Below are 121896 nucleotides of genomic sequence, written 5' to 3'. Positions count from 1 at the left end.
CTCACAGCCGCAGGACCGTCCTAATGCCCAAGGACACGTGCAGGTCCTGCAGCCTCGTTGGCAGAAACGTCACAGAACAAGTGAAACCTCTGACAAAACTCAGGGGGGGTGGCATTGGCCCCTAGGAGACGAAGGGAAGGTGGGTGGGAGACTGAAGCCCATGCAGGTCCTCAGGCCCCAGGGCCCTGCCGGAGAGACCTCGGGTTGGCTCCTCCTGACACGGCCGAGGAACTGGCAGGAGCCGCGGTCAGGCATTTTTAAGTGGCCGTTAGTCCAGGCCTAAATGGGCTGTGTGGCCACAGTGGCTCCAGCTGGGTGGCAGGAAGGCCCTGGACAGAAAGGCTGCAGGACGTGGTCTCACCTTCCCCATGATGGCCTCCAGGCAGGATCCCAGCGTGCGCACCAAGAACAGGCCACTGGGTTTATCCTCTGATATATCGTGTCCCCAGGTTACTTCTCGATCCGTGCTGGAAGAATTAGAGCCAGTGGAACAGTGAGAGGAGAGCAGGGCCGGGGACGTGACTGAGTCTCTGAAGGAATTTCACCTCAGCTCCTGAAGTAACCCATCTCGCTCCCTATAAATTTCTTAATTCTTTCTTTTTTTTTTTTAAAGATTGGCACCTGAGCTAAAAACTGTTGCCAATCTTTTTTTTTTGATTCTTCTCCCCAAAGCCCACCACTACATAGTTGTTTATTCTAGTCGTGAGTGCCTCCGGTTGTGTTATGTGGGATGCCACCTCAGCATGGCTTGATGAGTGGTCCCATGTCCACGCCCAGGATCCAAACCGGTGAAACCCTGGGCTGCCAAAGTGGACTGTGTGAACTTAACTACTAGGCCATGGGGCTGGGCCCTAAATTTCTTAATTCTGCTTTTTATTTTTATTTTTTTTTGGTGAGGAAGAGTGGCCCTGAGCTAACATCTGTTGCCAATCTTCCTCTATTTTATATGTGGGACACCTCCACAGCATGGTTTGATGAGTGATGTGTAGGTCCACACCTGGGATCTGAATTGGTGAGCCCTCGGCAGCTGAAGCAGAGCATGCAAACTTAACCACCATGCCACTGGGCTGTCCCCATTGATTTTGCATTTTTAAAGTAAATGAAACCACCTCTTGCTTACTCTTGGGGTCCTCAAGTTGCCCTTATTTGAACAGAGTTTTAATCAGATGTTTCTGTGATTTAAATGCACTGGTTTCGGCTGGTTAGTGGCTTCAGGCAGGGCCCTGACAGTTGTGCTCCCCGCTGCTTTCCCAGAACCTGTCCCTGGAGACTCGGTCAAGGGTCTGACCCAACCCGGCCATTGCAATATGCCGCGCGGTCCTGGGGCCCTTTGGCTTGGTCCCCTGGGAAAACATCACATCCCCCCAAATCGTGCACCTACGTGTCTTCGTGTGCACGTGCAGGTGCACGGGTGGACGTATGTACATGTGTCTCGACGTGCATGTGCACATGTGTGCATGTGCTGGTACATGTGTGCATGCGCTGGTGCATGCGTGTTCTGAATTCAGGATATATTTTTAAAAATAAATCACAGCTAGATGTGGAACTTTCCAGAGTTCCTGTCCGAGATGGGCTTTTCCGGTTCTCAGGAGGCCTGAGCCGGGCATGGCTGGGGGCCCATCCCCGCTGCCGCTGGTACCACCGGAAGAAGATGGTCCGGGGGCAGAAAGGCGCATCGTCAGAGGCTGTTCCCAGAGCATAAATGACACCACGGTTCTTTTAGCTCAATTTATTTTCAGAAGACAGACAAATGAGACCCTGGAATACCTCTTGGTTCGAACAAGAGTTCTTTTCTTTATAAAGAAGAAAAAGGGTTCCTTGGTTTTCTCCACAGAATAACTTTTTTTTTTTTACAAAAAATAGTTTTTGATATATACATGCCTACTTTGGAAACCCTTTTGTCCTTGATGGCTTTAAGACCCATTTTTAGGCACATCCTTTATGCACCAACTGATTTGTCCCTTGCTTTGGCCAGGTGATGGCTCTCCTTCTAGATTTCCCCTTCTGAAAGCCACTTAAGTGAAATGGAGAGCGCGCTCACGGGCAGGACGGCCTCAGGGAGCACAGGCCCCACGCCGGCGGGTCTGTGCAGGCGGAAGACCCCGCAGACACCGAGTGCCCGCAGGTCTTTTCTTCCCCTGGGAAAAATCTGCGCGGACTAGAAACAAAGGGACGAAAGGAGGCAGACAATCATTTTCTCGTATATTGTGGACATTTTATCCCTCTCTTTCACAGCAGCAATTTTAATAACAAGTATGATGCCTGCAGCATTTTATCCAGAAAACACCGGCACTCAGGCACGCTCACGCAGGCCCATGTATGAGGTGATCTTTGCAGAGCATGGCAAACACAGCCAGTTTTTGGGACACAGGCTTTTAAAGTCCAAGTTAGTCCCCCCACCCTTACCCTCCACCAACTCCCAGAGACCAAAAATACCGCTATCCTCAACTACATAAAGCCCGAGAGTAGCAAAACTTGTAAAAATGAAGTGTACAAAACGACCCCTCCATATAATACATTCGCACCCTGTGTACAAATTATCACCCTTTGAAACTGGCCAGTGGTCAGGTATGGCAGAGTATCAATAATAGAAAAAGAACCCCAACGTCCGTCACACGCGCTTAAGCAATGGTTTGTGTGGTTTTCCAAAGAGAGAGATTCTCATTTACAGTTACAGTACTTACTGACAATCTTTATGATTAAGAAGCCCGTTGGATTTCCTGGCGTTTAGGCAAGGAACATTTGATTGTCACAACATACAATTCTGAGACAATAAATACAAGTAGATCAGATGCATTTCTTCATTGTATCAAGTAACTCCAGTTTAATAAAATTTAGTGCATTTCAGTATCATTCACAGTTCGACTTCTGTCCAAATACTTTTTCAACAAAAAGTTAAGAAACTGAGAAGTTTGTAGGAAAAGAAAACTCTGGGTGAGCTTGTCATTACAAAGTGTAAAGCAATTCAGCTGTCTTTGAGAATACGTGCTGCTGCCGGGGCGCGGGGGGCTGACTCTGTCAACCTCTCGGGAAATCTCCTAGGCTCCCGAAAAGGGTTCTTGTCCTTTATTTCCTGAGTGGGTTATGAGAATGCCACCGTTTCCACCGAATTAGCTAGCGGCAAATACTTGTGGGAAAACTGAATTCATATGTGTCCACCCCTCAATCGAGCAAAACTAAGCGAGACATCTTCGACCCAAAAACCATCCCTGTGTTTTTGCGTCCTGGCCCTGATATGCAAGAACGTGGGACCCGAATGTCTGCATGCACCCTGGCGGCCCCACGCAGGGTTTGGGACAAAGCCAGGGCGAGTTAGTGGTGTGGCTGGCCCCACAGCCCAGGCCCAGACGCTAGGAGAGGCTAGAGAAAGGGGCAGAAACATGGGCCAGAGCCATGCTGTCTCCAGAGGGAAGGCAGGTGGTCATGTCAGGCCCACCATTTTAACCCTAAGCCTGGTTACACTGCTGCAGGGTTAGAAGCCACACCACACCATTTAATGCTAAGTGTTGCATGCCGGGGAAGCATGCAGCTGTTAGTGAGAAATTCGCAGCATGAGTTTACGCACAGGATTGAACAATTCTGCTGAAAATCAGGCGGGCTGAGCAGAGTCTATTGGGCTTGTCCTACAGGTGAGACAAAGTGACATGCAGGGCGTCCCTGATTCCTCACGCCCAGTGGGATACCAGTCGGTGGTCGCACGGCGTGGAAGGCCTAGGCTCCGGAGTTGCCCGTGACTGCAGGCACCCTCAGCTCCCGTGCTCACTGACTAAAGGTCTGTAAGGGAAGGCTCTCACGCCACAGAGCAGGAGGAACAGGGACAACAAGACAGGGCTTCCAAACTGACCCAGGATCATGGCTGTTTTATACAAGAAAGTGCTGTTCACACTGTTGTTTCATTGAGTAGTTTGTCTACTCAGAGCTCATCTCTTCCACCAGACTCTGCGCTTCTTGAGGACAGAGACCATAATCGGGCCATGCAGCTGGCACGCCGTCACCAAGCACCGGGTGACCAGGGTCACTTCTTTCTCTGGGTTAAAACTCTTATCAACGGGTAGCCATTTCAAACCCTCCTCCAGGCTTCAGCATGGAGAGAAGGCGGGCGCACAGAAAGAGAGCCTTCACACATCTATGACTCGCTTTCCCATGACCAGCTAAGGCTTTCCCCAGCGTCTGCTCACGTGCACGCAGTGTGGATAGTCACTGCTTACAGTGCCATCAGGAAGACCCCAAAGAGGGAAGACAGTCTCTAGGTGCTGGTAGCTGCCACAGGCCACAGGACCCCAGAAGCCAGAGGGGGACAGATCTGCGGCCCTCTCCCCAGCTGGACGCATAGGGAGCGTCCACAACTCAAACTCCACTCGCTGGGCAGGGCCAGGATACACGCGTGGAAGATGTCTTGACTCGGCGCCTGGCGCCTGAGAGCAGGGCCTGGGCCTGTGCTGAGAAACATGCCGGCCAGCTGCGCCCAGGCTCTGCGCTCAGCCCGCTGCACCCTCACAGGAAGGGCCCAGGGCCCTCTCTCTGTGCCTCCAGCCAAGGTGGGGTGGCTCTGGAGGCGCGAAGCAAGCAACAGAGCAGGCCCCAGCAGAGGGGGTCAGCAAACACCTCCCCCCAGCGGAGGGGGTCAGCAAACACGTCCCCTCCTGGCAGGACCCAGGACCCGGTGTGGAGGGCACCGCGACTCGGGCCTAAAGCGCACTGCCCCCAACGGTGACCAGCCTGACTGTCCCAGCACTCAGCCTGACATGACAACATCAGCAACGAATGAAGGTCGGTGGTAGGTGTAAAGGAAAAGGAAAAAAAAAAAAGCACTATTCTGTGATTTATTAATTTAATTTAAAAAATTAAAGGAGCTCCCCTCCCCCTTTCCACTTCTCTCCTGAAGTGGATCAAAAGCAAAATCCACCTCTCCCTAAAAAAAAACCCCAAACATTCATAGTGTAGTTTTTATTGCTCTCAAAGGGCTGGGTATTCAAATGCATGGGGTCACTGGGTTAAACGTGGAGGAGCAGCTGAGGTTACCCCAGGCCGTGGCCTCAGTCTCCATTGGCCGGGAGTCTCCACAGCGCCCTCACCGCCGCAATGCAGAGTTCACACATTACGTATTAATTTCAAGGGGAGGGAACGTATCTGGGAAACAAGGACTATTAATTAAATGGTAAATGATCTCAAGTTGCGTTTTCCAGGTAATGTATCCGCACGGTAGTACCCTTCGGCTTTTCTTTCCTAAGATTCTTTAGGTGTTAGTGAGTTAGCGAACGACAGGAGACAGACACAGAGGAGCAGCATTTACGGAAAGAAAGAGCAGACCTCAGGTCGTCGCTCACCGGCCCTCGCAGCGGAGGGGCACTGTCTGCTCGGCTCCGCCACGGGCGCTGGCGAAGGGAAGGAGGGGAGATGCCCTAAGATGGAGGGGAGCTCCCTTCTACCAGCATTCTAAAGCTGTTTCACCCCTTCAAGCACGCAAGGGGCTGTCCTCATCCACCATCACTCAGGAGCACGCAGAGCCGCGGTGCCTTCGCAGCCTGCGCCCTGTCTCCAGCAGCGTCACCGAGCACAGCCCAGCACAGGGTCGCGGTCAGAGAGCAGACGCTGCCTCGAGGAAGCTTCCCAAAATACATACTTAGGGCCAATGCATCATCATTTTCCCAATTTAGTTTTTAATTTTTTCCATGCCTCTTTCCTCTATTTTTTTTTCTAGAAAATTCAGCCTGCCTCCGTTCAGAATGCTGGTTACAGTGTATCAGAGAGAACACCCATTATTTTCCTTTCCCTTGCTAAAAAAACAGGAGGGGAGTGTCACTTTAAAAAAGCAAGTTGAAGGTTTAGGAGGAAAAGTCCAGTGCAGGTGGGGTTTCTGGTGGAATGAATAGCTGAGCCCAGGGAGAGCCGGGGTCTGCCCACTCCTCCAACCAGCCCCCGCGGCTTCCAGCCCCTGGCCCACCCCCCGAGCGGACACTGATACTCGCGCCTTCATGTGCGGAATAAACAGCTCCCTCTAGGGCTGGGAGCCAAAGGGAACACTGTGAGGACAGAAGCCAAGCACAGGCTGGCAGGACGCTCTGGAGACAGCCCAAGGAGGAACCAGCACGCCCGCGGGCCCGGGGGGCGGGGGTTCACCATCTCTAGCTTTCCTCAGGAAGCTGAGAGCCATCAACAGATCAACTGTAGAAATAAAACCTCTAAAAGCCCGAGAGCTCTGTGTTAACAGTCTCCCACCACCTCTGGAGGACAGAGGTTTCACGGTGACACCGCTTTTTAAAAAGCATCCGAGAGTGCTGTGGGCTGCAGGGCAGAGGTCAGCACCGCGGGGCTCCTGGGCTGCGGGGCGGAGGGGCGGAGGGCCCGGGCCCCCCTAGGCCCGGCGGAGGGCCTGGGGTCTGAGGGCGGCAGGGAGAAGGGACAGCGCAGGTCCGGGTAAGGGAGGATTGTGCGTTTCACCGAGTCCTAGGGGCCGGTTCACTTTAAAACCACATTTCAGGTGTTCACACCCAGGGTTAGGCAGGAGACGGGCGAGATGCTCTGGGAAAGAAAGCGGGGCGTCTGCCTGCAGCCAGCCTGGCGCAGGACCACGACCCGACCCCGCGGACCCAGCCAACGCTCGGTGTGTGCTTATCACCAGGAGAACTCTCTCCGCGGCCAACCCACGTCTGGGAGCGAAGGTGCCGTGCCATGCCGAGCAGAGCAGCAAGCAGGCGCTTCGGGGCCGGACCCTGTCGCATCCGTTCCCGGGAGGACAGAGGAAGAGTCGCAAAGAGACAGTTCACAGGGGGTGCGGGGAAGAGGCGAGGGGCCGGGGTCAGTTCCTGAAGTAACTGATAAAAACGAAAGTGGGGTCTAAGTTTAAGAAGAGGAGGCATCGAGAGGCTCCCTCCGGCAGGCAGAGTTCTCGGGAGCCGTGGCCTGGGCGGGTGAGAGCCGGGTCCGGAGCCGACCTCGGAGCCCAGCTCCCCGGGCGCCTGGTGCCGGTGCGGCGCGGGTGGCGGCCCCGTCTGCAGGCCTTGCCGCTCCTCTACCCTCCACTCGAGTTTTATTGTTAATATTAGTCACCAGTTAATAAGAAAAATAGTTTCTAAGTGTCTTTTTTTTCCGCTCTGTGTGTTGTTCTGTTTTTAATTGAGTTAAGTGGATACCACCGTCCGGTCACGTGTGTTCAATCATGGCCATTAATCACTCCTTTTTCTTAAATTCTTGGTTTCCGTAGCTGGAGCCTTTTTCTATTTCAGTTACTCCTATTAGTCGTCGGACTCCAAAGGAAGCTTTAAGACAGGAAAAAGGGGAGGTTAGAGTGATGGCTTTGCTGGAAAAGTGGTTCAGGGGGGCTCCCGCCTCCTCCCCCTTCCCCGCGCCTGCCGATCAGCCTGTCCTGGGGGGCAGGTGTCCTCTGCAGCCCGTGGCCAGACCCGCTCTCAGGGGCCTGCAAGGCTCAGGTTGGATCCCAGCTCTCCACGGGCTGTCACCTGGACAGCTCCCAGCGTGACTGTGACAGTCTCCAGGCCGCCCCCATGGCCGGCACACGGAAGACCCGACCTTGGGCTGTGTAGTCACCCAAGTTCGTTACCTGCCCCAACAAACCCCAGGAACATCAGGATCAGGAGGGGAGATCCACTTGCAAAGACGCCCAAGACAAAACTGAAAAGAGGAGACAGCAGGATGGTGGCCCAGGCGAGGAAGTTCAGGAGCGTCCACGGCCTTCGGGTGGGCTTGAACTGCTCCCCTGGAAACACCCCCTTCTGGTTATACATCTCCTGCAACGCATCCTGAAAAAGTCGACAAGAAAAGTGGTCTCTTTACATGTTTTTTTTTTTTTTTTTTTTGCTAAGGAAGATTCACCCTAAGCTAACACCTGTGCCAATCTTTCTCTATTTTGTATGTGGGTCACCGCCACAGTATGGCTGATGAGTGGTGTAGGTCTGCACCCAGGCTCCGACGCCAGGCCACCAAAGCGGAGTGCATGAACTCAACCACCAGGCCACGGGGCTGGCCCCTATATGCTATTCTTTTAACACTAGAGAAAAGCGTTGACAGTGAAAAATGACTCCTGTTTACAAATGATTATAAACATGCCCCATAAATAAAGTAGACGGGTTACGCATGCTGTAGGTGGGGGGGGAAGCTGGCATGAGCTTCGTGCCTTGGCTGCTTGTATCCAAAGCATGAAAAAATACAAACCCTTTGACTGGCAAGTTTCCTAAGAAAATAATCAGTCTGTACCTAGCACATGAGAGGCACCTCTGACCCCAGGACTGCCGGCGTTGGCCAGGCCCCTTGCAACCCCTGCTGGGTCTCAAAGGGGGGCTGGTGGCTGTGACCCGCCAGGAGTCTCGCGGCCTGGGCACAAGTCCTGGCACCTTCCATAGCTCCAGGTCACCCTCTCGGTCTCTGTTTCCTGGAGGCTGACGATGGGAGGAGAGGTGAGCGTGTGGAGACATCGGGGAGAGGACTCTGTCAGAGCCGGCACGACAGCAGGACTGGGAAGTGCTCCACACCGAGTGCGGCTGACGGTCGGCGAGGCCTGGTGCTCCGACCCCTCTGCGGCCGTCATACGTAACGCAGTGGTGTGTTAACAGGGAGACCCAGGATGCTTCAAGATTTGTGAAGGAAGACATTAAGAACCACATGATGCCACTGAGACACACAATGTGTGACCATCCGTCTGTAGAGACCAAGCTTGGAAAGATGCACAACAACAGGATCTTGGTGGCGATCCTGGGGGCGTGGAGTGTCATCTGCCTTTATTGTCTTCTATTTTATTTTCTGCACTCAATTTCCCACAGCTGTGTTTCATACTATATAAAAATGAGGGGGCGCTCAACAAACACCAGCCTCGCAGCCTCATCAGCCTGTGCAGAGGCACTAGTTGCCCTGCCCTTCGAGGGGCACAGGGCAGGCGATACGGGGCCTCGTGTGGTCAGGACCTGTGACCCCCACACTCCCGCATGCACCTCAGGGCGACGCCACATGCTCCCCACCCCACTTGGAAGGCCCTTCTCGGCACGACCCAGGAAAACTCCAGCCATTTTCAAGCTGTTTGCCCATCCCCGCTCTGACCACCCCGACCCTCCGAGAACAGGACCTGCGCCTGCCTGCGCCCAGAGCTGCACAGGTGGTGTGGGAAGCTGTCGCCCCTCCAGTGCAGGGCCCGGCTCAGCAGGCCTCTCAGCGTGTTGTGACAGCATCTCACGGTACACGACGGGCCCGCGACGACACCACGAAACGCGAAGGCAGGAGCTTTCCCTCGGGTGAGAGCACGACAGGCTTTGTTGCTCTTGATCAGATGAATCACACACACACGTGATCCTGACACAGAAGTGCTTGTCGAGCTCTCACCAGTACCCTCCTCGTTGCCCATACACCAGGCTCTCCCCCGTGGTGAGGCTCTCTATGGGGCGAACCCTCAGGCTGGGGTGCTGCTGCCCTCTGACCTTTCCTGACTTGTCAGCAATTCCACACACAACCAGACAAGCTGCCCTCATTGCGTGTCTCCCCACCTTCCTCCACCCTCCCAAGGCCCTGCTGGCCCTCCCGCCAGGCAGCCCACACTCCTCGGGCCAGGCAGCACAGCCGTGGCTGCTGGGCCTCCCGCGTCATCACATCCCCCTCCCTGCAGGTGTACCCTCTACTTCCCAGCTGCTTCTCCAGGAGCCCCAATGCCCCAATACTGAGTAATGCATTCTGAGTAATTTCCTCAAAACCTTCCAGTTTACTAATTCTCTCTTCAGCTGTATCTAATCTGCTATTTAATCTGTTAATTAAGATTTTACTGTCAATGACTAGATTCTTCATGCCTATAAATTCTACTTGGTTTTTCCAGTCCATCTCATTTTTTCATAGGTCTCAGTCTTTTGTTTGCAATTCCTTCTTTTGTGTTTAATCATTTCAAACATACTGATTTTAGTCTCCATCTGATAGGTCCATTTCAGCTGAGGTTTTTGAGGGTTTAATTTTTCTGTCTGTTATGTCTGTCATACCTTCCCATAACAGACTTCGGTGATGACCTCGTCTCCAGCAGAACTGTACCCAAGGAAACCCGGGCAGCTCAGGTTGGAGCTGTGTTCTTCTACTTCTGCACTTGCTTCTGTCAGGAACTCCAGAGAGATTCACCCAGAACCACTTTTTATGTTGACATTTTGGCTGTGTTCTTCTTGAATTATGTTGTTAGAGTAAATTCAAATCCTACACCTGTTTGAGGACAGGCCTGTGATTGTGAATTACCAGGGGAAACCTTTTTAAGACCAGGAGGAGAAAGGAGAGCTTCACAGTCATTTCCCTGTGCTGGCAGGAAAATTTTTTTCAGTTTAACCTTTCTGAGGACAAAATTCTCAGAGCTTCCCACCTTTATGTGAGGTTTTCAGCTCTAACTTCCTGCTTTGAATGAGGTCAAACCTTTATCTTCTTTCCCAGGTAGGCATTAAAACGAAAGACTTCAGGTTAAGGGGACCCTGTTTGCAGTGTGTGGCAGTATCAGCTCACAGGCTACCACCTGGCTTCCAGTTCCGTTTCTTTTTCTGATCGTAGAAATTTCCCGTATTTTCTTGAGAGCTCGCCAATGCACTTAAAAAGATATTTGTTATATACTGGGAGGATTTTCTGATTATTTAAGCTCCTACAATGCTGAAAATGAAAACCTAATGTCCCGCGGGTTTGTGTATACAAAATAAATTGGAAGTAAGAGCCAGGGATGAGGTGTGCTATAGGGGAATGGAGAAGAGACTGGACGTGGTTGTCATAGAATCCTTTCATGTCATCTACGTTGTGTCTCATATATTAAATCACATATACACACACATATAACACATGTGTGTTAAATATCTATCATTTCTTTTACAAGAAAAAAATGAAACAAATGTGATAAAATATCAGCCACGGTTATATAAATGTTGTGTTATCCTTCATACTTTTCTCCAGTTTGTTAATTTCTCAAAAGTTGAGACAATTAAAACAAAAAAAAAGAAGAGAAAGATTAGAAAGAAGCATCTGGGAACTGCACGTACTCTCGTCTCCAGAGGAAGTCACTGTGCCCCTGCCCGCCCCACCAGCTGCCCCTTGGGAACCTCTTCAGAGACCCCGAGGGGAAGCAGGCACCTTTACCTTCTCCTGGTAGAGTTTATGAAGCCACTGAGCCGCTTCTTTTTCCTCCTGCGGGATGTCTTCCAGGGGAAACCTCCTGTTTAATTGAGAAGATTGAAAGCAAAGTAAATGACTAGAGAAATCAAGCTGACCGGGGAAAGTCAGTCATTGAGCCTCGGGGCTGTTGCTGGCTGGCCTTTTCCATTCCAGTCTCACTCTTGATTTCGAAAATACACAAGCATCAGAGCAGCTCCCGGGCTCCGCCTGAGTGCCGTGGAGTCACCCAGCACCCGGTGGCAGAGAGACACGTGCATGCTTGTGCGCAGCGGAAGCATTTCACAGGGATGCATGAGCCGTTTACTCAGCAGACCATGCCCCCACTTCCACTGTGAAGGGTGATCATTCATGAGCCTCTGCAGGAATTTGGATCTCTCCTAATAGTTCATTCTTTGGAAATAATCACGATGGAAAGTGCCTTTCGTTAGGCAAAGAAGATTACCTATTTCACCAATGAAATCCACTTGCCTCACAGATGAAAAGCAATGGAGATTTAGTACTTTAATCTCGATTAACAAACAGCTGACTTCAGTTAGGACACTAATTTATTTATAAACCTAATCACCAGCTGGATTACCAGCCCCAAGAGCGGAGGTGGCTACCTGGTAAGATACACGGGCAAGAACAGCCATCTACGGCAACTGTAGTACCTCAAGACGGCCAGCAGGGGCCACGAGCGCACACTGAGCTGGGACAGTCAGCTGGGACCACGCCATCACTGGGGCCTGGCTGCCCATCTCGGGGCCCACAGTGAGAGAAAAGCCAGGAGAGATCTCCATGGCTGGAGGTAAATCTCCACGTTTTAAGGTGTCTCAATCTTTTTGTCTCCAAGCATTGAGAACGCTGGTTTCTGTGGATTATAGCTATCAATCTTGACCACATCAGCAATGAACACAGAATTTTCACAAGCACACACAAGATCAGATGTGGGAGCGATGCTGTGCCACGTGTCACACAGCCTCTGGGAAACTCCCCTGTGTCTCAAAGGGATTGAGGGAGGCATATAAACTCCTTGTAAACAAAAACAGCTGAACTTTGTTGGCCTGGAAAGGTCTTGGGGACCTCCAGGGGCCCCCAGAAGGATTTGCCACACACATGGACCGTTTCAGTAAGGAAAGGAAGTTCCGAGGGGTTTGTCTGCAGAGAGATGACTGCTGAAAAGTCTCCAACTCACTCGCCTCCTCCCTTGATTCCATACATATATCAGAGATGCACCACATCCAGGGTCTGCTGCATGTCTGTCACACACGGTGTGAAACATGTAAAATTGGAATGAAAAATGAGGAGCAAGAAATAAATACAAATACGAGCCTCCATCTCCTGGAGTGGACTCAGCCACTCTGAGGATGCTGCCCCAAGCACCAGTGAGAAGCAGGAGAGCCCCAGGCCACCATCCCACAGGCCCCTCGGTCGCGGACAGGAGACGGGGCAAACGCCATCGGGCCGTGAGAACCTCGGCTTGTTGGATCACACATCTGTGTGGACTCACTGGAATATTGCTTTTACTCAACAACACACGAAACAGCAAGCTGATGCTTTTAGAAGTTCTAAGAATATATCTACTAAAATGAGATTAGGTAAAACACAGCCCCACACTTTCTGCCCCAAAGGGCGAGATGAGATTAAAGTGCGGGTCCTCTCTCGCTGGAGCTGAGAGTCCACGCCGAGGCGCGGGTGGGGCTGCCGTGAGCACGTCTGGCCCGGCAATTTCCCCAGAGGAATGAACACGAAATTGGAAAAAAATGAGCACCTGGCTTGGCACTTTCTCTTCTTGGTGCTCCGCCAGAGTGGCCCTCAGACACAGCCTGCCTGCCCGGCAGGGCCGGAGGAGACTCTCCACCCTGGGGAGCATTTCAGACAGGCCTCCCAGAAGCCGGAGGGGCCACCTGCCCCCGTCTCATGGCGAATCCCATTCAGAAACTTGGTTCTCTGATCCCTCTACCTGCCCACCCCATCCCTGCCTCGAGCCTCCTGCTCTGCATACAGTAGGCACTCAATAAATGCTCACTGCACAAATTAACGGCAATTGTTTCTGATAATCTGAGGATGTTTTAAGGGCTCCACAGGGCCCTACCTCAGATTGAGTTTCACTTCTTGGGGATTCTGGGAGTCTGTAAGCTGGCTGAGCCGCTGTTCATTAACCAGCTTCACCTCTCCTTCCGGCAGGACTGACTCTGGCAAAGGGGTTGAGGCTGGCTGGGTACACCCTGCTGGTAGACCCATGTTCACCAGGAGCTGGAGGCAGAGTGGGACTGAGGTCAGCCCGTGGCCCTGACCTTACCTTCCCTCCCGGGCGGTCTGTGTGTGCCCTGGGTCTACCTGGCTGCACACCACAAACGGCACCACGTGGGCATCCCCCTTGGGCTGGGACAGCTTGTCCTTCTCCTGCCTGTGGAAACCCTGGTCACTGTGCAAGTTTTAGGTCAGATGCCTCTTTCAGAAAGCCTCTGTGCTCCCTCCAGTGGGAGGGGTCACTCCTCCCTGGAGCATCCGGAACATTCTGCCTTCACCCCCGGCCCCACTCATTCACTTTGTGTGACCGTTAGAAATATCTGTCCCCAAGTCTGCACCACCTCCATGTGGGGGCAGCCAGGGGCGTGGGACCAGCCTGTGTGTCAAGGGCTGACAGCAAGCCAGCTCCCGAGGCCTCCGTCCCGGAGCTGGGAAGCCTTGGGGAGAGGGCGGCCAGGTCAGGCCCAACATGCCCCCATGGCCCCATGTGGCCCCCCATGGCCCCTGTGGGCAGCTCTCGGAGCTCACCTCACACACATGTCCGCCTCGTACTTCTTCCCGTAGAGGATGCCCAGCAAAGATGGGTTCTTGTTTCCTCGGAAATTCAGCGTGACGTCGTAGACAGCGGCGACTGTGGGGGAGAGGTGCAGAGGGTGACACAGCCACGTGGACAGGCCCTCCCCTGCACCCTGGGGCAGGCCCCGGCTAGGCCTTATACACAGGCGACGTCTTCCTTTGCCAGTTCTCCTCCTTTGGCTGCGCCTTCAGCTGACCCCGCCCACTGCGCTCACTGACCCTCCGTGGACATCTCCCGCCTGGCCGATTTCCGTGTCCTGTCTGGCCTTTGTCTTTATCTCGCCTCCTTTTGGCTTAATTAGATATATTTTTTTTCCCCTTAGAAGGTTTTCAGTTATATACTTCATCATTATTACAGCTATTTGCCATTAAGCAGCATTTTATCGCCTCAAAAATGATACCTGGCTCTTGTAACACATTAACTCACTTACTGATTCTCCCTGTTATGCTACCGTGTCCTGTGTTTTACGTGTAGTTCACCTGTGCAGTTTGGACAGATCCCTGTTTTCATTTCTTGAGGGCCCCGAGAGCAGGGCTCCCGGCCGGGCGGGGCAGCTCCTACCTGTCCCGCGGAGGCACTGGACCGCGGTGGTGAAGCCCTTGGTGCGCGGCAGCAGGTGGTACTTGAGGGCGGGCAGCCCCTTGGAGGCGGCCACCTCCATGCTGACGCGGTGCTTCTTCTCGGTGAAGCGCGTGCCCTCGCAGTACAGGAGGAACTGGGGCGGAGCGGGGGTCAGGGTCACTCGGGGCGGCCGGTCGGGGACGGGCCCTGCTGGGCTCGAACCTCCCCCCACCTGCCGCCTCCACCGTAGCTACGCGTTTGCCACTGAGTCGGTGACAGGTCCCTCGAGTGATGGCCCAGCATGGGGCACACCGCAGTGTGGAACGCTGTTTCACTTTCGGGCCGCGACCCGCACTACAGCCACACGAGGTCCCTCACAGGACAGCCCACAGCGTTTCACTTCTCCCCAAAGGGTGCAAAAGAGCTCTTTCCAGAGAGAAGTGAATGGGAAGGCGTGCCGGGCAGCAGCTGTCTGACCAGCGAGAGGAACTGTAAACTCTGTTACCCGCTCGCCGCGACAGGCGACAGGCGAGCTGGAAGCGCTTGCCTCGCAGAGCTACTGCCAGAGACCAGAGGAGGGTGGAGAGAGAAATGATGCTCACAGCAAGGGCAGTGACGCTTCCAGACGGCTGCCCCGTCAACCCGCCCACGGGGCTCGGAGACGCCATCAGAGGGGGTGCTCGCAGCGCAGGGTCAGTCCACGTGTGCTGAGGGAGAAGCTTCCCCCGCACTGGGGCTGCTTCTGACCCCCGCCTCTAGCCCAGACCTCCCTTAGAGGAGCCCCAGCCTGGGACTGGGCGGGGCGCCGGGCAGACCCCCAGAGCGGCCGAGCCATGCTCCTTTGCGCAGGCCGGGGTGCCGGGGGTGTAGGGAGGGCCCCTCAGCAGGGCGCTGGCTCCCAGGGGAGACAGGTGGGAGCACATGGCCCAAGATGGGCTCCCCAGCCTCCAAGCCCGGGGTGGTGGGCGGGCCCTGCTGTGAACCAGCATCCCCTGTGCTCAGGGGTTCTTGTTGGCTTTATAACCAGTAACTCAATTATTATTAAACTGTAGTCATGACAACTAAAGTCAACCAAGCTCAGCGCATGGACTTCAGTCCCGGCCGCTCCGTCCGGGCACTCACCCACATGTACTCGGGGTAGTCAGACAGGCGCTTCAGCCCCTCGATGACGGTGTCCCGGTCCTCCTCCCACTTCCGCTTGCAGAACACGATCTCCAGAAAGTACCACGTCCAGCCGATGAGGGGCACGTACAGCAGCTCCCTCTTGGCCAGGACTTTGGAACTCTGCAGCGGAGGGAGAGCAGCAGCGTCCCTCAGACTGCCCCCCAGGACTGGAATGGTGCTGGGTGACGTCACAGTCCCCAGGGACGCCCTGACTCTGAGTGTGGCACCGCAGGGACCAGCACGACCCCGAGAGCGCAGGGGCGCTGTCCTACAGCTGAGGTAGCCCAGGCACAGCCCTGGTGGGCAGCGGGCAGTCCTGGTGGGAGGGAGGGGGCCCAGGACACGGCCGGCCTGGACTCTGAGGACCACTCTGGCCACCAGGCCTGGGCCTTCCTAAAGATGGCTTGGGGCCGCCATTGACAGGCTTTCACGGCAGGGGACACCTCGGCTAACTCAGTGGGGTCGTTCACATTTCACAGGAGGCAGCTTAGCTAAGTGAGGGAGCCCTGGGGGGACTCACGGAGACATGAGTGAGGGTTTATGGGGGGAGATGCAGCATAAGCCCCGGGGCCCCCTTGGTCAGGTGTGTGCTCCACTCCTAGCTAAGAGGGACCAGGGGCTAGGACTGGAGGGAAGAAAAACCCAGAGCTGTGGAGACTCCAGACCCCAGGGAGCCATGCCAGCCCCTGGGACCCCCATGTCACTCACCCCCACACCCTCCCGGCACCCCCACATCGCTCACCCCCATACCCTCCCGACACCCCCTCCTTGCTCACCCCCACACCCTCCCGGGACCCCCTCCTTGCTCACCCCCACACCCTCCCGGGACCCCCTCCTTGCTCACCCCCACACCCTCCCGGGACCCCCTCCTTGCTCACCCCCACACCCTCCCGGCACCCCCACATCGCTCACCCCCATACCCTCCTGACACCCCCTCCTTGCTCACCCCCACACCCTCCCGACACCCCCTCCTTGCTCACCCCCCACACCCTCCCGGCTCGCCCACACCCTCCCGGCACCCCCTCCTTGCTCACCCCCACACCCTCCCGACACCCCCTCCTTGCTCACCCCCCACACCCTCCCGGCTCGCCCACACCCTCCCGGCACCCCCTCCTTGCTCACCCCCACACCCTCCCGGCACCCCCTCCTTGCTCACCCCCAGGACGCCAAACCGCTCACACATGGTCCACCCACAGAGGAAGTCGATTTCGAAGTTGTGATTGAGGATGATGACCACGTGCTCCTTCCCGAAGCGGTCCATGGTGGCCTGGTCGGTGAATAGGGTGCACTCCGTGCAGGACCACCACTCCAGAAGCATGACCAGCTCTGCAGACACACGGCGGGTTGTCAGTGAGGGGCAGGCCCCCTCCCTGCAGGAAGGCCAGGCCCAGCCGGGCTCCCTGATGCTGAGGGGAGACCCAGGGCAGGGTATTTCTATGGCATTTTCAGTCAGAGTGGGATTTTCTGTTAGAAATGAGTTTTGATGGTTTATGTTTAATAAAATAAGTTTTCCAAAATTATAGTTCCCTTCTCTAAGCAAAAGTCAAGGGAGAAGGCAAATGAAACTTTCAGAACGCTGCGAGAGGCGCAGGGAGAGGGAGGAAAGCCATCACTACAGAGGGACCCCACGTCTTTATGCCCATCATGTGCTCCGGCTTGACGGGCTGGCACATCTTCATCCACAGGATGAAGGGGGGTGGTGCGTGCACATAGCCAGCCCCGAGACCCCTGTGGCCGGCAGCCCTGGCTGTGCTGGAGCCACTGCTGGTGGCATCACGCCAGCCATAGTCAGGCATCCAAGAAGGGTGACCTCACAGACCAGGAAGCGTGGCTTTTGGGCTCAGGATCGCCACAGCGCAGCCCTGTTCTTTGTGTGCTGGACTCCTGGGGGGACTAGCCCTTGGGGACGGAGGCCAGGGAGTGCTGACGAGACAGGCCAGGGCTTCGGGAGTGGGCTCTGAGCCTGACTATCTGGGCCTCAGTTTCCCATTTATAAAAACGGGATAATAGTGGCTTCCCGATAGGAGACATAAGATACGGCACGTGACACTGACATCCAAGAACCAGAGGACCGAGGCTGGTTTCCCCTTCCTGACCAACGTCCCATCAGCCTAGGCGGAAGTGGGGGATGCACAAGCTCTGCCCCCAACATGCTGCTGACTACACGGCCTCTGGGGTCCCAGCTCCCTCCTCAACACAAGGCGGGAATCGGACGGGAGGTCCGTCACCCAGGCAACACCTTAACACTCAGGAGCCATGGTCCTTTTTCCCCAAGGGCCAATCAGGGGAGGAGGCAGTGAGGGGTCAGCTCCAAGCACAAGCTCACCATGAGCACCATCGAGGGACCAGAGAGGGCCCTGAGGGGACGCAGGCCAGGTCAACAGAAAAGGCCATTTGTCACGGGGTGAACTCAGCACCTACAACAAACCTGTCAGCCCTGGCTGCTTCCAGCCAACATTCAGGTGCACTGAGTAAAGGCACAAGGAATGAAGGACAGGTAGATCTGGACAGACAGTTCTCCAAAGCTTACGTACAAATGGCCAAGAAGCACACGAGAGAATGCTCCACAGTGTTAGTCATCAGGAGGATGCAAGCCAAAACCACAGTGGGGTGCCACGCACAGTCACTAGGACGGCTATCATCGAACAGCCGGACAATGGCGAGTGTTGGCAAGGACAGGAGACGTCGGACCCCACACACTGTGGTTGGGAACGCAAAACGGTGCCGCTGCTTTGGAAAACTGTTCCAGACATGGAGTTACCAGCTGACCCAGCAATTCCACCCCTAGGCATGTGCCCAAGAGAAGGAAAACATGTCCACGCAAAAACCTGTACACAAATGTTCACGGCAGCATTATTCACAATAGTCCAAAGCAGAAATAACCCAAATGTTCATCCACTGACGAATGACTAGACGAACAATGTGTACATACAGTGTAACATCATTCAGCTGCGACCGGAATGTGATTCTGACACACATTACAACAGGGATGAACCTTGAAAACATCACGCTCAGTGAAAGAAGTCAGACACAGAGGACCACATACTGTAGGATTCCAGTTATATGAAGTGTCCAGAACAGGCAAATCCACAGGGACAGGAAGCAGATGAGTGATTGCCAGGGGCTGGGGGAGGCGGGAATGGGGAGTGACTACTAACGGGTACGGGTTTCTTCTTGGGTGAAATGTTCTAAAATTAGATTGTAGTGGTGGTTGCTCAACTCTATGACTATACCAAAGCCACTGGCCTGTGAGCTTTAAATGGGTGAGTTTTCTCTCGGTAAAGCTGTTTAAGGAAAGAAGAGAAGGCCCAGGGTAAGGCGATTTGTGCATCTGAAAGCCCAGCCTGGGGGCCTTTCCACCTCTGTCCAGGAGCCGCAGCCCAGACGACACCCATGCGGCTTGGTGCCTGCTCTGTCCTGCTCCCCCTCTCGAGCCGACTCATTGAATTGACGGCCCTCCAGCAGGGCTTGGCCAAACTCCTACGTGTGAACTGGAAAGAGACTGAGGCTTCTAAAGCGATTTCCTAGGGAGTGGAGAAGCTTTCTCTCATTATTGAAGAACCTTTAACTGGAGACCTGTCCTCCCTCTCAGCGGACAGCCCCTCGAGTGCACAGCACAGTCCTGTTAACTGTCGGCACAGTGTCGTGAGCAGAGCTCTAGACTCTGTTCACACTGTGTAAGTTAACCTTCGCACCCTCCAGCAGCAGCTCCCCGCTTCCCCGCCCCAGCCCCGGCAGCCATCCCCTCTCTGCTCCGAGTTTGCCTGTGTTGGAGTCCCCGTGTGAGTGGAATCACGCAGGATTCTCTCATCATTGGTTTGAGAGGAATCACGTAGCTCAACCTACTGACTTTACAGACACAAGGATGGGGGAGTAGCGCCCTGGAGGAGCCCGAGCCCTTGTCAGCGGCGCAGCGCCCACCCGGGGGAGCGCAGCACAGCCCCTACCCGGCAGGCTGCAGCAGGGGTGGGGAGAGCTCACGCGCGAGCGCTTGGGAACGTGCCCGCCACACGGTGAGTGCTCAGGACATGCAGGCTCTCGGGGCCGCCCTGTGTTACACGGAGGTGGACACACGTGGAAACCCCAGAAGGAAGGAGGAATGGTGCAACTCTAAGAGCACCACCCCCGAGACACTGAATCTTCTAAGAAAATTACTTTCCAAAGCCATTTCTTCCTTTGGGCTTGACATGTGCCTCACTCCCGTTGGCACTTACATCCCTGTCTACACGCCCCTTGTTTCCACAACGGCCTCCCAGAAATAACCTGCAGATCATACGCAGGAAACCGTGACCCAGGCCCAGAGCAGCTGCCTCCTGGCGCATAAATGTGTACCGTCTGCGAGGCTGCGGTGGGTCTTCGTGCTGACCGCTAACAGCTGGAAAGGACACTGGTGATATCAGCCTGCCAGCTTCTGCAGGTGGGCAGAGGGCAACCACCTGAGGCCTGCATTCCACCCCAAGGCGCTGGAAATCCAGGCACACGGTGTCAGAACATAGGGACGCATGCCCATTCCCACCGCATTTAAGGCATCTTCAGGTCGTCACGACTGCCAGGTGGAAGCACAGGTGAGCAACTGGGATGCAGAGAAGACAGACAGACAAGGTAAACGCCCTACAGACATTCCAAGGAGAACAAGCCTGCTCCGTCCTGCACAAAGTCTCTATCGGAGGCTCGCCTGCGGGAAGGTGCAATTTCAAGGCCGCTCTTTTCCATCGGCTATCAGGACACGAAGGGGCCTTCTCAGCTGATTCAGGAGGCCTGGGTCTCTGAAGATCATCACACAGCTGCCAGGGCTGCCGTCTGCACATCCGCTCATGGTCAGGCTGGGAGTGTTCGGAATTAGGAGTTTTGCTGGTTGGCTCCTGGGCTCAGCACTAATTTCTTTTAGCAGTTTCCTTCATTCAAATATATGCTCGCCCTTACACACAATGAGCAAGCATTCTCTGCATGTTTCATCCACTGATTTAAAGAAAATTCAAAATTCACCTAATAATCGTAATCATTTATTGCGCATTGTTGTACACACTCTGCATTCATTTCATCTCGATAGTACAGCTGTGAGATAGGTGATTTCATTTCTGTTTTACAGACAGGGAGTTAAAACCTCGGCCGAGGTCAGCAGGGAGCCACGGCCTGAGCCACAGCATGACGACTCCGTGGGCTGGACGAGAGTCGCACTGGAAACGGGCTCTGGCTGGGCGGCGAGGAGGCCCAGGTGTCATAGGATGAGAACTGGAATGTGCGTTGAAAATAAAACAGTGGCTCATTATTAGTGGTTATTAAAACACTAATGCGGTCCTAGCTCTCACCATACACCCATGGACTCCGGGAAGGCTCCACTCAGCTCTTTTTGAGAAGGACTCCGACTCATGGATTTAAGAAATAAACCCAGGTGGAGAACACCCCCAAATTCAACAGATCCCTTGGGGGAATCCCATGGGCACGTGGGTTCAGTGCACAGGGGACGGCTGGTGCTTCCATAGTGTCTGTGTTCCTTCCAAATATGGGGGGATTTTATATTAATCTTAACTTCTAACCAATGTTCTTATGCTTTTTTCTGCTTTCTCGCCTTCTTTTAAAACCTCAGGCGACGCTCGACAGGCAGTGCGTGCTCCCACCTGGGTCCCTACAACTGTCTTCATCTCCTTCTCCTTTGAAAGGTGACCCTGCTGGATGTGGGGTTCTGGGCTGACGGTCACCTCGCTCAGGGTGGAGGCATTCCTCGTCTCTGGGCTGACTGCTGTGCCCAGTGTGCTGTCCATCTGTCAATCCTCGCAGGTGCCAGCTCTCCCCCCTCATGGTTTAAGATCTCCTCTTTGTCCTGATGGCTTGTGATTTCACCGTGAGGGGTCTGAGCGTGGATTTCTGTTTATTCACCCTGCCTGGGACACATTAGCGTCCTAGAGCTACACAGTCCTGCTTTTCATCAGTTCTCCTCTCTTCCAGCTGCTTCTCCCCCGCCCCCCCACCACCACCCCGGCTCCTCCCGGGACAGGAGGCCGAGGCCTGTTCCGAGTATACACAGACCTTCTCCTCTCCTGACTCCTTCCAGCTCCTGTTTATATCTTCCTCTGTCACTGGCCGTGCTCTGGATGACTTCTTCATACTTAACGTCCAGTTTACCCAGTCTCCCATTAGCTGTGTCTAATCTGATGTAAAATTCGTTCACTAAGGCTCTACTTTAAACAATACAATGATAACTTCCATTTCTGTAAGTTCTATTTGGTTCTTTTTCACCCTGGGTGCCTGGGGCAGTTTTGTCTGAGTCTGCTGTACGTCTGCTGTTCTGTGACCAGGAGCTCCTGCTTCATCATCTTAATCTGTGCGGTGGGCCCTGCCTTTCCCTGGCGGGTGCTGAGCCCACAGGGCACCGCCAGCCCACCCCCCTCCAGCCGCCCCTCGGGAGGCCTGGTTCAGAGTCAGTCCTGCTCCCAGCTGGCCCAGGCACTGTTGATGTTCGATTTCAGCACCTCCTCCTTTGGGTTAAGGGGCTGGGAGGCGGGGCTGAGAGATTTCCTTCACTTACTGGGAACCCAGCAATGCATTAAAAGCTGGTCTCGCCCAGGATTTAGCTGTTTTGTAGTGGTTTTAGCTTCAGAACACTGCTGGAAGCAGAGCCCAGAATTTAGGTTTTGTTAGTTAGTAGGTGCCCTTTTGGTGTGCATTCCCCTTGCCCAGTTATGCTCAGGAATACTCAGTGGTATGTGTTACATGATAGGACTTCTAACTCTCCCTTCCCACAAAAAAGCAGACTTTTATGTAGGAAAAAACCCCTGGGAACTGAAGCTATTACACGTTGAAGGCAGGCGGAAAGGAAGGCCTGGGGCGCTGGTCTCTCCATGGCCGCGGAGAATCCTGTGCAGACGGCTCAGCCAACACCAGCGGCCTCCTCTCACCTGCTCCTGAACTGGGAGGGCTAACGGGGACTCACCATTTCCCACGGGACAGAAAATGTGTATTACCTTCCCTTTATTATAAAGAAATATGTGCTCATGCTTAGAAACATAAGGAGCACAGCAGGAAGAAATAAAGGGCCAAGGTCCCCGCCTTCCTCCACGCCCCGGACATCAGTTTCCTCTTTCATCCTTTCAGGATTTTTCTAGCCACATACGAGTGCACACGCACCAGACGCATGTTGTCTTTAAAAATAAACAAACGGGAGCATACTATGTAGCACACCTTCCTTTTCCACTTAAAAGTGTGTTTTGAAGCTGGCGCTGTCAGTGAAGAGAGAGTGCCCTTGTTTCTTTGTGGCTGCACTGGATTCCACTGTGCAGACAGACCAGTTAGTCCCCCCAATGGCACTGAGGCTGCCGCCAGTCCTGTGCTCACATAAAAATGATAAAATGAGAATACCTGCACAGGTATGTACTTTTGCAGATATCTCTCTAGGTTACATTCTTATTTTGTGGATAATTGGGTCAAAAATTACGACCATGTAGATTGCCGACAGCCCCTGGCAAACTGCCCTTCGTGGGCGTGCCGGGTGCACCCTGACCCACGGTGTGAGCCTCCGCCGCGGCCATCGGCGGGTCTTGTCCTTGAGTCTCTCTCCAGCCGACACTGAAGACTGACTGTACTCACACATGCACGAGTACACGCAGAAAACAGATACGTCTCCACACACACGTTAAACTAAGGGGGTGAGAGTCCTTGTCTTTCAGAGAGAGATACTGAAATATTCACAAGCAAAATGACAGGCCACCTGAGGTTGGCTGCACGATCCTAGGGTGTCAGGGTGGCTGGCGTCGAGGTGCAACAAGACTGGCCACGTCCTGGCAGCTGCCGGAGCTGGCTGACGGCAAACTGAGTTTATCATTCTCTCTACTTCTGTTTGTTTTCCAGTATCCAAAGTACTACGTTAAACCATATGAAATTGCCAGCTCTGGGTTCTCAATGGTCAAATGGTGGAATGTCATCAAGTTCAACCTGATGAAGAGTTTTGGGTTGAGCGCCTTCCTGCACATCTGCTGGCTGGGGATAAAAAACCTTTGTGTTCCCCCTCAGGCCCTCGATTCCCAGTCTGGGGAAGGAAGCCAGGCCCAACGCCTTACGTCACATCATCGCGAGTGTTCCCCCCCAGGAGCCCCTGCGTGGGACTGCCTTGGGGATCATCTAGCAGCAAGCTCTGCTTTCCCGACCTGCTGCCGGGCCCCCAGCTCCCAGTGTTCAGGGTGGGCAATACTCACGGCTCCAGAGCGAGTAGGCGAGGCGGCAGTTCAGCCGGCGGTACAGCTGCTTGTTCAGGGGCCAGAGGACTAGTGTGCATAGCTGGACGAAGTTGATGACCAGCCCGCTCACCACGAAGACAAACCCGATGAGGAGGTGCACTATGAACTGCGTCTTCAGGTAGGCGAGCAGGCCCATGGTCGCTACTCAGTAGCGAGCGCAAGGTCCTTCACTGAGAACGGCCGTCCTGGAAGGGAGGGGCAGCGGTCAGGAGCTGTGCCAGAGACCCAGGGCCCAGGAGGAGGAGAAACCACGGTCCTCACACAGAGCCCAGATCCACCGCGTCCGAGCGCACGGCTTACCCTCAAGGCACTGGGGATCTCTCCCTTCTCAAAGTAACACAGAGGGCAGACAGGCGAAGTCATTGGTCACGCATCACGCACTCACGCCACGCACACACCACACACACTCACACAGACACACCCATGCACGCCGGAAAGGAAGAAAGGAAAGACTAGAAGAAATGCATCCACGTATTGACAGCGATTATCTCTAGGTAAAGGATGACTGGTAATTTTTATTTTGTGTTTTCAGTATTTTATTTAAAAGATCAAAACTGCATGCGAGATTTCTATAAAAACAGATCCACAAGACTTCAACAAAGCCTTTTAATTCCCAAGCTGTTGTGCACTTTTTTTAAGCTAAAAGGCTTTTGTTTTGGTTCTGACACAAAAGTGGTGACTCCCCCAAGAACGTATCCTGGTTTTCTCCCCTTTTCAACACGCATGTCTTGGTTTCAAAGGTGAAGCCAGAAGCTCACATTTCCTGGCCGTGCTCGTTCTGCGAGCTGCTCTATGCTCCGATGTGGACGGAGACACACGGGGAGCAGTGACTCCAATTCAGGGCTGGCCCGGGTGCCCCGCGCTCTCCGCGGTGGCGGGGGGTGAAGCTGGCTCTGGAGGGTGACAGAGGCTCCCTCATCCTCCAGGGGAGCCCTGCTTCACCCCCTGTGCCAAGCACACCAGGGGCACAGGGACGGCTGCCCACAGCGCCCGTCATCGCCCAGCTTGGACCGAGGCCGGCCTCACCGTCCCCACCATGGCACTGAGCCAACAGGGTGCCTGCCTGTGCCCTCCCTCACCCGCGTGAGTCTGCGGGCAGGCGCCTCCCTCCGCACTGGGACCCACGGCCGCCGGGTCAGCCTTGCGGCCCCTCTGGACGCTCTCAAACCTGCAGGGCATGGACTGTGACTTCTCCCCAAAACTCGGGCCCTTCGCGGCCCAGCCCGGTCTGCAGCTCCTCTTCCTCCCCGCGGCTGCTTGCTGCGGTTTGAAAACGCGTCTGCAGACGCTTCCGCTGCTGCCTTCAGAGGGCAGAGCCGGACGCTGCCCTTTCTGAGTGTGGGCTGGACGCGGATCCACTCCAACAAACCGGCCATGCAGGATAGGAGGCCACGTGACTTCCGAGGCCCAGCTGTGCGAGGGGCGGCTCGCCCGGCTCTGGGTCCCTGGGTGGCTGGCTCTGGGGGAGGCCGGCTGCCGCGTCAGGAAGACACTAGAGCAGCGGGCCCTGAATGTGGAAGGAGCTGAGTCATCGCACCAGGCGAGGGAGCCCCCGTGGAAGCTGACCCCCAGGGCCACGCCGAGCCTTCAGACTCTGCAGCCCTATGAGGGACCCTGGCCCGCCCAGCCAGTCATGTCTGAAGTACTGACCCCGAGAAACTGTGAGGGGGATGGGTGTGTAGTGTGGCCTTGTCACTCTGTGCTGGGCCATTTGTTACACAGCAGCAGAAAACTAGCTCACTGCTCCAGCGGGTAAAGGTAACTAACACAACGGGGCCGTAAGGATGCTTCTTCGATGCGGAACTGGGGTCCAGCACAAACACTTTCCACGTACTGTCTCTTGAACTCACACAAACCCCGGTGAGTGGACATTATCATTGCCCCATTTGAGGTGAGCAAACGGAAGCACAGAAAGGTTAAGAGACTTGCTCAGGGTCACACAGTGAGCACCAGCAGAGCAGGATTCTGATCCAGGCAGTGAGATCTGAGCCCTCGCTCCCTCCTGGGGCCCTCTATGGGTGGGGTGCCCTCTGTAAGGCAGAGTCTCAGGCCAGCCCTTAGGTGGCACTTTTTCTGGCACTAGAAATAATGGCTTCAACCAGACTTGGCATTGCCACCCATCACCTGGCACCCAGCCTGGCACCCAGCTGGCTCTCTGCACCCCACAGCCCCTGGAGACAGCCCCTGGAGACCGGCTCTACCCCCACCGCCAACATCCTGGGTCGGGGCACATGCTTTGCCACATGGGCCAGAATAACCAGAATCCCCAGAAGCCAGCCCGCAGACGGGCACATCAGCTGTGATGCTGTCAAAAGCACATCCCCAGCTTCCACACCAGGCCTGCTGACTCCATCACTTGGGCATAAAGTACAAGAACCTGATTTTAAAAGCGACTTCCTGGAGGTCTAACTCACACAGCTCAGATGCACTCAGCGAGCACCCGCGCAAGTCTGTGTGGACACGGGCACCGTCCTCGGGGTTGTGCAGTGGCCTGTCCCTGGTCTGTCCCATGACCTGGTCTAGTCCATCCACAGAACCCCAGAGAGCCACCCCTGCTCTTGGGACAAGTTTCTCGCAGCCCGACTGCCACCCACTGCAGGATAGGCCAGCCGCTCACCTTCCAGGCCCCGAGATCACCAGGACGTGGCTCTTCTCCCGGGTCAGAGAAGTGGTTGGTGTCGTCTGAGGCCCTGGGGGTGCCGGGGGCTCACCCAGGTTTTCTTTCCCATTTAATCAAGGTGATGGGAAAAGGGGAAGAGTTGGGTGCCTGGCCTCTTCTCAAGGGAACCCCTGATGACACCCAGTCTTCACGTGTCAGACGCACAAACCATCCCATCCCCTTCGCTGGTGCCTTTCGTTCATGCTCAGATGCTGCCGCTGGGACGCGAGGACCCTGAGCCTGTTCTCAGTCCCTTCAGTAGACAGCAGGCGGACTGTCAGACCTCCTGCACAGCCTGGTTCTGAGGGTGAGGCGGCTGCCTCCTGGGTTCTGCGACCCCGTACAAGCCACCAGGACCCCACCTTCTGAGGGCAGGGGACGAGCTGCACTCACCCGCCCCAAAGGGGAGACATGGGTGGTATTGTCCCCTCGGCACAAAAGGGACAGAACGGACTGCTGACCAGCTGGAGAGGCGGCATGGGCCAGTGGCTCAGCAAGGCTCTGCGGAACATGGCTCCATGGCCAGCACGCCTTAAAGAGAAGTGACACGATGCTCGGCTCTAAATTCATCCTCAGGGGACAGACACAACTCCGGGCCCTCTGGGGCGGCTGGCCAGAGTTCTGAGGGGCAGGAGGGGCTGGGAACGCCAACCAACCCTCCTCCCAGCTCCAGCCCCCGAGAAGGGGGTGCTTGGCAGTTCTGACACTTCCCTCCAGGCGCTCTTGCTGCTGGTTCTGAGCCTGTGGTTCCCGTGGCCAAGCTGCTGGAGGCTCAGGGCTGGCGTGGAGGGAAGAGCCGGGAGCCTGGAGACCGTGGACCAGCCCCCACCATCTCGCGAGGGCCTGGCCCCGCCGGCTGGGCACTGCCCTGGCCACTCTCAGACCCAACGCTGGCACTTCTTAAGGGTAAATTGTGTCCCCCCAAAAAGATATGTTGGGGTCCCAACCCCCAGTACCTCAGAATGTGGCTGTACTTGGAAATACGGTCTTTACAAAGGTAATGAAGTTAAATGCGGTCATTAGGGTGGGCCCTAATCCAACATGACCCATATCCTTAAGAAGAGGCGATCAGGACACAGACGCGCACAGAGGGACGATGGTGGGAGGACACGGTGAGAAGACGGCGCCTACGAGCTGATCCTCCCTCACAGCCCTCGGGGGAACCAGCCCTGCCGACACCTGGATGTCGGACTTCCAGCCTGGAGGCTGTGAGACCACAAATGTCTGTTGGGTGCGTCCCGAGCCTGTGGTGCTTTGTCATGGTAGCCCTAGCGAATGAACACACCTCTCCTGCAAATATTCAGGCCTCTTCGCTCCCAGGTCACGGAATTCTGGACGTGCACAGGACCCTCCCCATGGCCTGCTGTAAACATGGCCCTGCTGCCCAGGTGGCCCACCACCCGCCAGTGAACCCCGGCCCAGCCTCGCTGCGCTCAGGGCAGACACCCAGTCCCCTGCTCCTGCCTCAGTGTCTGTCACCAGGCGCCCCTAGGGTCCTCAAGAACTAGCTAGTCAGCTGGTCTGAGCTTCAGATCTTCTCCAAGGCACCCCCCATCTTTCCTGAAATCCCCATCTTCTCAACAAAGCCTTTCCACAGAAAGAGAAAGTGAAGCCGAGAGTCCACCATGCTCCACGCTATCCAGAGGGGCGCCCAGCCACCTCCTTTCTTCGCTCTCTGCAGCGTTGACGGATTTCTCTGGGTGTGGAGGACTGCTATTTCATCTACGCACGGGCTCCACGGCAGTCCACCCATCTGTGTGCCTTTCCAGCCTTTGCCAATGGTCTAAATCACACAAGTCGGGGAGCCGCACCCCATCCCAAACTGCACCATCGTCCTAAAGCAACAGCAAGTGCCACCCACAGCGCTGGAGCAGGAGCGGCCCAGCACATGGGCCCCACTTCAGGTGACCCGCTGCCCGGGTTCCTGAAACCCAGGGAGCAGGCACAGCCGTGGAGAACCACCCTGGGACCATCGCCCCTGTGAGCGTGCTCAGAGCCGGGCAGCCTCACCTCGCCCCGTCTGTGTGGACTTTCCAAGAGCAGCTCTAACCTTGAGCAGACGGTGATGGGAAGGAAGGAAGCATTAAATATGCCAAAAGTGCATCACTTCTGATGTTCAGGCTGGGAGGTCTGAATCATAGGATAAAAGGAACTGTTCAGGGCCGGCCCTGTGGTCGAGTGGTTAACTTCACACGCTCTGCTTCGGTGGCCCAGGGTCTCGCCGGTTCAGATCCTGGGTGCGGACATGGCACTGCTCATCAGGCCATGCTGAGGTGGCATCCCACATGCCACAACTAGAAGGACCTACAACTGAAAACATACGAGTATGTACTGGGGGGCTTTGGGGAGAAAAAGTAAAGAAAAAATCTTAAGGAACTTTTCAGGTATATGTGAATTTCAGTGACCCAAATTCAAAGTCCATAATGAAGGAGAACCAAGAAATGGTTGTTACCTTCCCTCTTTCCTTCTTTCTCTCCCTCTGTCCCATCTACCCACCCATCTACCCTTCCTTCCTTCCTTCCATCCATTTACCAATCTACCCATCTGTCCACCCATCCATCCACCCACCTACCCATCCATCCATCTATCTACCTATCCATTCACCTACCCATCTACCCACCTATCCATCCATCCATCTACCTATACATTCACCTACCCACCTACCCATCCACCCACCTATCCATCAACCATCCATCCACCATCCATCCATCCATCCATCCATCTCTCTACCCACCCACCCACCCATCCACCTGTCCACCATCCCATATTTGAGTGCCTATACGTGCAGTGTGCAGAGCGGACCTGGTCTGCTGCGAGGTGGCTGAATGGAAAGGCCATGACGGCTGACTACACGGTAGGTTGGGAGGGGAGTACACTGGGGTTGAGTCCTAGGTTTTTTGTTTGTGTGTGAATAGTTCTATTGTTTCCAAGTCAGTAAACACGGGAGGAGAAAGTCTATGAACAGGACTGACTATTGGACACAAAGGATAGTAGAGAGATATCATCTCAAATATTTTTAAAGTATCCTAAAATAATTTAGGTGGCAACGTTTACTATTTAGAACACAGCCAAGAACCCGGCATAACCCCCAAGGCCTTCTGAGCCGCCAGCCTAGGTATGGCCAGTAAAGGGAACACACTTTACTCACAGTAGGGCTCCTCAGCTCCGGAGCCGCCCCTCCCGCTCCTGCGTCAAGCACAGTGGGGACCAGCGTGACCGGGGGCTTCCCCGGCCCACAGCCAATCCGAAGCACCAGATGAGAACAGAGGGAAAGGCGGATGCTGGAGGCAGACATCCTGCTGACGGCAGCACACGGGGCGGCGGCAAGCCCGCGACCTGAGACGGCACCACCTCAGAGGGTCCAGTGCTGGGACCAGGTGTACAGACCCTGCGGCCGCTCGATGACATCACTAATGAGAACATAATGCAGCAACTGTCCCCCTAACCCCGCACAGCGCTGAGAGAAGGGGCTGCAGCACACGCCCGGGCCAACGAAGAAGACTGGAAAGCAGGGGAGGCGTTTCCACGAGTCCAACCAGAGTTTCACATTCGACAAACGTAATCCTATTGTTGAGGGTTAAAGGGGCCAACTTCAGTTCTTGGGTAAATTCACTTACAGGGGCCACCTTATCTTTCAGTAAGGCTGAAAAACATGACATTTTTTTTTTGCATCTGTTGCCAGTCCCACCTCATCAGCATTTGGAATCACCAAGAGGTCAGGAAACGGAACAGGGAAGTAAAATGATCACTATTTGCAGATGGTAAGTTTGTATCCTATAGACCCAAGAGAACTCACTGCCACCAAAACGCTACTGTAAACCGTGAGAGATCACAGTGATGTTGAGAGGAATAAAATTAATACAGTAGGCAGAAATCAACATTCTACTAATTTCAATAACTAGCTTTAACTGAAGTAATAACAGGCACTAAGACAATGGAGAAGTTTTTTTCTTTCTGACTTACCAGTTCTAGGTCAGCTGCCCCAGGTGGTCATTGGGAGAATGGAACAACCTAGAAAGCCATGCCTGGAAGACGGGGGAGCTCCCAGCACGTGGTCTCAGCTCCCAGGCTGCTGGGAGCTCCGCCACCTGCGGTCATTTGGGCCCCAGCTGCTGGGAGCGCCGCCCCTGTGGTCATTTGGGGCCCAGCTACTGGGAGCTGCTGGGAGCCCCCCGGTCTTTAGTGCACAGCGTCCTAGGTGGCTCCACCGTCCCTCTCCAGCAGGCAGAAAGGGGGAAACGGGAAGTCCAGGACGAGGGATTTCTTTACAGCCAGTGGGGTGCAAGCTCACAGTCCAAGCGCTTAGTGATCAGAAGATGAGGACACACAGCCCCGTCGAGTGTCCAGGCAGCCAGGGGAGTGTAGCCCAGTGGGCATGCTCCACGTGAACATGCAAAACGGAGGACACGGTGGAGGAGAAGACCTCGGCACATTTGCAAGAAAAAGACAAAAGGGCTAGTCACAAACTTCACAAGACATAAAGAAAGCCTGTAAGAGGAAACCTTAGAACATCCTGAAAGATACAAAAGCAGAAGAAATGGAAAAACACTGCGCAACAGGTGGCAACAATCACCCTCCCTGTGCTCACGCCCTCTGCAAAGCTGCGCCCCGGCCCTCCCATCAGGACACAGCCTGGGCCCGGCCCCTGGAACCGGGGCTGGCTTCAGGGCTCACCCCAGATGACTCCCAGCCTGGGCCTTCAGAGGCCATGCAGCTTCCCCCTACCCTCCGGGCCACCAGGTGAGGAAGCCTGGGCCAGCCTGCAGGAAGATGGGCCACACGGGGCGGAAATGGATCCACAGCCCCAGGCAGGCCGCCAGCCGACCGCAGCCACCCAGATGCCCCAGGAGAGACCAGCAGAAGAACACCCTGCTGCGCCCAGCACAGACTGGAGACCCACGGAATTGTGAGCCAATAAAACGGCTTCAAATTGGTTAAATGGCAATAGAATGGTGGTTTTAATTGGCCACATTTTGAGGTGGTTTGTTAGATATTAGTACATAAATGACACCCAGACCATTCTTTCTAAGTTGATTTGTAAATGTAATTGAGTCAATTAAAATCTCAACAGGTCCCCCACCTGTCACCCCCAGATCCAGACAAGCAGATTCTACAGTCCACGTGGAAAAGCAAACAGGAAAGAAAAGGCATGAGAAAGACCCAAGGAATAGCCCTAAAAGACATCACCACATACTACGAAGCCTCGAGAATTTACTGTGTGGTCCTGGCCTCTGAACAGCCTCGCAGACCCATGAAACACACTAGCCAACAGTGTGCGGCTGTGAGAGGCCGTCCAGAGGCCCTGGGCACCTGGAGCAGGTGTGACCTGCAGCTGCGGGCAGGGGACTTGGAGTCCGTGTGCACTGAGCATTGCGGCAGGCCAGACCAACAGCACACCTCGCCCATGTAAGCACTCTCCGCTGTATCTGTATTTAGGCAAGTTTGTATTTCTATTAGTATTTAGACACTGTTACAATAAATAGAATACAGAATTAACTTAAAACCACTACTGGGCTCGTGGGAATCCTTTAGCATTACATAATTTCTCCATTAATGGGTAATGAAGGTGTAAGTAAATGACATCCCCAACCACGCCTCCAGGCCTCGACAGCAGAACTCTGCTTTTGGAGAGTGGGGTCGCCGTGGGTGCCCTCCCGCCACCTGGTTCCTGATGAGAGGGCTCTGCTATTGCAGCTGTGCACGTCCCGGGAAGGGAGTCCCGCCCCAGATCTCAGCCATAAAGGTAACCCCATCTCCATTCGAGCAACTGCTGGGCACGCGGCCCCGTTCCAGGCAGTGGGACATCAGGGAGGAGCCTGCAGGGCCTCGAGGAAGGCGTGTGCTTTCTTAAGACAAGAGAAATCCCTCTAGCACTGCCCCTTCCCTCTCTGCCCTCCTGGAGTTGGGGGCGGAGGGGGGGGGTCTGAAGGTGCAGGAGCCACCTGAGGAGCATGAAGAGACAAGAATGAGGACAAAAGACCCCATGTGGGCAGAAGGTGGCAGGCCCCAGGCCCTCTGAGGCATCAGTGAGCAGCTGAGTCCAAGCCAGCAGCTGTCCCTTCAAGAGGCAGAGAGGATAAGGGTCGCTGCTGCTTAAGGTGCCGTTTCTGTGACTTGCGGTTGAAATGGCCCCTGGTGCACCCCCGTCATTTCTGTGACTATTACTCCCGTGGGTCTGGCATACAAGATCCTGGCGCTGGGTCCCAGTTTGCCGAAGGATGCCTCATCTTTGCTATACGTACACACGTGACAAACAGCAGCATGACTTCTTAATCCTGCGCCACTCACAGGTCTTATGAGCTGCCTTGGCGAGAAGTTTCCTGAAAGAACGTGGCAAGAAAGCTTGTATAGCACTTCACCTGACAGTCTCATCTGAGAATTGCAACATCCTGTCAGACATGCAACAGGCCAGTCCAGCTTGCTAGAAGGAGGAAGTGACTTTGGACTCAGGAGAAGGGAGAATGCCGTGTCTCTGGATCTCACTATAGACACGTAGGGGCATCATTCCAGCTAGCAGAGGTCAAACGAATACCTATGGGTGGCCCGGGTTGAAGGGCAGGAGCCATGCACAGCAGGCACCCAACCTGACCGCAGGTTACCAGAGGAGCCACGTGGATTACGGGTCCCTGGGGCCCCAGGCCACCTCCAAAGGAGGTGAGAAGCTCCCAGCCAGGTGCTGTCAGAGAAGGGAGTGTGAACCACAGACAAGGACCAGGACGGCAGAGAGCTGTCACTTCCCCAGTGGTGTCTGCCTCTGGGTCTGTCTCCACCACGGAAACGTGGGCCCCAGCAGGGAGGGGGTGGCTGGGCAGGGAGAGGGCAAGGCCTACGCCAGCCTGTGGACAGTGGGGGCGTGGGGCAGAACCCTAGGGACAGAGGGGGCCACAGTGCCACCAGAGGCAGCTGTGAAGGACCTCCAGGGCAGCTCACACCCCACCTACCCCGATTCCCTGCGTTGCAGAATCTTTTGTCTTTTTGAGGCTGTTCTGATGGTTTCACCGGCTTGAGCAGTGGTGATGTCTGCGGTGGGAGGTGGGAGGCAGGTGAACAGTTCCTAGGCCTGGTGACTGCACAATACACCTGTGACAAGTCCCTGGGCCTGCAGGACACCGCAGGCGCCCCTCACGCCAGGGAGCCTGGCGGTGCCAGAGCAGAAGAGTGCTCTGCAACAGGGGCCCACTGTAGGACCGCGGTCCAAAACGCGCACCTGTGCACATGCACACACATGCACACATGCGTGCACACACACACAAAACAGTCACAGCTAAGTTGACTTGGACATAATCTTGTGACAATGAACTGCCTGCTGTAATAATGACATTTCACTCTTAGAGAAACAGAGGAGTGTTTCTCTATAATCATTTATACTATTTATTCTCTCTCTATATATAATTATATATATTGTTTGCTCTATGATTATTCAATAAATTGGTTGTTAATGCACTTTTCTACAGCTACATTATATTTCACAATTTAAAAAGTTACATAGGAGTTCTGGTTTCCCTTCGGGAATGCAGAGAGCTTGTCACTCCCACTCTCACAACAAGAATAAAGCCAGACACATTGTAGTTCATGACTTCTTTTGGCCCCATCAGAGGTCTGAGGTCACAGGACAACCAACGAACAGGAAATCCGGGCCAGATGGGAGCCTGTGGGGGGTGGGACTGAGCCTCGGTTCCCTGGGGCAGACATGGGATGGGACGCGAGTAAGAGGCACTCAGCTGGAGCAGCAGAGACCCGGGGGAGCCACACGGCTGGGAGGCTGGGAGGCCCCTGGGTTGTCGGTGGCGGCTCATCTCCTGCAGGTGACCCCATCCATCCTCCCCCGCCAGGCGTTACAGGGATGCGGGCGAGTCCTGAGAGAGCTTCTCCCGTACAAAGCCACCTACAGAGTGCATAGGTATTGAACAGTGTTTCCTATAGTGAGAACACAAACCTTAGAGGAGGAAAAAGGCCATTTACAAGGAAAAAAGCGTTCTTACATTTGCTATTAAAGGGGCATCATGATTCACTCAGAGAACAGATCTTAGAGCCAGCCCTGGTGGCCCAGCTCAGTTCAGTGTGCTCCACTTTGGCAGCCTGGGTTCGGTTCCTGCCTGTCAGCTGCCATGCTGTGGCAGTGGACCACACAGAAGGACGAGAAGGACTTACAACTAGGATATACAACTATGTACTGGGGCTTTCAGGAGGGGAGAAAAAGGGAGAGAAGGGAGATTGGCAACAGATATAGCTCAGGGTGAATCTTACCCAGCAAAGAAGAATAAAAACTAAAAAATAAATTAAATAGATTCTAGAAAAGGCAGGGATTCAAAATGGAATAAACTAAATGGGTTTCAAATACCTATCCTCGGCTCTGTTCAGAGCCCCCACATGTCCTCCTCCTCCCTCATGTCACTTCAAGGGTCCCACAGTGGCCCCCTGATCCCGGCGTGGTCTGGAAAAGGTCAGACTCATCCCCAGATATAGAAGGAGAGCCACCTGTCACTCGGCAGTTTGTCTCACATTTGAACTTCCCAGCTGAATACAAATCCAGAGCATCTCAGATACACAAATATCTGAGGTGAAGTAGAGGATAGTTTCTAAAAACAATCAGAGCTACAAACACAATGTTGAGTAGAAAGTGAACTGCAGACTGTCCTCAGGGAGCCCCAGCGCACCGGGTGAGACAAAGCCCACAGCAGGCTGCCCTGCCCCCTCGGGGGCTCAGGGAGGGGGAGGGGCTTGGGCTCTGGCTGCAACAGGGGGAGAGCTGGCCTGCAGGGTGGGGGAGAAGCAGGGGCCTGAGGTCAGAAACGACTCCCTTTTTGCCTCCCGCTACGATGAGAGCCTCTCTCACTCTGAAATCAGTTTTCCCAGTGAAAATAGGAAACTGCGGTGGATCTGATGAGAGTCTGTAAGCGGTCCCCCACTGCGAGTCCTGACCAGCACCCCACTCCTTCCTCAAAGGGCAGACACGATGACAGACACGTGGAGGGCATGCTGACATTCGTGCTCACTCTGTTTCCTCGAACGTGAATTCACCCCTTTCTCACGCTTCCTCTTTTCTTCTGCTTTCCCCAAATCCCAAAAAGTTTACACCAAAGCCGTTGTGTTCTCCAGTCTATCCCTAACAATGCCACTCCACAGCGGTCAGGATGGCAGCAGGCGTCTGGGGACGGGTCCCCGGGGCTGCGCGATGCCTGAGCCACCTTCCTGAAATGGGCACGTCCTTGGTGGGCAGGAGACCTCCAGATCTCGGAAGAGAACGACCAGAGAATGTGCTGAGACGCTCCCGAGAGAACACCGCTGCAGTTGAGGAATAAGCCTTGCTTTTCATTCTTTCCTAGGGAACCAACCTCTTTCTGTGACCCTTTCATGCAACCCTGCTTACGGAGGACAGGCCAGCAGCTTAGGGAAGACAGCCCCATCAGAGCAGACCTCTTCCCACATCCTTCCCTAAAAACTCAGAGAAAACCCACAGCAACAGGTTGACTGACCTTCTGTCCCGTCCCCGCCCCAGCAAACCTGCAGGGGGATGAGGGGACAGCCAGGGGACACACAGCACCTGCAGGGCAGTGAGGGGACAGCCGGGGGCACACAGCACCTGCAGGGCAGTGAGGGGACAGCCAGGGACCCATAGCACCTGCAGGGCAGTGAGGGGACAGCCGGGGACCCATAGCACCTGCAGAGCAGTGAGGGGACAGCCGGGGACCCATAGCACCTGCAGAGCAGTGAGGGGACAGCCAAGGACCCATAGCACCTGCAGGGCAGTGAGGGGACAGCCAGGGACCTGCAGCACCTGCAGGGCAGTGAGGGGACAGCCGGGGACCTGCAGCACCTGCAGGGCAGTGAGGGGACAGCCGGGGACACACAGCACCTGCAGGGCAGTGAGGGGACAGCCAGGAACACACAGCACCTGCAGGGCAGTGAGGGGACAGCTGGGGGCACACAGCACCTGCAGGGCAGTGAGGGAACAGCTAGGGACACACAGCACCTGCAGGGCAGTGAGGGGACAGCCGGGAGCACACAGCACCTGGAGGGCAGTGAGGGGACAGCCAGGGGCACACAGCACCTGCAGGGCAGTGAGGGGACAGCCGGGGGCACACAGCACCTGCAGGGCAGTGAGGGGACAGCCGGGGGCACACAGCACCTGCAGGGCAGTGAGGGGACAGCCGGGGACACACAGCACCTGCAGGGCAGTGAGGGGACAGCCGGGGGCCCATAGCACCTGCAGGGCAGTGAGGGGACAGCCGGGGACACACAGCACCTGCAGGGCAGTGAGGGGACAGCTAGGGACCTGCAGCACCTGTAGGGCAGTGAGGGGACAGCCGGGGACCTGCAGCACCTGCATGGCAGTGAGGGGACAGCTGGGGACCTGCAGCACCTGCAGGGCAGTGAGGGGACAGCTGGGGGCACACAGCACCTGCAGGGCAGTGAGGGGACAGCCGGGGACACAGAGCACCTGCAGGGGGCTGGCCCCTTCCCTGGCCTTTTCTCCATCTTTTTCTCTCCTCCACTCAAAAACTCAGGCAACCAGGGCCTGAGCTGGGAGTGACATCGTGGGACTCAGGCGGCAGGACACAGGGACAGGGTGGGAGCAGCCCCAGGCCCACACAGCACACACCTCCTGAGCGTAAAATAGCCACCAGTGGGTGGGCCGCCAGGGCGAGGGGCCTCCCTACACATCTCTGAGAGCAGCTCTTGGGGTGTCCAGTCCCGGGAGTGGGATGGGGACATGCATTCTTCCAGTGGTGGCATGTTAGGGCCTGGGGCACTGCTGTGCTGCAAACACGTTGCTACTTGGCACTGAGGTCGCAGCTGGTCACAGAAGGAAGGAGCGAGACAGGACAATGAACAAATCTGGGGGAGCTCGGGAAACGCCGAGGCCCGGCCCTCCCTCCCCCAGGCGGTGCCGCCAGCCCCCTCCTGATGGCCCTGCCTGTTGACGTAGCCCCATTCACACCCAGAGCCACGAGCCCAGGGGACATCGAGCATGGCGAGAAAGCAGTCACACAGCATGATCACCCACAGCAAGCTTTCCATCTGGTTGTCTCCTCATGATGGACTTAAATAAAACTATCTTCTGACCTTGCTAAAAACATTCTCCCACCTTCACTAAATGTGGCATTAAAACTGGCCCTCTCGCCACGGCATCCCTTTCTACTTCTGGAAATAACTGGCCGAGGTGACCGTGGGACACGAGTGTCCATGTCCCCTTGTAACAGTGTTGCCAAACACAGGCTCTTCTCTCCGGAGGGCCGAGCAACCAGCTTGAGGCTCGACGTCTCTGCCCCCTAAAAACCAACCCCAACAAGCCCTGCACGTCAAACTGGATTAGCAGAGGCCATGGGAGCCCATGGGTTCCAGAAGCTTCCAGGTCGCACTGCAAGCACACGGAATGGCCCCTGGTACAGGCCATCATAACTCTGAAGACGCCTCGAGAGTGCTCAAGCTCCATGAATCACTTTCCTAGGATGGAGCCTTAAAACAGAAGGGCGGGGGCCAGCCTGGCGGCGCAGGGGTTAAGTTCGCACGTTCCGCTTCTCGGTGGCCCGGGGTTCGCTGGTTCGGATCCCAGGTGCGGACATGGCACCGCTTGGCACACCATGCTGTGGTAGGTGTCCCACATATAAAGTAGAGGAAGATGGGCACGGATGTTAGCTCAGGGCCAGGCTTCCTCAGCAAAAAGAGGAAGACTGGTAGTAGTTAGCTGAGGGCTAATCTTCCTCAAAAAAAAAAACAGAAGCGCGGACTCCTGCCGGCGCGGGCTGAACAACACCGGGCAGTGCCGCCCTCAGGACGCCTCCTCTTCCGCAGGGCGAGCTGCACGCCCGCTCCTGTCCTTCAAAAGTCGCGGCCTCAGCCCGGAGTTCAGCGCTAGGGAGCCCTAAGGAAACGAGGAGCCGAGTGGGAAGGTGACTGTCTCCAGACAGTCATGCGTGCTGCGGGTGACACCAAAAGACGGGCGCCACGAGGCGCAAAGCCACCTTGCTGGGTGCTTTTGGCCGTCAGAAATCAAGCGTGACGAGGACTGACGAACATGAAGAATGCGTCCACCACAGTGCGGCTGAAAAGGTGCCTACACCTGCTGTTACGCGACACGCACACACACCCTGGAAAAACCTGAACCAATATGCCGCGGGAGTGTCTCTGGGTCATGAAACAGTAGGAACTTTTGGGGTACCTTTCTATTTTTCATTCAACTGTTTTGGCACAGACTAATTATCACTTATATAATTATAAATGTATTAAAAGCAAAAAGTCATCTTTGAAGTTAAAACTGCTTTAAGGAGTCATTGATAGCAGATAACGATGGAAATATTTCACGGACAACACTGCGTAAGTTAACCGTTTCTGAACCTGGCCCGGCTTAGCAGCACCGCCCCCAGGCCCGTGAGGGGCACCCCGCATGCGCTGCTCTCTGCCAGCGAGTCTGGCGACGTCTGATACCGCCTGCTGCTCCTCTAGGGGCTCACCTTCTGATAAAGCTGCCCTTTCTACTGGGCAAGCATTCCACACCAAGCAACGAGACAACGCTCAGAAGCAACCGCCCTCTTGGGGAAGCCCTCAAGGCCTGTCTGCGGAGGGTGTGAAGGAGGGAGCCAGAAAGAGGATGGCAAAGGCTGCGAGGAACGCAGGACGCTGGGCGTGTTGGCCCCACCACTAGAGAGGTGGCTTATCCATTGCACTAGTTTTAGGGATGTTTCTTAGATTAAATGAAACTAAAAAGTTAGACTAGAACTTGCTGGCTCCACGTGTGTTTTCAATTAAATGGTCAACACAGGGCCCCCCGATTCCAGATATGTGGCGGAACCTGCCCGGAAGTTCAACCATTCCAATCAATCTTCCAACAATAAGACAGCTTTTATCTAAAAAACGCCAACGACTTGGGAATGATTTTGCAACATTTAAATTTTTTCAATTGCTTTTAATTTTTAATTCCTTCTAATTGCATAGACACTCCAAGTCCTCCCCATACACCTCACAGAACTGCTGGAACATTCTAACAGAAGGACACTTGCACCCACTCTGCCCAGTCCCCTTTGGAAAATGCACCCCGGAATCATTGCTCTTCTCTCCTGCATAACTCCCTACTCCTGGGACACTGATTTTTCTGAATCGTAACAAAGAACAGGCCTGCTGACTGAACAAGAAAACAACAACGCCCTCCTGCTACGAACGCCTTGCTTCATCATGAACGTCCTGAAACACTGATGCCACCAGCAGCTGCCATTTCACATGCACTTGCAGGCCGGGACCTTCAGAACAACAGCAGTGGAACACAACCAGGTTTTCTCTAGAATCCAATGCTTGAGCACAATCCAAAGTGTGATCACTCTACACGTGTCACGGAGTTTGGACCCTGGGACCAAGAAAAGTAAACTTTCATTCCATGACACTCCTCCTACTTTCCCCAGGACCCTTCCCTTCCCCGTGAGAATGTGGCTGAAATAAGGCACATGTTCAGCAAGAATGCTCTGACTCAAGTTTTTAACTTTCCTATCACTTTCCCTACTTCCTGCCCACACCTTTGTAAACAGCCCCTTTATTAACGAAATCCTCCTCACTTTACACAGTTCGAATACCTTTTGTTTTCTCTCAGGACCCTGAAAAAGAATGAAAACACAAATTATGGCAGTCTCAAGATAGGCCAGGCTTCAGAAAATTTAACTTCCGCTCATCCTTTGTAAGAAGACTACTTGAGGACGTAGCTGAGCAAAAGAAGGAAAAATCCAATGAAAAGGAAGACACGGGATTTAAGAAAAAGAAGAAATGGCCCAGTTATGCAATGAGAGAAACGCCTGGATAACAGCTTTATAGATTGCCCTGGAAGGAAACCGGTCCAAATTAGAACAGAAGTCTCTCAGGAAGAATGCAGAATTTGTTCAACAAAGAAGAAGATTAAGGAGCTGGAAGATTTTGGTATTGAAGAAAGAATACGCTTCTTTTCTCAAAAATAAAAAGCAAAGCAATTAAGATTTTCAAGGAATAAAAAATGGTATGCAAGGAAATTGTGATCCAAATGTAAATCCAGTTAACATGGGGCATGATTTCCCACAATCGGTTTAATGAAGAGCTTAAATCTTCCTCCTCCAGCAGCAAAGAGTTAACGCCTCAGCATTCTAGTTCCTTCTCTGTAGTGTCTGCAGCAACTAATTTTTAACAATTTTATTGTGAATGCTGTTTCTGGACTTTCAATATTTAGAATCAACCCATGAAAGAAGCATGGAGAACTTACTTATAATTAAAGAGCAGACTATAAACATCATAAGCCTCAATTATTTTACATAATGGGGGTCAGGAGATTTTTGTCTAAGTTGATGCAAGAAAAAGTGGAAGTTTAACTACATCAAGGTTTTAAGGGAACAGTAAAATAACTAAAAACAATAAAATATCCAAACTCGGCGGCAGAGTTGGAGAGAAGGCAGCAGGCGCGTCAGCTGCCTGAATCCCTCATTGCACACAAGTACTGTTTGCGAGGGTGAGGGGTTGTCTGTCGTGTTCACCGACCACCAGAAATCCAGAGCAGTGCCGGGCACATGGGAAACGCTCAGTAAATATCAGTCGGGGAGCTGAATAAAACTAATAAATCAAGAAACAGGGGCATGTGCAAACTATCTAGAATGAGACCAGGACTCACTCTCAGCGGGCTCCTTTGCCGGGCAGCGGTGTGAGCAGGAGGCAGCTGGGAAACTGACTTCCCTTTGAACCACTGCACATTACGACTTTTATCGTGACAGAAGTGTAAAAACATGTTAGCGCAGGGGTTAATATTGATTATGAAATGATATCATCTTTAACGATGAACAGCCGGTCCTTTTGTAACTCAGTCGAGTAAAAATGACCTGCAGAAGGTTTCCACTCAGTCAACATGCCCGTGTCCGCTGCCAGCCGCAGGCGCCCTGGCAAGCTCTCCAGCAGAGGAGGAGCCTGCCTGCAGCAAGTGCCTCGGGCCCGGGCTCAGGAACGGGCTCCTGTCCCACGCCTGCGGCCTCCGCACATGACGTGATCATTTTGAGTTCCAGTTTCTTGTTCAAAGATGAGAATAAGATAAACTTTTCTCCCAGTACTACGGGCTGGCTCTGAGCATTAAATAAGGGCATGCATGAAAACTCCTGAAAAATCTTCAAGGGATAGAGTCCTCCCTGCCTTACAAACAGACCGAGGTCTGAAAGATCCTTTAATGGCCAAATTGAAAAGGATGGTCAGGCTCCCAGGCCGGCAAACAAACGTGCTATTTTCTCTGCGAATAACAGATATTTGAATCATTTTGAGCAATCATAAAACTGCGTAATTCAGCTGCTAATCCCAAGAAGTGACTTGCTATGAGAGGGTTGCGTAGTCACATTAGTTTGGGAAATTCCGCGCGCCCCACTCCATTGAGACAATGGATGCGTACTCTGGGAAGTTCTGCAGGCAAGCACGGTCCGACCAGCTACTCTCTCACGCTGCACACTCGGGGAAGCCTGGCTCTCTCACTTGTCAGTCTCACCCCTCAGACGCTCTCCCCAGGCGTTCTGCGTTAGCGAGCTCTTAACATCCACACAATGTGCTGTCCTGAAGGGCACAGTTGGAATCCGGTTCTTGAACCTGGTTAGAAATCACTAACATTGAAAACAGCTACTGCTGTAATTTCAAATACAGGTTTTGGTGCTAGTTTGTCTTTCTGAAAACAGTCCAGTGGGCTGACCACACTTTAAGTAAGAAAACGGGGAAACTTACCAACAAACCAGGTCTGGGAGCCCTTGACAGGCGGCACTGACCACCCCTGACACACAGGCGGGGTGTGTGGGCGCGTGTGTGTGTGTGAGTGCGCGTGTGCACATGTGTGTATGCAGGACAGTGGCTTAAGAGCGATTCCCGCTGGGGCCTCCCGACACATCTCCACACACTGTAGACGAGCTGCGAAAACGTCTCTCTCACATGAGGCCATCGCTCAGGGGCGGGAGTTCTTTTCTTTGAGGATGAGGAGAATGCGTAAGCCAAGGTACTGAACAGCTTCAGCAACAAGGTCAATGAACTTAGTAAATATTTAAGATTCGAGAGGAGGGCAACACAGCTCTTCCTACTTTCTCCCCAAAGAGAAGGTGGCTGGCTACCACCTCAACTCCCCGACGGCCTCCCTGCTCCAGCAGCGACGGCACACGCCTCTCCCTGGCGGCGGGCGGGCGCAGCCAGAGGGCATTTTATCGGCTCTCGGGTGGTGCCCAACAGTATGTGGGTCGGCAGGTTACTTTAACCTCGTTATTGAGCAGTTTAAAGAAGCATGCTCAGATTTTATGGTCCAGGGCGCACGTCATGAATCTTCATGAATGCAGTGTCTGAAAGCATTTACTGGTGACACTGCTGAATGAAAACAACGGCGACCTGCGAGAGGTGGCAGATGCACAGCTGGGAGCTGGAACCAACGTTTCTTCCGTGTCCTAGGCGGGTCCTGGGCTCTAACATCCAAGGCTGGGCCAGGGCTTACTGAACAAAGCACAGGTGCAGCCCAGCCACTGTGCCCTGACGTGGCAGCTCTGCAGACCCGCAGGGGACGTGGCTGTGCTCCCACGCCCTCGCTCGTCCGGTCAGAGGCTCTGTGTGGCACCTTCTGTGACCGTGTAGCTCTGCCAGACTTCCCTTCAGAAAGAGACCCGCCCTCACGGGGTGGGGACATCTACCTCCCAGACCACACACTGACCATGTCCAGTCCCCTTGCTAGCAATGGGTTCACACCTGGGCACCAGAGGCAGCCTCTACAGAAAGCATCCTCTCCCATGAGAACAGCAGATGAGGAGAGGGCCCCTCTCCTGGATGCTGTGACGTCAGGGGTGGGCAGCTGTAGCTGTTGTGGCCACCCGTGCGTGGCAGGAAGATGCCATGGGGCAGGGCATAGGAAAGAACGAGGGTCCCTGCCAGCACCTTGGAGCCAAGATTTATATTTTCTGCAGCTCAAAACAGCCCAGCAGAGGTCATGAGGCTTCTCTTTGGAGCGCTTCCAAACTCGCAAAGGCGAGCAGCCTCAGAGGAACAGAGGGTTCCCCTCCAGCACCTTCCAATGCAGAAGAGGGCCGGGGCTTTGTCACGTGGGGGCCGGGCTCCCAGTCAGTGGTCACGGGGGGCAGGAGGGGCGTGCTGTACAGGAGAGCCTTCCTCCACGCCAGCTCTGAGCCAGAGCCAGCCCAGAGCGGGACACGCCGTCACCCGGGAGACTGTAGCTGAAAAGGCAGCCCCGAGTCCTGTACTCGCTGGGGCAAAGATGGTTCCAAAGACCCAGAGAACAAAACCTCAACATTTTCTCCCAGCTCTGAGGTCAGGGATGAGAACCACCTAGGTGTGGCTGACTGACTCCTCCATCCAGGTCACAAGCTTCAAGAATGTTCTCTGAACAGAGTCTCTCCCTGTTTGTGGATCAAGCGATTATTTAGTGGCTGGGATGGGTGTTAGCAGCAGAAATGTCGGAGGACAGACGGGCTAGAGAACCCGCGTGCACCTCCCCTGGCGAGGGGGGAGGTCTGCTGGGTGGGCACGCGACAGTGTCCATTTCCCGGTCAAGCCCAACTCTGACCAGTGCTGCCCTGCCCCACTCGGGACCAGCCGGAGGCGGCCTTCGGAACCCACCAAGCCGCTTCTCCTGGTGCTGCCTTGGCGGCCATGGGTAATGGGTGACCAGGGGGGTGAGCCCTCGATGTCACACACCTCCTTCCACCAGGGGCTCGAGGGTGGCCCCACGCGGCAGCCACCTGTAGGCTGTGGGGCTGCCCACCTGTGCGGGGCCCTTCACTCCCCAAAGCACCTCCAGGTTTATGATCAGGTAAGTAGCCGCTCCTCCTGCGGGGGCTCCTGGGGTCTGAGGAACCCCCTTACCAACCCCAGCCCCTACCCCATGCTCGCGGAGGCTGCAATTCCTTATGCAAAGGACAGAAGTCTCTCGTCCCCTCAGCTGGGCTAATTCCTCCCCTAAACCCAGGCTTGGGTTCCTTGTAATTCTCTTTGTGAATCTTACCAATCATTTTCACATAAGGCCGAAAATGCAAATACCTCTGGGGCGTAAATTCACTCTAAGAAGTAAATGACTACCCAATCGGAGGAGGACGGGCCAGCCCTGCCTCTGCCGGCCTTGCTGCCCCGACGCCACGGTCTCTTCAGAAGGGGAAGCAGCCTTAATCGGGTCGACAGGAAAGGAAGCTTCCAGACCAGAGAGAATTGCCAACCGTCCAGGCGCGTCTGAGGAACAAAAATAATCCAGAGCCAGAGCCTGTGGGACAGCCGACGTCTCTTCACAGGAAGCGACCCCATTATCCAGCTCTAGAAAATAAAGTCAGTGCAGACCCAGGGTTCTGGGTCTTCCACAGGTACCCCAAGAGCACGGCCATCACGCAGGCACCACCCCGCCTGGACCGCTCTGTCCTGCAGTGCCAGCACTGTCGGCCCCGTGTGCACAGGTCACCGCACAGAGACAGGGCAGAGATTGGCATCCATTCTACAGACGGGAACTGGGGCTCAGTGCACACACGCCCATTTACCGTCGCAGCCTCCCATGGGGTTGGGCTGGAGCCGAGCCCCGGAAGCCCAGGCTGGTGTGGCCATGACACCTCACCGGTTCCCACGTTCGCAGCAAGAACGCGTGTGCGCTCCAGTCACAACCGCCGGGAAGGGTCGTGGCTGATTCACCATAACCCAGCTCGTCATTTATGGGTGCAGCAGGGTGTTCTGCTTAATTTATGAACCACCCTGTAAATCAGCAACCCCACCCCCACCCCGGGAGACGTGAGTTAAGAGGGAGAGAGCGATGGGGAAGCAGCGGGGCGGCCTCGCTCGAGCATCCGCTTTACTCTTTCTCTGAACGTACGAGCCCCACCCATATGCTACTTGACGGGCTAAAACTCTGAACTTCTGCAGGACATTTCAGACAAAAAAATTTTCACCGAAGGGTAGGATAACCCCAAAGGACCTGGCGAGGCGGGGTCAGCCCAGCTGCGCTCTGGAAGTAACCAGAAGATGGGAATGTGCTTCCGTCTCCACCACGGGGTCCCCATCCTGGGGGCAGGACGTCTGTGACATGCGGAAAACAGGAGGGGGAGAGCAGAGGGAAGCAAGCCCCGACCCGGGAACCCCTCCCCAGGCTGGCCAGCCCAGCCCGCCACGCTCACCAGTAGAAGTAATAGGCGAGAGCCACAGCCACCAGGGCGGCGCACACCCCTGAGAAGAGGCAGGCCGAGCAGCTGGCCAGCATCTTCGGACCCCCTGTCCCGGAGCTTCGGAAGGTCAGTGGAAAGGAGACTGGAGGCGGAAGTGGGGTCAGCCTTCGCCAGAAGATGAGGAAGAGGGATTACCCAGGCCCGCCACCTACGTCTCACGGGCCATGGCTGCTAAGACCACCTGCTCCACAAGAGAGGGGCACGCGCACTCTGGACGTGCCTTCCGACCTGCAAGTGAGGCCCAGAGAGCGACTCACAGGAAGACAGGAATCCCTGAGGGCAGCACACGAAACGTGGCCTCTCCTCGGCCGCTGTGGGCTCTGCCGGCGCCGCTAATCCAATAAGCGGCTTTGCTGGCGTGGCTGTAAACAGGTGGCGTCACGGCCGGCCGGGATGCAGGTCTGCAGGCGGCCCCTGCACCTGACCCCAGGCCTGCAGACCCAGAGCGCACATCCGTCCCCCAACCTTTCAGAAGCCACGGAGACCCCGACAGCACGACAACTCTGATACCAGCATGGCCTGGGGCGGGGTCACAGGGTGAGCTAGGGAGGCTCAGCCCAAGCTTGTCCACTGGGCCAGAAAGACCCTGGAAAGGCCTCCGAGGGATGGACAGACATCCTCTATGTGGGGCCAGGTCCCTGCTCAAGGGTTCCCCAGGCTCCCCACCCGGACGGACAAGGGCTCCAGAGGCCACACATGTGACACCACGTTCCCGACGCCAGGCCCCTTGTTCCCGAGTGAAGAACTGTGGGGAAGAGGCACACCTCTCATTCTCCAGAAAACGGCCTTGAATAACTGGATCAGTGGATGAGCAGACACGCACAGGTCGGCTGCTCCCCATGGCTCCCCGTCAGATCTGCAATGACAGAGCTGAAACGAGAGAAAGCGATGAAGGGACAAACGTGCCCAGAACCTGCTCCCAGTGCAGAAGGCCCTCAACAAACACAAGAGGGACAGGAAGAGAGGTCTTCCTGCGAGAGCATCTGCTGGATCCTCTGGCTGAGGGATCCTCCTTCAGGGCATCACGCCGTACTGGGACAAAATGGCAGTCATTGCTGTGTGCATCTCCCACGGCAGGTGACACAAAAGACCTACTTGCAAACAGATGACAGCCCAGGCCGCCTGCGCCCGCCTGGCCACAGCCCCTCCCACCCCACCTGCGCCCTGCACAGTGGGAGGACCCCACGGCTGGAAACACTGGACCCCGCCCCCTGTGCTCCCCAGGGGGTCTGCAGTGTGCCAACGTGCCCGTGGGACCCAGAGGCGGCTGGGCCTGGGCCCTCTGGATGGTTACTGTAAGGCTCCTTCCACAGGCATCTGTCTGTCGCCCATACCCTGGCCTCTGGCCCAGAGGCTGCGAGGAGACAGGCGGGCGTTGCTCCTCCACTTGGGCCCCTGACGGGGCCTCGGAGGATTGCCCTGAGCAGCACACTGCTGGCTAAGGCTTTCCTCCTCCCTAATCCCCAAAGCAGCACGAGAAGCTGCTGACCCGGGAGGACCCCTCCTAAGCAGCCGTGCGTGCTCTCCTAGAGGTGACAGCGCTCCTGGTGACGGGGAGGCCTGAGAGGCAAGGCCGTGTGCCCTGCTGTATCCGGACCTCGGCCTTTCTAACAAACAATAAGGAGAAACTCTCCTTTCTCGGAGAGCTGTGCAGTGCTCCACGTCTACACGACCGCGGCCCAAAGTCGGGCAGAGGCAGCATTAAGACCTCTGGGGGCCTCGGCGTGCCCGAGCCGTGGGGACGCCGGCCTACGAGGTTGTGCAGCCCCACCTTGCATCGCTCTCAGGCCTTCGGAAGGGCGGCCGGGGCCCTTGACTGGACGGTGGGAGGCAGCACCTGGAGTCGGCCTTTGCCCGAGGCCAGTTCTCATTTAAAAAGGCATTTGTGAGGACTTCCTGAGGCCGGGGCTGGCTCTGCCCTCCGCCAGAAAGGCTTTGTCTTCGGGAGCCCCCAGGACTTCACTGTGCCAACCTGCTCCTCCACAGTGCAGCCAGAACAACATGTCCAAAGTGGAAATCGGGTCATGGCCCACCCCCGGCTGCCACTGTGCCCCCCAACAGCCGCCTTCCGAATTCCAGCCCTTTCACACTCACCCCACATCCTGTCCTTGTCCCCAGCGTCCTGCTGTGTTTGCAGGCTGGGAGGCAGGCTGGCCCCTCGGCAGGAGGCTGGGTGGCCTGTGGGATTCCTGCATACCCCACACTGCTGCAGGCCCCTCTGAGCCCTTGTCCTGGAGACTGGACCCCTGGGGCTGCCTCCAGGCCTGTCAACAGCACCATGGCTCCCCAGCTGTGCTGGGTTCCCTTCTCCCGTTCTCTGCTGGCCTCTAGGCCCCTGGGAGCAGTGACAGGGCCTGCCCTCTGCTCCCGGGGCTTAGCATCGTCCCTGAGCACGGAGCTCCTGATGGGTTGGGGACAGAGAACAGAGGAACAGTCGGCTGCACCTGCATCATTTCCAGGCTGTGTCATTCCTGGTTCTCGATGCTGAGCGCGGGCGGGCTCGAGGGCGCAGGTCTGCTGATACGGCCCAGGCTCTTGCCCTTGCTTTGGACTGTGGAACTTTGGGGTCTTCAGCACATCACAGACAGAGTCCCAGAGGAGAGGGTCCCAGTGAGCCTTGGCCATCCGACTAGCGTCCAGTGCCAGCACCGCCCCCAGTTCCTGGCTGGGCCTCAGTTTCCTCGACTGCAAAATGCGAGTAATAACTGTACCCATGGCAATGGGTGGTGGCAGCGTTTACACAGGGACAGCAACTAGAGAAAGGCCTGGCATGGCAAATGCTGAAAACGGTTATCTCTGATGATGATGTCACCATCGTTCCCAAACCTCTGGCCGTGGAGGAGACAGCCAACAGAGATGACAAGGTGTCCCCACGATGTCTCTCCAGGCTAGGGACAGGACCGAAACAAAACCTCGGCCCTGTCTGTGGTTACATTAACTGCATGGAATGTGGAGATGGTTGCTGCTTCTTATTATGCTCTTTAATTATTCGTGTAAAACGCAGCAAGCCTAGAATGTTTAGAGTCTTGGTTTCACTTATTTTGAAATGCTGACATTGGGATTTTGTCAAAATTCTCCTCCCGTAGTGTTTCTGTTGAGTGGAGACACCCCCGAGTTGGGGTCCTGCCTGCCACTGTGCGGCCAGCCCGGGCTCAGGCCCCATCGACCAGGGGTCCTCACCCTCCTTGGCCTGAGAGCCACACCCACTGCCAACTTCACCCCGGCCTCTGTGTCACTCTTGGGGTTGTCATTCTCCACGTCTCTTTTTTAAGGTTAAGGAGAACAAAACTAATTTGAATGCATTGCACAAGAAAATGTCACAGGAATATAATATCTCTGCATTACTTCCCTGGACCTGAAAATGAATGATTTATACCAAAATATCAAAAGAGAAGACCTGGGAATCAGTTGATAGGATTTCCTGGTGATTTCCTCAGAGCAGCAACATAAAAGGGATGTTTTAAAAACTTGACAAAACCTTCTTTAGACTAGATAAACGTCCTCATGAAATTTCTGCTCTCCCTTTGTTACACGTGTAACTGAGAGAAACTCAGGTGAAGGCAATGGCTCCCACTTAGCCAGCAGCACGGCCGGACCGCCAGCGGGGAAGCAGGCAACGGCAAGTGAGCAGTTATTATTAGGTAGTTTCAAAGAGAACTTCTCATTCTTAGCCCCGCTGACACCCACCCCATCCAGTGGGGTACCCCAAGTTGTCTGCCCAGAGACGGTGAGGTGCACGGCGAAGGGAGTCCCTAGGCAGAGTCAGCCGCCCCTTCACCCAGCACCTGCTGAGCCCACGAGTTCCCGCCCTGGGAAACAGGGAGCAACCGCCACTTAAACATGCAGTAGAACCTCAGAGAGCGAACCTCCACGAGGGAGCTAAAGCACGACCTCTGGGAGGGGTGCCTGAGGCTGGGGGAAGAGAGAAAGCCTGGCCTTGTGGGCCACCCATGTGGGCGTGCAGCAGCTGCCGGTGCTCGCGGGGTCCACGGTGGCACCTGCAGGAGCCACGCAGCGAGCCGTGCCTCTAGCCAGCTTCCAGAACAGACATACGATTCCCCTCTAGCGGAGGGCAGGTGGGGACAGCGGCGACCAGCCCTGTCCATGCCTGCTGGCAGGCCTGAGCGCCCGGGGCCTGGCCCCTCCCATTCCCTCTGTCACTCTTCCTGCCGTCTGAGCCACCCCCTCCCCTGCCCTGTTCCCTCTGCTCACCTGCAGTCCAGATATGTGCAGGTCAGAGCTCTGACCCTTCCCCTGCCTCACCCTGGGCCCTCACAGAAACTAGGATCCAGCTTCTGCCAGCCTCACCCCTCCTGTCCCGGCCGTCCAGGGGGACCCCATCTGGAAACACCCCAGAATCGGGTGCTGACAACCTGTAAGTCAGCTGGGAGGGCTGGTTCACACTGTGGTGTGAGAGAGCACAGAGGCAACGGGGAGACTAAGAAAACCACAAAGGCAGGCCAAGATGCACTGGTGAGAGGTCAGGGAGACCACGCCCAGACACAGACGAGAGGCCACAGAGGCCACGCCAAGGTCACACTAAGCGACAGGTATACACAGGAGTTACTCATTCAAAGACCACACAGCTCTGCTCTGTCGGCACTCCCGCCAACTCCAATGATGCTGCCCAAGATCCCAAAGAGCCAGAACCAGGATCTGAACCCAGGTTGCGCTGACGCTGGCCCCGGAGCTCTTCCCTGCCCCCGGTGCGGCCAGTCCTACCCCAGACCCCCAAGGGGTGAACCCTGGCTTCTTCTGTCTCCAGCGGCTCCCAGGGGCCAGGGCTGTGTCCCAGCTGCTCCGAGCCTCAGACGCTGGCTGGTAAATCACAGTTCGTTACCCTTCTTCCCGTGGTTTCCCCAGAGACACATGTCCATTCCTGACATCAGAAACCTCGAGAAAATGGGTCCTGCCCAGACCCACAGAATAGCAGTGACGAGGCGGAGCTTCCAGAAGGAAAGGAGCCTCAGCAGTTATGGCTCTGCTCTATACCTCTGGCTCTCAGGACTCGCCAAGCACAGTTGTCCCAGGCAGCCGAGCCGCACCCCCTCCAAAGTCCCACTGCATTTATTAGGCTAACGAGACGCCGCCAGCCCACTGGGAACGTCATCTCACCAGCCTGTTTATCCAGATTTGGCTCAGCGTTAGAAGTGGGAGAGGACGTCGTGATGCCCGCTACGTGGTGCAGGACGACCAACAAGGGGGAAAGGTGCCACAAGCACTTGCTCAAGACTCCCCGGCCTCCCCAAGGCCTCACAGGGCTCCCTCCTGCTGAGAACGTCGAGCCCGCCTCACGCTCCGCCCAGGGTGTCTTCCCACTGACCGCTGCTGGCACGTGGAGCTCCCAGTGCTTTTTGGCTGCACTTACTAGGAAACGTTGTGCGTTTCTTGAGTTTTCCCCTCTGCTCCCAGGAAGAAGAGGAAGACGCAGTGTCCGCAGCCCCACACCGTCTAGAGAAGCATTCTCCGGTCCCACGCACGTCCACACTGTTCTGGAGGACACAACCGAGGGCCCAGCTGAGGACACAACGGTGGCGCCTACAGCAGGCGACTTCCTGGCTTCACACGAGGAGCCAGGCAGTTTTGTATTCCGCTCTGCAACCCAAGCTGCCCTTGCACAGCTTTAAATACACAAATAAATAACAAAAATAAAGCCCCACAGGAAAAGGCTCTTCGCCCTGACTCGCTCTGGGGAAGAAGCCGCTGGTGGCAGAGCTCTGGGAACGGGGCTGGTGCTCTCAGGGACCGGCTGATGCAGCGCCCCTCCAATCCACCCCGGGACACACGGAGCACACAGGTTACTATGCAAACCAAACACGAGTAAACAGTCTGCGGTGTGAGCCCAGGAAAACCAGCGGCCAGGTCTCCCGAGCTCTGAAGCGTATTCAGAAACTTTCTACACCAGACGCTGTTTGTGCAACTCGCAATTATTCTGCGGTGCTGATGCAGGCCAGGGGGAGGAACACGCTCAGAGGGCGTGCCCAGCAGCAGGTGTCCTGGATAACGCCACACTCGTAGGTGGGGCTCGCTTGCTAAGGGTGGGCTACAAGACGACCAGCTCCCATCTGACAGGGGGTCACCCTGCAAAGTCTTCCGAGGCCTGTGACGGGCTCTCCGGCCCTCAGCCACCCTGGGCACCAGGTGTTCAGGTAATGAGAAGACACTTATTTTCTCAAGACTCTGCATTTTGGGACTGGTTGGCAGGCTTTGTTTCCTCACTGTGCGACCTTCTACGAGGCAGTGACGTGAGCGGTGGACGTGGTGAGGACGACGGGCACACAGCACTGAGGCTCCTGCAAGAACCAGCCAGTGGTTGTCGAAGAAGTGAAACCACAGAATGGCAAGAAAGAGAGCTGTGTGTGGCAAATCCCAGCCTGTTATGAGATGGAACCAAACAGCACGGCGTTCCGCGTGGAGCCGACACATCTTCATAAACTAGACACTGTTTCCATAACTGGCACCACCAGCTTAAAACTCACTCCAGACAGAAAACTCCCACACAGAAAGCAACTTTTAAACAAAATATAGTTTCAGACATGAAATCTGTTTGAACAATGATCATGAATCTTAAAATTCATATGCATCAGCTTGCTATGTTCCTAACCACTTCATCTAAAAATCACTATTAAAATTTCTATTGAACCTTCAGGGTGTGTGACTGGCATGCGGACGCGGCAGTCTGGGGGCGCACACAACCCTCCAGAGAGCTGTCACCCTGGGCTTCCAATCCCTTGATGAAAGTTACCCTAATTCAAGAAAACAAAGCCGGGAGCTGTGCCCGGTGTGACACTGTGAGCATACAGGTCCATTCTGCCACGTCCGCAGGAGTTGGGGCACAGAAGGAACCTGGAGTGGGGAACAGGGAATACCCAAGTGTTGATCTGACTCAACGGTGTGCGTTTGTTCAAATGACAGACAGACAGACCGACCGTGCGGTGACCTAGGACACGGTTCTAAGATGCTCGATGTACTAAGTGGCAGGAGGAGTGAGAACCATCATATGCAACAAACCCTAGCGGCAGCATAACGCCCAGGGACAGCCTCTTACAAGAGGAGGAGGAAGCTGGGCTGGACCCAACCTCCCCCCTCCCCAGCAGGACCAGGGGCTGGAACACTGAGGAGGGGGGTGGGAGGCCCAGAGAGACCCGAAGCTGCTAGCCCAGGAGGGAAGCCCCATGGCGCTTCCGTCAGTACCCCGTGCCTGGGCCCTCCACGCATCTCTCCAGAGGGGATTCCAGGCCAGCGATGGGTCAGTGACGCGCTCTGGGCTGCCGTGAAGGCGCAAAGAGAGGGACCTTCCAGGCCGCTGAGGCGAAAGGACAGGGTGACACCCACAGTAAAGTGTCACACACTTACATGGACCCGCACACTTGCTCTTTCTCCCTGGATGGACGCACAGGTGGCAGGGGCCTGCGTGTCCCTTGATATCCTTTCCAACCTTCCCAGTATGCATTTTCCAAACAGTGCAGTTCGGCTCCGTCCCGCTTCCTCTGCAGCAGAGCAGACCGTGTCGGGGATGTGCTGGAAGCCGTTGAACCACGATCACCGAATGGGGCGCTCGGCTGGGGCCTGAACCACCTGCGCCGTCCCTCTCTGCTGACAGGGGCTGTCATCCCTCGAGGACGGCCGCCTCCGTTAGCTGAGTGGCTATCACGCGCCTGCTGCATCTGTGAGTGGCAGGCAGTGCCCAGTGGCTGGCAGACCCGCCTGACACCTATCAGCCCCCCACAGGAGGCAGCAGACCCTGGAGGTCACCGTCCTGTGCGGGGTGACGGCTGTCTGTAACTAGCGCCCCTGCATGTGCGCTGGTCCCTGTCACTGGGCACCCGACGGCTCTGCATGCATTTGCTCAGTCACTCTTCATAGCACTCTTAGGAGGCGGACACTCTTACAAGCTCCATTTTACAGATGAGGAAACTGAGGTACAGAGAGGTTAAGCAACTTGCCCAAAGTCACACGGCGAGTAGGTGGCAGAATCAGGATTCTAATCCAGGTCATCTAACTGCAAAACTACCATTTCCACAAACAAAAACTGCACCCTAAAGAGCTAAGGAGCAAAACCCAACCAAGATGCTCCGGAAATGCCTATTCTCTCATCTCCACGGAAAGGTGGACCTCCTCTCAAGCTGAGAACACGCGAGCCTCAGGCGGGAGAGAAACCCGCTGTGGTTCACGAAGGGAGGGGCGAAGACACGCCCGGGAGAAGGCGGTGAAGCAGCAGCTTTCCTCCGCTGACCTCGAGAATCAGGTCTGAACAGACTGGGGCAGACCGCCAGAGACCCCCACCCAACCCGGGACCCCGAGAGGCTGCACCCGCTCCCAGCCTGCAGTCAACTAGCCCGTCCTGTGCTTTAGCTCAGATAGAACATTGCAAGTAAGAGAGTCCAACTTTTGAGCTCTGTTTTTTAAAGATTTTGTAAATTGATGAGATTTTGTAGATTAATAGAGAGTAAGACATTATTGCTGTAAAAAAGTGAAACTGCACAGAGGCGCACAGTAATAAGGGGTCTCCCAGCCAGAGCCCCTCCCAGGGCTGACAGCTGTGGGGTCTGGGTCTGTTCCGATGGATGTGGGTGTCCAATGCCACCCTCACTGTGATGCTGCGGCTCTGAGACTGGACTTTCTCACTCCGTGCTCCACACTGTGGCCTGGATGTCTGCCCTGGTGGATGGACAGGGGGTCCCCACAGCACCACTCGAGACCCAGCGGGAGGGCACTCGGGGGCCAGGTATAAAATTCCTGACCTGTATGTCGCCAGTTGACACTCAACCTTTTCCAAAAAACGGAGGCGAACCATTTTTTTTTTAACTTTACAGCAAAACAAAGCCGTGAACACAAACCACCCCTCTGCAAGGCCCCTGGGAGTGAGGTGCCAGGATGTGGCTGAGGGCCCCTGAGGGCTGGCCCCACCCACCCTCCCCACACTCCCACCTCCGTCCTAGACAACTCTCCCAAACTGGCTGAGCCCCTCTCACAGAACTGACGGCACTCTCTCCAGGCGTAATTAAGGGACTGGCATCTGAGCCAGTGTCGTCAAACTGTCCAGGGCTGGGCACAGCCTGGAGCTCTTGGCCTCCCCGACTCGGCCCCCAGCTGGGTGCACCGATGGTCTCCAGGCCAGACAGGGCTCTCAGAACAAGAGTGTGAAACCAGGGCTGCCAAGTGTGACCTGTGGAACAGGTCTCCCCACCCTCAGTCAGCCCAGCGTGTAGAAAAAAATTTGAAAGAGAAGTTTTTTACCATGCAGATTTACAAAATGAAAATTTGCTAGAGGGACTCAACCTGACACACAAAAGGCTTTCAGATGCCCGGTTTCCGGGGAGAAACACCAGCTCCGCTCATTGCTGTTTCTACCCTAATACCTAGGAGTCAGTCCATGAACGATTTTTCTGATCAAAGCTTCCTTAGATTTCAAAATAAAAAAGTAATATAAATTACCATCTTTTTACTTAGAGAAATTTTCTCCTAAGCAATAAAAAAAATCTAGCAAGGAAAAAATAGGAAAGAAAGAGAACCAAAGTCTTTCCCCCAAGTCATGGGTGTGCATGTAATCCTTGTCAATCTGTAATTGCAGTTAGTGCAAACCCCACTTTATGCCCACATTCCCTGAAACTGTGACTCTGTCCAAGCCGAACGGTGGTTTCCACGGCACACCTGCCAGCAAGGCTGGAGGCATCAAACCGCCCATGACGGAGAGGGCAGAACCGCCGCCTGACCCCCCGCGGTGGCAGACCCTCCAAAAGAGACTCCACGAAAATTCACGCACTGAAGTTCGCAAGTAACTTCATCCCCTGTGCAATGCCCCATGGCTCGGAGCACCGACATTTTGTGCTCAGAAGCCTTGGTTAAGAAAGCTCCCTAGTTTTATTTTTGAACATGGGGATGCATTATTTTTCTAATGTTCAAAAAGAGAAAGAGAAAAGAAAAGCCCCCAGACCTCCAGTGGTCGAACCCACGGTCTGTACTGACCCGGAGTCTGACCAGCTTGGCGGATGGCCGGCCCCTTCTCTGCCCGCGGAGGGCAGAAGTGACAAAGTGACAGCTGGCGAAAGGCAGGCTCCTGCAGCTCCCCAGCTCCCAGCTGTGGTGCAGGTGCTCTGGGGGGCCCCGGCTCCCTGCCCCCGCTCCAGGCTCAGGAGGGGAGATGCGGCCCAGGACCCAGGGGAAGGAAGTCTAAAGTGCTTCATTGTTGAAAGTGGGCAGTGTTATTTTTGTAATCTTTAAGAGAGAATGGAGACAGGAGACAGCGCGAGGCCTGCTCCATTAACAGGTGACTGGAGAGCAGCCCTGTTTCAGGAGGGGCGCCACACCCCGCGCTGGGAGAGCAGCACCCTCACACAGGGCGCCAGGGCCCCCGAGGACCACTCCATCGGTGGGCCAGGCCCGAGGCTGGGCAGGAAGGTGAATCAACAGCCCATCCTTTGGTGCTGGCTGGCCTAGGGGACGGGCCACGGCACCCCGTGTGGCTGCATTTTCTGACACTGGGAGCAGAGGGCGCCGGCCCTTCAGTCCCCTCTGGGGAGGCCGCTGCTCACCCCACCATCCACTGAGCACTCAGTCCAGGGCAGCCCCTCCTCCCCGGGACCCCTGCCTATGGAGCCCCTACCCTCTCGCCCTCCTGCCCCAGCATCGCAGGGGCAGGCCCTGCCCCGTGGTGGGCTGCAGTTGCCCACGGCTGCCACACCTGGCGGGACACCTGGCGGGACACCTGGCTGGCCCTGGGGCTTAGAATCAGCAAGCCCAGCATCGCGGGACATTTAAGCCACATTCTTCAACAGATTAGTGACAAAGCTGACATTTTTTTACCTCCCCCAGTTCCAAATCAGAGACACCGGGGTTGTTTACCAGCCCCTCACTCGCCCATTTCTGCCTCCAACTCTTGTCTCGTTTGACAGGTGCTACAGCTTCATCCCCCTCTCTGAGCATCCTGAACACAGCGCACACTTTCGAGCCTCTTTTCAAACTGTTTCACAAAACAAGTTCCACCTGGGGAGAAATCCGATTCTGACCTCGGTTTCTGTGCGCCGTCTTGGTGTCAGACTTCCCGTCGACCCTGACCTTGGTCGGGAGTTTCGAGCTGTTTTGCTGAAACTCCCTCCCTCTGGGTGCAGCCCCCTCCGTCTGACCATCTGAGGCCTTTGGTCCAGACCGGGCACAGAACAGCGCTTGGGGCTCTGGCTGTGCTGTGATGTTGGGGATGCTGCAGCTCAGAGGGGCACCCAAGGGTGTGGCACTCTGCAGCATCAAGAGCCTTGTCCCGCTTGCCCTCTCGGCCCCCAGCTCCCTAGAAGACCGTGGCTGCTGTGACAGGTCAGCAGTCACTCTGTGCTCAGCCCTCCCTCCCACCTGGGCCCCCTCACCGGCAGGACTCCCCCAAGCCAACCTCTGGTTTCAAGCAACAAGCTGGCCATGTGTGTCCCCTTCTGCAGCAGAGCACTTAGGACCCTGTCCTCCGACCAGTGGGACCTCCAGGTGGCACTTCCACAGCCTCCACCTTGGCTGTCCCCCCTGCTTTGCATCTCAGTTCCATTTCTGGACCTTGGGCATTTATCTACCTTGTTTTGGACTCAGACACTCCGTTGCTTTGGTTTCCGTGGGGGGCGGGCACGTCTGCTCACATTTTACTGATCACAGGACCCCACGTTCATGTTGGGCGCCCACCGGGTGCTTTCCACACACGGCAGAAATGCCCTTACGTGGCCCCCTGATCCCGGGAAACCACGGCGCTGAGTGCACCCCCAGCCGACTGTCCTCCAGCGGCTCACACTCCTGCCCCCTCGAGCTCCAAGTTCAGCAGGAATCACTGTGTTTGCGTCTAACTCACTAACGGCAGCCACTGTTTCCGTAGCTGCATAACTTCATGAAATAATGCAGAGGCCACGGAAATGAGTCAAAATAGGAGAAGGGGGCAGTCAGCCCATTAACATCACACTGGCTCCCCTGGAAATATCTGTAAATCCAAGGAGCTAGCCATCCAGCCACTGAGGGAGGGACGACGTGAGAACGGAAGAAACAGCCGGGCCTTTGGAGGACTCCGCACTTAGAGAGTTGCTGGCAGCCACGGTGCTCGGGGCTCAGTGCTCCTTAAAGAAGCCAGAGCTGGGCTGACGCAGGCAACGCCGCAGAGCAGTTAATGCGGGCGGGTGACGATGGCAGCCCTGGGCGCCCCGGGCCGGGCTCTCCAGGCTCAGCCCTTCTTGCCTCCATCGAGCCTCCCACCCTGTGGGGCCCAGGGTGGGCGCAGCGGACTTGGCAGGGCTGGCTCCAGCGCCCGCTCCACTGCTGAGGCCCTGGACACCCGCTCTAAGGCCCTCCCAGCATCCGGCTCTTCCGACCCGACCAGGCATGGCTCTCGGTGTGTTCCTCGGGGTCCCGGCACGGCCCGCCACCCCAGGGCCACCACCACACCTGCTCCTCCACAAACGTGGGCAAGCCCTTCACCCTACAGGTCCTGGCAGCAACAGTAATCAAATGATTGTGAAACGAACCACCGCTTGACAGCTGTCTCTTAAGGCAAGCATCTAGTTAGATGCCTAGTAACCGCGGGGGGAGTCCTTGCAGAAAAGAACCTCTTCCCCACCCCAGTACTCACCGTCCTAACACCGTGCACAGCGCAGAAACATGGGCGGCTCTGCCACAGACGATTACTATCATTCACCAGAGACCCGTTGAACGGGGGCAGGGGGCGCACAGCTTAATTCATGAGGACATCTTTTCACCTCCTGCCACTGTGCCCGAGGTGGCGCATGTGCCCAGCCCCCGGACCCCAGGCCTGGCCTTCGGCTAATCTGTGCCAGAATCACACAGGACTGCCAGGCAGGGCGGCCAGGGCCCCAGGTCTCAGCCCACCCCACACTCACCTGTACCCAGTCGATTTCAGCTCACAGAAACTAAACTGCTGGAGAGACCACAAAGAAGTCTTCTCTCTGAAATGTGTGGGTGCTTCTTGCAGCATAAAACCCACCAGAACTTACTGGCCCATGTTCATTCTCACACAAGCACGGTCCCAGCTGGCCCGGCACCAACTGAGGCAGGTGAGTGAGAAACGCCTGTTTTCTGAGAGCCGAACACCTGAGCCAGGGTTGACCTAGCCTCAAGCACCCCAATAAAATGAACTCCTGTCCCACCACACGGACTCGAGGACACGCCCCCCCCTGCTGAACCACCTCCTCCTCGTTGATGAGTTAACCTGATGATAATCCCCAAAGAATCAGCTCGTTCTGTCAAGGAAGGCAGGGGTGACCGCCAACCAGCCACCTCCGCTGCCAGAGAACACGTGACTCAGGAACTCTCCAGATTTCACAACCCCTGGCATGCAGAGCCACACGGTCGTGTGTTTTGCCAGCAAGAGTCTGTCCAGGCAGAAGTTTCCAGACAACCCTCTCCTGCGGGCCCACCGGAGAAACAAGGGTGCCAGGGACGTCAGCTATAGGTGCTAGGAACTGCATTAAAAAGTGGAAAGAAAAGGTGAAGCTAATTTTAATAGCGGATTTTATTTAACCCGAGAGAGCCAGAATATCATGATTTCGAGGTGCACTCAACACAAAAAAGGCGCTGCTGGGGCATCTACGCCACCCCGCCTCGTCTTCTAAGGCTGTGTGGGTGTTTACCTCTCAGCACCTCTCACTTCGCCTCTCTGCTTCCAAGGGTCCAGTGGCCACACGTGGGCCGTGGCAGCTACATGGGACCATCCAGCTCTGTCATTTCAGTTACCCATATGACATTTTGGCCGACAAACCTTTTGACCTCCCTGATCATGCAGGCGCTACAGACGCGGAAACCGTTCTGCTATTACAGCCTGACAGCGTCCAGTGTCGAGCTGAAGCAGGAGATGCCATAAGACAGATCAGAACGTCTTACTCACTCAGTCCCGGCCTTTCTCCTGGAGCTCAGGGTGAGGACAGACAGAGACAGCCACAGGGACTTCTGCACGTTCACTAAGAGCTGAGGCTCTTCTTTGGGGCAACCAGAGGTGGGGAGGGTCCTCGGATAACTAGCTCACCCCAGCCCCGCTCACCTGGGCCACAGCTCAGGAGAGGTTGAACCCACCATGGAGGGTGCAGACCTGGAAACTGTGAGGTCTGAGGAGCACGGCCCTAAGCTCCCATTCTCTCTGCAGCAACTGCTCAGGCGGCTCACCCCGTCCAGGGGAGGCAGGAGGCCCCGGTGTAGAGCAGCGTGGCGAGTGGTGCCCTTACCTGCGGGCTCCCTGGGCCGGACCTGCAGGGCGGTCCCTCAGACACCCAGAGGTGGCCGGCTTTTATCCTGCCCTTGGCCCCTCCCAGTCAGGCGGGAGGGCGGGAGCTGCCAGGAGGGGGGCTCACAGTGTCCCTTTCACCCATGACCTCAACTCTGCAGGAGGCAGAAGCAGCCAGGAGCACGGCCTGGGGCAACGGCTGCAGGGCCAAGGGGAGAGCACCTAGCTGCCCACACCCAGCTGGTCTGGCACCAACTGAGGCAGGTGAGTGGCAGGGAACAAGTCCTGCCTGAGACGGCGGCTGGTGCCTCCTCCTTTTTCTTATTTTCATGAAGATACTGAAAGCCAGGACCAAACCAGCCCCCGTACCGAGAAAAGAAATGAAGTCAACATTTGCAGAACAGCTCGAGCATGTGGAGTGCAGAGAGGGAAGCACAAAGAAATGGGGAAAAGCCTTCTTTCTGTCAGATTCAGGGCAGAGGTCAAGGATACACACAGTTTCTGAAATACTGACTACTCTGCCAAGTGGTAGGAAGGAGCTGGCTGCTGATCCGAAACTCATGCTCCCTTGCTTCCATACCAACAGGATGGACACTCTGCCAGGCAGGCTCTGGGCCCAGCCTAGAAGGTGAGGTCCCAGCCACCCTGCAGGGACGGCCATGTCTAGTTAGGGAGATGGAGTGAAAGCTGCTGGGTAGAGCCTGGGGAGAGCTCCTCAAAATGAAATGGCCCAGATATGCCCTTTTCCTCCTTCCTGCCTGGAACGTAGATGAAATGGCAAGAGAGGAGCAGCCTTCTTGAGACCAGCAAGCCATAATCAGGAGAACAGAAGCTGCAGGCTGAAAAAGATATCAGAGGGAGCCTGGCTGTGGTTCTGTGGAGCTGTTAGCTTGGCCCAGGGCTGTCTTACTGTTAACAGGAGAAAAACAGACCTGCGCTGATTTGTTACCTCACTTTTACGTGGGCTGAACCTGCCTGAACACGTGTGGAACTCCGGGACAAACGTGTATTAAGTGGTAGATACCTGAATCGAAGAAAACTATATCCTGAGCTACACACGACCTCCTAGTTCATGAACAGGGAGACACACCTCCAGGTCCTGCCTTCGGGTGCGCCCTGTCTCAGTCCCAACATCTCGTCCTCGTGTGACCCACTGATTAAGTTACAGGGATCGCTCCCTGGGCTCAACATTCCCAGGGACAGGTAGCTGGAGACTTTGAAAAACACTCCATCAACTCTGCACAACACAGCTGCAGACCAGTCTCGGGAAACCTCACCACCTTCTGGGGGAGCCCGTTCCTTAATGCGTGTCTCTCTTTTTTACCGGGAATATTACGCGGAGTCGTTATCTTTACTGCTGTGAGCCTGACCCGCTGTCTCCCAAGCCTGCTCCAGGGTTACGAGTCTGCCTTGTCCCTGCCTGTGCCACGACGACCACGCCGAACAAGGGGGAATCTGGGCCCCAGCAAACACCTCCTGCTGCTTCCACGTTCACAGCTCTGGACATCTCGATCGGAGCTGAGAGAGGGTGAAGTTGGCAACTCACAACTTGGAGGACCTAACCCGACACAAACGGGCGGACCAGCTCTGGGAGGGAGTCCAGGAGGTCCTGGACGCCTGGATGACTCGGTTTCCCCGGCTCTTGGCCCGCTTGTGGCCCTTTTCCTCCTCCTGCTGTTCGGCCCCATCCTCTCCGCCCAACACCTTACACACTGTGGGACACACCCACCGACGCCGCGACAGTGTACAGCTGCCACGGCGACAGCAGCATACGGACAAAGAAGGCAAGAGAAGAGGTGGCCCCCTTGCTCCCCAGAAAAGCCTGCCCAGTTCCCCGAGTAACTATGAACATCCCTCCCCTGCATCCCCAGACCCTTTATAACAACTGCTTAACCGCCCCAGGAGCAGAGGGTTCACTCGTGGACTCTGTTCCTGCTTCTCCGCTCTCGGCCGTTGAATAAAGCTTGTGCTGCTGAGCACTCGGCTTCGGCTTTGATTCAAATCTGTGACACAGAACAGGAAGAACCCTCCGAGGAAGGATGGACTACGTGTACAAGGCCCACCCGTGGGCCCCTCCTCAGAGCTCCCTCCCAGTGGGGGTCAGAGTCGCACCAGAGTGAGGTGAAACTGGTAACGCTTGTGCACAAGCAGGAGGTCTACACTGGCCATGCATTGGTGTGCGCAGGTCTGCAGGCCATGGAGGCTGCACCCAGCACGACCCCCAGCATGGCCGGGCCCACTCCCACCTCCTCAAAAGCACCGTGCTCTCCGGCCTCGCTGCTCCTCACACGGCACGCACGCTGGCAGCCGGTTTCCTGGGGACCACACTCTCCCGTGAGCATCAGAGGGAAAGGGCCAGGCGCATGCCCGCCAAGCAGGGCCCAGCCAGCGGTGTGCAGACCACCCTGGGGCTCAAGCCAGGGTGAATAGGGACAGGCTCCCCACGCACAGACTAAGGGCTGCCCTCTGCCCCCAGAGCCCTGCCTGCTGGTCACGAAGGTGTGCTGCCCTCTCCGGATTCCACAGCAGCAAAGCCAGGGCTTTCCCTGCCCAGTGCAGATCCCACCAGAGCCCCGCATCTGCCCGGTGGCTCCCACTGAACCAAGAGCAGAAGCCACTGCCCTGGCGTCCACAAAGCCGGGAGCCCTGGCCTGCTCCGGCCTGCGGTCCGCGCTCTCCCAGCTGTCCACCAGCCTCACCACATCCTTCCTTTTTCCCTCCCTCCCCGGCCAAGCTCCCTCCTGCTGGGGGCATTTGTTCCCACCACCTCCTGGGAGGGGTGGTCCCTTCACCCCCGACCCAGACCCCCAGGTGGATTCCTCGTCAGCACTGGTCACCTGGCAGTTCGTTCGTGTGTGTCTGTTTCTTTGTCGATCACTGTCCCCTCGCCTCCCCCACTGCCCAGGGATGCAGCCCCCAGGGCTGAGAGGGGCCCCTATAAGTCTGTGGACAACAGATGGGCTGAGGGCGGGACCTCACACATGGTTCACGTTTATCCGTGTCACTCCCGCCACGAGCCTGTGCCAGCCACAGGCACTGAGGTCCCCAGGTCATTCGTCTCTGCCCCGAACACAGAGTGGGTCGTCTGGCACGTGGTTGGCCCTCGATTCAAGCTGGTAGATCATTAAATAAGATCTATGCCACGTGAGGGCAGTGAAGGTTGGCATTGTGTGCGCACCGGGTGCTTGGCTCCTATGGGGGCCCTTCCCCAGGGGCCTTGGCAAGTCCACAAATGACGACCCAGGTCCTCTCATCTCCGACAAGCCACGTTGGACACCAAGGCTCCAAATCCACAGATCAATGGGCCCCTTCCAGCAGCCATGGAAAACCCAAAGTCTGTCTTTACGTCAAAGCTATGTGGGTTTTCAAAGCATTAAATGGCATGCTTCTTTACAGGCAGCTTGACTTCTGGAAAAGACAACACACATCGCTAGTTGTGGTATTTTTCTAGCCTGTACGACATTAGGGACCTACACCACAGAAGAAGCACCCCAGCTCCAGCGTCACTTCTGGCTCCAGGGCCCTCGTCTACACATGACGCCAAGAGTCTGTCTTGTCTTGAGAGCAGGCGAGGACTCCGGGAGAGCACAGAAGTGCAAGTGCTCAGTGCCGTGCTGCACGTGCCCAGGAAACAAGGGTTTGAAAACACTCTGGATCCAAAATCCCGGTTCTAAGGTCTCGACACTACTCAGGAAGACAGTAGACACACAGATGAACTTCAGCTAAGACAACCATGCATCCTAACGTTGTAAGGGTACCACTTCAAGGACAGAAATAGATTACAGATTTAATAGATTACATCCAGGAGAAGGCAGGCAAAGGATGGTAAATGATGATGATGATGATGACGAAGCAGAAAGTCCAAACATGTCAGTAATCACAGTAAGTATAAACAGTAGTTTAAAATGCAGCCATCTGCTAGATTTCCACGAGACAAACAAAGCTAAAACAGTATGTCACAGAGAGAGACACTGAAGGCACAGGAAAGACACACAGACACCCACAGGAAGGACGCTGGGGTAACAGGTACAGGTGTGAAGTGGACATGCGGGCAAGAGGTCTGGGAGAGATGCAGACAGTGGGCCATGCAACAGGCAGCTCCGTTTGCTGGAATGGTCCAAAGCTGGGCCACGACAGAGCTGGAGGACACGCCTGAGCCACCATGCTCAGTGCTGAGCTCTGACGCGTTTAACTGGAGAAGGACGGAGGCCAGAGGGCCGAGGGCTCGGCGGGTGAGGGTCACCTGCTCTGACAACTAACTGGAACGTGGGGACGTGGAAGAGAGTGAGCCCCCAGCACTTCACACGCAGCAGCAGGTACATGACAGCAGAGCAGCTGCCAGAGCGGGCAGGTCAAGGCCAGGTGTGTGCGAGCAGGTGCGAGGGAAGGCGATGCCGCGGGGAGAGGCGGTTCCAGGGTGTTTTGTTGTCGCTCTTAGTGGAGAAACCATAGACTAAGGATCTGACATAGAGAAACTCGAGTTAGGTAACCACTAAGACAAACACACACTCCCCAGCTACCAGGTCAACAGCACCAATACACAAAACAAGCCCCAGGAAGGCTCAGAACATACACCACATGCGGCAAGAGTGTGTGTCTGTGCTGTGAGCATCTTGCTGCCTGTGCACACATTTTACCCATAACCCCAAATACACAAAATACCGACAGCACAAATCCAAATGGGCTGAGAGCATCCAACACGGGGAGACAGCTTCATGCTGGCTTACAGAGCAAACCCAGCTCTGCTAGGTCTGCGAGAAAGCCCACACACAGCAATTCAGCAGGGCTGAAAATAATGGATAAATGTATACTGGGAAAATGCAAAAGAAAAAAGGAGGGTTCAAAATCTTGGTATCAGACAATAAAATATCAGTCCAAGTGAAATTAAATGAGACAAAGTGGGACTACTTATAATGCTGGAAACAAAAATCCTTAAAGAAGATATAACAGTTTAATATCTACGTGCCAAATAATCCAGCAGCGCTTTCCATAAAGCAGAAATTACCGGGGATGCTGTAGAAACAAATCAGAGCATGCTGAGAACAGGAGACGTCAATAACTCTCTTCCAGCCGAAGAAAGAACAGGTGGTCAAGACGAGACAAAGGCACAGCAGACGTAACAGCAAGTTTAATGAAGTGGATCTTAAGTGACACAGTCGATCCTGGACTGGATACGAGAGAACACACTTCCTCTCAACAGCCCCAGGAACGTTCATGAAAGCGCCCACACATTAAGCAACAAAGAAATTTTCAACAATTTCCAAACAGTAAGTAAAACACAAACAATCTTCCCTGGAAATTAAAAACAAAGTCAGAAAACAGCAAGGGCCTCTCCTTGAAGTGAAAACACTCTCCTCTTAGATGTTCTTCTCCGGGGAAGTGGAAACCAAAGCTGCAGAATTTCTAGGAAACAATGCAAACTAAAGCAGTGCTCAGAGGAAAATTTATCACATTAAATACCTTAAATCTTTAGGAATGAGGGCCGGCCCAGTGGCGCAGTGGTTAAGTGCACATGTTCCGCTTCAGTGGCCCAGGGTTCGCCAGTTCGGATCCCGGGTACAGACGTGGCACCGCTTGGCAAAAGCCATGCTGTGGTAGGCGTCCACATATAAAGTAGAGGAAGATGGGCATGGATGTTAGCTCAGGGCCAGTCTTCCTCAGCAAAAAGAGGAGGATTGGCAGATGTTAGCTCAGGGCTAATCTTCCTCAAAAAAAAAAAAAAACTTTAGGAATGAAAGCACGCAAATAAGAGAGGTGAGCCTCCAAAAAGTTAAAAGAAAACTATGAAGTAACTGAAGGAATTAATAAACGTAAGAGCAAAAAAGAATGAGGTAGAAAAAAGCATTCTAATTAACAGCTAAATTTTAAAAAGCTGGTTTTTGAAGAAAATCAATAAAATAGATGTCATCTATAGCAATAAAAAACTAATCAAGGAAAAGAATAAAAAGGCATAAAAAAGAGGGAATAACCATCAAACGAAAATATAAACATTTTTTTAAAATCATGGAAATAATTGCACATCTCTATGCAAATAAATTTGAAAAACCAGATGAAATCTAGGAGAAAAAAACTTACAAAAAAGTGACCATAGAAAAGATAGAAAGTCTGAGCAGATGTTTTTATAGAATTAAAAGATATCTGTCAGAGTTACCTCTAGTGAAAGATAGCAAACCCAGATGGCTTCACAGGAGAATTCTGCCAATCCTGTAAGAACAGACCATCTTACACTATTTAGCTTTTTCCAGAACACAGAGTAAGAAGGAAAACTACCAAATGCCTTTCCTGAAGCAAGTATGACAGTAAATTCACAATGTGAGAAAGAATGCAGAAGGAAGGGAGGAAGGCAATGTGTCTGAATCCACAGTTCCCGAGTGTGAGGCAAGGACCCCAGGGGTCCCCAAGACCCTGTCAGGGATCTGAGAGTCCTCTGTTTTCCAAATACGTGCTGGTGACGCAGAATTTTTCTTTATGTACCTCAACCAAACGGCACTGCAGCAGACTGAAGGCAGAAGCAGATCATTTCCGCTGTCTCCTATTAGGTCAGATGTTAAAGAGATTTCCTACACTATAAAAACATAAAACAGTGCCAATTCTCCTCACTATATTTTTTTTCAGTTTTGGAAACTACAGTTTTTCTTTATAAAAGAATGTTATTTATGTTAACATGTAATGGGTTTATTGCCGCTATTTTAAGTAAATATTTTTAAATGTTCTCAATGTTAATTTCTAAAACAGTATATATCAACAGCAGGGTTTCTCCACCATGGCACGATTAACATTTTGGACCAGATGCTTCTTGGTTGCTGGGGCTCTCCTGAGCACTGCAGGACATTTAGCAGCATCCCAGGCTTCTACCCGCTAGTTCTATGCATCATCCAGGAGTGACACCCCCCACCACTGGTTACGTCAACCAAAAACATCTCCTGACATTGTCGAATGTCCCTGTGTGTGTGGGGGGGGAATCACCCCTAGTTGAGAACCATAACAGACACAATTCACAAAAACAAAAGCTCTTGGGGGTCCTCAATAATTTTTTAGGAGCATAAAGAGATCAAAAAATTGAGAACCACTGCTCTTTACTTATGAATATAAATACAAAAATTCCTTAAAAAATTAGCACACAGAATCAAACAGCACATTACAAAGACAATACACCACAACCAAGTGGGGTTTGTTTCAGAAATGCAAGGATGGTTTGATAGTAGAAAATCTATTAACAAAATTCATTATTTTTCTTTAATAAGAATGCTGGGCAGATAATTTAACAAAATCCAACCTCACTTCCTGATAAAAACACTCAATAAAGTAGGAGTAATTTAAAATATTGTGCACACTCATCATATGCTTTCCCCTACGGTGATACACTCACTATATAGCTCCCTGTCAGGTGACAATGTCTCAGACCCAAAGTGAGCCTTTACTTAACGGAGAAACACTAGAGGCATTCCAGTGGACATCAGGAACAATACGAAATGCCCATTACTTAACAGGCCAATCACATGCGTGAATATCGATGGAATACTAGCAATAAATATATATTAGCAAACTGACCCTGGCCATGGAGTCACAAAAACAAAGCACCACCATGACCAGGTGTGGTTTATACCAGGGCCCGGGAATGGTTTACTATAGGAATCAGTTACTCTAATGATTGACAGTAAGAGATCAAAGGACAGCAACAACAGATGAAGTTAACACCACTCCTAACATTTAAGGACACCTACCCTCGAGGTGTCAAGTCCTCAGAGAACCTAGTGCAGCCGCTAGGAAAAGACGAGTAAAAAAAAATAAGAGAAATATGGATCAGAAAGAAGAAAACAAGTTTTCATCATTCGTAGATGATACGATCGTCTACACAGAAAATCCGAGAGGTTCTTGAGGCAAGTTGTTGGAAACACCGCGAGTCAGTGAAGTCGCTGGGTGAGAACATCAACAATAGTGCAGCCGCGGCATCGTCTTCCTTCCTCTCTAGGTCTGCTCGCAGCCAGCACGTGTCCTTGACGGAGGTCACTGTCACTTTGGGACAAGAAAGACAGCAAAGTGGCGCTAGAAGTGAGAAGGGCCACACGCGCGGGACATTCATTTGAGGGCAGGCTTGCTCAGACTTGTGCCGCCTCTTCTGCATCTGAGGCTGGAGGTCACGAGCTCAACCACCCCTCCCGGCTTGGTCCTGGTGCTTCTACGGATACGCCTCCCAATTTCAATTCACACGGAAGCAAGTTGGCGAGAACTTAGGCAATACCAAGTGCCAAGTCCCTGAGGGCGGCTAAGACAGCTCGGGGGCTACAGATGAGGTTACCCCGAGACGCTCCACCTCTGCTCTGCCAGAGCCCCTCAGCACAAAGCCACACCAAAGTGGCGAGACGTCTGGGGCTCTGAGGCAGACGTGTGTTCACCAAGAGATAAGGTGCTGCCAGGCAGACAGTGTCTGTGAGACAAGACACAGCACCCTGACACAGTGGCCTCGTGGCCAAGCAGAGTTCGACAGAGGCCATAGACCCACTTCTGCTTCTGCTGTGCCTGCACTTCAGATGCTCAAAGGAAAACAGCTTTCCTCACGAAAGCTGCAGATCCAGGCAATAAAGTGCCTGTAAATGTGCTTGCACATGACCCTGTACATGTGTTCCAACAAGAGGGACACAGTGTGGAGTGTTTCAGAAAACAGGCGCTCCTCAGTAGAGAAGGGATTTGGCCCAGGCCGCCGTCCAGGTAGAGCCTTCCCATCACCCTTGCCGACCTAGGAACAGCACAGACAGAAACGGAGAGCTGGCTCCACACCAGGAGGCAGAGTCCACCTTCCACTGGGTCAGGCGTCCGGGCCAGGCGGGGCTTACTCACGCTACACAGCGCGAGGGCCAGTGTCCCCCCTCTCCACAGACACTGTCTCCACTGCATGTGCCTGATCCCCGCCAGCCCATCAGCAAGAATGAGTATGCCAGTTCAACGCTTTCTGAGCCACATGCTCACTCCAAGCGCTAAAAGCATACTCCAGTTCTAACAAACTGACGATCGGTGACCGTGCTCTGAAATGACCACACAGACATTTCCTGTAACTCGCGCATGTGTGTGTGTACATGTGTAAGTCCATGCATGCTCTTTAGAGCTCGCACACAAAGGAGCCTTGTTAAATGAGGTAGATCGATATGTACTGAAAGACTCCAGGACAAGTTGAAACCAAGTTGCACAGATGTATGCTATGACACATGAATACACTTTTAGAAACCCTGTGTATGTATGTTCTTATGTGTATTTTTACAAGTTCTGGAAGGATAAACCACAAACCATTTATAGTAGCTCCCTCTAGGAAAAGAGTGGGATGGAGTGAAGAATGAAATTTTGATTATTTATTAGATTGGGCTCTGCGTTTAATTTTACAAGCATGTAGTGCTTTTATAATTAAAATTTAAATATTAAGAAAAAAGTTGCTTGCTTCTTTATTAAGCTCTAACCTTTTGTCTCTATAGTAGTTACGACAATCTAATCAATTATCTTGAACACTGATAAGATTTTTTTTTAAGGGAAAAAGTTCACCTTGAAGGATATATGCCTTCTCCAGATACAACCTAGCTGGTCAGAGTCGGAGCCTTTGCTGGGCCCGATGTCACCTTCAGAGCAAAGAGAATCCTTCCAGCAGAGCCACAGCGTGGGGACCCACGGCCGAGCCGGCTGCACCTGGCCCCCGCCCGCCTGCCCTCTCAGGGCGCCCCTGCCCTGTGCCACCCCTCGCCTTCACTGTCAGGCGCCTCCTGCCTCAGGGCCCGGGACTGAGGCTCATGGGGCACGTGGGCCGCAGCAGGGGTGCAGGACCAGCCTGGCCTCCGTCTTGGTCACGACGAAACAACTGTTCTGCAGACAGAGGCTGGGGGTACAAACCTCTACACCTTAAGCCTTGGGGTTCCCTTCACTCTAGAACTCACAAAACAGAGGCACCCCAGCAATCCGAGAGGCTGCCTGCTTCACCCATGGAAGACCACAGCACCACAGACCAGCCTCACCTTCCTCAGAGAGTATTCTGGGTCTCCCGGGGCTCCCAACCCCAGCCACCCTGGGAGCAGAGACCCCGGGCCTCGCTCTGCACCCTCGCACTCCCGGTGGGAGCCCTGGCCCCACCGGGGTCATCTTCAGTAGACTCTGCAGGACAGGGACTAAGCCCTCAGGGCCGAGAGGACCCTTGCTGCCATCCGCCTCACCCCTCCCGCTGCAGAGGGCAGTGCCCATAGCCGGCCGGCAGCGCTGGAAGCAGGGCTCTCGCAGACCCCTGGCCGAGGGAGGAGACGGGGGCCGGGAAGGACGCACGTCGGACAGGCACCGTTGCAATGGCAGGACCCAAGAAAGACGAAGGAAAAGCTTCAAATCATCCAAAGACATGTACAGAAAAATTAGTGGAAAACTAGCTTGAGCTAAATTGCAGTCACAGTTATATAGGAGCGCGGATCTGTTCTGCTGTTTGTGAGTGAAGGGGCCACGGGGCAGAGGGACGAGCTATTTTGCGCAGGGGCCACGCGGAGCGGCCTGCTCGGGAACGCTCCGTCCCAGGGCCCTATGGATGCCCAGAACAAGCTCCGCCAGCTGGGGTCCTCCGCCCGCCGGGCTTTTCCCACCAGCCTCCTGCTCCAGGGCAGCACCTGCTCCTGTCTGTGGGGCTGGCACAGGACGAGACAGCCGGCACAAGCGGCTACCAGGACCCCAGGACCTGGCAGGGACAGGATGGACGCAGCCTGCCCTCAGGGCCCGGCAGGGGGCTCTGAATCCTGCGCGGCCCTTGCGCGTGAGGGCAGGGAAATCGTTTATGCGGAGACCCCACCCACGAAGAATAGGATTCGCTCAACACGGGCGGGAAGAGAAGGGAATAATGAGGGATTTTTAAAGTGGTCAGTGCGGAGCTGACATGCATAATAATAATAGTTTTCCACGGTGACTGGGACCAGGCCACAGCCCCACGACGCTCCAGCGCCCACCGTCCCACCACTGTCACCTTCAGTGCTTTGTCATTTTAGCTATTCTGCTTCTGGACAGACATGACGTTGGTGGTTTTTAATTTTCATTTCTCTTATAACTAATTAAGTTGTGCACCTTTCCAGAAGTTTATTAGACATTGGACATCTTCTTTCGAGAGGTGCTGGTTCAAGTCATAAATGAATGATTTGCCTCAAAGTTCAATACTGACGGTTACTAGTGGGGGGGACCTGTTTTGCTATATCATTCTGGCTTCTTAAAAGTGGTCAATTGTGGTCAATTCATCTACGACAAAGGAGGCAAAAATATCCAGTGGGGAAAAGACAGGCTCTTCAACAAATGGGGTAGGAGAACCAGACAGCCACACACACAAGAATGAAACTGGACCACTAGCTCACGCTGTATACAAAAAGAAACTCAAAATGGATTAAAGAGTTAAAGGTAAGATCTGAAACCATAAAACTCCTAGCAGACAATATAGGCAGTAAACTCTTTGACATCGGACTTAGCGATATTTTTTTTGGATCTCTCACCTCAGGCAAGAGCAACAAAAAGCAAAAATAAACAAGTGGGACTACATCAAACTAAAATCTTCTGCATAGCAAAGGAAACCATCAACAAAATGAAAAGGCAATCTACTGAATGGGAGAAAATATTTGTAAGCAATATATCCAATAAAGGGTTAATATCCAAAATATATAAAGAATTCATACAACTCAATATCAAAAAAACAGTCTGATTAAAAAATGGGCAGAGTATCTGAAAAGACACTTTGTTCCAAAGAAGACATACATACAAATGGCCAACAGACACATGAAAAGATGCTCAACATCACTGATCATCAGGGAAATGTAATCAAAAACACAATACCACTTCATACCTGTTAGAATGGCCATTATCAAAAAGATAAGAATTAACAAGTGTTGCTGAGGATGTAGAGAAAAGCGAACCCTTGGGCATTGTTGGCCAGAATGTAAACGGGTGCAGCCACAATGGAAAACAATATAAAGGTTCCTCAAAAAATTAAAAATAGAACTACCATATCATCCAGCAATTCCACTTCTGAGTATATATCCAAAGAAAACAAAAACACTATTTCAAAAGGATATTTGCACCCCTAGGTTCATTGCAGCATTATTCACAATAGCCAAGACACAGAAACAACCTAAGTGTCCACTGATGGACGAATGGATAAAGAAGATGTAGTGTACGCATACAGTGGAATATTACTCAACCATAAAAAAGAATGAGATCTTGCCATTTGCAACAACACAGATGGACCTAGAGGATATTTTGCTAAGTGAAATGTCAGATAAATACCATGTGATTTCACTTACGTGTGGAATCTAAAGCACAAAACAAATGAACAAACAAAATAAAACAGAAACAGGCTCAGTGATGCAAAGAACAAACTGATGGTTGTCAGAGGGGAGGAGGTGGAGGAATGGGCAAAACAGGTAAAGGGGATTAAGAGTGCAAACTTCCAGTTATAAAACAAGCACGGGGACGGAATGCACAGCACAGGGAATACAGTCAATGATACTGTCTGGTGACAGATGGTGACTAGATTTACTGTGGTGATCACTCTGTAATGTATAAAAATATCAAACCATTATGATGTGCACCTGAAACTAATATTGTATGTCAATTACACTTCAGTTTTAAAAAAAGTGCTAAGTTATATATGTGTAACTGAAAGTCGTTTCGTTTCGTAAATGTTGAGTTAATCACCAGATGCTTGGTTATAAATCTGATCTGGGAATTTCCCTTAGTTATTACTAGTCCTAAAAAGCATACTGTTTTCAACTCGCCATTCTCCTGCCCACTGTTTTGCCCAGCCCTCAATTGTTACAGAACTCTGCGGTCCCCGTCCCCACAAATGAGGGAGATCATTTCTAACTTCCCCAAATTCCATCTTTTTGGGAGAGGTCTGGCTGATGACTAGTCACCCTCAGCCACCCTCCCCCAGAAACAAACCATCGTGGACGACGCACGTCTGCCGTGCACAGTGCACTGTGCTCACAGATCCGAGCCCCCGGTGCCACCCCCAGCCCTGGCTGGCCGTCGCAGGCTGCACCCGGGCTCCAGCACCTCCGGCCCCACTGTGAGGAGGATCCTCTGAGCCCTCAGCTCAGCTACTGCCCGATAACGACCAAAAGGGAAGGAACACACTGAGACTCGCTTGAGGATACAATATCGTCTGATTTTCTTGTGCACAGAACAGCAGCCTGCAACAATTTAACAGTCGACACCATAAGCTACCTATTATTAAATCAATAACAAGCAAAAAAAGCAAACAAACTTGTTGATTCAGAATGTTGGCGACAAAAGGCTCAAAGTGCTAGTTAGCAGAGAGCTGCCATGTGTATCACATTTATGTTACCAGTTATCAAACACGCACTCATACTGAAACACTGAAATCTGAAGAGACGCTGAACAAGGTAATTTTAATTTGACAACTAAGGAGATACCGCTGTGCTCGATTCATATATTTGAGCAACATTATTTTAAACAAGTCATGACTATAAATGTAAAAAGTACGAGGCTGGCATCGGGTTGCATCAATCCTGCTCGTATCCGAAAAGCCTGTTTTACGACTAGCAGCTCTGAGCGCACTATCCGGTGTAATTACGACGCAGGGGGTCACATTCCCTGCCCACTGAGGATGGGGACCGTGAGGTGAACTCGCAAACTTTCAGATGTAATTCTGGGACTCACTCTCTGCAGAAAGCACTTTATCACTGTTTGGTTTTGAGGTAACATTGGTGTATAACACTGCATAAATTTCAGGTTTCCAACACGGTGTAGTGTATACAGAACTTGAAATACAGTGATGTACACCAGAGAGTGTATATAGTGATGCGCCCAGAGAGGTGCTCGAGGCTTGAGGAATATAAAAGGAACCTGTTGCTGCGTCACCTGATAGCAGCAGATCCCAAGAGTGAGTGTGGGCGCAGAAGGGGGGTCAGCATGGACCTGAAAAGATGGTCCTGGACCCCGTGGGGTCAGGACACAGGAGAACAGGGGAGAAGCGCTTGGGTCACCAGAGGTCACTCTGCGAGATGGGCTCTGTCCTCAGGCCGGGATGAACGAGGTCCCCCAGTGTGTGCTCTCCGCCAAAGCCGCTGGTTATCACCGGGCCTCCCGAGGATGCTCTTAAAGGAGCAGACCGCCCCATGGCACCAGGTTCTCCCTCTCCTGGCAAACGTGTCCACCGACCACCAGGTCATACAGCCGCCTGTGGGCGTCTAAACTGGATGGCTACACCCATCTCACAGAGACACACGGACCTCGGGGTCTGCTAGCAAAGACCAGGTCCACTGCTGCGCTGAAACCTCTGCCACACAGACGCCCTCGGACCCAGCAGCATCGTCACTTGGTTCCTCAGCTCATCCCACAGGAAAGAACAGAAGGGGAAACTGTATTACCTGAACTTTTTCATTTGGATTTTGGACAAGTGGGAACTGATTATGATAAATATCCTTTGGTTAGAAGAAAACTTTAAAGTACACAGCACTTCAGAAAATTAATCAACCATGCATTAAGGCCTCACTGTGCCCACATGGTCGTTCAGTGTCACTGAAGCTGTGTCAAGGCGGATGGACTTCTGCATCTACCAGCAAGAGCCAGGGCCAGATCGCTGAGGAGGGACTGGCTCCAGGGCACAGAAACACACACACACACACACACACACACACACACCCGGCTCAGGCGTCCGGCTCCTCTTCTCCTGACTCACTGAGGCACAGGGTCAGCAGGGCCAGCAGGAGCAACTGTCCTTAGGTTTCCGACTTGAAGGCCTGGAAGTGGAAGGCACAGACACAGAGAGACAGACGTAGTCACGGCAGACTGGAAAGACAGGCGGTGACTGAAGTACGTGCAAAAGGACTCAGGTCGGGGAAACGGACAACTCCGAACACACTTGATTTCCCGATGAACTGAATCTTCCACCGACTTAAGCAAACACCAGAGACACAGCCCACTGGGGCCTTTTCGAGGGCGGTTATTTCCCACTGCCTGATAAGGAGGCCCAACAGATGGCTCCTCGCTTAACAGACGCAGAGAGATCCCGTGGTCACGCCCAGAAAAGACTGCCAAGCAATTTCAGTCTCCCCGCCGGCTCTGGAACAGCTGAAGGTGGGGGGCATCCTGCCATGCGGAGCACAACAGCCTCCAGGCCTCTGGGGCCCTGGACCGAAGACTGCATTTCCGGGCGCAGCAACTGTGCCTGTCGCCGTGTGCACTCTCGCTCCCTCCCAAGCCCAGGCCCTGTGTGGAGCTCCTTCCAGGCCACCCAGCGCCTCCAGCACAGCCTCGGCCTGAGAGCAACAAAGCAAAACCCCAGGCTGACTGGCTAATTTTGGTCCTTGTTTTTTAAAATTGTGGTAAAATATACATAAAATTCACCATTTTAATCAGTTTTTTCTTTTCTTTCTTCTTTTTTTTTTCTGAGGAAGATTGGCCCTGAGCTCATATCTGTGCCAATCTTCCTCTGTTTTATGTGGGATGTCACCACAGTGTGACCTGACAAGTCGTGCTAGGTCTGCGCCCAGGGTCCAAACCTGTGAACCCCGGGCCACTGAAGTGGAGCACGCAAACTGAACCACTACGCCACCCGGCCAGCCCCGCGTTTTAACCATTTTTAAGCACACAGTTCAGTGGCATTTGGCACATTCACATTGTTGCACAAGCATCACCACCACCCAACTCCAGAACTTTCCATCTTCTCAAACTGAAACTGTCCCCATTAAACAGTAACTGCCCACCCTGCCCTCCCCCAGCCCCAGACACCCACCCTTCCACTTTCTGTCTCTGTGGATTTGACTCCATTAGGACCCACATAAGTGGAATCATACAGTATTTGTCCTTTTGTGACGGGCTTATTTCACTCAGCATGATGTCCTCAAGGTTCATCCACGTCGTAGCAGGTGTCAGAATTTTATTTGTTTTTAAGGCTGAATAATATTCCATTGCATGTCTATACCACACTTTCTCTTCTAGAAATCTTATAGTTTTAGCTTTCACATGTAGGTCTGTGATGCCTTTTGAGTTAATTTGTAAGATGAGATGAAGTAGGGCGAAGGTTTGACATTTGTGCATCTGAGTGTCCAGCAGTCCTGGCACCGCTGGTTGAAAATGCTGCTGCTTCCCCATTGAATTCCACCGGCACTTCTGTTGGGAATGAACTGGCTGTAAATGCGCGGGTTCGTTCTTGAAATCTATTCCATTCCACTGACCTTCCAGAACGTCTAGTTACTGCAGCGAGAGAGAAAGTCTTAAATCTTGGCAGTTTTTCTGCCTCTTCAAAATGATTCTGGCTATTCTAGATCCTTGGATTTCCATGAAAATTTTAGAATACGCTTGTGAATTTCTACAAAAAACTTTGCCAGGATTTCTATTGTGATTGCATTGAGTCTATACGTCAATTTTGGTGGAATTGACATTTTAATAACATTGGGGCTTCTGGTCCATTAATACAGCACAGCTCCCCATTTATATAGGTCTTCTGTAATTTCTCTTGAGACTTTTTTTATTATATTTATCCAAGAATTTCATATTTTGGATGCTATTGTAAATGGTGTTTTTAATTGTTCGATGCTAGTATTGGAAATAAAATTAGTTTTGTTATATTGACCTTGTATCTTGTAAATTCACTGAACTCATCTGTTGGTGCTAGTAGCTTTTTTGTAGAGTTCTGAGGACTTTCCACATAGACCATCACGCCCTCTGTAAAGAAAGACAACTGAACTTCTTCTCCATTCTGTCTATCTTTTATCTCCTTTTCTTCCCTACTTTTCCCATATAATGTTGAATAAGAGTGGTGAGAGCAGCCATCCCAGTCTTAGAAAGAAAGTTTTTGGTCTTTCACCACCGAGTATGATGTTAGCTGTGGGTTTTCCTAGATGCCCTTTATTAGATCAAGGACGTCCACTTCTACTTTAGTTTGCTGAGAATTCTTTTTTACCACGAATGAGCATTACATTTTGTCAAGTGTTTGTTTTTTTTTCTTGCACAGTCACTTTTTTGGGACAGTTATATGGTTTTTCTTTTTTCTGTCTGTGAATATAATGAATTACAGTGACTGATTTTGAATTTTAAACCAACCTTGCATTCCTGGGATGACCCCCGCCTGCTTCTAAGGCAGTCTCCTTTTCATATAGTGCTGGATTTGATTTGCTAAAACTTTCTAATTCATGAAGGGTTTTGTTCGTGAGGGACACTGGGCCACAGCCTTTGTCTGGTTTTGGTGTCGGGGTGATGCTGGCCTCGTAAAATGAGTTGAGAAGTGTTCCTTCCTCTTCTAATTCCTGGAGGATTTTGTGTAGAATTAGGATTATTTCTTTCTTAAATGTTTGATAGAATTCACCAATGAAGTCATCTGGGCCGAGAGTTTTCTTGTTGGAAGGTTTTTATATAAAAATTTAATTTTTTGATAGATACAGGGTTATCAGGTTATCAAATTTGACTTAGTGTCTTAGTGATCTGTATCTTTCCAGGAATTTGTCCACTTCATCTATGTTGTAAAATTCCCTGGCATAAAGTTTTCCGTAATATTTCCTTACCACCATTTTAAGATCTGTGGGAGGTGTAGTGATTTCTCCTCTCTCATTTCTAATTTTGGGAGATTTCTCTCTCTCTCTTTTTTTTCTGATCAGTCTAACTAGGGGTTTACCAGTTTTAACGATCCTCTCAAAGAACCACCATTTGGTTTCATCGATTTTTTCCTCTTGTTTGTTTTCTATTTCATTGATCTCTGCTCTTCGTTATTTCTTTCTTTTGTGAACTTTCCCTGAAGGTCAAAACTTAAATCACTGATTGAGAACAGTTTTACGTTCTAATATAATCATTTAATGCTATAAACTCTTCTCTAAGCACTGTTTTACCGGCATTCCACTAATTCTGATACATTGGGTTTCAACTTTCACTCAGTTCAAAATGTTGTCTAACTTCTTTGTATTTCCTCCTTGACCCATGAGCTATTTAGAAGTCTGTTCATTTTGTTTTCAAATATTGGGGGATTTTTCCAGATATCTTTCAATTACCGATCTCTAGTTTAATTTTCTATTGGTCAGAGAAAATACTTTGTATGGTTTCAGCCCTTTCTCATTTACTGAGGCTCATTTTACGGCCAGAATTTGGTCTGTCTGGGTGAATGCTCTACGTGCCCTTGCAAAGAATGCGTGCTCTGCTGTTGTTGGGCGGGGGGCTCAACTCCCCAGACTGGGCGACGGCACTGTTCAAGTCTTCTGGACCTTTACTGAGTTTCTGTCTACTTGTTCTGTCAATCATTGAAAGAGGAGTCTTGAAATCTCCAGCTACACCTGTGCATTTGTCTATTTCTCCTTTCAGTTCTATCAGTTTTTGCTCCATACATTTTGAAGCTCTGTTATTAAGGGCACACATATTCAGTAAGTTACATTCTCTTGATGAACTGACCCCTTTCATCATTATAAAATATCCTTCTTATTCCTGGAAATATTTCTTGCTCTGAAATCTAACTTGTCTGATACCAATATATCCACTTTGGCTATCTTTTGATTCACGTTCACATGGTCTATCTTTTTCTAATCTTTTATTTATTTATTAGCCCTGAGCTAACATTTGCTGCCTATCCTCCTCTTTTTGCTGAGGAAGACTGGCCCTGAGCTAACATCCGTGCCCATCTTCCTCTACTTTATATGTGGGACGCCTACCACAGCATGGCTTGACAAGCCGTGCCATGTCCACACCCGGGATCTGAACCAGTGAATCCCGGGCCACCAAAGCAGAACGTATGCACTTAACTGCTGTGCCACTGGGCCGGCCCCTAATCTTTTATTTTTAACCTATCTGTGTCTTTATATTTAATGTGAAGAGCACTTTTACCTAATCTTTTTTATCTGGTCTGACACTCTTTGACAAAATGCCTTTTATTTGGAGTTTTCAGGCCAGGGACATTTGATGTGATGGTCAGTATGGTTGGGTTGAAACCTACCATCTTTCTATTTGTTCTATCTGGGTTTGTTTGTTTCATTTTTTTCCTTCCTTCTGTCTTCTGGATTAGCGATTTTTCTGATGATTCCATTGTATTTCCATTCTTGGCTTATTAGCTGCCCCTCTTTGCTGTTTTTTTAATGGCCGCCCCGGGGTTTACACTGTGCCTCTCCACTATATCACGGTCTACCTTCCAATTCCATTATAGCACCTCACGTGCATTTTAAGAACTTTAAACAATCTCCATTTTCTCCCTCCTAGATGCTATATTCCTGTCATACCTCTTACTTCTACTTATATTACAAACTCTAGAAAACATTGTTATTACTTTTACCTTAAACAGTAAAATACCTCTTTTAAAGGACGTTTTTCAAATGAGAGGACAAACGTCTTTTCTATTTGCCTGCACTTCTGCTGCTCTTTATTCCTTCAGATCTGAATTTCCACCTGGTATCATTTCCTCTTTATTTCCTAGAGTGCAAGTCTGCTGCTGAGAAATTCCTTCAGTCTTTGAAGGTGTGAAAAAGTCTTTATATCTTGCCTTCACTTTGGAGAGATATTCTGTTGGCTGCAGAACTGTAGGTTGAAGCTTTTTTTTCTTTCTGTATTTTAAAGATGCTCCTCCATCGTCTTCTGGATTGCACAGCTTCTGATGAGAAGTCTGCTGCCATTTCATCTTTGTTCCTTTGTTGCACTATTTGGTCTTTGCATATCTTCCATTTTCTCCTCCTCTTGTCCTTATTTCCTGTGTCACCGAACACACGTGCATATTTATAACGTGCATTTCACATTATTCTCCTGCTTATTTGGATGGTGAATAATTTTGATCGGCTCCTGGGCATCGTAAACTTGACATGCTGGAGGCCGAGTTTTGATGTTGTCCTTAAATATTGCCAGCCTTTGTTTTGGGATGTTGTGAACTCACTTAGCATCAGTTTGGTCCTTTCAAGCCTTGCTTTACGCTTCCTTCAGGTGAGTCCTGAGCAGGCCTGCGTCCAGGGCTCAGGGGATGACCTTTGAGGACTCTACCTGACGACCCCTGAATGGTGAGGTCTGGTTCCACCCAGCTGGTGAGACACACGATTCATTCCCAGCCCTGTGTGCCCACAGTAGCTGCTTCTCCTCCTCTCAGGGCCCCCCCACATGTTGGTGGTATTTGCACACACACCCAGATGGATACTCAGCCAAAGACTAGAGGCCCCCTCAGCTCTCAGAGCTCTTCTCTAGGCAGCCCCACCCTCTCCAGCACGTTCTCCATACATTCTAGGCTTTGTGGAGCCCCTCAGTGCCAGACTCTGCCTACACCCAGTCTTGGGCCCCCTCTCCCTGTGCTCAGGTGGACCCTGCAGGCAGAAAGCTGGGGGGCCAAGGGCTCCCTTTGCTCCTCCCCTCTCCGGGGATCACCGTCCCGTGCTCCTCCTGGGCAGTGTCTGAAATCTGTAGCCTCGAGTTCTGCTGTTTGGTTTTCCAGGTGCTGGAGGTGGGATGTGAAATCTGGTCCCTGTCATCCCATCATGGCTGGAAGCGGAGGAGGGAATCTTGCATTTTTAATTCCATTTTTCACTAACCCAAAATGGGCATCTCTAATGGATTGGACCAACGTATGTTATCTGAGAAGCACTGACTTGTACATCTAAAGCAGAACCTCAGTCTCCAGAAAATTCCTGCCTACGGCACAGCTAATCGGCGCCGTCCTTGAAAAGAACAAAAACACCCACCTTTTCCTCCCCTTGCGGGTCACGTACTCTCAATGGAAGCCTCGCAGCAAAAGCACGTGTGCTGGTCTAGAATACAGCATCAGGACGATCTGCCTGCCCATGTCCGTCTAGCATGGCGGAGAGCCCGCAGTCAGTCAGCCAGGAGACGAGGCAGGACCCAAACGTGCACTCGGTAACGCCCAGATGCTCAAGGCCCTTCTTCTCAGCTCATTCTCTCTTCCCAATTTATTCAGTAAGGACAGAACATCACTGACAGTTGCGAATAGCTCACCACTTCACGTCACCTTTTCTCCCTCTGACCTAGGGCTGGGGCAGAAGGAGCTGCACAGAAGAGGCGATGCCTGAGAAACCTTAAGAGATGCCCAGAGGTCGTCCACCACGTGGAGCAGGTGGGGGCGGGCGAGCGCAGGGCTGCAGCATAGAGCAGGACGCAGTCTCAGAACCACCGCAGGGTTTTGCTCACGAGGAGAGGCACATGCTGCAGTGGGAGGCAGGGCCTTGGCCTTGCTTCATGGTAGGCACGAGGCATTGGGTAAGGCAAGAACATCCTGGCATTCAGTCACAAAGAGCTCAGGCTTCCAAGAGACCTTTCTACATTCTGGGTACAAATCCTTTGTCAGATATGTGATTTGCAAATATTTCCACCCATTCTGTGGGCTGTCTTTTCACTTTCTTGATGGAGTCCTTTGAAGAACAAAGGTTTTTAATTTTGAGCTTAAAAGAAGCCAGAGAAAAAGGCAGGTTACCTTCAAAGGGAGACAGCCTGACAATGACTAATATTGAAGGCCTGCGCGACCGCATCCATGCGCCACAAGAACCTAACTGCCCACCTCGAACTCGACAGCCAGCGAGCTCACCTCTGAAGGAGCAGGAAAACCAACACCTTCAGACAAACCCACGCAGTGAGGGTTTGCCACCCGGGGAACCTCTCAGAAGGCATGTCCAACGCACGCACACTTCAGGCAGGGGCCAGGGATCAGGCGGAAGGTCAGAGAGGCAGAAAAGAGTAAAAAGCAAAGAAAGTGGCAAATATGTGTACAAATCCAAAACCAGAACTAAGGCTGATATCACCGCAGCGACGTCTTGTAAGGTTAAAAAAGTTAAACACACGACGATGCACCCGTGGGGGGGGGGGGGGGCGCGTTCTCAGGCCCCTGGGTCTTCCTGAACCGTAAAGGATTGCTTAATTCTAGATTTTTGATAAGTAAGAATGTTGTAATTTGTGGGGAAACCATCCAAAGAACAGAAAGAGTCTATAACTTCCAAACTGGAAGAGCGCAAAACAATGAAAGGATCAATAAGCACTCTAGAAAAGCAGGAAAGGAGGAGGAAAGGGGGAGAGCTAGCCCAGATGAAACAGTCAGCAGGTACGTGGCGGGGTGCAAACGCACTCCTGTCGGTACTACGTTTAAGGTGAAACGGGTAAACGCTCCAGTTAAAATATTTTTAATTGCCAGACTTTAAAGAAAAAGATTGTCAAACTTCCGTTAAAGAAAAAAACTTTCCTCACATGCTGTTTACAAGACACGTTTAAGACAGAAAGATACAGAAAGGTTAAAAATAAAAGAATAGGAAGGGCTATACAAGCCAACACGAACCAGAGGCAGCTGTTCGGCTGCGAGAAGTTCAGACAAAGTAGAGTTAGAGGCGGAAAGCAGGAGAAGTGACCAGAAGATCATAATAATAGACTCTTCATTCACAAGGAAGACGCGACAATGTTAACACTGTAGCACCAATGACACAACCTTCAAATACAGAAAGCAAAACCTGAGAGAAGTGCAAGAATAAACTGACAAATCCTGAGACTCTAACAGACTCTCTCAGCGACTGACAGGACAGGTAGACACGAGAAATCAATAAGATACAGGAGTTAGCAAACATTTTCTGGAAAAAGCCAGAGAGTAAATATTTTAGATTATTCCGGCCAAATGGTCTCTATCGAGGTCATAGTGCAAAACAGCCACAGGCAACACCTAAACCAGCAGCTGTGGCTGGGATCCCATAACATTCTCTCTCTGCAAACAGGTGGCAAGCAAGATTTGGCCCATGGCCTGTGTTTGCCAACACGTTACACACAGTCTGAACACCGTGATTAACAAACTTAATGAACCTACATAAAACTTTACGCCCACCAGCTGCAGAGTACGACCTTTGCACAGACACACAGAAGATTTCCCAAATTTGGCCATATGCTGGGCCATAAAGCGAGTCTCAACAAATTTCAAAAGACAGCCATCAATCAGCACCTTCTTAGATCACAACGCACTGAAGTGAAGGGAAAAAAAAGGCAACAAAAAGATATTTGGGAATATTTTTAGAAATTCAGAACAGTTATCAACAATCAAAAAGTAAATCAGTTAGATGTTAGAAAATCTATTGAATGGAATAGTAACAAAAATATTTCATACCACAACTTATGGGCTGAAGCTGAAACAGTTCTCAAAGGGACGGAAGGTCATACTTAAGTGTGTGGTAGAATATTTTAGAAGGCTGAAAACAAACATAAAACATAAGAAGTCAGAAAAACAAAAAGTAAATTAAAAAGGAAGGAAGGAGATGATTTAAAAAGTAGAAATCAATGAAAAAGACAGAAAGCCACAAAGTTGGTTCTTTGAAAGGATCAATAAAACTGACAGCGTTTTGATACGGGAGTCAAGAGAAAGAGAGAGAAGCATGGATCATGTCAGGAGAGAGAAGGGGCACCATTGCGTACTGCAGAATTTTTTAAATAAAAGAGGATTATGAAGAGCTTTACAGCAATAAACTGGAAAATGCAGGTAGAAAGACAAATCCCTAGGAAGAATAATTGACCAAAGTAGACTTAAGAAGACACAGAAACCCAAAGAACACTAGAACCTTCCAAAGACTGGAGCAGAAGTCCCGTTCGGGAGCCCTGGAAACCCTGGGTCCCCCTCCTGGGGTGGGGACGCTGCCCTCTGCAGACGCGCGGCGTCTCCTGGCCTGGTGGGCGGGAGCCTTGGCCTGTAGACCTGCAGAACAGGGGGACACAGGCTTCCTCCAGACCAGCTTAGGTAAGAAACTGGCAATCCCGGGTAGAGAAAACAGTTAAACTGGAAGTTATTTATTCAAGAACCAGCCAGGAGCATGGAGACGGGGACCTCCCGTCTGCCTGGCGGTCAGGGACCAAGGGGCAGGCGGTGAGCTGTCTGCCAGACAGCTCAAGAGCTTGTGCTCCGGGGCCAAGTGCCCACCCTGCGGGGGTCCTGAAGGAGGGGCGGCCGCCAGGGGGAGGTGCTGGAGGTCCGGGGGCTACCGAACACTCGCGTGTCCACCGACTGTCCAGGCCCATGGTCCCGCTGCTGAGCTCAGCCACTGAGCCAAGGCAAATCGTTGTTCTTCAGTAAAACCCGTGCTTCCATTAAACCAAAACCTGTTGTGGGAGTGAATGCTATATTTTTGAAGAAAAAATAGAGCATCATTGTCAACTGGATTATTAAAGGAAATGGGGAAAAGGGAGAGCAGAGACAAAGAAACAAAATACACAGCAACAGCCAGTATTTGCTTTGGGCTGCCCACACCCAAGGGCGAGTCCTCAGCTGTCCCTCAGACCCCCAGTGCCTGGCCACACCCAGCTCTGTGTCCAGCGGCCCACCTGCCATCGCTGCATGGCCCACGCAGGCGGGGTGGGGCCCGGGGAGTGGCTGCTGTGGCTCATTTAGATTAGGAAATAACGCTCCCCACTGAGACACTGCAGAAAATATGGCAAGAATGTGGAGGAGATACAGAAAGACCAGAGACGATGGGTCTTAAAGCAGTGAGCGGGTGATGAAAAGCTTAAGTATTGGGAAAGGCAGGACCCGCATCACTGACACTCAGATGTTCCTGTGACATAGAAAGGAGGGGAGAGGTGAGTGCAGGGAGCACAGGGAGCGAGGGAGCAGGGGACAGAGGGGTCCGTGGGGGAGGGGGGGTGGGGGGAGGGGGAGGGGCGTGGGGAGGAGGCACGTGAGGGGAGGGGGCTGGGCAGGGCTGCACCGGGACCTGGCCCGCAGCCCTGTGAAGACGGTGCACTCCGAGACAGGGTAACACAGGCCTGGTGACAGTGGTGACCAGCTGGTCAAAGGTGCCTCTTTTAGGGGACAGATATCTATGCCCATGGGAGAGATACCCAGCCCTAAAGCCAGCTGATGAGAAGAAGGCCCCTCCAGGGCTGCTTGTGGAGGACACGGGGCTGGGCTGAGGGAGAAGGAACCGGCTGCTCCAGGGCCCACAGCCTGGAGGGCACACGGTCTCATGGGCCTTCCTGTCCGAGGGCCAAGTCGGCCTGGGGAGACCCAGGGAGCTGCAGTGACTTCAGGGCCCCACTGCTCGGGGGAGGTGGGTGGCGAGGAGCCCAGAGCCACCTTGCTCTGGCCGTGTCCCCAGGAGACCCAGGGGCTGCTGCTCTGAGAGTCCACACAGCGCTGCCCCCAAGCAGGCCAGCCCTCAAGTGGCCTCTGAGCCAGGTGGTGACAAGAAACAACCTTGTTCGTGTCGCAGCTCCAGATCTATAGCAGCTTGGGCTTCTCTGAACTGTCCACATGCAGAACCTCCACTACACGAAGGACAAGCTCGCTGGCTCCTCCTCGGGGCCCCGGGGGGAGCAGCCCTGCAGCCAGCGTCGCCCGAGGGCCCACAGACACCCGGCGTTTGCTCCCTTGGGCACGGGGGGTCCACACAACAAAGGAGAGACTGCATCGGGGCTTCGGCACAGGACACTGCTCAGTGGTCGGCCTGCTGTGCCCGGGGCCCTGAGGACAGAGACGACAGGCAGAGCTGGGCAGCAGCTCCCCGTAAGGCCACCCGGGGCGCAGCGCTGAGAGGGCCCGAGACTCCGCAGACCGGCGGCCCTGTGACCTGGCTCTCACAGGATGGTGCTGCTCGCTCCCCAGGGACGTTTACAGAAATGGGGGGGGGGTGTTTGTTGTCACAGCGATGGGAGGTCCTGCCACGCCCCACCCCACCCCCGTCCCCCAAGACCCCCCCCCACCTCTGCTCTTGAGCGCGAACACCGCATGCTCTGGTTTCCCACACACTCAGTGTTCCGGGAGCTCAGCCGCCTGCAAGACCCTCCGGGATGGTGTTCTCTGCCTTGTCACCCCCAATACGACGCCACAAGGGACCGGGGTTCCCACCCACCTGCCTCTCAGTGCGCTCCAGCCAAGCAGAGGCAGACTGTCTGTGCTAATCCACCTGTCCTCCAGTGTAGACATGTCCGAGTAACTCCAGACTGGAATACACAATCCACAAAATCCATTTCTACACTGTCAGAGACATTACAAGATGTTTTATGAATAATAACATCAAACACACTTGGCAGTTGGCACTTGCAGACCCTGTTCTAAGCGTTGTATGGGGATTAACTGCGTTGGACGAAGGAGGCACTGGGGCCGGGAGGGTGAGGACGAACACGAGGCCGACCTCTCCTTTACTGGGGGGCGAGGGGCTCGAAGACGAGGGACGTGCCCAAGGTCACCAAGCTCCTCCCTCCTGAGGCTCCTCAGAACCACGCCCAGCGCCGCCCAGCGGAAACACAACGAGAGCCACCAATACGAGCCTCATCTGTAATTTTAGGTTTTCCAGCGGCCGCATTAAAAAGTAAAAGGAAACAGACAAAAGTAATGTAATAATACAGTTTATTTAACCCAATATATCCAAAATGTTATCATTTCAACATCTAATCAACATAAAAGGACATTAATGAGATAGTTAACGTTCTGTTTTTCACACTCAGTCTTTGAAATGGGCGTGCACAGCACACTGAGGGCACGCTCCATTCAGCCCGGCGCGTTTAAGCGTGTCCCGTGGGACAGCATGGCTTCAGACACAGAGCGCTCTCTGAGGCTGCTTTCTCCTTCCCATTTACATGCTAAGAATTTTAGAAGCTTTTGGTTTCACCAACTCTTTGGCTTCAGACGTATCTATAATGGTTAATTAATCCCTCAGCTGGATGTGGAGAGGGGTTCAACACTTTATGTGTTTTCATATACTCAAGGATTTCTTACTTAAGAAAGCAGCGAACTCATTCCTGGAAATGCAATATAACCACATACAAAATAAAATTTACGATAAAATTATTAAATACTTTCAATTTTTCTTCTTCTTCTGTAAAATTTGGAAAGAGAAGAAGAAATCGACCCCTTTCTGGAAAGAAATAACTGATAAATGACAAAGTATAAAGAATTATCATCACTTCCTTTTCAATTATCTTTTCTTCCTAAAAAAGTTCTTATTTATAAGAAGCCTCTCTCTTACATATTTTCTCTCTGTGTCTCTCTCTGTCTCTGTCTCTCTGTGTCTCTCTCTCTATCTCTCTGTGTCTCGCTCTGTCTCTCTGTGTCTCTCTCTCTGTCTCTCTCCCTGCCCGCACTGGGCCCCCTGCCATGCTAGGAAGGATAAACTCTGTAGTCAAACCAGCACTTGTGACAAATCTCTTGCTATGCACAATTAACGCACTGCCACTTGTCACATGTGTGGAACTCGACAGGACGCCCGGTGGAGCTGCTCTGAGACGCTGAGGCGCTGCCCGCTGCTCCACCGTAGCGCACGGGGCGGGCCGGGGGCCTCTCTCTGCCGTGTGCTACCTCCGGTTCTCGGCGGACGGACGTGACTGGGAACGAGAGGAATAAGCGGCAAAGCCACTGTTGTTAAATAAGCCTGTCCTCCCAGGAAGGGACTACAAACTTTGAAATTTATTTTTCAAAGGCCACAGGCCTATATGTGACCCCCACCCCCACACAAATGGCAATAAACAGAATTGCTGAGAAAAGGGAAGTCACCCCTCCGAGCCCGTGAGAATCCCTGACAATCAAACAGGAGGGCCACCTCCCCGGAAGCCTGACCCGAGCCAGAGCACGGACCCTCCCGGGCTCCGCACCCAGTCCCCGCTGGCCTTCTTCCAGTGACTCCTGGATGCAGCCCTCACACCCCCGAGACGAGCACCACGAGGACAGACGGACAGGGCCCGACCCCGTCCCGCCAAACAGCCACGCAAGTGCCACAGCCAGCGAGCCCGGCTCCTCCAGACTGCTGGCTTTAAGGGGAAAAAAGATGCTACTCGCAGATTTGCTGAGCCACGAGATGAGTCAGCAACACGGAAAATCAAGAGTTGGCACAGAAACATGTGCTGTACCACGACCACAGACACGGGCTTTGGGGGACCAGAGGCACAGCGATGGAGCACACGGCCTCACCGCGTTCCAGAAATGCACCCGGACACAGCAAGACATCGGCGCGAAGCCCTCAAGCTTCTCCAAGAATAAACAGTCACAGAGGTGGACAAACCCACCAGCTTCTCCGTCTGCACCCAAGGGGAAAGCAGAGGGAGCCAACCTCGGGGGCCCAGATGACCAGGTGCCCAGGGCAGGACAGCCGGATTTGGGGCAAACTGGGCAGAGCTCAGCCCTCGGCTCTAGCTCGCTCTCCCTTCACAGTGTGGCACTCACCCATCTGAGTCACTTTCTAAGTGCTATTGTTCTCGCTGCAGCCCAGCCAGGGCTTGCTGCACACCGCCACACGCAACATCGCTTCTCCAACACGCACAAGCTGCACCGCGCACGCACACCCCTCTTCACAAAGCGCTTTCAGACATGTGAATGCGAGCTGCACACACCCATGTCCACACAGAGTCAGGCACATTCTTCACGGTCTTTACCTAATGACCAGGGCAAATGGCAAAGGTCAGCAGTACAATGTGCAGCGAAGAAAGCCGGCCGCAAAGATGGTATGCAGATGTAATTCCAGCACGCATGTGTGCATGCACATGCGTGCGCATGCGTGTGCCTGCATGTCCTTACACTCGGGCGAGAGAAGACCTCCCTAGCAAAGTGACAGCCACATTGGAGGATGAGCAAGAACTCACCATGCATAGGGGGAAGGAGCGTTCCAGAGACAGGTGTGCCAAGGTCCAAGGCAGAACACACTGAGTGGAGAAGCCTGAAGACCGGGGTGGAGGAGCATCGAGCACAAAGAAGAGCAGGTGGGGCATCCGTGGGGAGGTGCGGTGGGGGACCAGAGCAGGGGGTGACAGGGACCACATCTGGGCTGTAGAAATATGCCTCCAGATGCACTGTAGGGAGCGAGTTTGATGGGAGTGGAGCTGAGGCACGGGGCCTTCAGGGGGCCCTGGAGTAACCCGAGTGCAGACCTTCTGGAAGTTGGGGGGGGGGGTGAGTGCACGATGTGGGAGGTGGAAGCAGTGAGGTTCACCTTGTGAGCAGCTGGAGGAGGCTGTGAGGGACACAGAGGAAAGGGCGTCGCAGGCAGGGTCCAGGGGTCTGGCTTGGACACCAGTGGACAGTGATTTCACTGCAGGAGACAGGGAAGACGGGAGGAAGTTCTGTGGGTGCCGGAAGAATGGACAGGAAAGGGCCCGATGAGATGGGCTCCCTGACCTGAAGGAAGATGTGCAGCGTGCAGTGGAACACGCAGCCTGGGGTGCAGGAATCAGAGCGGAGGAGGAGAGAGGCTGGGGTCACCGCCTCACAGGCAAGTAAGACAACAAGGAGGGATGGAGGACCACGCAGCATGCAGCCGCTCCAAAGAGCCCCAAGGTTAAGGCCGTTTCAGCTGTTTAAGAGTCTTTTCCTTCACGTTTATTTTCTAGTTTCAAAGTCTGACATATTAAGATGTAATGATCATCTTCAAAGAAATCATGCTCTTTAACTAATTACTATCAATCACCTATAAAAAATCTTGCTCTTTAACTATTACTGGCAGACACCATGTATTGTGTATGTATGATAGCTTTTCACCTACCAAAAAAAAAGTTATTTGGAGAAAACTGCTTAAATGGTGACTCAGTCTGCCTTTTCTAAAAGAGCGGAAATCACCTGAGTTGTATGGATGATAGAGAAGTCAATGGAAAGTTAAGCTCATTGAGGGCAAAGTCTGAGACACCTTTTGCAATTGTGCCCCAAACTGGTTAAAAGCACCTGGTAATGATTTGCCGGGAGGGAGGGTGCCCCCAGCTGTAAACTCTCCGGATGTCACATTTGTCTTCCACAAGGCGGTTTCAGGCCAGGATAAAATCACCCCCAAATCAGCTCCGTCACGGAGGTCTACCGAAATCCACGCCATTCCTTCTGCTCTCGTTGTTGTTTCATTCACCAGGATTTGCATAGATTCACCCTACTAAGAGCAATGCTGTCAACCCCAGAGTTTTGTTTGCGCATCATTCTTCTTCTCAGTCAATGACGTTTTTAGAAGTCCCCTTTGTGAGTCCAGAAAATGAACCAAAAATGGCTCCAGATCCGTCCCTCTCCGGGCTCCTCGCACAGGCAGAGCGTCTCCAGAGAGACTCTGCCCCATGAACCACACGGGACCTGCAGACCAAGCTCACCCACACAGAAGCCCACAGCCAGAGTTACAAATCCGGGAGAAACCAGCTTCAGGGAGCGAGAGGCAGAACAAGCTGTGGAATTCAACCCTCAAGAAATTCAGCCTTTGGTATTCTATTTATTATTATTATTATTTTGGTATTATTAGTTGCAGTATATAAACTAAGTATGTTTTGAGATAAAAGAGGATAGTGAGTCTGTGCAAGGAAAAGAATGCCAAGCAAGAGAAGAGGCAGATGTGGACAGAACCAAAGAGAACTTTTTGGTACAAAAATATATCATTGAAATGAAAAGCTCAACGAGCAGGTTACACGGCAGATTAGACAGAGATGAAGACAGAGTTGGCAAACTGGAAGAGAAAGCTGGAGAAATTACCTAGAGTGCAGCACAAAATGACTAAAAGACAAGAAACGTGAACAAGAGTTTAAGAAGCTTGGAGGGTGGTGTGAGAAGGTCAAGCACAAGGTAGAAGCAAAATTCAACAAAATGATGGCTGCAATTTTTCCAAAATCACTGAAAGACACAAAATTTTATCTTCAGGAAGCACACTGAATCCAAAGCAGAGATGAATAAAAATAAATCCTCTCTAGAGGTGTCATATTGAAACCGAAGAGAAGCAGAGGTCAAGAGACTATAAATGCAGACAGAGAGAAAAGCTACTACTGACAGAGGAAGGACAATTGAACTGACGCCGACTCCTGACAGCAACAACATCAGCCAGGAGACGGCGACGTGATATAATCGTGTCTCAAAAAATGCCAGAGTCAGCGCCATACAGACCTTTTCCTCTGCCCACCAGGCTTTTGAGCTGAAGTCAAGGATAAAAATACAACGTAAAATCCCCAAGCACTTAGAAAAGAAAAGTGCCTACTACATCACTTATGGGTCACAGAAGAAGAAGGGAAATTTTAAAATGCGTAGAGCTGAACAACGAAAATACTGCATCCCAAAATACACAGAGTACAGTACAGCAGGACCAAGAGGGAGAGTTACAGCCTCAAAAGCTTGTGATAGAAATAAACTCTGAAAATTAAGAAACTATGCTCAGAAAACATTTAGAAAGGAGTTAAGCTTTCAACTCAATAACCTAGAAAGAACACAAGAATAAACCCAACGCTCAGAGAAAGAAATAATGACAATGAAAGTAGAAATTAATGGGATGGAAAACAAAGACGTCATGGAGACAATCCACAGAATCAAAAGCTGGCTCTTGTCTTCATGAACAGTAACAAAGCAGATAAACCTCTGCTGAGATGAATCAAGAAAAAAGGAAGGCAAAACAAATTTAGGAAGGAAAGGGGAACTCAACGTCAGAGATAGTAGAGATTTAAAAATTAAGAACATATCATGAGCTTTGTACTAAGAAATTAACAACTTTAATAAAATGGACACTGTGGAAAACAGCTCTGAGACGACACCGTGGTTCACACCCTCACGTGATCGCCTCCCCAAGGGTGGCTGTGCTTAGCGACTGGCTTCTAACAAGAGTAATGGAAGCTCACCTCCGAGGAGAGGACTTTCCTGCTAGCTCTCTCCTTCTCTTCCTGCGTGCTCGCTCTGATGAGCAAGCTGCCACGCTGGGGAGGCCCCAGAACAACGACTGGCAAGGAATCGAATCCTGACAACAACCTTGAGGGCACTTGGAAAGGGCGCCTTTCCCCAGTGAGCCTTCAGATAAGACCGCAGCACAGGCAATATGTCCATCATGGCCTGTGAGAGACCCTGAGGCTGAGGACCCAGGTTAGCTGTGCCAGGTTCCTGGACCACAGGAACAGTGAGACCATACGTGTTGTTTGTAGCAGTCAGTGTGGGCCTCACTTGTCACACAGCCACAGGGAACGGACGCAGATCACTCCCCAGGAAAATAACTGACCAAATCTTATTCAAAAAGGACTGGAAAACCTGGAATCTACAACTATTAAAGAAATGGAACCAGGACATAAAAATCAATCAACACGAAAGCCAGGCCCAGACTAAGAAATTACATAAGAAATGTGTAATCTCGATCTTACACAAGCATTTTATTCAACAGAAAGAGAGGCAACATTACCCAACTCAGATCATGAGACCAGCATTATCCAGACACCCACCCGGACGAGGACAGGAGAGCAAAGGACATGTGTAAGCCAAACTTGCTTCTGAACAGAGGTGCAAACAATTCTGGACAAAATATGCACAAACCAAACAGCAATGTAGCAAAAAATTGTATCTCACAGCCAAGTTGGGGCATTTCCAGAAAAGCAAGAACATCTACTCACGTACCTCAGCAAGTGAGCAGATAGAGGGAGAACATCTTACGTGATCAGCTCAACACACGCAAAAAAGTCTTTGATGAAACATATTTAGCAAAATATTCTTAGAAACAAGAGAACTTTCTTAATCTGAAAGGGGGCATCTATACGGAAATAAGCTCTCTCCTCTTTTGTAATTTCGTTGTTGTAAATGGGTAGCATAGTCTGAAGAGATATATTAATAACCCCATCCTGTGGCACTGTCCCACCGTTTACCAGAAGTCACCGCTCATTTCTCGACTCTTCCTCCCGGTACGTCATCATCCCAACACAGGAAAACGTGAAAAGGTGCTCTGATCCCCTTCAGCCCTGCACTGTTCCCTAACGGTCCTCCCCACGAGCTCTCCTGGGGGGAAGAGGGCTGCCTCGGTTTGTAAGGTGCAGAGCGTTCAGGTCCGGGGGCATCTCCTGGTTTACCCAACCGGCCCCCGGAGACAGACCCTGGGGTTGTTGCCAGCGCTGAAGCGTATCGCCCTGCCTAGGTCGGCTCACACCTGCAAAGGCGTACCTGTAGCATGAGTCCCAGAAGTGCAGCTGCCAGACGGAAGGGCAGATGCCCTGGTGGCTAGGTCACCATGAGGAGCCCCCTCGCCCCCCCCAGCAGCTGCACCCTTCACTCCCTCCAGAGCCTCCTGGGCAGAGTGCATCCCACTCGGGGATGCTGGACCACCTGTTCTGAGGAATCAGAGCATCTCCATCCCATTTCCCTCTTGACTGTGGCCAACAGCACATTCGAGCTCCGACCACACTAACTGCCACCGCAGGGTCTGTCCGCGGTGACTCCCAGCCGCACGACCAGGCGATGACCCTCCACTCTCCTCTTCACTCTCACGTCAGCTGTATCCTTTGGACAGTGCTCCTCCTTCACAGCGACACCCACCCTCCCGGCCCCCCTGCCCTGCAGTCGACCCCTGCCCCGTCACCACTGCCGCTTCACTGGCTCACTGTTGCTTCTCAGGGTGCTGGCGCTCATCCCTCAGACGCTTTCTCTAGGAGGGCTCCCCCAGCACATTCCCTGAGCTCTGAGGGGCCCTTGAAGGGCAGTTTGGCAGGATACAGAGTCTGCAGCCAAGTGGTCTGCTGACACCCTCTCGCTGTGACATGTGTGGGTTGTCCTGTGGGGAGCTGCCGCCGTCTGCTGTTTTCTTCAGTGGGCAACCCTCTCTCAGATGCCCACCAGGTGTTTAGCTGGAACCTCCGACATTTGCTCGAGAGCCCTCTCTGCTGCCCCCTCTGGGTGGCACAGGGCCCTTCAGCACCCGGGCAGCTCTTCCACTCGAGTGAAACTTCCGGAAGCTGCAGTGTCAATACCACCAGCTGCATTGTTTCGGTTTCCCGATTATGCATAGCTGGTTACTGAGGACGCATGTGTCGGATTCCTTTGTCTTCTGTGCTATGATTTTCTCTTTAACTCTTTTTTCAAAACTTTTAAGCATAATACACACACAGGAAAGTGCACACATCTTAAGTGTGCAGCTTGAACTTTCACAAACTAACGCGACACATGGATGAAGAACGCAAGTGCTCCCGGGGCCCCTGGACGCCCCTGCATGTGCCCCCTGCCCTGCGGGTGACCCCTCCTGACTTCTGGCAGCACGGCCTGGCTCTGCTGTTGTGCTCAGGCTCACGGAATCCAGGGCTTGTGCCCTTCGTGCCCCCGCAGGGCGTCCTGTAAGATCATACCTGCTGCCTGTGTGGCAGCCGGTTCATCCTCCTCCCCTCTGTGTGAACACGCACCACCTCCTCCTTCATTTCATTCGGAGATGGGCATTAGAGCACCTCCAGGGTTTGACCATCGTGCGCCGTGCTGCTGTGAGCGCTCTGCTCCCGCGTCCTGATGAGCGCGTCCTGGGCGAGCACCGAGAGGGGAGGGGCCTCTGTGCAGGCTTGGTGCGCAGTCTGCGAGGCGCTGTTCCCGCGCACACTCGCGCCACGCTCCGTTTGCTCTGCATCATTGCAACACTTGGAATGGGCACGCCTTTGACTCTCAGCCACCCTGCGGGCCAGGCCGGCATCTCACTGTGGCTGTATCTTGCATCTCTGTCCTCACTGATGAAGGGAAGTCTGTAGTCTCCTCATCACTTCCTTTTTCTTCCCATCTGCTCACCTCCTGTGACCCCGGGAGGAGCCATGGGAAGGTTCAGGACTAAGCAGCCTCAGTGTCCGTACTGACACCAGAAGGACAAACGTCGGCAGCAGTCCCTAAAACCAGGAACAAGACAAGCACGCCCCATATTGCTCCCATCTGACACCAACCTGAAGGCCTGGCCCAGGCAGGAAAACACTAAAGGAAGAAACAGAGCGTCCCCATCCCGGAGGATACGATGTCTGGGCAGAGAATCCCCAAATAAATTATAAGAAACAGATTGGCAAGGTGACAGGCTATAAAATCGATACCCAAAATCAACTGCATTTCTGTTCAACACCAGCAAGGAGTTAGAAACATTTTTTAAATCAAAAATAAATTTTAAAAACACCACTTACGAAGGCAACAAAAGTAATACGGACGCACAGGAATAAATTTAGCCGCAGAGGGTAAGACAGTGTGTGCAATCTCACAGAGCCTTACTGAAAGCTATTTAGGAAGAGCCACCTTAATGAGGACACATGCCACGTTTTACAGCAGGAAGACTGAATATCATAAAGATGAAAAATTCCCCCCAATTGATCTACAGGGTCAATGCAATTTCAATCAAAATCCTGACAAAGTTTTGCATGAAACTTGACGAGCTGATTTTACCACTTTCAGAGAAAAGCAAAGAGCCAGAATAGCCAGGTGCTCTAGAGGCCCCGGGTGAAGGATGTCCAGACAGCAAGGCCGGTAGAGAGCTGAGCGATCACGATGCTACGGGGCTGAGGGGCTGCCCACGCAGACACTGGCCAGTGGGACAGAGAACCATGCTCGATCCGGCCCACACCTGCCTTCTGCAGCCCACCCGCCTGCCTGGCCCTGGTCGGATCTGTGTTTACGAATTTCACATGTAGCTTTCTTTACCAAAAAAGAAACACTGAGACCTAATTTTCTAAATTGGGTCTAATCACTAAAATTTAAAGAAAAGAAGTGACAGGTACAAAGCAGTTGGGGAAAATGCCCTGCCAGCCTGGAGCTAGACCTGAACTGTGGGCTACCAACATGTTTTCTAACCAGTGTTTCCAGAACGTCAGTTGTAGTCATGCACCCCTGAGTTAGAGAACAGATGGGCTGGCGCTGGCCTCCACTTGGAAGCCCTCGGGGTCCCCTTCATCCCTGACACCCTCTTCCGTCCACCAGCTTACTGCGGGGTACAGCGAAGGAGCTAACAGAGCGGCTCAAGGAGACCTGCAGGAACCATCAGAGCTTTTCTAACGCTAAACCCAAACTCCACCCGCGCCACATGACGATTAACAGCTGGGACTACTTTTACAGTGTCTTCTGTTTTTGTGGACTTCACAGTCACTGGCCTGGTCTCTGGGACAGTCACAGAGCTTTGTCACTCAGACCTGCCTCAAGAGGGAACCTGCCCCATGGTGAGACTCCAGGTGAAGCACCTCTGGCCCCCACCCCAGCACAGGGACAAGCTGAGACCACACTCCAACGGGCAGCTTGAGGGGGCACTCAGGCAGGGCCCGGTCTGAGGGATGCAGGGCCCCTGGGGGTGAGATGATCCTGGCCTGAGGACCCCAGGCTCTTCCTCCCCAGTCCTCCACCCTTCCCGTCCCCCCTCACAGAGGTCAGACCAGCATGGCAGTCCGAGGGCTCTCCCCGCCTCCTCCCACCCCCTCCCTTCAGCCTCCACGTAAACCTCTTGGCACTTTTCATCTTGGCACCTGCCTCCCATATAACCCAAACTGATGTGTCTTCATTTACCAAGTTGACTTCTGTCACATTTTGGCAAAAATCGCTGCGATTAAACCATATCTTGCAAGGTACACCAACGGATCAATTTCTCTCTGAACGTAAGTAAACATTAAGTGTATCTTCCTGATAGAAGACACATTCCTTCATTCAATCACTCCAGTTAGACCGGGACAAGGGTCTAAGTCAGAAATCAATCTATGGAAAGCTTAACCCAATCATCACACATTCTGTATATTGAATCAACAGCTCTTCATTTTCCTCCTACCAAGTATATAAAGAAAAGCTGAGCACAAATGAATTTGCAGAAACGGAATTTCTTTTCCTCCCGATTCCACACTGTATCTAGCACACATCTATCGTTTCAGGTGGGATTTCTCATTCCCCGGTCCACTGAGTGTAAGCTTCCACAAGTGAAAAGTTTTAAAATGAATACTTCCGTGAAGCCAGTCACTTTGTTTCTATTTTAAAAGGGTGGATTTTCATATCCTGGGTTTTCAGAGCCTCAAGGTGGTTTGGACTCAAGCAGACCTTTGTCAACCGCTTGCTAGCTGAGCAACCCCGGCCAAGCTCCCTGACCTCCACTTCTCCTTCTGTGTAATGGGCAACACCACTGTCCTTACAGGGTCGTTTTAAGAATTAACAAAATAAGCACATAAAACGTCTCACAGAGGCGCAGTAATTGTAGCTGTTATTATAAAATAATGAGCGAAGCCTAAGTTACAAAGCAGGGGACACATTTAACATCGGCATATACATATAAAGTTTCCAGGTCAGCACACGACAGGGTGAAGAGAAAAAGACCACCTCGGGAGCTCCAGACTTTAGCTCCCCCACATGGTTTGCGACCACCTGGGAACACCATCACCAGGGAGCGAGAGATCCGGGGAAAGGTACTTCCTCCCAGCAGCTTGTTACCACCAATCATGGTAAAAGTCACTGCTTCTGATCTTTATTACCGACTTCACCCACCCACTTTCAGAAAGGAATGGAGACGGTCCACATCAATGATGCATGGCCTCCCCGAGTCGCCTGGGGACAGGCCTCTCGGCTGCTGGCATGCTGCCCCCGCCCTGAGCGCCCGGCTTTAGCTTCTACCCTAGGTGATACAAAGTGCTCCGGCCAGGTGGAGGAATCCTGCCCGTCTCGTGTGGAAGGACATGTGTTTCTTCAATTTGCTAACACTAACATCTACAACGGAACCTATCTGAGCCCTTCCAGCTATGCCCGGGAGAAGGCGGGGCCCATGAGACCACAGCAGCCGGGCCAGCTCGGCCTCAGCCCTGCAGGGAGGACCTGGGCCAACTTTCCCATCCACTCTGCTCCTCCACCTCCACAGCGAGACACACAGAGGCCGTCCCAAGATTACTGCTGCTTCAGCCACTCGCACTTTGCTCGGCAGGGAGAATCAATACACGGCCGGGGCTAGGGAGGCACACTGAAAGGAGCTGTTTTATTTTGGAAGTTAGAAAAAGTTTGTCCACCCAAGTGATCTGGTCTGCCCCTTTTCACCCCGCTCCCCTGGTCCCACGACGTAAGGCTAGCTCCTGACGCGTGGGAGAGCCGTCTGTGAAAACTGAGTGATGCAGTTACCTGCTGAAGGCTAGCTCACAAGTCGGCATGCCCAGAATTTAAACTGAGGCCCACAGACTCCCATCTTCTCGGACCCATCAGTCTGCTAAAAGTCCGTACATTTTTAGCTCTGGTCAAATCAGAAGTAGGAGGGAAATGTTGAAATCCTCATAAACAGGGAAAATGAAAAACAGAAGTGGTGTTTGAGAAGAGCCATATTTACTGGGGTTTTGGGGGAAGAGGGTCTGGCTAACTTGTCCAGTCCCATTTCACCCTGACGCGCATACCTTCCACTGACCCTCAGCCGCACCGAACCTGGGAGATGGGGGGGGGAGGCTGACCATGTGGATAGGGCCCACACTGTTAGCGGTCCGCCCCTTGTCACCATCAAAATCCACCTCAGGCAAAAGCAGTGGCTTCCTCCTCCGTCCTTTTCTTACCTTTCTGGCCTTGTCAAAAACTAACATGTTACTGTAACAAGAAGCGGCTGATGGATTTCTATAGAGCTAAGCATTGGATGCGACTGGCCGTGTCGGCCTGTTTCCTTTTTCACGACTTGGAGAACCGAGCTCTTGCGTTGCTCCATCTTTTCACTGAGAAATTTACATTACCGTAAGGTTGGCCTGAAGCTGGTAAAAGAATTTCTCAGAAATCTCATGAATTTTACTTGTGATTAACCAAAGAACGCCTGAGGTTTTAAATGAGTTGTTTCAAGTTGTCAAGTGAAATGACTATGACTCAATCTGTCGTTCCTGAAACTACTTCATAATAACCGTGTGTGCAGGCCCAGGGAGCATCTGGGCAACCTGCTAGAACCCACACTCGGGCGGGTGAAGCGTCAGTCCTGAATCTTCCTTCACCGTCCTACGACACCACTTCAACCCTGCTCTCGCACATTCTTGAGGACGCAGACCTCCTGGCAGAGATGCCCAGGGAGGGCCCCTCGCAGGCGGGGTGAGCAGCAGACTCCGGCCACTGCGGCCACTCTGCAGGCACGTCAAGTTTGGTTCAAAACAATAAGGCACATATGCCTTCCAAGTTATGTCAATGACAGGTAACTTCTTTTTTCAACAATGTAATTAAGAAGTTTCCTAAGAGGGCCCAAGAAATGGATACAGAAGTGAGTTGTAACAGTGGCTAACTGGTGGCTAATTCTGAAACCTCCTGGGGGAGAGGGGTGTAGTCAAGATCATGGGGGGGGGGGGGGGCGGGGAGTGAGGAAATGATCAAATTAGAGAATGTTCAGAATCTGACTGAGACCCCTTATGAAGCTTTTAAACAGAGAAAATGTTGATTAGCAATCCCTAAATGAGTTCAATCAGCCTGCAGAGCTGTAATTAAAACACATAGGGGAGCTTCCGGTTTAGTCCCAGCACTGCTGGGCCCCACCAGCACCAGCACACCAGTCATCACCAGCCGCCAACACACCAATCAGGAATTTGGGCTCTGCGGTGATTTTGATTTTTAATATAGGTGGCCGCTTCTCCTTCCAGTCTGTCTCAAGGCCAACAGCCCTCATTTCTCCTCCTCAGAAGATCATATTTCCTACAAAAAAGAACCCAACAGCTCAAGGATTCTCTTAGACAGGACTTCTAACATTGTGCTTAAAAAACAAAAAAGTCTAGGAAGCCATTTGTAAAAGCATTTTGCCTATTCCACTGAACTTCTCTCAAAGTTAAAAAAAAAAAAACAAAAAACCCACAACACTGCACGATTTTTTCAAGGTAGCTTCAACTGCTAACAGTCCTCCTTTCCTGAGACCCCGGGGATCAGACCATCGGGGGTCCCCTGGGCGGCCCTGGGGTGGCGATGGTTCTCCTCCCAAACGGCTCATGGATCACTGACGGACCCCATCACCTGACTGGAACGGTGGAAATTCACAGCCGGCCTTTGGTCCCCACGCCAAAGTCAAAGCCCGGAGCTGGGCACACAGCGGCCCGGCAGTCGCACCTGCATGCAGCCCTCCCTCCCTCCGGGTCAGGGGCAAAAAGTGAAACTAAGCCGCGGCCGCCGCGGCCGGGTCGGGGTCGCCGCGCGGGCCCGGGTCCCCAGCGCCCCCGAAGCCGCGCGGGGGGCGCACCGCGCCCGCGGTGGAGCAGCGGCGCCCGGGCAGAGTCCGCAGGGAGAGGGAAGGGGTGTCGCGCCCTCCCTCGGCCCCGCCGCCGGTCCCTCCCGAGACGTCCCCCGCCCGCCGCCCCGGGCCCAGCGCGCCGGGCTGCAGCGGGCCGGGAAGTGGCCTGGGCCCCGGCCGGATAAGGCCCCGTGGAGGCCGGGGGGGACCGGGCCCGCGGCCCCCAGCGCCGGGCTCCCGCAGGCCCCGCGCCCGGCGGAGCGCAGCCGGCCCACTGCGGCCCGGGACCCGGGGCCGACCTCGGGGGGCCGCGCCGCTCACCTGCACCGCCGCCACCTGCTCGTCCCCGCGCGCGGGGCGCCGGCGTCGCCTCCGGGCCGCTCCGGCCGCTGCGCTCCGGCCCTGGGCGCCCGGCCCTGCGTCGGGCCTCAGCGAGTGCGGCGCCCGCCGCCCCCGGCCCCCATCCCGCCCCGCCCGCCCGCCGCCCTCCGCCCTCGGCCGCGCCGCCCCGCCACTTCCTGTGCGCGGCGATCCCACAGTTCCGCCGGCGCGCGGGGCGGGGGACACGCGGGGGGGACTGGGGGACACGTGGGGGGACACGCGGGGGGACAGGGGGACACGTGGGGGGACGTGCGGGGGGGGACAGGGGGACACGTGCGGGACGCGCGGGGGGGACAGGGGGACGTGAGGGGGACTCGCGGGGGGACGGGGGAAACGTGGGGGGACACGCGGGGGAGACAAGGGGACACGCGAGGGATGAGGACACGTAGGGGGACGGGGGCATGGAAGGGGACGCGCAGGGCGGATGGGGGACACATGGGGAAACACGCAGGGGTGCCCGGGGGACACGCGGGGGGCCAGAGGAACACGCGCGGGGGACTCAGGAGGGACACGCGAGGTTGATGGGGGACACGCGGGAGAGACAGGTGGAGGAGGGCCTGGGCGGGGCGCTGGCAGGGAGGGGACGGGGCCAGGTTGGTAACGGACGAGGCAGGGATCAGGGCGGGCGGGGCACACTGGGTGCGGGACCCGAGAGGTCAGGCGAGGAGCGGTGTGGGCGGCGCAGGGAGGGGACGGGGGGTGGGGCAGGGGTGCCATGGTAGAGGCAGACCGAGGGGGAGACAGCGCCGTGGGCCGTGCGCACCCGCCTAGGCTCCCCGCATCTCCCCAGGAGTCCCCCCTGCGGGCACTGGGGGGTGTATCCGAGCATGAGCTCCCCCCACCCCGAATCTGGGTCGTGGGTCGTCGTCCAGGGGTCACCGTGGGGGTGGGGTCGTAGTAGGGACCATGCTCGGAGCCGGGTGCTCCGTGCCAGGATCGCTTTTCAGACCCACGCGTGGCGCCGTTTGACTTATTTATAGCTGGCGCCAGGCTGGCAACATTGTAACGGTGTTTGATATGGAGGAAGCTTCCCCGCACCGGGGTGGCGGGGGCTGGGAGTAATGTGGGGATTCACCCTAACTTGGCCTCTGCGGCGGCACCCCTACACCCGCGATCACTGACCACTGTCCCCTTCTGGCCCAAGAGAGTCACCCCAGCGGCCAGACAGGGCCACCTGTGTCCCCCACGGGCCACCTGCGGGGGGTTGAGTCTGGAACCAGCCCAAGAGAGTGCGCCAGGCAGGACTGTCCTGCTCTGGGTCCACTCTGCTTTCTCTCCCTGATACCTCATGTGACCTGACACTGCTCCGGTCCTCCGGCCAAGCTGGACCTCCTGAGTTGGAGAAGTTTCATTTGAAAACTGTTTAAAATCCTAGGTGCCCTTATTGTCTGCTGTGCCTTATCTTAAGCCTCCTCGAATTATTTCGGAAAACACCTAGACTAGAATAAAATAAAATAAACATATGTGCACCTGCTCTGCTCCCAATTCCCTTACCTTTGAAAAAGAAGTCGCAGTTTGCAACGCTGGTGGAAAGTTACTATTTGTAAGACCTTCGACCCTGTGTGGCTTCTTCCAGCCAACCGGCCCACAGACACCCGCAGATGTGTACACGAGGGTGTTCTTGCAGCAGATAAGTACAAAAAACCTGACAACAACCAAAAGAGACTGGTTTAATAAACTCCAGAATATTCCTTTAATAATGTTTTTAATTTAAAACATTAAGAAAATTTAATGTGGTAATTCCATATATGCTAATATTACACAATCTCCAAGGTCTGTTAAGTTAAAAAATGCACAGGCGATGCAGTGTGTATACAATGACCCCTTTCCTGTATTAAAAAGGAATATATGCATATACACATCCAGAAGACTTCCAAAAGTATCAACATGACACTGTTATTGGCTGGAGAGGAGTAACTTTTTATTGAGTGCCAGGTGGTAATGTCTAAATTTATCAAAGGCACACGCTTCATAACTACTTGTTAAAAACAAGGTAAAATGGACCTCATCATTTAGACATTGGATGGCTCCTCATAGCTACTTTGAATTTTTAGATTAGCTCGAAGTACTGCGTTTGTCTCGACAGCATAAAGCATCATCAATATGATCTAACCTATATTCAGTTAGAATCTGTGACCCTTCAGACCTGAGCTGAGCAGGAATTTGCCTCTGGAAAAGCTCGGCTGAGCATAGGAGCAGAGTAACGTGTAAATGGGACGGGAAGTCAGCCGACCAGCCCTAACCCGCTGACGGGGCCGGTGCAGCCCAGACGCTCAGATTAATGGGACGTGGTCATCACCAGGACGAACCTTGAGCTTAGTGTATGTGCGCGTCATTTCACCTGCTTATCAAAACCAGGCCAGGCGGTAGAGATGACTGGCACCCCGGTCTGCATTTGCAGAAACTGAGGCACAAGAAAGCTCCATACATTTTCCACCAGTCTACAGGCAGTGGCAGAGCCAGCAGCCCGGCTCCAGGACTCGGCCACTGTGCTGTAGCTTTTCTCGTGGCCCCAGGAAGGATGTTTACTTGTTAGGACAGAAACTCGGGTCCCCAGGCTCTTAAATTAAAATGAGGAAAGGAAAATTCCTACCCAGACTGTCATTTGGCCCAATTTGCAGAGAGAAGGGGTTTCTGCAATGAATGAAAAGAAGAAAAGTGGTATTTGAGTACCTACCATGAGCGTGAGCGAGGTCCTGGGAGAGGGACCCCCCCCCCCCCAGTTCATTATTTTTTCTAGTTCTCAGAAGGAACTTGCTGGCATCGCATTTCACAGGTAAGTAAACTGGAGCCCGAGAGCTGATCCCAAGGCACAAATGACAGACAGCTGCCCACCTCCAAGCCCATAGGGGGGTCTTCCAGTTCAGAGGCGCTCTCATTGGAGAACTGGGAAGGCCCAGGTGCAGGGAGTGAAGGTGTGGGCTCTGGGTGGGTCCGGAGAGAGGACGGCCTGGTGGGCAGACGGCCCAGGGAAGGCTTCCCCGGGCAGCTGGACACGGCCATCAAGCTGTTGCCACAGCCCAGGGAACTGAGACCCAAGGCACAGAGCCGGCCTGTGACCTTGGACAAGGTCATTACCCCTTCAGGTCTTAGTTCCTTTTCTGTGAAACAAGCAGTTTCCCACTCCAGACTTCACTGATCCCCAAGAGCGTGTCAAGAGAGTCATGGCCGTGGGGGCGACTTCAGGCATTTTTAACAGACTAAGGCACATTTCGATGTAAAAATTGACCAAAACTAAAAATAAGAATTTTGCTGGAAATTTGTAACCCTAGCAGGTTAACACCAATCTGAAATGGGCAAATGTTACATGTTTTTGATTAACACATAATAGGAAAACAGTGACGACAAATGCAATTTTTTCAGAAGACAAACTATTTTAAACACAGGCTTCTACAAGGGCAAAAACTACAAAAGGGATTTTCTGCGGCAGAGAGACTGGAAGCCCCGGGACACACCAAGACCCCACCCTCCAGTGGCTGTTGAGAAACCATGTTCAGTCTGGAGGGGCCGAGTCAGACGGGATTGTTGACATCCCTCAGACATCCAAGGGGCAGCTGAGAATACAGGAGTGGTGTGCAGGGGGCACTGGAGAGAAGCCTGGCCTGCTCAGCATGGAGGTCAACGTCAAGGTCACAAGAGCAGGTGAAGCCAGTGCCCAGCCGAGGATAGGCCTCGGGCATGTGTCCAGCACACAGGGAAGCCGTGTGTGCAGGGGTGAAGTCCTGGGTTTGAATCCGGGCTCTATCTCGCATTAGCTCTGAGAGCTGGTGCCCCACTCTGCCAAGTGAGGATAATAGTGACTTCCGCATACGGTTGCCATGTTGCGGGCACTGAGGACCTGGGACCTGAGCTCAGGGCCTGCTCCCACGAGAGCCGCCTAGCTGTTGGCTGCAGACTGTCATCAATGTCCTTTAATGAGTCCCATGGTAGCTTCAGGGGGTGGTAGAGATGGAGGGCAGCTGGGTCAGAGGGTAGCCCGAGGAGCAGAGACAGAGAGACCAGAACCGGGCTGTGGGGCACAGCCCGAGGACCCCTCCCCAGGCAGCCCCAGCAAGTCCGAGAGGGCAGGGTACCAGGGCCGGTCTGCCCCTGACCCGATGCCCCTGACAGGCAATCTTTGCTCTGAGCCTTGTCAGTTGCATCGAGGCCTGAGGCCCCAGTCCTCAGGTCTGCCCAGTCCTGCCCCCCTTTATCTTTCACAGGCGTCACAACATCCCCCGGAGCCCCTTGCCCACTAAGCTCCCTCCTTGCCCGTTCTGCCTGGAGGCCCCACCCAACACAGGAGCCTGCAAAAGAGACCTCGCTCCCCCTTCACTTCGAAGTGCCTTGACCAGGGCACTCCCAGGGCCGCACCCAACTCTGCAGGCGGAGGTGGGCCTTCTGTGCCCGTGCGCGTTCTTCTCGCCTGAAGGCCCACGGGTCTCGAAATCAGTAAAGTGGTTGAGGCTCCTCGTAAAGGTGGAGCCGGTACCCTGGGCAGGCTTCTGTCCACAGGGTTGGTGCACAGGAAATACACAGTAAACATGACCTCTCAAAGGAAGGTCTCCCCCCCGCCTCCACCCCCACCCGGACACATACGTACTCAAGCAAAAACTTCAGTTTTTTTCTTTGCACCAAATTGCTTTTCAAATTATTCTCTGAAGTTAAAAAAAAAAAAAGTACATGCAGTTTCTGAAAATTCACCTGTTCGGATCTGGTATGTCCGATGCATGTGGGAGAATTCCAACCCATCTCACAGACCCACCGTGTCTCCTGATTCCTAAGAGGAAAATGTCTCCGGGAGGACCAGGTGGATTCACACGGGAAAGCCGGGCTAGACTTTTCTCTGAAATTCTGCCCCTGGTCTGTCGTCTGCAAGGCCACCTCCCAGAGGACCTCTGTGCTCCTAAGGGGCGCCCTCCCAGCCTCTCCCATCGCCACCCTTCAGTGTCCTCCGTGCGCTTGTCACCATCTGAGTTCCTGCTTGCTTCCTGTTCCTTGTCTTCCACGGGCGACCCAGCAGGGCCCTAGAACAGAGGCTCCCTGGGAACAGCGCCCCACTGGCCGTAGCCGCCGCCCCAGCCCCTGGGCAGTGCCTGGCTTCTGTGAGGCTCCCGCCACCATCTATGTGAAAGGACGCAAACGCGCTTTCGCAGGTGGAAGGCTGTGCAGCAAATGCATCCTGGAGACCTCTGGCTGGCGGGTCTGTGGGGAGGAGCATGCTCTGAACTTCACATCTTGCATTAGTTTGTCAGGGATGCAGGAATGTGTCACCGACTGGGCAGCTTAAACAACAGAAACTGCCTGCCTCACAACTCTGTAAACAGAGGTCTGAGATCCAGGTGTCTCAGGGCTGGTTCCTCTGAGGCCTCTCTCCTTGGCGTGTGGATGCCGGCTTCTCCCTGCGTCCGCGCGCGGCTGTCCCTCTGTGCGTGTGTCCTGATCTCCTCTTCTCATAGGGACACCAGTCGTGGTGATGAGGGTGCATCCTAATGACCTCATTTAACCTCAATCACCTCTTTAAAGACTCCATCTCCAAATATAGTCAACTTCTAACATGTGGAATACAGGACCTCAACATATGAATTTGGTGGTGGCATAGCCCCCCCAAACACTCAGCCCATAAGATGTGGATTCTCTCTCTCTCTCTTTATTATTTTTTGCAATACACACGTCTTACTTATGTAACACTGAAAGGCATTTTAAAGTAACCTGTGTCTTCTAAACGTAAGGATGGGGGGGGGGGAAGCAGAGCTGTACCCTGAGGAGCTGCCGTCTGAGAAAGCAGAAGCGCCCACAGGGGAAATGGGAGGCTCATTAGCGGGTCAATTAGCAAGTTCCTTCTTTCCCACCCACCCGTCCACTGCTGCTGGGCCTCACATCTTTTTCGAACAGGATTTCAAGGGACTTTGGAGTCTGGTGGGAAAGAGAAGACAAGAACAGGAGTAACAACAATTTGAGGACAAGAGCAAACCTTGGACACTGTCCCGGGGTCACCTTCAACAGGCAGAGTCCCGGCCCCCTGCCGACCGGAGACTCAGAATCAGGGCCAAGAATTCCGATGTAATAATAATGACGACAAGAACAGTGAAGGCAGCAAGGACAGCCAACGCCTGCTAAGCGACCTCATGTGCAGCACCAGCCTCGGTGCTTTTTACGTAATTTCCCGACATCACTGTGAGGTCCGGACTGTTGTGCTCCCTGTTTTCAGGTGAGGAAACTGAGGCACAAAGAGACTGAGCAACTTGCCCGAGGTCACACAGTGGGCGGCGTCAAAACCCGTCGCTTGGGCTGGAGAGCTTGTTGGCTCAACTCCATGGGAACAGCTGGAATAAAAGTAGAGGAGGCAGCACCTCCACCCCGGGCGGAAAACCCTCCCAAGTCAGAGCTGCCAGCCACTTGCCAAGCACAGAGAGCCTGGACAGAGAGCAGCTGAGAGGGAAGGGATGGGGAGGCGGGGGAGGCCCTGGCATGGAGGTCAGCCTGGAGGTCGGCCTGGACCATCTTGACGCCCCTCTCAGCCTTAAGGCTCCAGAGAAAGCTGGATTCTGGTCCTCAAGCAGGATGCCTGCTGGGGAAGAGGTGCCGACCCGTCTCCCATCCCTCCCAGAGATGCGCAGCCCCTCCCGCAGTGGCCACATCCCTGCCGGCATTCCCAGCTTCACAGCTTGTGACCTTGGCATGTTTGACTCCTGGAGGAACACGGGAATCAGAATTCCTGGTGCAGAGTTGTTGTGAGGGTGAAATGGAAAGTACCCACCACTGTCGCTGCCAGGAGACCTTACGAGCACCAGCTACCCCACCCCTACCCCCGTCCTTCAGGCCCCCTCCGCTCTGGCTGTGGCTCTTGGCCTTGAAGCTCCCAGCAGGTCTGGAAAGAAAGTCCGGCTGTGCGTCTGCAAAGGGAGCTCCCGGGGTGGGAGTGGGGGGTGTCCAGCAGGTCCCAGGCATGTGTGATGTCACCGTGAGCACCACCCAGCGGTGGGCTTTGACAGTCATTACTCAAGACAGCAAGGCTGGTGTTCATGGAGCGCCTATGAAGCACCTGCTCCCAAACAGGCTGGAGCCCCATTCCAAGTGCCAGGCCAGTCGGGGGCATCCTGATAACCTGCCTTGCTGGGCCTGTTCCCCAGGACACTGGATCAGGGTCCACGCCTCCAGCCACTGCCCCTCCCAGGGCCCCCAGTACCCCAACCCCATCAGGCGTCTTTGCTGTGCAAAGCCACACAGTGAGGGCCACTCCGCACCACATTTCCTCAGTGGTGGCCTTGAGGCATCTGGCGCCCCCCCCTCCCCTCCGAGGGGAGCTGGCTCCATGGCCCCGCTTGGCCCTGCCATTGCCCAGCTGCAGCCAATGGCACAAATAGTCCCAATACCATTCAGCTCCCCCTGTCATGGGGGGCACCCTCCTCCACTCCTTGAACCTGGGCTGCTCTTGCGATTCTCTTGGGCCAATGGGATGACAGCAAAGGCAGCACCAGATGTGGCTCCAAAGAACGCCCCTGAACTCTATGCTTAAAAGTGGTTAAAATGATAACGCGCTTATGTTGCGTGTACTTTACCACAACTTAAAATAAGAGAATGAATTTTTTTAAAAAAAGAAGTGGCTTTAAAAGGACCTGCTCTTGGTGACCGTGTCATCCACCACATGAAGGGCTAGCCTGCTGGATGGTGACAGGCAGACAGCTCAGTCACCCTGTCACCCCAGCTGACTGTCTGCCCACCACGTCATGACGGTGAGGCCACTGACCACCAGCTGACTTCAGATGCTGGCGAACCCAGCCAAACCAGCAGAAGAACTCGCCCACTGAGCCCAGCCTGATGGCCAAGCCACAGAATCATGGCTAAATAAACCGTTATTTTAAGCCACTCAGTTTTGTGCTGGTTTGTTACACGGCCGTAGATAACTGAGACACCAGCTAATTTCCCTCCGTCTGCCAGCTCATGCTGAGAGCTCTCAGCATGCTCTCCCTCTGACATCGATGGGGAAGAGATAACTAACACCTTAGCTTTCTGTGACTCACCTCGTTCTTTCCTAGCTCCGATGAGTTGATAGCTTTCAAATTGCTGTAGCATTCGAGCGGCCTTAATGTTGATCTAAAAGGAAATGAAACCCGTGCTGTTCATTTATCCTGACCCCACTGGGAGGCGGCTTGAATCATGGCTCCGAGACTTGTAACTTTATAGAATATGATGTAGGGAGCCTCTGACTGGGCTGGTTTTCAGAACATGCTGAACTAAATTACTGTACCTTGTTGACGGTTTTGCCTGAGCGAGGATAAAGTCGGGAATCGGGTGGGATTCCCATTTTCTGTACAACCCAGCTGGGCCGCAGACCGCCCTCCAGCACACACGGCCCCCCGCATCAGCTCTAGACAGAAACCCCGCCGCTGAGACGATGCCCACGGTGAGGAACGGAGCGCCAACGCTTAGGCATGACGTGCTACCCACCCAGCACTGAGCCAGGAGCTGGGGGCGGAGAGGTAGATTCTACGTGGTCTCTGCCCACCCTGGCGGTGGGGGGGGGGGGGGGCGGTGCCCAGTCCCAGCCTGGGGCGTGCCCCACTCACCAATACAAGAAGTGTGATCAAACAGGCACAGAGTGCAATGAGAGAGCAGGTTCGGGAAAGATGGAAATGGACCCCCAGGGTGGAGATGGTCTCGTTAGGTTTCGGATGTGGAATGTAACAGAACCTTGAAGGACAGCTGAGAACATGCCTGGAGGCAGAGTGTTTGGGTGGAAAGGGCAGCAAACACAGGGCTGTGCTTGCATCTGTGTCACCCCAGGCCCAGGCTGTCCGGCCTCTGCACCCCTCAACATGCACACACACAAGCACACGCTGCTCTTGCTGAAGGTGCGAGGGACGGCCACAGAGCCAGAGTCCTGGACACTGTCCAGTGTCCTCCTAGTGGAATGGCACCACGCACAGTGACACTCACATACTAGCAACAGCTGCTCTCCGCTGAGCACCTGCTTGTCCTGGTTCCGGCCGGGTCCTTCCCTGCCTGCATCTCTTTCATCCGCACAGGCCTACGAGTCCACACGACACTATTCCCATTTTATAGATGAGAAGAATAAGACCCACAGGCTGACGAGCATGCTCCTGTCCTTGCAACCAAGAGTCAGATTAGAAGCTTCATTTGGAGTGAACGCTAGTTGATGGGAAGGACATAAAAACGGAGGAAACATCTTCCCTCTGAGTCAAACCATTTTGGCTGCGAGTTTGGGACCAAAACCTGTCGACTTCATTTAAAAAACATTATTATTCATAATTTTATTGAGACATTTTATAGATCATACAATGCACCCATTTCAAGTTTGCCGTTCAATGGTTTTTAATAAATTTCCCGAGCTATGTGACCATCACAAGTCCGTGTGGAACATCCCCACCTCCGGACTCCATCCTTCTTGCGTGTTTCCTGTTAATCCCGTGAGCCCCGGCCATCCCACCATCCCACCGCCTCAGGCAGCCACTCATTTACTTCCCATCCCTAGAGATTTACCTATTCTGAGCATTTTGCAGAGCCTACCTTTTGCAAGAGTTCTGCACATCTGAAATCTCAGCATCCGCCCCACTGGTCACTGCCTCCTTGCCCCGTGGGCAGGAGGGGGCCCCAGACATGGGAGCGATGGCTGCTCTCTGCACCACCCCTCCTTCTACGTGGCCCACCTGTCCTCTCAGGCTTTAAGAGCATGTAGTGAGGTCCACGGCCCCGTGGCCACAGCAGGCTTCCCCTGGAAGGCAGTGACGCTGAATTTTGGGTCTCCATCTAGACCACGGGAAGTGTTTCGGGGGCCGCGGGATGGAGGAGGTTGGGCACATCTCCTGAGCACGTCCTCATGGCCGAGTGTGACTCCGAGGGGAGGGGACGACCACAGACTGGAGGGCCCACCTGGGCTCCTGGAGCCGCGTCCTGGCACGGCAGCTGGAGCCAGGTTCAAATGGAAGCCGTCCCTGAAGAGGAGGGGCATTGTGAGCGGCTTCATCCCCTTGAACTTTATCTAAACATAAGCTCTCACCCCACTTATCGTTTCTCCCCAAGGTACAGCAAATGCATGCTCATTTTCTGTGACTGCCACGGAGGAAGTGGACAGATAGGGGTCTGGTACGCCAGGGTGGCTTGGGCAGCCCGGCTCGAAGCAGATCCCAGTAACACGCAGACCCTTCATTCTGTGCAGATAATAAACTACAAGGTACCTCCCTCCGTGGCACCTCCCCCCTACACCTCTGCCCCCTCCCAATGCCACCACCCCACCTGTGTCTCTGTAACAGCCGTTTGGGCCTCGCCACACCTTGCATTTCAGCACATCAGCGTCCGTCCGTGTGCTGCTGCTGGATTCCTTCATCTTCCTAAGGGGCAGGCTGGCTGGACCCTGCCACGCCCAGAAGCCGTCAGGAACCCCCCTGCCTGTGGCCGAGGGTCACACCCTCACCCTGTGGTCCACGCTCTCCGGGCTGGGCTCCTGCTTGGCCCGTTGGAGGTCCCAGAACACAGAACTGAGAGAGGCTGGAGCGCAATGCTTCATCCTGGAGGTTCCTTCCCTGGGCAGCTGGAGGGAGGGAAAAGGAAGTGAGGCCGGAGGGACAGGACGGGCGGGAGGAATTCGGGGTGCCATCCACACTGGCTGCTCTGTCTCAGCGCCCAGGTTAGCTTGGCTCAGACAGAGTATACGGAGAACTTGTGCCCTGAGGTGTACACGGAGGCAGGAGGAAGAGGGAATTGACCCCTGGACTCCTTCCTGTCCCCCAAAGCAGATGCAGATGCCCCGGCTCAGCTCCTCGGGGTCGACCTCAGCCACGGAGAGCTGCCTCACAGCCGTCATGAGGTTGCTGGGCACGGGGCGAGGGGTTGAGCCGAGCCATCCCAGCCCAGCTTGGGGCACCCTGACGGTCAGTGTCCATCTGGAGCTCCTGGTGCATCGCACTTCACTCTCTTCTGCCCCAGCCTCCTTCCTCCGCCTCCCTTCGCAGGTGTGGATGCCAATGCACCTGCAGCTGCAGCGAGCACACCTCAGCCAGGCCCAAACTGCGTCCCCCAGAAGCCGTAGGTGGAAGCCCTGACCCCCAGGACGTCAAGATGTGCTCCTGTCCCCCCAACCTGCCCTTTCTCGCCCCGTTGAGTGGCTCTGCCCACCAGCGTGGCCTCAGCCTGCTCTGCCTCCACTGCAGTCAGTGGGCGATGCCCACCCCCAGGGAGCTCCCTCATTTTTCCACTGAGCACATGCTCACTGGGCACCTCCTGAGAGCTGGGGCCTCCAGGGCAGGTCGAGGCCGGCAACCCCCTCGGGCCCCCTGGCAGGTGGGCAGAAGGACGGCGTCAGACCCCACACATCCTCAAGGTCCCATGCTTTGCGATCCTCGCTCTGGGACTTGATGGTTATGGAGAGACCCAAAACATGTCCACACAGCTAAGACTCCAGCACGACAGGCCAACACCGACGACCAGGGCAAGCGGGTTGAGCTTTGTCGTCAGCCCAGGTGCTGGGCTGAGCACAGTTTTTGTGTACAGTGCGGTGGCTTACTGCAAATTGACAGAGTAAATAAATTGCTGAGGGAATGTTTAAAATACCGGAGGACAATTTTCAAGCAATTTAGAAGCAATCTTCTCACAGAAACTGAAATGCTAATTATAAATAATTATGATCTATTTCCTGAAATAATCAACACTGTTATACTGGTCTGAGCGGTCGGTGTCTGAAGGAAGAGACTGCTCCCCAGGCGGCGGCCGCATCGGCAAGCTGGCCTCGGTCTCCCCGCCCAGCCGTGGGTTTCACTAACTCGAGCAGGGTTCCTCCCGGCTCCTCCCAGCAGCCTCTGCCCTCTATTCTCTCCTCTCTCCTGGCTCTGGCAAAAACTAACATATACGCCCCTGAAATGTGTTCCTCAGAACTTCAACAACCTGTTTCCACCCTGTCTGGGCCTGTCTTCTGGGTTTGAACCCTGGCTTTGCAATTTACAGCTGTGTGACCTTAGGCAGGTTTCTTAACCTCTCTGTGCCTCAGTTTTCTCATTTCAAATGGAGATGATAAAAGTACCTACTTCTTAGGAGGGTTGCAAGGACCAAAAGAGATCACGTCCACAGGGCCTTACACAGTGCCTGGGGTGGGGTAAGCGCTGAACAAAACCAGCTGTGTTGGCAACGTTTGGGGTCGGGTGATGACAATCTCTATCTGCTCCTCCTCCCTCCACTCAGCATGGAAGGTCAGGGATGAGTTTTATAATCTGAATTATTTATGAATTTACCTGTTCGATTCTATAAAGCAGTTGTTCTAAAAAGCTGGACCCCAGGGCCGGCCCGACAGCAAGACCTGGGCATGAGGAAGCACATTCTCAGACCACATCCCAGAGCTGCTGAATCAGAAACCCCGGGAGGGGGCCCCGCGATCTCTGTTTTAACGAGCCCTCCAGGGGATTCCGAGACACGCTCGAGTTTGAGAACTGCGGCTATACAGGCTCTATATTAACAAATAAATAAAAATAAATTCAGCAACCCAGGTTGCAGGGTTTCACAAGAAAAGGAAGCAGAGATGTCTGTCCCTTCTCTTCCTATACCAGACAAGATGACTTATTTATTACGCTCAGACGGCCACACACAGCCCTGTTCTGACCCTGAGCCCCCAACCAAGCCCGGGGGAGTGTCCTGCGACCGCCGTAATCAATGACCCCGGGCGGGGGAGGTGGGGGCACAGACAGCAGTGTTACCCCTTCACCATCCCAGAGGCTGGAAGCCCAAGGGACTGGAGCCTTGGCACCAACTTGGGAGGGCTCCGAGGGGCCTGCCCCATCTCTGTGGCCCCTGGGGTCCACGCAGTGACTTGGGCCCAGCAGCCGCTCACCTCAAGGCCAAGGAAAGTTTCCTGACAAACCCAGTGTGACCCAGCGAGGCCCCAGCTTTGTGCTAGTGGGGCCAGGACCCAGCCCCAGGAGCCCCAGGGCACAGGGTCAGCAGTTCGGCTTCTATGGGAGGAACCCGGAAACCAGAAAGGGAAGCTGGTGGCCCTTGGCTTGGACAGCGGTGAAGCCGAGGGCAGAGAGCTTTGATCTCAACCTTCCCCTGGCGGAGTGGGTGAGCCAGGCTCACAGGAGCTGCAGGAACAGGCCCACCTGAGGCCCGAGAAGGTCACCCACCAGGAGGCCTCCCAGGCCTGTTGCCAAAGCCAGGAGGGTCATCCACGGGGCGGGTTCTTTTGGAAATGTGTTTGCATTTACACCACCGGCTTCCTGTTTCCCTTGCTGCCTCCAGATCGCTCTGTTTCGATTCTGCGGCCTTGAGTAAGAGGACAGGTTTACAGGATTTGCTTGCCGGGTGCTTCTCCATCCCCGGGCGTGTTTGGGGGATGGGGATCAGGGCAGGATACGCCAAAAAGCCATTTCCATGAGACAAAGTGCCTGAGTATGACTTTCCTGGGGCTGCCGTCACCAACCGGGTGCCTTAGAACCACCGAGATTTATTCTCTCCCAGTTCTGGGGGCCACGAGTCTGAAACGCAGTGTCGCAATCCTACCGGATGCTCTGGGGGAGGGCCCTTCCCACCCCTCGCAGCTCTGGTGGCCCCAGGCGTCCCTGGCTCATGTCAGCATCACCCCCTGCTCCACCTCCATCGTCACGTGGTCCTCCCTGTGTCCGTGTCTTCACTCGGCCTCCACCTTGGGGCGCCGGTCAGCGGATTAGGGCCCACCCCGCTCCAGTCTGACGTCATCTCAACAAACTACAGCTGTGATGACCCAGCTTCCAAAGACGGTTGCAGTCACAGGTACCGAGGTCACGACTTCAACAGGTCTTTTTGGGGACACAGTTCAACCTCCCACACCTGGGAAATCCTAGACACAGCCTGACAAGTTGCAGCCTCACCTGGCCTGGGCTTCGCTGTCCAGGCGCAATCTCTGCACTCGTAGGCGATGACAAACACATGAGGGACACAAAACCCCAGGTAATGGGGCCTGGGAGGTCAGTTACTCCACAGGCCCTCTGTTCTAGAGCCCCCGGCCACATGGCTGAAGCAACTCCCAACCTGGGGGAGGGACTGGATGGGGCCCAGCTTATCAGACACACCCACACCCCATCCATCCACCAAGACTCCAGGGGGAACCAGCCTGAGCCAGCCGCCTCAGGACACAGCCTCTTAACTGCGCTTCCCTGAACAGCGAGGTTTCCACATCTGCTTCCACCCACCTTCTCCCCATCCCAGCTGACCTCCCTGCCAGAACCAGGCGCTGGCACCATCCCCACTGGGGTGAGTGATCGTTCTGCCCACTCCTGGTCCAGCTCCCGAGCCTGCATTTGACTCTCACCCCTCAGGTCTCTGACTCCGGCCCCCAGGCTGCTGCCTGGCCGAGCATCACCTCTCCAGGTACCACCTGCGTGCTCGCGCCCCCCTCGTGCCCCGACCCCGAATTTGGGTGCTCTGAGTCATCATCAGACACAGGGTATGGGGGCGGACAGCCAGCAGGCGCTCACCCCGGGACACAGGACCTGGGACAGGGAGGGACAGGCCACGCGGCTGCCTGGGCTGGGTGCTCCTCAGCACCCACAGAGAGGCCCTTCGAGGTCACCGTGAATTTAACAGTGAGTGCCACCTCACTGCCACTGCTTGTGATCCAGTGTTCCCTTTAGATTCAAGGAAAGCTACTGGATTTTGGCACAATTTTGGTCTTTGGAGAGTATGATCCTGCAGGAACGCACCCAGGATGACAGGCAAAATGGAAACGCTGGCTGGACTACAACACCCTGGCAAGACCCATCCACATATGTGAACAGAGATGGGGCGTTGATTCTGGGTGAAACGTGTTGGTGTCACGTCTATTGATATTGATATTTGATTTTGATATTGGACATTTCAAAAGATCTCCAAGGCATGGAGTTGAATACAAAAACCAAACGTCCGAATGATATGTTATATGATGCCATTTATGGGAAGAAACTCAACCCACATATTACTGTATGCACTCTGTGGATATACGTCCATCTTTGCATCAATGCTTAGAAAAAGATCTGGAAAGACACACCCCAAGCTCTCAAATGTCGGGGGGAAAAGAGACCAGGATAGGGGCTATGAAGGGACTTCAGCACTGCTCTGTAATTGTTGGGGTTTTTTCATATTTACCACTTTATTATAAAGATGGAAATGAACAGCCACATGAAAAGGAAGGGCGAGGTCTGGGGGTCTCGAGTGTGGCGTTTCTGTGCCTGCGGGGTGGGGTGTGCCACCCTCCCAGCACATGAGTGCATTTACCAACCCAGAAGTACCCTGATCTGTGATTTTTCATTTTTAAATTTTTACAAGGAGAATAACTTTCTGTTCCACTTGGGTAGTTAAGTTAGTTTTTAAAAAGCCATGGCATTTTCAAAAGCGAAAACAAACCAACAACCATAAAACCAAACCAAAAAGAAAAGGTGCTAGGTAAAGCATATAAACAGAGTGTTGCTATTGGAGAAAGTACAGGGAATCTGAGCTGAAATGATCGGGCATGTAATTTGGCTGGACATTTTCTGGCAGCTAAGGTAGAAAGAGAAACACCAACGTCTGCATGCATTTTGGTTTCTGACGACGTAAGGGAAACACAGTTATCTAAAGAGAAAAAGAAGTTCTTCTCCTGGCATTGAATGAGGAAGAATTCATCACGTGGGTCCTTGGAGAAAAGACAGAGTAATCGCGTGGATCTCGGTCCCGACTCTGATATGAGGGGCTGCACTGGATGCTGAGGACCCCTCCCCACCGGTGACCATGGCCAGCTTCTCCCTGGGTCCCACCTGCGCTCTGTGACAGCAGGAGGCTCGGGGACACTCCTGCTGGGGTGGCACTGAGATGCCTCACACTCCCCATGGCCTCTCCCACCTGAGGGCAGCACCGTTTATCCAGACGCGTGGGCCCGGGGAGCTCAGGCTGCGTGTGACAGACGCGAGCACACACCTCTCACAAAAAGCCCTTGCGTAGGTCTTACTTTGTAAACTATTACTGTCCTGCTCCCATTCTGCAGTTGAGGAAACTGAGGCTCAAAAAGTTCACATAACTTGCCTGAAATCTCACAGTTAGCGAGCGGCAAAACCAGGCTCATTTGACCCCAGGCCGGCTGACGGCAGGACCCGGGTGCTCTCCCAGGGGTCCGTCTGCCAGGTTGGCTAGTTCTGTATGTGCGGGACGGGGGACAGTCGTCAGCCCGGCAGAGCTGGAACGCAGGAAAACCCTCCCCACACGCCGGCTGGTTTGTCTTCTGTTTTCCTTTATTATTGTAGTAAAACATACCTAATGTAGCATTTCCCACTCTAACCACTGTGAAGCGTGTACAGCTCAGTGGCATTAAGTGCATTCACATTGTTGTGCAACCATCACCACCATCCGTCTCCAGAACTTTCCATCTCCCCAAACTGAAACTCGGACTCCCCATCCCCCTCCCTCCTTCTACTTTCTGTCTCTACGATTTGACTGCTCTAGGGACCTCAATAGGCGAAATCACACAGCACCTGTCCTTTTGTGACTGGCTTATTTCACTCAGCACGATGTCCTCCTGGTTCCTCCGTGTGGTAGCAGGGGTCAGAACGTCCTTCTTTTTTCGGGCTGAGTAATATCCCGTGGCACTTAGAGACCACGTCTGTTTACCAGTCGTAGTTGATGGACATCTGGCTTGTCCCCACCTTTTGGCTCTTGTGAGCGCTGCTGCCGTGAACGTGGGTGTGCAAATGTCTCTTCAGACCCCGCTTCCCCCTCTGTGGGACACGCACCCAGCGGTGGGCTTGCCGCCTCGCGTGGTGGCTCGGTGTTTAATCCTTTGAGGAACTGCCAGGCTGCTTTCCACAAGGGCTGCAATTCATTTTTTGCTAACGTTTTTCAAAAGATCTTTAAAGACAAGAGCAGACAACAGGAGGCAGATCGTCCAGGTGCAGGGTGTACAGGAGTCCGCCCCCCGCCAGACCCGCAGGGGGCCTTCAGAGGCCGGGTTGTCTCCGTGCTTCGGCTACAAGAAGGAGCCCACGCCTGGTGTCTGCCTGCTGCCGCTCCCACGTCCGCCCTCCAGCTTTCCCTCCAGCCCCACGTCTGGGGGAGCTAAGAGAGCTGGGGGTTCAAACCGTGTAAGCCCCTGCCCTCGTCGGGGATCCCCACCCCCCAATAAAACCCCAGCCAGCCCCCTTCCCGGCTCTCAAGCTGTATGCAGACCTGCTTAGGAGCCCGTCCTGCTCTCAGAAAGACTCGGCATGTGAGAAACACCCTCCGGGTATGTGTGCGGCATCATTAGTCTCTACATCAGAACCGAATTTCGGGTAGGGGTCCACCTGGCTTCTGTGGGAACCGCCACACGGCGTCCCCAGCAGGCGCGCTGAGCTGCATGGCCTGGAACATCCTCCAGCCGGGGCAGCCCTAGGAGGCAGGCTCGCCATGCTGGGGGGCCTCAGCCTTGAAGGCCTGGTGCTGCCGTCTGGGCCGCGAACAAACCCAGGGCCGGTGGAGAAGCCGGGATGGGCTCTGGCACTGCTGTCCTCTCACATCCCCGGAGGCCGAGAGCTCCAGCATTCAGGGCCGTACAGGGTGGTCTAAACCACAGGGCGTTGGGCTCAAACCTGCACCTGCTCCTTTGTCACCTGGGGTGGCTTCCTGACATCATGTGTCCTAACTCCAGTTCATCAGTGAGAGACAAGGAGGACAGGTCAGGGCTGCTGTTAACGTCCCCATCCTGGCCCTGAGCCCTCGGCCCCTGCCAGTCCCCAGCTGCAGTGGATGGGCAGGAGGTCAGCTGGGGCGTCCATCACGACCCCATCCAGGGCAAATTGGCAACAGCTAATCCCACGGACCTGCTCCCGCAGCCTCTGCAGTGTGTGCACACCGCCATCTCATTTGCTGCCCCCTCCACGAGGCCGGGCAGATGCCATCACCATCCTACTCCTCTTCGGGGTAGAAGGGTGGAGGGTCCCACTTGTGGCAAGAGACACCTCCCCAGGAGCAGGAAGCAGCTCAGCGAGGCCGCGGGAGCTCCCACCCTGCGGGACACAGCCATGCATGGCTCAGGGAGCGCCCAGCATCAGAGACTCTCTCTGGAGGCAGCCAGGCCCGGGGTTCAGGCCTGGCTCCGCGCTCACCGGCCGGGGGACCCACATGGTGGCTTCCCCTACCTTGGCCTCAGTTTCCTCGTCTGTGGAATGGGATAATAGTAGCACTGGTCTCAGGGGATCGTCGTTGGGAGTAAATGAGTTGGCGCGTGAAGAGCGCTCAAAACGGGGCCTAGCATCATGGGTGCTCTCACGCTGTCACTCGGGGCTGCGGTCTGACTGGCCCACGGAGCTTTCTCAGATCGGCCCCTTGATTCCAGACTCCAGCAAACGTTAGGCTGCCAGCACCAACAGCCCTGGGCGCCCAGGCCCAGTGCCAAGTGCTCCTGCCGACCCGCTGAGTCCCCGGCCCATCATCGTCATTTCACTTCTCCAAGTGTCCAGTCCCTCGTCTGTGTGTGGAGGGGCTTGGGCCAGGGGGTCTCATCCAACCCCAACCAGAGAGGAGTCTGGGGTCCAGGTGTCATTTGTTGAGAGGGACTAAAACGCCTGGATGCGCCTCCCTCCCTGCAGATGCCTGGTGCTCGGAGCCCGGCCGGCTCCTCCCGCCCTCTCGCACACCCCGCACCTGAGGGTCTCTCCCTTCTTATCCTCGAGGGCTGTGCTGGCGGGTTGCACCACGTGTCCACGTGTCCTCCCCTCCCGGCCCTGCCCAAGCCTCCCTGTGAGGAAACTGCCCTCTCCGTGGATGTGGGCTTGGCCGCGAGGCCTGCCGATGGAACGTGGGGAGATCTCAGAGCGAGCCGATTCTGCCCTGAGGCTGTAAGAGGCCGGCAGATGTCCGCCCTCCGTGGGGAGAAGAGACGCCCAGGGAGCCACTGTTCCTTCAGCCTGGGCCCGGAATGAAGACATGTGGAACAGGGCTGAGCCTCCCCTGCAGCTCCAGTCCACCAGCCCAGCCAGCATCAGCCAAACCCACCCAACGCGCAGACTTGAGAGCAAGAAAGAGGTGTCCGTTGGCATAAGCCACGTCACCACAGTTCTGCTGCACGTGTTACACAGCAAAACTGCCTAGTACCAGATTGCATTGGCTTTACCCCCCCAGGGAAGCGGTGCATACAGGCCAGCAGAGCAGCCTCACTCCTGAAGACGTGCTCCACACGAGGAATGCACCATTTCCCAGATGGAGCACAAGCAAGAGCCCTCCACGCCAGCTTTTCCTGCTCTGATCCCATAAGGCAACAGGCATGAGAAGGATGTGGGTGAGTAGTGGGGATGTGCGCAGGAGGAGAAGGTGACACTCAAGGTCAGCTCTAACTTTTCCGGGTCCAAACACGACTGTCTGAGGACCTTTGAACTAATTGATCCATTGAACAAACACTGACGAAGTGTCCGCAGAGGACCGACCCCTCCCTGGTGGAGCTGATGTTCTGCTGGGGAAGGAGAGTGCACTAACAAATAGCTACGTAAGCGAAATACGTAGAATGCCAGGCAGCGACAGTGTCACGGAGAGGAGTGTGCGTGAGGAAGGGCGGGGGGGGGCGCATCCCTGGTGTGTTTCCCGGGCAGCGAGGAGGTTAATGCAGCTGGTGGGGGGCAGGGCGCGTGCGTGTGGAGCTGGTCACAGGCGTGCGGGGCCTGGGGTCCATGGAGAGCCTTTGGCCTTGACCCTGAGTGAGCCAAGGAGCTGCTGGAAGGTTCTGAGCAGCAGAGTGGTGTGGGTTACATATCCAAAGAAGCAGGTCCCAAGATGAGCTGCCCCCAGGTCAGTCCTCATCATTAATATTTTTTCCCCAATTTAAAAATTCTGGCGAGCCAGCCCTGATGGCCTAGTGGTTAAAGTTCGGCATGCTTCGCTTCGGTGGCCTGGGTTAGGTTCCCGGGCATGGAGCCGCGCCGCTCATCTGTCAGTTGCCATGCTGTGGCGGCATCCCACATAGAAGAACTAGAAGGACTTACAACTAGGATGTACAACTACGTACTGGGGCTTTGGGGAGGAAGAAAAACGGGGGGAAGATTAGCAACAGATGTTTGCTCAGGGCAAATCTTTCCCAGAAAAAAACAAAACTAGGATTTCTTTAAAAAAAAAAAAATTTCTAGGCATGCTGACTAAAATAAGCCAGTCACAAAAGACCATGGATTGAGTGATCCCATTTATATCAAACATCCAGAACAGGCAAATCTACACAAACAGAAAGCAGATCGTTGGTTTCCTGGGGAGGGGGCGGGGGAGTGGAAGGACAAGAGCATTGATAGCTAAAGGGGGAGGGGCTTCTTTGCTTTATTTTTCTTGAAATTTTTTTCCCCTTTATTTCCCCTTTTTCAATGTGTTAATTTGGTGCTTTACCATTCTCCAAATATGAGGGTATTTTTTAGTAATATTAAAAATATAGGGCCTTTACACATTTAGGCTTTAAGCCATTTCGAACATTTGTCTGATGCTGAAAAGGTCTCCTAGTTGTCCGTCGGAAGGGGTTTATTTTTGAGGTGATGGAAATGTTCTAAAATTGATTGTGGTGATGTTTACACATATCTGCGAATATACTAAAAGCCACTCAATTGCACACATTAAATTGCTGATTGTGTGGTATGCGAATTATATGCCGATACAGCTGTTAAAAAAATGTTGGGGCATGTTTTAATGATCTAAGCTGCAGAACTGAAACCCATGCTCCTCAGACACACTGTGACAATCCATCTCTCCCTCACTTGTGGTCCTGGTCAAGGGTCAAAGTCCCAGCCTGGCCCCCTCCCAGTGGGCCCAGGTCAGGACCAACCAAAAGGCACTGCCTTCACTCCCAGGAGACCCCCGGGGGAGACTAACTCCTGGCACGGGTGGAGGGTCTGCAGACCGTCTCCTGAGGCTCAAGGCACATTGGAAACGATTCTCTATGATAGGACAGATTTTGTGGTTGCTTTAAGCTGCATCTTCTCTTTTTATTCCATCCCTTATAATAGGGCAGACTTGGAAAATCAGGTGTCAGAATCACGGGGGTGCTCTGAGCTGTTCCCCAAATTACCGTGCAGCTCAGAAAAGTTTAACTAGTTTAGTTAATTTCATGTGATTCTCTGAGCTCCTTGAAAGGAAGCTGGGAAGGTGCTATTTAAATCCAGGTCTAATTTCTGTCCTGATCTGAAAAAAGCAGCTGGGAACAGTACCTGCTTCTGAGGGCTGCTGTTAAATTTAATTGTTTCTTAGCTTTCGAGTTTTCCCTTAGTGAGATTTGGTGCCAGTACTTATGATATAAGTAAATATGTAAACGCCACCAGGACGTTAGTGGGAGGTCAGAGAACAAGGCTCCCATGTATTGACTGCTTCCTTAGGGCTGAAAACATTCAAAATGTCTTCTCAATCCCTTGTGCTGGCCTGGCCCCAGCGCAGTCCTTCTGTGGACATCACTACACCCTGCTCCCCTTTGGTGACCTTGCCCACAGGGACCATGCTCTTCAGCACCATGGCCAGCTCTGGATTCTCACATTTGGGTGAGATGATTCCCGCCCGGCTCAGCCCAGATCTTTTGTTACTTTCCCACGTCTTTCCAACTCACACAATTAGACCATGGCCCAACCATACTCTCTTGGCCTCCCAGCAAGACCCCTGTCCACCAGCTGAGAAGAAGCCATGGCCAGGAGGTGCCAAAAGTACCTTTCACCTCTAGACACACTAGTTCATGGACCATTTCCTTTTCTGGGCCCCTAAGCCCCAACCCCACCAGAACAACCACTATTGGTGACACAGATAGAACTGAGGAGCTAGCACCCAACAGAGCTGGACTGCTGACAGGGAGAGCCAGCCAGGCATCAAAATTAGAGAGAGAATATCTAAGACAGAATTTAATACTCATTTGATGTTTAAAAAAAAAAAAAATCTTCAGGGATAGCCACTTTC

General features: G+C 53.6%; 2 protein-coding genes and 3 long non-coding RNA genes across 17 annotated transcripts; 2 read left to right on the top strand and 3 right to left on the bottom strand.

Annotated features, from left to right (window-relative positions):
- Window positions 1-1714: 1714 nt before the first annotated feature.
- Window positions 1715-100128, bottom strand: AGPAT3 (1-acylglycerol-3-phosphate O-acyltransferase 3). Of its 12 annotated transcripts, none has more exons than XM_070597471.1 (10): window positions 33493-33603; window positions 32794-32871; window positions 23851-24077; window positions 16818-16987; window positions 15620-15781; window positions 14498-14651; window positions 13888-13990; window positions 11092-11167; window positions 7562-7760; window positions 1715-7259 (listed from the first exon to the last, which is right to left on the bottom strand). In XM_070597471.1, the coding sequence occupies exons 3-10, from the start codon at window positions 24026-24028 to the stop codon at window positions 7171-7173; spliced, it is 1131 nt and encodes a 376-aa protein (XP_070453572.1). In that variant the 5' UTR covers window positions 24029-24077; window positions 32794-32871; window positions 33493-33603; the 3' UTR covers window positions 1715-7170. The 12 variants fall into 12 exon arrangements, with proteins under 12 accessions (XP_070453572.1, XP_070453578.1, XP_070453577.1 ...); XM_070597477.1 differs by lacking the exons at window positions 32794-32871; window positions 33493-33603 and adding exons at window positions 28562-28861; window positions 29700-29957; XM_070597476.1 differs by lacking the exons at window positions 32794-32871; window positions 33493-33603 and adding exons at window positions 28602-28861; window positions 29700-29941.
- LOC139079875 (uncharacterized) lies at window positions 29964-32057 on the top strand. Of its 2 annotated transcripts, none has more exons than XR_011533861.1 (3): window positions 29964-30109; window positions 30234-30312; window positions 31645-32057. It is a non-coding gene; the product is annotated as an uncharacterized lncRNA (long non-coding RNA). The 2 variants fall into 2 exon arrangements; XR_011533860.1 differs by having other exon boundaries at window positions 29985-30109; window positions 31623-32057.
- Window positions 34387-45880, bottom strand: LOC139079926 (keratin-associated protein 10-8-like). The gene is made up of 4 exons (XM_070597711.1): window positions 45874-45880; window positions 45667-45796; window positions 36056-36936; window positions 34387-34436 (listed from the first exon to the last, which is right to left on the bottom strand). Exons 1-4 carry the CDS (start codon window positions 45878-45880, stop codon window positions 34387-34389), a joined length of 1068 nt encoding a protein of 355 aa, XP_070453812.1.
- Window positions 84263-86023, top strand: LOC139079876 (uncharacterized). The gene is made up of 2 exons (XR_011533862.1): window positions 84263-84427; window positions 85060-86023. It is a non-coding gene; the product is annotated as an uncharacterized lncRNA (long non-coding RNA).
- Window positions 100129-109275: 9147 nt separating the features above from the next.
- On the bottom strand, window positions 109276-113704 carry LOC139079877 (uncharacterized). Its single transcript, XR_011533863.1, has 2 exons — window positions 110321-113704; window positions 109276-109982 (listed from the first exon to the last, which is right to left on the bottom strand). It is a non-coding gene; the product is annotated as an uncharacterized lncRNA (long non-coding RNA).
- Between the last annotated feature and the right edge of the window lie 8192 nt (window positions 113705-121896).

The sequence above is a fragment of the Equus przewalskii genome, chromosome 27 (assembly GCF_037783145.1).
Source record: "Equus przewalskii isolate Varuska chromosome 27, EquPr2, whole genome shotgun sequence".
NCBI classification, from domain to species: domain Eukaryota; kingdom Metazoa; phylum Chordata; class Mammalia; order Perissodactyla; family Equidae; genus Equus; species Equus przewalskii.
Note: the sequence above shows the minus strand (reverse complement) of the source record. Positions and strands in the feature narration are given on the sequence as shown.

Excerpts from the sequence above, each read along its gene's own strand:
- AGPAT3 (XM_070597468.1), bottom strand. The coding sequence starts at position 24,028 with ATGGGCCTGCTCGCCTACCTGAAGACGCAGTTCATAGTGCACCTCCTC. Across the intron at positions 11,168-13,887 it reads GAGGCGGACATGTGTGTGAG|GAGGTTTCCCCTGGAAGACA; the intron begins GTGAGCTCCGAG and ends TCAATTAAACAG. Across the intron at positions 7,260-7,561 it reads CCTGGGGTTTGTTGGGGCAG|CTTCCTTTGGAGTCCGACGA; the intron begins GTAACGAACTTG and ends CCTGTCTTAAAG.
- LOC139079926 (XM_070597711.1), bottom strand. Across the intron at positions 36,937-45,666 it reads CTCGCCTATTACTTCTACTG|CTGTCCCCTCACTGCCCTGC; the intron begins GTGAGCGTGGCG and ends GTGTGCCCCCAG. Across the intron at positions 34,437-36,055 it reads GTCCCCTCATCCCCCTGCAG|GTGGCTTTGTACGGGAGAAG; the intron begins GTTTGCTGGGGC and ends TGCACTCTGTAG.